This window comes from Strongylocentrotus purpuratus, unplaced genomic scaffold, assembly GCF_000002235.5.
Source record: "Strongylocentrotus purpuratus isolate Spur 01 unplaced genomic scaffold, Spur_5.0 spur5_scaffold_1, whole genome shotgun sequence".
Lineage (NCBI taxonomy): Eukaryota > Metazoa > Echinodermata > Echinoidea > Camarodonta > Strongylocentrotidae > Strongylocentrotus > Strongylocentrotus purpuratus.
In genome coordinates, this window is record NW_022145594.1 from 5659449 (window position 1) to 5796501 (window position 137053).

Here is a 137053-nt window from a genome sequence, read left to right on the forward strand (position 1 = left end):
TTGTGATGAGGCTCAATGAGTTAATAGTTGCACAGCCTCTGTCCACACCCATGGTGCACTCCCTGGTTGCCTAGCAACAACTCCATCAAACAACTGTGGAGCTGCCGTCTCCAGTCTCATCCAAGTCTCCACAGTTAGTGATAAAGTTGACCCAGTTTGTCACAGCGCCCTTATCCAGCATCATGAGGCGCTCTCTACCGCCGGGCTGCCTGGTGACAAGCCTCCTCTCCCTGTAGGTCCAGTTGTGTGTGATGAGGTGGAACTGCTGGAGGAGGAGCGCTAGGACGGCAGGACACACCAGCAGGGCATACAGGATGGATACAAAGATGATGGAAAGCCTGGTGCATCATGAAAAAAGAGGAAAATAAAGGATATTCAAGGAAAATATGCAAACATTTTCAATGGTAGATCAGATTAAACTTAGCAAATTTTGTGAACTTTTGGGGAATATAAGTTTCAGCCAAAATGCTCAATGGTTTGTATAAGAGAGTGAACTGTAACAACACACCCCTTCTAAAACAATCAACGTTAGCATTTTCTTAACAATTACAAAAATTATTATCATCCTATATTTTTATACTGTTTTTACCTAGATAAGAAACGTGAATTATCTTGATCAATAAGTACCAAAGTGGAGCATTTTTGCATCATAAACATATCAAAGAACAAGACAAAATTATTCAGATTTTATACATACTCATTAGAGATAATTTAGTCTTATGAACCTAAAATCTTGCTGAAGACAAACATATGGTCACAGTCTATTGATGCTGTTTCAGATTCAGCCTCACCCTTTTGCAAGAAAGACATACTCTAGCGCTGTCCAGAAACTCTCTTCATACTGTGTGGCTACAAGGAGAGTGTATGTTCCTCTACCTGCACCCCAGCAACCCCAACAAAGAAAAGGAGAAGGGCAACGATGAAGGACCGGTGGTTGTCTCTACCAATGCAGCAGTCGAGCCTGAGATAAGTATAAAGGAGATCATGGTACAGATCAACATATTACCGGTACAACAAAAAAACAAAAATTGACAGAGATATTTCACAAACACATGAGCAATATATTGCTGACTCAAATAAATAACACATAATTGACTCTTTATTTAGCTTCTTTTTTGGGGGGGGGGGGGGAGGGAGGTTATTTTTCCCTATCTTTCTTACCTTCCATTTACAACACATCCATCATCTAGTTTTTCCTTCTTAATTTACATAGCTGATTTTAAAGTTCTATTATGTCACAAATAATTAGAAGCCAAATTCAACTTGGAGGAAAAAAAAACTCTCCCCACCCTCCTTGTTCCACCCCCCCCCCAAATGCTTCTGTTATAGGCCTCACTATTCTATGTTTAAGCTGAGTTCATGATTGGTGTGATTGATCATAATATCTGATAGAAAAGGGTGTTGAACAATCAGAGAAACTCCTTCTTACCAAACACAGTGATGGTCCAACCGATGCACACAGCGATCACAAATCCTACAATGCCCCGCCCTAGCTGGCTTTACCATCTGACAAGCATTACACCAATCAGTGGGTATAGATCCCTCCGTTTCATTGGTCCTTTGCTGCTCATTCTCCTGACTCTGTCCAATCAAAGGGCCTCTTTCAAGACTTGAATCAGACTCCTCTGATTCATAAAGTGAATTGGAGGAACCATTGTTCCTCTTGTGAAGATGTGTGATGTCAGCAAATCTTTGACCTCCACTCTCAGACCCGTCTCTTGGTCTTGTTGATGATTCTGATGAAGTCGGATTGCAATCTACAAACCCTGCTGCACGTTTTGTCATCGCGAACGCTCCGAAAAAAAGCAGCAAGTTGATGGAAATAGCGGCATGCTCCACAGCCGAGACATCACCAATGGGGACAGCATACAGGGAGAAGACGTAGTACATGGAGAATATGGAAACTAACGTTACACTCATGAAGAACTGTGTCCTCCGTTTATGCTTGAGAACACGGAGGTAGTAGACTACTGCACCCAGTGGGATGATGAACGAGAAGGCGGTGAGGAGGACATGAAAAGAGGCTATGTAGAGCCAGAAGGGTATCACGAAGAGAGGTGGGAGTGCCGTTGTGTCGACAAGTTCATCAATACGTCTTGCGCCCTGGCCAAGGAATGTTGGGATCCGTACACGGTCAAGGATGGTTTCTTTGACGGCTGCTACCCTGTCTCTGCCAACATCCCTTCCTGTGAAAAACCTGTCAATTAAAGTGGGCAGAAAACCAGAAACAAAACATAAATGCAGATAATTTAAATAAATTCACTCTATACACATGTCCTCATTAAAAAAAATTCAAATAAAAAAAAGTTAAGACTACCCCGGTATTAACAACATTTTCATGGAAATGTCTCAGCCTCAGACTCACTCCTTTCTATCAATTTATGAATCAATCACTGTGAAAAAAAGGACCAAAAAAGTACATTTTCTTCGATCAAACCAAAGAATTCTTAATATCACACCATTTTCTTTCTAAAATATTCTAGATCTAGACTAATTTCTAGATATATTAGTAGGGGTCTACTACTAGTCTAGTCATGTCTCATGACGGACCATCGACCTCACAATGTCAATGATTCAACTTTAATCTAGAGTCTACATGGTTTTGTTCCTTTAATATCCTCTCATTCGGGTAGGGTTGGATCCTCTCTCTCTTTAGTAATTTAGAGACAAAACAAAAGTAACTAACAAGTACGAAAATACACCAACAACATGGTGGCCTGTACTTCAACAGAAGAAGAAGAAGAAGTAACAAACCATTTGCAAACGTCACTGAATTGCATTTTTTCTGAATTGTTAAAATGAAATAATTAACTAACTCTCAAGTAATGTTATATGTAAATAGATAAAAACAACAGCATATATTTATTTTTAAGTGTTCGAAAGAAAATATCTGCTGGAAACTTGTACTTTTTCTTCAACTTTGATCTTTCGGTCTTCAAAAATGATACAACGCAATATCCTACGAATGGGACTGAAATGAAAAATAGTTGGACCCGTACCTGTCGCAAGACTCGTCCAAATCCTCGCAATCACAACACACAGCCAGTAAATGGCTTCTTTCTCCGTTTCCGTTGATAAATTCACAACAGCAGAGAGGGTCTCCTGTTTCATCTTTCATCTTGGAAATTTGTTATTTTTAGTTTGACAAGACAAATGTAAATTTGATAAATTAGTGTTCCAAGTTACTATGTCTAAGGTCTCTCAGAAATAGCAAATAAAAATTGAGAACATAACATATGATTGCATGGCCTTCAGTGTTTATTCTAAAAACAAACACATTGAAAAAAACCCTATGAATATACTAATTAATATCCCTTTTCTTCTTCTATGTAACTGTTCTGCGTTTGTTGTATATATATATATATATATATATATATGCCATTTTTTTTTGGGGGGGGGGGGGGGAGGGGGTGTGTGTGTATGATTTTTATTGTCTAATCATCGCTTGCTGATTAATTTCATTCATATTTCATTTATTTCTTTATGTTTGTACAGGGCCCCTCCTAATATAATAAGCTTTGCTTTCTTAAGCGTCCTTCCCAAAAAATGTATCTGTTATATATGTATTCATTATGTAATTAAATTGTTATTTAATTGAATTACTCGAAGAATGACAGAGTAAATTCCATTTTAAAAAAAACTTGTTTGGAAATACTTTCACTTGCCTTTAGTGGCGAATCCCTGAAACTCTAAAGTGCCCCACTATTGTCTTACAAAATAAAAAGAAATAGCTTTTTTATTTTTAGGGGGGGGGGGGGGGGGTGGGGTGGTACACACTGTGTCTGGCCATGCTGTTTATTCTTTTTAAACATGTAATATTTTTGTCTAATTAGGTCATGATGTGAAAGTTGCATCAATAACCGACTTTTTATTTTATTTTTAAAGTACATGTAATTTGAATTCAATCTAGCAGCTATTCTCTCCCCCCCCCCCCCTTCTCTCTCTTTCTTTCTCAGTCTGTTCATGCAGATCTGTAGAAATGACTACGGTACTCAATTTTTGTTTTGATCGTTTGACAAATCTTCAAATGAACAGAATACAATATTGCACAAGTAAACAGTTTATTGTTCAAAAACACTATCAACCTTTTAATTTTCCTCAGAATATGAATAAATATGATCATAACTTGTTTGAATATATATTCCTATTTGAAGAAGTACACACAAAATTACAAATTCAAACAAACAAAAAGTAAAAAGAAAAAAAACATTTACACCAGGGATCTGTTAAAAAACAAAACAAAAAAAACAACAAGAAAAAGTGGAGAGATTCTGAACATACACAGTAAATCCAAATAAATTGAAATAGACGGTATTTACAGGACTGCGGTTTTACCACCCACTAACATATCAAATTTGAGTTATTTTCTCATCTTGGCAATGCAGATAAGTAATATGAAAATTAGTATCTACTAAACTTAAAAAGTACTTTTATTTGCATTGACAACTGATATAAAAATTTGTAACAAACAAGGAAACAAACAATGGGAATAACTCCTTGTTTCCTGATATATCATGATATCAACAGATACAAAAATGCACTTCAAAAAAATAAATAATAAATCACAAATGAACACTTATGATATCATTATTTTATCAGGTTTTGAGGAAGCGCTAAATAGAAAAACTAGGAATACAAAAATAAAGCTGAAATTCACTTCAACTTTCAAAATTCATCAAAGATACTTACAAGACATGAATTTTTTTTAAATAGTCTGTCGAAAAACAAACAACTAGATTTGGCAATTTTTTAGAATGACTACGATTGAATACAAGCTAAAGTAAAGAATCAATTTCAAGGATGTTGGATTCTAAGGGTTTTCAAATATCAGATTGACTGAGCTATATGTGTACAAGTTACAGCATTTAAATATTTGTGCATGCCTTCTCCCTGCCACTTTGTGCCCCAAATTCTGAAATGATCCGTGATTTTTGGTTTTCAACATTAGAGAAAAGTAAGGTATCATCTTATGCCCAATACATAGAAAACATCATTGGTAATGCTGCAACATAAATAATTTGGGAATTGCACGATTTCCCAAAGGGCAATAATAATAATAGCAGTAGAAATAACAACTATAATAATGATAAGATAATAATCTCTCTAGTAAACCAGAAACTAAGTGACAGCGATGCTAAATTTATTTGTGAGTGATTTGTCAGAGTTTGTGTGGTGTTAGCGGTGATTCAATTTATTTCAGGGCATGAAACTTTTGCGAAATCATTTAAACACACAAAAAAAACGTTAAGGCGATGTAAAATGGTAGTGATCGCCTTAATACACGTATCAGGTGGGCCCAAATTCAGATAATGATTTAAATAAGGAAACAATTACGCAGACAAAAAAAATGCCTCTACTGCAGCAACAGACTGATACTGAATCCTAGTCTGGTAGGAATGTTTTGAAAATGAAACATTTTCAAATATAAGCAAAGACACCAAGGAATATGTACAGGTACTATTATAACAATTTAAAAAAAAATCAAATTCATGAGTTACCTTTACCTTTTCACTCTGAGTTTCCCTTAGCCAAAAATAAATATACAGGGAGTTGAAATATATTTCTTTTAACACAATCAATCTAAATTTTATTTCTTATCTAACTACAGCAATCAAATAACTATTCAGAAAGGTAATTGACCTTATCACTATGCTTCAGAATGACCAAACAAACACAAATCACTTCAACCAAGTTCTCTAAACAATATTCGTTCAGTGTGAGAACAATTTTTTTGTTAAAGAATGACCAAAAAAAAATATGACAATAGTAAGGCGGAGTGCTAAAAAATACCATCAGAATTAATGTGAAATAAATTGCTTCAATTGGAACATTATAACACCTCGTTTTTTTTCAGCAAAAATGACTTTCAAAAATTAATCTTGCCTCATGCAAAAGATGACGCATGTACTGTAAGAAGTGTACAAGTGATATCACAAGTAAGAACGCAGGTAGGTGACTATTCCTTTGCTAAAGATATAATTTATCGGTCCATTGTGTACGATAAAATCTCCCATTCTGATCTAACCAAATCTAATAGGGAACATAAAGATGTGTGGAGCATAAAATCATGTCTAGTAAAACTGTATGTAATGTCTTGTAACGTAAAACCTGTTTTGTAACCTGTAAAGTAACGTGTAATGTAACATGAAACCTGTGCTGCTTTAATTACCGGTATGCTTCTAAGAGTTTTCTGTTTGAGGGTTACAATTGCAAACAACTTAACAGCAAATAAATAATCATGTTTTCAATTTCAAACATCTACACATAAACTATACAAACACTGCACTAAATGATTAACAAGCTGCATAGACAACAACAACAACACAAGCACTGAGGTATAAACATCTAGCACATAGTACTTCCATAAACTCTTGTAGAACTCTGCTAGAAATGCTTTTCAAAAACATCACATCTTTATTGCTAAAAAAAAATCAATAAGTGAACAATAATATCTATGAGCACTGTACATTTCATTTTTAACGTCGTCCTGAGAGTTTGTGTCTTCTGAGTGACCTTCAGGTCAAAGGTCGCAAGATATACAAGTCTGCCGAGGGGAGGTGGTGACCTGATACATCATGGGTTCCTAATGCATTCATCTTCAAAACAAAATAGATGTAAGCCGTCTGGTGTAATATTTAATGAAAGTAGACTAAGTTTGGCATGTATGATGTTCTCCTTGGAAACGTGACTTAACTCAAGCCAAAGCTTTGGAGAGCAATTCATAGTATGAGTTCGGGTGTCAATTCCAGGAGAATTAGTACACTCAAGTTGCGATCTTGTCAATATCAGGTACAATTATCAGAATCAGGCAAGATTGTCAATCAGATATGCAGTATGTAGGGCTTGGCTCCAACACTTTGGACTTCAAAGGAGCTTTCTTTCTCCTTGACTACCGAGTTGCAAGAACTGTTGCAACGTGATGAAGCTCATATGAATCTAGTCAAAACCTTCTTTCTTCTTTCGTCTCCATCAAAACAATTTCAAGTTGGTCCATGTCGGAAGTTACGTCCAATATAGGTCAAAATTAGTTATTCACTGCAGTAAAATTACGTAACTTCCTCATCAAGTTCATCGCCATCTCTGTTGATGTAGGAATGGCTGAACGTAGCCTAAAGGAGAAATCTGTGGCAGTTTCTGTAGCCACAGCTGCAGGGGACCTGGACCACTCCAAGGCTTCCCACAGTTGAAGTCGGCCTACTTCAGGAACTTCCTGGAGCCATTGGTGCAGGGGACCTGGACCACTCTGAGGCTTCCCACAGTTGAAGGCGGCCTACTTCAGGAACTTGGGAACTTCCTGGAGCCAAAGTTGCAGGGGATCTCTCTGAAGGACTTGTTCTGCCCAATTGAAAGTCCTGCTAGTTGAGGTCCTTGGCGGTATTGTCCATAGCCACAGCTGTAGCGGAAAGAGACAACTCGGCTTCAAGTGGCTTCTCCAACAGGGTTGGTTCCTCTAGTAGAGGTACTTGCAGCATTTCCTGGACCCACAGTTGCAAGGGATCTTGACATCCTCGACAGGGAATTCGTTGTCATAAGTGAGCTCCTCTCCCTTCGCTGTAGCAGAGCTCGATTTCTGAAAGAGACAACTCTGCTTCACTTGGCTTTTCAAACAGGGTTGGTTCCCCTAGTTGAGGTACTTGCGGCACTTCCTGGACCCACAGTTGCAAGGGATCTTAACATCCTCAATGGGGAATTTGTAGTCGTATGTGAGCTCCTCTCCCTTCGCGATGCGTCGGCTGGCAAAGATGATGATGTGTTTCTGGCCTCCGACCTCAATCACACGGGAGAAGCAGTTAGACTGGAAGAAAAGAGAGCAGAAAACAATTATTTTTCTAAATTTTGACACAAGAATGATTATCTGGTAACAGGAATCTTTGTTCTGGCATCAAGATATTGTTCTTCTTACATGTAACTGTCCAATTACTGTCTTTATCCTTTTAGAATCTTAGGCAAGTTTGTTCTACTTTTGAATGAGCATCTAATACAGTCAAACCTGCTTTAGTGACCACCTGTCAACAAAAAGCACATTTGTTTGTTTCCATTGAAAATGGTATCTCATTGAAACATGTATTAAAAGACCACTTTTTGTGTTTCCCTTGGGCGGTCGCTGTAGACAAGTTTGAATGTAGTTTAATTAGATACTTGGGATATTATAGTTTAGAATATCCTGTAATATAGTTTTTTGCGGCTTTAAACTCTTTAATTCTACATCTTTCCATAAAAATAGAAGTAAGTATTCAAACATGGTGACATTGAACACGAGAATGAAGAGAAACTCAATAGGGATGAACGTTTTGTCATAAATGTTTTATTTCAAGGAATGACGCAGAACCTTGTATTTCCTTTATTCACGATAAAATGAATTTATGATCTGGTTGTAAGCTTTCAGATTAATTGCATTAGAATCTTTTTCCTTTATAACTTAAGAGAGCCTTAAAGACATACATTTTCTTACAGTAGTCTAACAATTCTTGTTTTGATGTGTCAGTGTGCATGCAGGGATGTTATTTGTCCTCTTAGATATATGTTGATGTGGATTGTAAAGCGTACTCTTTTAATGTAAACTGCATAGAGAATTAAGTGTTTATTATTCAAACCGGGCATGGTGGCTCAGTGGTTCGAGCGCCCGCCTCATGAACGGGAGGTCGTGGGTTCGAACCCTGGCCGAGTCATACCAAAGACTTATAACAAAGGGACCTTCTGCCTTCTAGCTCGGTGCTCAGCATATTAGATTGGAGAAGGGTAGTAATAACATATTATGTTATGCAAGGCCCGCTGGAAGAGCAGTTTCATAACTGAACTGGCTACCCTGGGTAAATAAAACGTTATTATTGTTATTATTATGAGGTAAATAAATTAAAAGTTATTATTATTTCCGCTGCTATAAGTTTGAATAAAGTGTGTAATACTTACATCACATGAATGGTTGATGAAGCGAGCAGCGTTGCCGCTGGTGGTGGCATCAACAACATCAAAATCATCAATACGGAACATGTAGCATCCAATACCCTAGGACACAGAGAGAATCATTTCGTTAATGACACAAGTAAAAATGCCAACATGACACACTAAAAAATGAGAAAAATCAAACTTAAAGATTTATAAGTATGAGACAGTTTGAATGGAATCTGAGGACACGATTATATATTGTAGTCAAGTAATGAAACTTTCCCAGATGATGTTCCTAGTGATATAGACAGAGAACACCGGAGAGCTAATGAATTCAATGTATGCGAACAGGTAGATTTATTTGTATTTAGTACTTGAAGAGTATTGTTATGCCATTTGATCGTATATAAATTATTGTAAGAAAAGACTGTTATTGTAAAGGATTAAGAATAAATGACTTTGTTTTGCCACGCATCCCAGTCACCATCTATCTTTATTTTGTCTTCCTTTAAATGGTATGCCCCCCAAGAGGGACGGGCACTATAATATTAACACACACAAAAAAGAAACACAATTTGATTAGAGATGATCAACCACAAATGCACTAGATTATCATCTCTGGATTTTTTTGGGTCAAACTCGATGATAAAATGCCCATGGTCACTCTTATAAACAATGCCATTTCAAACTAAGTTATTACAAATCAATAGAAGTTGTTCAACCAAATTGAATTTAATCAATTTGGCAAATATCAAAGTTGTTCTGACGATGACAACCTAATTTTAATTAGAGGAACAGGTCAATTCAGTCAAACACTGTGGTCAGCAACGTACCAATTTAATGTAAAATGTAATTGCATTGTTCTTATAAACTTCTCATTTTAAGCAGTTTCACTCACTGACACAGTGACCCAACTGGTGTAAAAATGGTATAGCCCAATCCCTTCACAAACCCCTCAACCATGGAAGATACCACTGTGATAAGAGGGGTGCTTAACTTGCTCTCATAATATTTCTCCCTCTCTCTTACAGGTATAAGAATGGTATAGCCCAATCCCTTCACAAACCCCTCAACCATGGAAGATACCACTGTGATAAGAGGGGTGCCTACCATGCTCTCATGAAATTTCTCTCTCCCCCTCCTGGTGTAAGAATGGTATAACCCGATCCCTTCACAAACCCCTCAATCATGGAAGATACCACTGTGATGAGAGGGGTGCCTACCTTGCTCTCATAATATTTCTCCCTCTTGTCCGTGAGAATAGATCTGATGACGATCCCGCTGTACTCAATCACCATCTCCCCGGCCTCGATGAGGCGGCGGCAAAACAGACCACGCCCATGGATACCAGATCTGTAGTGGGTCAAAAAGAAGTCATTTTATTTCAATATTTCAACGTTATCTACATTTGCCACTCTCCATTCAGGTGAAAATGGGTACCTGATATGCTTGAGCGCTAGTTACTTTGGCAGCTCGGCTATAACCAGGGTAATATGTGTAAAGCGCCATGAGCGTAAGAGCCTAGCGGATACCGGCGCTATATATTATTATTATTATTAATAAAACCTCTACTGATTGGAGGACAGTTTGATAAAACCGATACAATTATTTGCAGCCTTGTAATGAAATCTTACACAGGGATTCTGTCATAATGAACACTGTTATAACACACACAAGGTAATGATAATAAAGTTATTTTGCCATTTCCAATTCTTTTTAACTAAACCAAATATGTGAGCGGCTAACTCAAAATCACTACAAAATAGCAAATCTGACAATGGGTAATTTGGGTAAAATATACTTTTATGAATAAATTAACTGCTCTTAAATTAAAAAATAATTCAGTAGATGCCATGCAGTAACCCAGAAGCGGTAAGTGTGATCAGCAAGCTTGCGATCTCTAGTTTTAGACAAGTACAAATATACTCTAAAATTATTTCTTGTAACCTATTGGTTTTGAGTCCACTGCTAACACATTTATACTTCGCGAATTTCCACCTTATACATCTTTCTTGGACAGAATCTGGAACTAAGGCTGTGCACAACAGTGTAATGAGGTACCCGAGTACACTCCCAGGCTCACAAGCGAATACTCGAATATTCGGACGCCATGTTTTTTATAATTTTTTTGATTTTTTTTTTTTTAATTTTTTTGATTTTTTTATTTTTTTTTATTTTTTTTATTTTTTTGCCACTACCATACCACTCGGCAGTTTCCCAGGTCCCTCGCCGAAAACGCATGCAATTTTACTTTGAGTTGCAGTTGAAGGCGCCGATTTAATAAGACTAATAACAGTAAACAATGCTGTTTTAAAAACCAAAGATGGCAGAATAATCCATTTTCCTCCAAGTCCAAACAGAAAACTGGACATTTGGTCCCAGTTTCTGAAAGATGAGTTTGACAGTGCTTGAGTTGGGAAACATTTTTACCAACAGTACCATGCCAGCGGCAGACGCTCTCCCTGGCACGGGTAAACGTGGGCCTGGACATTTTTTTTTTTTCGCGGCCGAATATTCGGGTACGAGAAATCGTACCCGAGTAGTTGTCAACCGTGCGGGTACTCGAACATTCGACTACCCGTCGCAGCCTTATCTGGAACACATTTGTTTTTGACAGAAGTTTTCAGAGAAAGATAGGAATCATAACAATAGTTTGGAGGCCAAAGAATCATTCCTCCAAAATAAGGAAGGTTGGCAAACTATGGAAATTTCCGATTTCAGTATCAAAATAAAATATCTAGAAGGTACAGGAGACATCAAAAATTCTGGCTACTTGGTACATTTGTTTTGATGGCTTACATATTGCCCTATACTTAACATTACAAAACAGATTACTCCTGGGGTGTTTTACAAAGACTAAGATTGACTTTAAGTTAGACTTAACTATGGCCGGCCGTTCATGCCACTAGTTGCTCTCACCATTGGTCTCTCAATTATGATCTGTAGATAATATTCTTTCCTACAATAATGAACTATCAAAAAATGTAAATTCTGTAGATTTGTGACCACGATTGGTACGTAACGTCCCTTGAGAAATCAATGCCATTAAATGATGAGAGAAAGTAGTGGCATGAATGGCTTGCCATATTTAAGTCCAACTTAAAGTGGATCTTAGTCTTTGTGAAACACTCCCATTCACTCTTATATTAGGGAATGATTGTTTACCTGTATACACCGACAGCCTCCTTAGCTGTTTGTTTGAGATGTCTGAACCTCATAGCCATGGGCAGATCTTGAAGACTGGTCGCTCTCCTGATTAAAACAAAATACAATCAAATTAACAAATAGTATTGATGGTCATACATCAAGGTAAGCTTTATGCATCATACCAAATGTCTCAAAATCATCTTCGCATCAATATTAATCTTTGTGCACTTAAAAATGGTCAAGCTTTGCACAACATGAACTACTTGTACCAAAATTATAAAGCGATTAAAATTTTTTTTTTAAATTGTTTTTACAAAATACATTGCTGATGTTGGTGGATTCTGGTTCTAGACTGTTCCGTTCCTGATGTTGAAGTTTTACTGATAATGTTAAGCTACATCTAGAAAAACTGATAATAATTTGTAGGTGACTCAATAATACTTTCCCTTTAAGAGGATCATATTTGAGACTTTGGCATGCACAGGATTATTCTATGTCAAGCAAGAGGAACCCACGTGAGTGTTCCTATTTTACATACAAACAATTTGTTTGGATGACCTTTGCTGTATATGAGAGGACTCACAGGTTTTTTTTTTCATCAATTAAATAATCAATTAAATAAATAAACTATTTTTCTATTTCTATGAAAAATTGCCAACAGCCAACATGGAAATTTGGTATTTACCTGGATGATTTATGTTGTATATCAGACGTCTCATCTTGCTGTTCAAACTCATTGAAGATTGGTCGGTTACGATGATGGGAAGCCAGGAAGTTGAAGATGTCAAAGGTCGAAGTTCGCTTGGAGACCTCTGCCCTGGCGCATCCATGTGGGTTAACCGGAGGTTCCTGATTGAAGAAAAAAAAAATGTAAGCTACTTTTCTACAGAATATGAAAAAGATCAGATAATAAATAGTAGTTTTCAAAAGGAAATTTAGAGCAAATTTCCCTATAACACTCTTCCAATTTTTAAAGATTTTCTGCCCCATCTATGTCTCTTTGGATATAATAATAATAAATAATAAAAACGTTACTTATAAAGCGCTTACCACCGAAGTCTCTAAGCGCTAAAATATATATGTTGCTAGGAACTAGAATCTTTGGCGATCCTGTATCTAATATCATCCTATAATCTCCCCCTTTCTGTATCTCTCTCTCACTCTTACCATCATGGTGAAGAAAAAAATGTTTCAGTTGCTAATTGTAATCATAGATAACAACTCCATGTGACAGAAGTTTTTTTGTTTTTAATGAATCTTAACTCTGCTACGATACTCACATCATCTTCAGCCGTCTCCTCGTGCTTGTGGAACTTGAACTTGTATTTTTGGCAGTTGCCTGCTCCGTAGAGCTGCTCCATGAGGAAGATGATGGCCTCATGATTGATACCAAGCATCTTCAGCCCCTTCACACCTGTATAGATAAGATCATAGATAGCGGGAGGGGTTGACATGTTGCAGTCATCAGTTTCAGATTAATTGCTTATGTGACTTTACTATAGCCTGGGAAGATTGCATTGATTGTGAAGCTGGTTCACATTTTACAGAATCATTAGAAAAACAAATAATAAACTGTTCTATAGGTAAGTTGCATAGAGAGAGAGAGAGAGACATGCAATAATTGAGAATATTGAATCAATTAGTTTACATGCAGTGGGAATAAAGATTGAGCTTAAATAAGGAAATAACATGGAGACCAATGTGAAAGCTAAGCTTACATATCACAGCCTTTTGAATATAATTGACTGTATCGTCTCATCATATTCTGTTTCACAAAACTTATTTTTAATTTTTTTTCTTTCACTCGTTAAGTGTCCTATATATCTTTTAATCTATAATCTTATAATCTTGCAATAATCAAGTGTAAATGTGTATAACTAAGAAATATACAACTTTCCATGGATTTATTTTCATGACTATAAAATAAACCTGTTCATGTATGAGTTACCTACATAATATTTTGCACAATAACTTTGATAGTAACTTAGTAAGATTTGCCAAACAGGTATAATTTCATTGGTTAACCAAAAACGCACAAATAAGTGACCCATGCTTTAAGGTATGGGTATGTACAGGGATGAGTTCACAAAGCGTTTTTCTCAATCAAAAATGACAAAAATCAGTGACAAATCTGCTGGTAACCAATCAGAATCAAGGACTTCAGTAGCAATATAACAAAGACTGTCATTTGTCACTGATGTCAAGTTTTGTGAAATGGGGCCCGTAGGTGTATCATTGATATGCCCAAATGAGGATATTACAGCTTTCATTGATGTTTTATAGTTTACTTACCATCGAAAGACAAATGCTTTCTCCTGGTGTTGGTGCGGAGCTCACCAGCCCTCTCTACGACCCGCCCCCACGCCTCCTCCACCGTCTCCGCCCTCGTCTCAAACCCATCATCACTCCTGATCTCAAACATGAGATGGGGTCGGTTGGACGGCCTACGGGGTGTGGTGCTTGGGCCACGCTTCTTCTCCTGCTCCATCAGGGTGAGCAGCAGGGAGGGACTGTCGTCATGGTGATCAGACTGGCCCAGGTTTGGCATGGCAGCAAAGAATGCATCGTCTGTTGACAGGCCTAGAGAGATATTTAATGAAAACATAAATTTTGCTAATGAAAAAAAATTACCAACAGATAAACTTAGTAAATAGGATAAATTTTGAGAGCTATCTAAAATTGACATATAATTTTGAATAAAATGAAGGGAGTGAATTTTTTCTCTCCAAATAACCAGATATTATTTGATTTATTGAACATTTCAGGTTCAATTTTTTCATCCCATATTACATTACATACAACAACATAAACATTGAAACTATACCACACATTTTCAGATATGGAGCAAAAATTTCTGATCTTGGTACAACTGCTTATCCTTTTCAAATTATCTTTATACTCATATATCTTTTTTAATTATATTCTAAGTGAAGTAAGAAAAATCATTTTAGACCTTGTAAATTACTTAGTATTCAACCATGTTCTCTACAATGAGAGTTGATTGTACAAATACTTGTTATAGCCAGGTGTAATGAAAAGTGAAATTAGCAGTTACTCACCAGCGAATGGATCGTAACTGGTATTGGGATTCCAACTAGATGAACCATCAGAACCTTTGGATTTCTTCTTGCTCACTTTGATCAAAGACTTGTTGCTTCGGGTCTCCTCCATGCCAAAGGTAGGGTTCTTGACACGAGCTCTCGGCACGTTGGATGGATTCTTCATTCTGACTACCGGTGTCTTGACGGGAGAAGGACTAGGGACCTTGTTGGAAGTCTCCTCCTGGTTCTCATCATCTTCGTTCTTCAAACTGCCGTAGGAGTCAAACCAGACCTTGACTTGGTGAGGGGACTTGCGCCTCTTGTTAGATCCACCAGACTTCTGCCTTGCGTACATGTGTTCTCTGTGGAACGGAGACATTGCATCGGTGTAACTAGTGAGTGGAACAATGCCAGGCTGTTGCTGAAAAGGTGGGGAAAGTGAGGATATAAAGCCAGAGAGGGAGGTGTCCATTGGGGTGGTTGGTAAGAGGGGGTTTACTGGAATTACAGGTGTAGGGCTTGGTGTGAGTGGCTGTACACCTGGTGTCACCTGCCCCATGGATGATTGGACTCCAGCCTGCTGGATGAGGGTCTGCAGGGTTTGGAGGGTTGACGATGCCATGAGGGTAGGATACGTCTGATTGATGAACGGTGCGACCTCTGGACTGGCAACACCTATCTGCGGAACGCCAAAGTTTTGGAGAAGACCGGGCTGCGGGTAAGTCTGCGGCATGATTCCTGCTAAAGCGTTGACCTGCTGGATTTGAGACACCTGGTATGACCTCTGAAGGATAGATAGATACTGTTCTTGAGCGGAGCTCGTCAAAGTATTGGTATTGGCCGTGGTGGTGACGACGGACAGAACATCAGGAGAACCGACAGTAGTGACAATGGAAGTAGCTACTAGAGCAGCCTGGGGCAAGGATTGGAAACCCTGTGGAAGGTTCATGGCGGAAGACATTCCCTGAGATGAAAGTATGCCAGGAACGGTGTTTGGGAGTAGGTTGGATATTGGTTGTCCTGTCAGAGCAATAGACTGTGCAGCTACACTTGATACACCAACTTGCATCTTCTGAGGGATTGTGCCTTGTATACTAGTAATAGCTTGTTGTGTAGCAACTGGAGTTTTAAGAATCTTGGCATTGACACCAGGTTTCAAGGCGGCGGTATTTCCCTGCCATACAACTGAACTATTTCTGGAGAAAGGTCCTCTGGTCCTTGCTTGCCTGGTATTATTAGGGAGCAATCCTGGATACCGGATCATACTAGGCCCCCGAATCCTTGGTCCCCCAGTAGGATTCCTAACACTTGTCGGCCCGTTGGAATAAATGACTTGATTTGTAGTGACATCTTTGCCAATGATCACCTTCTTGCTTCCAATGTTGGACTGCACGTGGTAGATGTTACGACCCTTTAGCTGGTTACTGCTATTCAGGTCAGATACCCCTTGTGTGGATTTGCCCAAAATATTCCATGGCGTCTGGGAAGGCAATGCAGGCTGTGTTGGGTTAGCTTCAACAGAAAGAGCCTGTGGTGGTGGTGGATCATCATTCAATCCCATGTCAACTTCCATTGACTCATCATCTGTGTAGGTAAAGGCTTCAGAAATGGCACCAGTCACTGGATCTATCTTCACAGTGACTCTCACCTGTTTCTCCGAAGAGGATGACTCTGCCATTGGGGTCTCACTGGAGGTGTCTGGCGTTTCCTGTACTTGCTTCATCTGATTCAGCTTTGGAGTTATTGCAGCCTCACCATGCATTACTACCTCATTGTTTGGCAACATATTGGTTTGCTTGGATGAGTCTCTGCTGTCTGCCAACAGTCCCTTCTTAGAAGGACTCTGTGTTCCTGACTGAGCATCTTCTCCTGGGAAACTACGTGCAACGACAGACTGTTTCCGTGGATGGACTTGTCTCTCTTCACTTCGGGAGCTAACACTTGGTTTACTGTCCAACGTTTCCTCTCCATCCTCTACTGGCTCCTCTCCAGGTTTTAATCTTTTTGCTGAGCTTCTTGTCCGCAGTCTTGGTTGATCCTGCTCAGGGCCATGATGCTCCTCATCAGAAGTGCTCGTTAATTCACCTCTCATTCTCTTCTTGCTATCATCACCAGCATTTTCATTCTCACTGTCAACAAATTGATCCTTTTCTGGTTGCTTATCCGAGAGCCTTGGTCGACCTCGTTTCCTTTTAGGCATGCCCTCTTCTTCCTGTTGTCCCTTTTCAAGGACTTCAAAATCAGCACAAGCGCCATCTCTACCCCGTTTCCTGGCTTCAATTTGGTCCCTAGAAACTTCATTGACAGATGGATACTTCCTTGGTCTCCCTCTACCCCTTGGCTTTTCACCTTCCCTTGCACTGATATGACCAACCTGGATTTGGTCTGCTACAGGATACTTTCTGGGCCTTCCTCTTCCTCTTCCTCTTCCCTTCTTTTGTACAATTTCCTCTGTATCTCCATCGTCCTCATCCTCAAGCTCTGCCGCTATGATTTCCTTCATTCTTGAACTTGACTTCCTGGACAGGCCTCTGGTTCTCATTGGTCTCCCTTCAAGCTCTTCAGCCTCAATATGATTCAGTGTTCCACATTCCTTTTCTGGACTCCATATGATATCTAAGGATTTTCTTGGTCGACCTCTTCTCCCTTTGACAGCCTCATTTTCCTTCTCCTCCTGGTCACCGTCAAACTCATCTTGCTGACTGGCATGATGGGACTTTTTTCGTGAGAATGATCTTGGACTTTTGAGACTGTCATCAGAGGAAAGTCTTCTTCTACCATCATGGGAAGTATCACTAGACTTCCTTGTCAATGAAGTTATATCATCTTCTTGTCCCTCCGGTGTTTGTTGATCATGGCAAGCATCACTTCTCTCCACATCCTCTTCTCCTGAAAACACCTGGTTGTCCGGATCCCCACTGTCAGCAATCCTCAGCAATCTAGATGAAGTAGTTCGCATGGGGTACTTCTTCCTTCCTCTGTGACCAACATCCAAGACATCTAGTTTTGAAGATGAATCATCACTCTCCAGGACATCTGATGAACTGTGACGTGTTTTCCGTTTGGTCTGGTCAGAGTTCGTGAAGGAACTTGCTATATGCGAGTCATCTCCATTCTGTAACACACTGTGAAATTTGTCTGCAGAAGTCGAATCAGCACTTGAAAGCCTGCTGCTTTTCCTCCTCTTTATGTCTCCAGCGTTCTTCTCTTCCCTCACTAAGTCTCCATCTATCAATTCATCCACTACATTTCTGGCGGAGTCCTGTTTTGTTTCCATGAATGCCTTGAAAGCATTGGCAAATTTTGGGTTGTCAAGTTTCTTAAATATGTTTCTAGATGTGGTTGGAGACCCAATCTTTTCAACTTTCTCTGGCTCTTCTTCATCTTCTAGTGTATGCTTGTGATGTCTTGAATTAAGATCAGAAGCAAATGCAGACAAAATGGGTTCTCTTTCCTGTCTTCGAAGACTCTCCCGATTATTGTTGTTTTTCCTTGTCACTGAACTTGATAGTGATGTAGCAAGTGCCTTGAAGATTGACTCGTGCTCTGGGTCTGAGCTGAGGCGTCTTGGAGGGGCGTCCTTGGCAAATATCACTGGATTGGCATTTTCTGAAACTTCCTGAGGAGATTGATGTTTCTGGGACACAACGATGCTCAGGATATCTTCCTCCCCAACTCCTTGCACTCTTAGTTCTTCTGTTAATCTCTCAAATTCTGGACTGACTTCTTTGGCTTCAACTTCGTCTTCAACATCATAGTTCCTTTTTTGCTCTTGCTTTTCAAGTACGCTTCGCTCTTCATTCACAATGTTGATTTCTTTGATTTCAGGAAATGGCGCAGATGATTCTAATTGAGCATCAACTGGAGTTACTGACCAATCACCTGCATCGTGTGGTCCTCCTGTCTTGTCTGGAGTACTGTCTTCTAAGTATCTTGCACCATGCTCAACATGATCAGGAGCCGCTGTGCTAATGTCACCATCAAATGAACGTTCTGCTGCACAACCAGTAGCGATAGGCTCATTAGTGCTTTCTTTGTTGATAGATGGCCTTTTCCCCGGAACTTCATTATTCTGTTCTGCAGGTGCCTCAGGCAAATGATTTTCTTCACTTACAGTTGATGTAAGACAACTTTTAAGACTGCCAACTGAAGCTGTCTCACTACATGGCTCACTGATTTCTATTATATTTGAGTCGTTTTCAACTGTTGATAGGATGGTAACATCAGTAGCACTCTTGTCTATCTGGGGCTCTTTTTCCATGTCTTCTGGAGAGTCTTGGGGAGTATCAGCTGGTACGTCTAGTGGTAAAGCAGATTTATCATCCTTGGTGTCTAGAATTGCAACGACATCTGGGTCACGTTTTCCTAATAATTGTACAGTTTCTACCTCATCATCACTGCTCACATCTTGTATTTCATGACAGATATCATCAGGATTTGACAAACTTTCATCATCGAGAACTGTCACAACATTGCTAGTACTGTCTGTTAAAGATTCTTTGGTTGTATTTTCTTCTTGGTCTGAGCCAGGAATATCTGGTGAACTTGGCTGAGATGCATCTTGTGACCCGAGACTCTTGAACTGCTTGGGAACATCCGTGCTGCTCAAAGAGTCAGTAGACACTGCCATCACATCAATATCAAGATCTACAGGAGATTGAGTTGGTAAATCTTGTACAGCAGTACTTTCATTTGGACTATGAGTAAGGTTTTCTGCCCGATTACTGAGGGTGCCGCTTAATGAATCAGAAGTGCCAAGTTCTCCTGGAGAAGAGGTTGGTGAATCATCTACACTGTGTATTACTATGCATCGCTGCTGTTCTTCCTCTGACACTTTTCCCACGTTTGCTTCCTCATTGCTGTTATCGTCATCTTCTCCTCTGATAGGACTCTGAACCTGATGCTGTTCATCTATAGGTGGGCATTGGCTTTCATGAAGTGGAAACTGTGGCTTGAACTGTTGCACATTTGGTTCTTCAAATGACTCTGCTGTCTTTGTATTTTGGTAGGAAGCCATCGATACTGATTGTGCAGCATCTCCTGTACATGTAGGTATTTTCATCATACTTGTCTCTTCAGTCCCGACTATAGCATCATGAGATTCAGAAGGAAAATCAACCTGTAACCCATGTCCATCTGCTTGGTCTTCAGCTCCATCTAGGCAACCTGTGCCACCATCCCTTGGTTCTTCAGGTTCTGCTAGAGTAGTTGCTGCTGAGCAGTCAGAAATTACAAGAGTGTCATCTTCTCTTGTTTTACCTTCTGGAGGTGCGACTATGTCCACCTCAAAACTGGTTACAACATTACCCACTTCCTCATCTGATTTAATTTGCCCTTGAGGTGCAATTTCCATTCCCAAATGCTCTTGTTCCTCAGGATATCCTGGGGCTGCAGTATCACTAGATTTTCCTTCTATGAGCTCTGCAGCCTCATTATTTAGACAAAGGTCATTCTGAATCTCAGGTTCTAATGTAATTTGTTCATTTGAAGGGGTGACTTCTCTTGTTTCTGCATTGGCACCAACAGACATTTTCGAGGGTGTCACTTCGCAAGGTTTTTCATTTGGTGACTCGGGTACAATGATTGGAGTGGAATCAGTTTCCATCCTAAGTCGTTCAGTGCTGGAATTCTGCTCTATTTGTTCTATAGGTCCATCAGCTCCCACAGTTTCAGCTTCTTTGATTTCAGCTGTAAGACCCTTGGTGACTTCAAAATCACGGCTGGCAAGATCAGTACCCTTTTCTTCTCTGGATCTGGCGGAAAGCTCTGAATCCGTGACCTCAGAACTTTTATCCTTCGATGGCAACCTTGGAGAAGACTCTTTCTCACTTGGACTGATAGAGACTGAGGGGAGTGATAAAGGCTGGCTCATTGCAGACTCAATATCTGGCTGATTGGGCAAAGGAGATACATTTGTTGAAAGCATACAAGAAGTCTGAGGATTGTCCAAAAACTCTCTACAGCCAGAATGTGGTGTTGTGTTCCTATGTGTGTCTGAGGCTGCCTCAGAGGAGTCATCCTCAGACTCTGGATAAGACTTTTCATGTTGGTCCAAGGCCAGCTTCACCAATTTCAACATGGGCACCTTCTTTGGGCTAATCAAGGGAGAATCTGGTTGTGTTACTTCAGGGTCATCATGAAGAGGCATGGAGGTGTCGGATGCATCTGCCACGTCAGAAGCTTCTGCTGAATCTGATGTCACTACAGAGGCCAACTGCTTGTCTTTGATGTCCACCAACTTCACATATGGCCCCTTTTTAGGGCTTGTCAAGGGGGAATCTGGTCTGATGTTGGATGAACATTCAGCAATGTCTGTTTCAATTTCTGCTTCATCATTGACTGCAACTTTTGCATGTTTTTCCTCTGTTTCCATCATACCAGCAGGACTATTTGGTTTTTCTTCCATTTCCTTGACACTATCATCCATAAACAAAGTTACTGCAGAATCTGTCTGAGGAGTACTGGTTTCTTCCTGCACTTCTTTTGACACAGCTGAAACAATATCATCCGTGTCCAAATTTGTAGGATTGGCTGAAGGCAGAGAGACAGGTTTATCAGATTGTAAGAACTTCTCGCCACTCTCAGAGAAATCGCCAAGAGCAGCATCAGAGTTCAGGCCATCAAGGTTGTCCAGATCAGCCATCATGTCCATGATGCCGTCACCATCCAGACAAGGATTCAGATTAGCATCAAGGTTCAAGGAGTCCAGGACACCATCATCCATCTCAAACAGTGATGACGTCGCAGCCAGGATATCCGCAGCATTCTGGATCTCGCTGACTGTCTGCGACCCTGCCAGAAGAGCCGCCACCTGATCAAGAGCCATCGCAGCCTCATTACTCTCCTTGGTAGCCTCCATGAGAGCATCTGCGAGGATATCGGTATCGTCATCATCCTGGACAGTCGGTTTCCTGCTGAAAGGATAGCTGCCTGGGCTGTGCTCGGTGGTGTGGTTGATTTCCTGAGGGAGCGTAGGTGAGGTCAAAGGATTGACCTCTATGATGCGCATGGTGTAGATGCAACGCCTGCAAGGATCCACGGTACTCCAGTACACCCGTGAACATCTGTTAAGATAAAATAAATGAACACTTAACATAATTGAATAGCGCATTTTCCTTTTTTAAGGGAAACAACGTGACGTAAAGTCTACAATTTGTACACAAGAGATGTTCTTAATAAATGGGAAATGAACAAATTCAGACTAGATGATATCTTTCCTTTCTCATAAATGACAAAGCAATCGCTTCTTTTACATCAATGGATCATTCATCTCTGAACTGGTCAGTATTTCCATTAGCCAACACTGTGCCGTTACATGACAATGAAATGAACTAAAATTATTGACAGCTTTATGTCATCAAATATTTTCCATGTAGTACCATCCTCAGATCATACATATGAAAACAATTGTTATATCATTGATAGTTTGACTATAAAATGTAGAGGGGTTACCCAGCAAGAAAAAATATCAATATTTAGTCAAGATCCAAGGGAATCAGGCCTTTCTCAGTGCCAGAGAGGACCCCTATGTGGCCTAGACCCTCTAAAGACCAAGAACCAAATCTTCTGCTGAGAACCAGAAGGCTAATGTTAATCTACTGATCTACATTTGCCACTCAGGTGACGTAAATGGGTACCTGGCAGAAATTAATTCCTTGAAATGCTAGAGCGCCGTAATGACAGCCGTGCTAAAGCCAGGGTAATAATCTCCCTCTGCGCCTCAGAATAGTTTACTAGATCAATGGCGCATCATAAATGCTGTAGTATTACTCAGGTGATTCTTTCTCTCGATAGAATTTGGAAAATGTCTCCATCACCCAAAAGTGATCGACTGTCAAATCTAGACAAAGATGGTCACCAAGCAAGGTCGAGGAGAACTATCAATACTTACGCAAAATCCAAAGGGAAGATTCCATTCTCAGTGTCCGAGAGGAATCCTAAGTGGCCTAGAGACTCTAGAGACCAGGAACCAATCATCACGTTGATGTTCTTAGCTTCCAGGCCCTGGGAGAATGTCCTGTTTGGTTTCATGTTGTCCAGACTGACACACACACGCCGAAGGACACCAAACAGGTCAGAACCCATGATCTAGTGAGAAATAAAATAACAGATAATAATAATAATAATAATAATAATCTGTTAAAGTCCACTCCAAATTGTAGTTAAACCGAAAATGGAAATTCTTTTTGCCCAATTGATTGTGAGCCCGGCAGCCACTGAGCCAGATCGACGTTGCTCTATCTCTTATTGTTGAACGCCAAACAAGGTAGCAGCAACTTCCGTCTTTTAACGTCTTTTGGTATGACGCGGCCGGGGTTCGAACCCACGACCTCCTGGTTGTGAGGCGTACACTCTACTGACTGAGCCAACACACCGGTCAACACCTTTAAACATATTTTTATTCATCCTTCTACAGTGTATATCAATCTTTATCTTTTACATTATACCAAGTCTTGTCAATATAAAGGCTACTACACAGTGAGACTGAAAGTTTGAATTGTAAATAACCATTCACAGGGTTGCCAGTTGGGATTTGAAAGTGGGCCTGAATATCACTAATACCGTTAACTATCTACTTTGTACACAAACAAGCCTGAAATCTGGCTTGAAATAAATTTGTTAGGACCTGAATTCAGGTTTTTGGCTTAAAACTGGCATCCCTGCACTCACTTTTACATCTCTTGGGAAATTCTGCATATGTGGGTTCATACACCATGTAATACAGAACTGCAGAGCATGCAATATTATATTACTGGGTATCATACCCGTATGTGAGCCATGCTACAGCGCATAATGTTCACAGTGGATGCGATTCCTGTCACTTCTTATAAGGTTCTTGAATGAAGAAGAAACATGGTTTCCTTGGGATCATCAACATTTCATAAGAGAATATAAATACAGTGTAGGTATAACATTTTAAATACCACACAGATAATCTCCCTGTGCCACATTGTAATTATCATGGGATAAATCAAAGGATTCAAGTTATTCAACCATTACCAGTGCAATATTAATCTATACCAGAGCTGCCAACCTTGTGCAACCAAAAAAAGAAATCATGATGGCAAAAAAAAAGGAATTTCAAGCCAAAAAAAGGAATTCATAAAAACGAAACTTACAACCACGCGCGACACACTTCCAATGCAGAAATGTTCATTCATCATGCTGTTTTTTCCATACAAGCAGGTAATTTTTTTGGTGGTTATTTTGGTATTATCGGCATTTCATTTTTTTGAGAATATTTTTCTCTTCAAGTATGTTTTAACATTAGTTTTCTATTGAATTTGTGATCAAATCACCATTTTAGGGCATTTATTTGACGGGCAGTATGTAAAAAAAAGAAAAAAAAAAAGAATTTTTTTTTTTAATTATTAAAAAAACGTATTTTATGAAGCAAAATACGGTAATTTGGAGGAAAAAACGGAGTAATTCCGGCAAAAACGGAATGGTTGGCAGCTCTGCTATACCCATGTTGAAAGGGTTGTTGGAGCTAATGAAGACTGGAAATGGGTCATTTTGCACAGCCCTTGTGTTGCACAAAGCAATCCTGTAGTAAATTGGTGCCTCTTGTTTGGTGCAAAATTGCATGTGGGTCATACGAGCGCCCGACTGTGCAGAGAGGGGGTGTTTCACAAAGATCATAAGTTGAACTTATCTCTAAGTTGGACTTAACAATTATGGAAAGCCGTTAGCATCATTTAAAATATTTTGTAAAAGTTATTTTAAAAGGCATAAAATGTTTATTCAAATCACTCATATTTTCTATTATCAAGGAGATTTCATGCTCTTGATGTGGAATTCATGAAAAGTCTAAAATACTTACTAATTTTTGCTTTTGAATATATTTTATTTTAAGGCTAGAAATGGCTCTCCATAATTTTTGAGTCCAACTTAGAATTAATATTGACTTAGGATCTTTGTGAAACACCCCTAGAAGTGAAGATCCTTCCCCACATTGATGGATACTTACAGCTTTGTCGACCTTGTCTGTATGCTGGAAGCAGTAGACCTTCTTGTCTTCTTGGAACATGGCGTTCCTGGAGCGGGCGCACATGAAGTGGAAGTTAGCTGGACAGCCCCTGCTGCAGCAACCAACGGTCGCACCCAAGTTATTACACACTTCACATCTCTGTAGGAAACACAAGGCAAAATACAAGGCAATGAGTTATAACAGTAATTATCCTTTGGCAAGATATTAACCTACACTTGCTACTCTCCCAGACCTGCCAACCTCCGGAGTTCAAAAACTGTATTCTTTAATCCCAAAAGTTGTATTTTACTGATGTAGCGAAGTAGAGATATCTCCCTTTAAACCAGGTAACCCCTTGCCCCCCCCCCCTCTCTCTCTCTCTCTTGTATAGCATTTCTCTCTCTTTTATTGCATCTCTCTCTCTTTTATTGCATCATCCTCTCTACTGGAGGTCAGCAAACTACAGTGAGACGATACTCTCTCTCTCTCTCTCTTTCTCTTTCCCCCTCCTATTTCATCATCTTTCTTCCTACTTGAGGTCAGCGAACTACAGTGAGATGATACCTGGTCATTTTCCACTGGTCCAAAGATTCCAAGAATAGGATGTTTGTAGACAAAGCCCATATTCAACCAGTGTTTGTGTTGACTGATTATAAACAGGCAAATAGTGGGAAAACAGACAAATAAATTATCCCCCTGAATACCAGTTTGGGTTGGAAGACAAAACATTTGTTTTCTTGGTATAAGGAGCTGAGTCATCAAAGAAAGTAGTAGCAGGAATATCCCCAACTGACCAATGAGCATTTGTATTTTCTACTCCTTCCCCTTATTTTTACTTTTGCCCAATCAGAATGTTAGGATTAATGGTTCAGGAACACTGTTTGAGTGTCCATCAAGTATTATGCCCGCCCAGTCACCTACAGTAATAATAATGAAATAGTTAAGTTTAGGGTAAGAATATTTTGTAGGAGGAGATCTCAGAATCGAGATTGTGAATATGTAATTAGGTATAAAACCCCCATCCCCTGCATGAAATCCTCACTTGGAACCCCATCACTTGGAAGCCCCCACCTGGAACCTCTTCACCCGAAACCCTTCTTCTCCTAATACATCTTTAACATTCATCAGTGCTTCAAATATCCAGTATACAATCTATTTCAAGATTCGGACTTTAGAGAAGTCGAACAACAACTTAGACACTTCGAGAGGTTGAGCAAGTTCTAAAATACACCTTCCGTATTTTAAAGTCAACTCAATGTCTACTCCAACTCCAGTCATTTGGGAAAGTGTCTGTTCAACATTATAAAGAACTGTATCCAGTTTAGTCCAAAGTCACGTCCAGCTTCGTTCCCGTACCCGTCAAGTTCCAGTCCCGCCAAGTCACGTCCAGCTTCGTTCCTACCATTTCCGTCCAGCTTCGTTCCCGCCAAGTCAAGTTCCTCCAAGTCAAGTTCCTCCAAGTCGCGTCCAAGTTCGTCCCAGTCGCATCCCGTTCCAAGTCAAGTCCTCGATCGAAATATCAGCGAGCTAAGTGGCCATAATTACTAACTTCATTTCCATTAACCTATCCCTTCCCTTTCCCTGTAGTTAATTAAGTACGAAATAAGTTGCCCTTTAACTTTTAGGAATACTTTGCAACTATATTTATTGCAACATTTATATATAAGTTGTATTATTTCTATTATTCTGATTTGATGGATGAGATTTGTCATTCATATTAATTAAATAATTACCAAGTGACATCGTAATTCAAATCGTGTCCAAGCACTTTATTTCTGGATTTGTTTCTTTGTATTTTATATTTTAATAATATAATATCATACACTGAGACAGTGGTCTATTTGAGACTAACCCCACCCCTGAGTGAAAGTCATATAGCTAGCGGACCAATACAAAAACCTGATTTCACTCGGAGCTCGATTCTATTATTTCATCATAATAGAAGACGGCGTGGCGTGGCCGTTAGACTGACAAAAGTTGTCTTCTTGAAAATAAACACGGATTGTTACGCGTATCAATGCCTCTTACAGTTTCTACCTACAAGAAGAATTTTTGTTATTGATCATTGGTTGAATATGCATGATTTCGTCATGACTGGTGTGTTCGATGAACCAATGAACATCCCCAAATTGCCGATGTGAGATGCTTGTAGGATACTTTACAGGACAGAATGGACATTTTGCCATTGAAAATGGCGGATGCACACACAAAATATTAATTTAATTTTTTTTTTTTAATTTTTTTTTTTTTTTTTTTTTTTAAATCATATTTTATTAAGGGAAATCCTACTGTCGTATTTGCTTCTAACACCTGGGTGGAGAGTCTTCACCCAGGTGTTAAAATGGGTACCCGGTACGATGCGATCGTTGTTGTTGGTCAAACAGTTTTTGAGCATCAAGTAACGCCGGGCTGGAATGCTCCCAGGGAGTGGTAAGCACTGAATCCAATGATCGGGATAATAGTATATCTGTAAAGTGCTTAGAGACGTCCGAGATGTATTAAGCGCTATAAAAGCTGAATGTTATATTATTATTAAATATATTGAGCATTAAAACAAAATGATTGTACTGATTGTTTATTTCTTTACTTTCTAAAATGAAGCAAACTAGAATTTTCTTGAAGCCCCCGTCAAGTGTTGAGAGATCCAAAAACAATTGATGACAAAATCTAGGTTTTCTGCGTAAAACAAAACCCAAATTATGTATTCATTTATTAATATTTGTCCTCAAACACATTTTTTTTTTTTTTTTTTTTTTTGGGGGGGGGGGGATCTTTGCAGAAGTGTGTCTTAAATGACATCCTCTTTCAAATTAAGATACAAGTGAAATTTTGCCCACAAATTGTTGGCGAATTGGGGCTCTCAACACTTTAGAGGAGGGGCTTTGAGCTTTCTATATAAGTAGTAAATTGAGTGACTTTGAGCATGTATCATTTTCCCCCCTTATTATCTATCCTTTTCTTCTGCACTTTCTAATTTTCTTTCTCAGGAAACACCATATCTATATCCTGCTTTACAATTTGAGTCTACAATTTTTGCAGAAATGTTTATCCCTACAAGTGAAACAGCAATTTTTTGAATAAGAAACTTTTGTGGTTTGCAAAGATTTAGTATTGTGAATCTATTATATCATGGCATAGCTGCCAACCATTCCTAATTTAGAGGAATGATTCCTATTTTTTTGGCCTTCAATCTATTGTTTTGAATTTTGTGTAAAAATATACAAAATAGACTGTATTCCTAATTTTGCCTTGAGAGATTCCTAATTGAGGCTGTGAAAGGTTAGCAGGTATGTCATGGTATCAAAAACTTGCAAATTGAAAAGATTGAACACTGGGAATCAATTATTGTGGGATATAAAGCATTTAGCAACATTTCTTACCATCATTCTCCCTCTAGAGATGGCTGCATGGACATTGATCAGGGAACCATCGACCTCTTCAAACACCTCAGCTGACCATAAGGCACAGTTTATGTGGATCCATTCATCCTGGATGCAGAAAAGCAAACAAAAGAAATTAGAATTTTAAATGTGGGATAGATCCATCTCCTTAAAAAAGACTTTGGCAAACCGCAAGGCATGGGTACTGTGCATGGTACTGTGCCATCTTTTTATAGGTATGTCTTCAAACTTGGGGTTGTTACGACGACACTTTGATGAATCTTGAGAAACGGGTCTTCATAACTTTCAGTCTTTAGCTGTTCTACTTCGCTTCTCCAAGGACAATCCTGTCGGCCTCTTGATCTTACTATCACTTCTACTGCACATCTTTGAAGCGTCATAAATTACATTAGAAGGTAAAATGATTTTTAAAAATAAGACAGATTGTTAGTTGGTAAATATTTACCACAAAGCCATACAATTTTATCCACAACATTATGCAAACACAGCGTCAACATCAAAAATACTTCATTTGGATTGGATAGAGATAATTGGTGCAAACGACGGCACCAAGCGATGATGAAACACTTCCTTACCAGACCTTCCAACATCTGGAGTTCAAAAACTGTATTCTTTAATTTTACTGACAAAATTGTATAAAAAAATAAAACACGGATCAATACCTCTTACAGTTCCTACACACAGAAATAATTTTTTGTATGGATCATTGGTTGAATATGCATGATTTTGTCATGACTGGTATGTTAAAATGAACTAATCAACATCCCCAAATTGCTGATGTGAGATGCTTGTAGGAAAGTCGTATTTTATTGACAAAAAAAATTGTACTGTCGTATTTACTTCTAAAAATCGTACGAAATACGATTAAATCGTACTGGTTGGCAGCTCTCTACACTTGCCACTCTCCACCCAGGTGTTAAATGGGTACCCGGTAGGATGCGACAGCTAATGTGGATAGATTAGCAAGTGTGCGCTTGTAAAAATGATGCCTGGCTGGAATGCTCCCTAGGGAGTGGAGAATGTGCATACATTGTGTGCGGGTAAGCCTGAATCCGATGACCGGGGTAATAATATCATATATCTGTAAAGTCCTTTTAGAGGGCCTGCTATATAAGACAGACTAATATTATTATTCCTTACCTGTCCACAGTAGAGCAGACGTCCTGCATTGTTTGGATCATCATCCCCCATCACCCCACAGAGGCAGCATCGCCTAGGGTCAGAGACATCATCCAAGGCAGTAAGATGTGAGTCATCCTCTGAACACCGGTTACCACCTAGAACAAACAGAATGGTCAAAGAAAGGATTTGATGAGGGCAGTTCTCAATGCTTCCTTGGCCATGTTGAGGTGTTGTGGTCTAATGGATAAGACGTTGGAATGTGGATCACAGGGTTTGCGATTCAAGTCCCGTCACAGCACTAATGTCCTTTGGCAGGACATTAATCTACATTTGCCACTCTCCATCCAGGTGTTAAATGGGTACCAGTAGGAAAGAATTCCTTGAATGCTGTGAGCACCGAAATCGGCTGCCTAGCAGAGCCGGGATAATAGTTCGAGCGAAGAAAGTACAAAATATATATAGGGCATTAGTTCTTTTTTAAAAACAAATATGCAGTATTGCTTGAAATAATGTAGACACATTACCACCTTGTCACACCAAAGTCTATGGAACAATACATGCATTCAAACGTGACACAGTGTGAGAGCGTCTACTTTATTAGACGCATCTTCTCTGAGCTACTTGCACCAGCGCAGAATGCTGGATAAGGTATATATTCACCCCCTCCCCTGCCCATTAAAGTTTTGTCAGCACAGTGTTGAAATTCTAAAAACTTTTATGGACATGTTGACAAAGGAAATCAGTGCTGAAAGTGGCATTAAATTAATAAATTTCCCCTAAATAACTTACCAATTATGGAATGCCTTCTTCTAGGAGTGGGTAGTTTCTTGAAAGGTGAAGGTTGAGCAGTGATTGCAGGCATCAAGGCTCTGTATCTCCATTGAGCGTATTCGTGATCCTTGTGAGGAGGCTCAACTGCTACCTGAAGCACACCATTCCTGAAAATCAGATGAAATTGTTACAGCATCGACCTATATTTGTTCATTTTGGGTATTCACAACTAAGTTAAGAATAAAGTTAACAACTAAATTATGTATAAATTTTATGGTTTTTGTGTTTCTCGCAACTCGAGAATGAAAGGTGGACTCGTTGAATATGGACCTCCGTTGGATACTTTTAGATGATGTAAGCTTTAATATGTCACATTTATATCCTGATTACCCTTCTTTAAAGGGATCATTTAACAATGTTAAATCTGAGATGCATGGCCCTACACATGTACGTGTTATCAGTGTCTGTGATATGGTGATATATTGAAGCCCTACAAAATTGCTATCCAAAATGATCAAGAAGGGCCTCAAAAAATGAAAAACCTTTGAGTGACTGGTTTTACCATACTCCTTTTCCCCAATAGACTGTAGGGCCAACGCAAAATTTGATTTCGATTTTTAGTCATAAATATCTTGATAATCAGACATGCGATCGGCCTGTTAAAGTCATAGGGTTCCTGACTGACCTAAAGGTTTAAAATTATCATGGCAGCATGAGTTAAATCAAGGATTTTTTTAAAGAATCTAAGACAAAGTTACCGGATCCCTTTAACATATCCCTTGACATAGAAGTATCTACAAACAAACTAATCTATTTTTCTATACTAAATGTATCTTTTTCTTATCAACATATGTTTGTAATATTACTTTCATCTTGTGTGAAATGTGGACTACGAAAATAAACTGAACTGTTGCCTCTGAATAGGTGCTATGCCAAGGTCTAATGAATAAGTTGTGGGGGTGATGTAGCTTTCACTAGGTACAGAGTTTGAATCACAGTTTAATTTGAATCACACTAAACTCAAGGTAAGCAAATAGGTACAAATATAAAATTAATTCCTGAAATGCCCAGGTAGCATCTTATATGGCCAGGGTAATATAATGTATGGGATTATGTACATAATAGATATATGGTGCAATTTAGGTGCATTAGTTGTAGTGGTAGTAGTAGTAGTAGTAGTAGTAGTAGTAGTAGTAATAGAAGAAGTAGTAGTAGTAGTAGTAGTAGTAGTAGTAGTAGTAGTATTTAATTATCTAGTAGTAGGTTTATATTTACAAAAACTCACTCCTGCCATCAATTTTTAGCATAGCATCTTAATCACATTCAAAATGAACATTTATCAGTACAAGATAAAAAGCAGTAAGCCAAGCTATTTGAAGCCATTTAAAGGTATTCTACTTGCTTTTAAAGCCTATCTGCACTAGTTTGGCCAGGAGGATTAGACCTCCCTGCATGTTCACTGGCAGGTGATTATCTCATCAAATCAGCTCACAATTAACATCAGAAAAAGAGGACCATGGCGGATCAACGGGTACCACTTAGGCATTGGTGGCTATATAGAGGGCGCAATTAGCTACAAGTGTTGCAGTCCCGCTTTAAAGCAAGGCTGATAGTAATGAAATGGAAAGGATCACGGCAAACTCACTCCTCAAACCTCTCCTCGCCGTTCCAGAGCCGCGTGTCTTCAATGTTGAACCACGGGAACATTTGGATCATGATCTTGAAGAATGCACCCTTGGCTATCACGTTGGACTTGGAGAGTCCAGGAATCAGGCTCGTTTCTTGATTGAAAGAGGCTTGGAAGATGGTCACACAATCCTTAGTGAATTTCTCCTGCAAAGTTTATGGACAGAGGAAAAGGAAGAAATCATCTAGCATATAAGTATTGATGTGTAATGCAAGGTTCTGGAATCATCAAAATGATAACAAATTTGGCCCAGTCTTGCATTGTACACAGAAAGATGTATATGGGACTACCCTATATTTATCGAGTCCAGATAGATATAATAATTTACCAAATATATCAATTAGTAGGCGGTTTCCTGTCAAAATTTATATCATCACGTATAGTCAAAACATATTCTTTCACATGATTGGCATTAAGAGCTTCCATTTCTTTTCGAAAACTGGTCTTTACTTTTAATCCCTACTTTGTAATAATACGTTCACACTTCTGTAGGTGGATGGAAGGGTATATACATGGATGAAGATTACAGAGTTACTTTCAAGCCAGCATGATTCCCTTTTCTATTGTAAGATCTCCCCATGAACTGCATCTTTATTAAAGGTAAGACAAAGTTTTGGGAAATTTTGAAAAATGGGTGGATAGTGATTCTTTACAATTTTGATATATTTGGATGCCCCTGTGGATGTATTAAAAACACTAGAATCTTTAGCCCCTGAAATACTTCTGTTTTCAAGAAAAAATGAATATAAAGATTAACCAGTGCTCCGGTAAATTTTGATAAATTTCAAATAGCTCCTACAGGCATACAATGGTAGCTGCGACCATGAAAATCTCAGAATATGTAGTAGTGGTATATAATTTCCGAACGGGCATAGCCAATCGGTCGATTTTAGTCAAGAAACATTGTTTTAGACCTAAATTAATATCTCGACCTTGAGAGGGAGCTATACAACATAAAGTGTTTATTATTTACAATTTCATAACTTAAGAGTCGATTTCGACCGCGACAATGATCAGTGGAATAGGATCGCATATGCTTCCAATATGTGAATTTGAACCAAAGTCACAACCCAGACCAAAACTTTGTATTACCTTTAACCATAATGTAACCATATGTTAATGTCTTTGATGGCAAATAACAGAGTTTAATGTTCAATGCAGTTTATGGATTTAAATTTCCTCCACTATGAAGATATCTAACATGTATGGCAAAGGTCGAAGATCTGTTGGCTCTCACCTTTATCAAAACTAATATTTCATTTGATAAAATGCTATAGTTCTTTCTACAAATTAGAAAATATTAAACTGTTCATGTACATACCACTGACTTGTAGTAGCCTGCCATCATCTTGGCTTTAACAAACTGGAAACTTGTTGGCTTGATTTCCTCCTCCTTCTTCTCCTCTTCTTCCTTCTTGCCTATCTCAATGGTGACTACCTTGGCGGGTGTCTTAGAAGCATCCTGCTCAGGCTGCGTTGATGTCGTCACCTCCAAGACTGCATCTGGAATGTTAGGGTCCACGTCTGGAACAGCTTCAGGAGAAACGATGCTGACCTTGGTCTCTGACTCAGAGACAGTCTCTGCTTCTTCCTTCTCAAGCTTTGGAGACGCCGCATCATCAGGAGCAACCGTTGCAGTATCCACAAGGCTTCCAGAGGCATCCTCTGGGAGAGGTGTATTGGTATCCCTACTAGTTCTTTCCTCAACGGAGGATCTTCTACCGCTATCATCAACATCGTCCACCTCCATCCTTTTCCCTTTGACATCGGTGCTCTCAATGTCAATGTCTACTTCTTCGGCAGCTGAAGTCTCACCATCACTAGCAAGATTTGAGGTGTCCATCTTCGAGTCACCAAGAGATCCTCCTGAACCATCTTGGTGATCAACGCCTTGAGAGTCAGCCAAACTGGAGTTGTTTGTACATTTAGGTTCACTAGAAACCACTTCAGTTCTGTCTTTGCTTTCGACTACCATTTGCGATTCATGCTTCTGGTCTTCTACAACAGGCGTAGGAGATGATTCCACAACAGGAGGTTCCAAGTCATCTGCACTTGTCATAGCAATATCCTCGGAAGACATAGAAACACGATGAGAAGTCCTTTCTGCATTGTTATCATCCTTTGGCACATGACTTTCAGAGGAGATGTTCTCTTGAGATGTGTCTATTGGTATTGATTCTACGGAGGACGCAACGTCCCCTTGGGCTGTAGTACTGAAAGAAATGGGTCCATCCTCTGGTTTTTGTTCCTCTTTCTTAGTCCTCAATGCATCATCTTCCTCATCATCAACTGCAATTACTCTATCATCATCAGATACATTTAATTCAGTTTTATCAGTATCTGCAACAAATGGTTCTGTTGATGATGTCTTTTGAACATCACCATCTGTTCTCTCTGCATCTCTGTCAAAGACAGGATGAATTGATCCAGAGGATCTTGCATCATCATCTCCATCCACCATGACAACATCACTTTCAGCATTGTCACTCCTTGATCCATCTCCGTCTCTTAACGTTCTACCAACCTCCTCAACATCTACATCCTCCCTTCCGGAATCTTTGCTCCTCATGCCACCATCCTCGTCTCCTTTCCCTGCTCCATCAGCATTACCGGCGTTCCTCTGCTGCCGTCTTCTTCTCAGAACTCTCCTCACTGTCCTTCCTCTCCTGAAGGAGTACGTCTCCTCAACGTCATCCTGGCCGTCTCCGCCCGCCTCCAAGCCCCTGTCTGGTGTTGGTGTTTCTCTCTCCAGAGAGGAGGCCTCGCTTAGAGCTGGAGATGATGAACTCTCTCTAGACTCAGGACCGTTGGATGACCGGCTGGAATCGCCATTATGGACTTTCCTCATGTACTTGAACTGTAAAAGAAGATAATGTAAAAATTCACTTCAAGCAACTATTGGGAAATCTGTGTTTGGTACAATCTCTGCATAACTGCACTTTAACTTTACTAAGAAAGAATGAAAGCTCAATCATGGTCTTTTACAAAGCTACTGAATAGTGGATCTTTACAGGGCTGGTACACCCTTTTTGAAAGAATTTCTCATCCACATGACACCTGGCACTTACATTCAGAGTCGACCACACTAGGTAATTTGAATTAGTCTCACAAGAGGTACACTGTTCATTATGTATAAGGCTAATACATGCTTAAAGCAAAACCTTTTTTGCACAACATCCCCTAAGTTGGAGGCCTAATATACTGATGCTTTCCGATTAACAAACATAATTATATGGTAGGCGTCATAGAGGTGTTGTGGTCTAATGAATATGTCTTTGGACTGTGGATCACAAGGTTCTCGACTTGAGTCCCACCATGGCACTTATGTCCTTTGGCAAGACATTTATCTACATTTGCCACTCTCCACCCAGGTGTTAAATGGGTACCTATAGGAAGGAATTCCTTGATTGCTGTGAGCATCCAAATCGGTAGCCTAGCAGAGCCGGTGTAATATTGGAGCGCATTGAGCACCTTGAGCACCTTGATATGTGCGCTATAAAAATATATTTTACTAATTAGGTATGTCTTCATCAGCTCGAGATTATCAAATAGCCTGCTATTTCTGATTTGGGAAATAAGCCAGAAGTTACAAATCGCGTCTTCATCAGCTCCTGATTCGACCTCGAAACTCAAACGCATCTTCATCAGCTCAAGATATTTTGCTCAGCCTTCACGCATAGTGCAAGTCTTCAGGCTGGTGAAGACGTGCCAGACAAATAGCGGGATATTTTGCAAACTAGCCAAAGATATCTTGGGAAGATTATCTCGACCAAATATCTTGCTAATTGCAACTGCAGGCTGATGAAGATGCAAATTAGCTAAAATAGCGGGTGAGCTGATGACGACAGGTCTATAGTTTCAATGGGTGGTATTCCGGTAGCGCGTACTAAGTTAGTCTACACTTTTATGGAGTGCCAGTTGCCAACTCATTTACCATGTACAAATTATTTTAATTCTTCAATGAAAAGTGTCCAAAAAGTTAATTTTGCAATGAAATGGGAAGAAAAAGATGATATGAGTATGAACTGAATTTCAACAAAGTATTTGGTAGATTATCTTTCTCATGAATATTAAAGGAGGAAGATGAAACCTAGCATTTCATAAAAGTGTGAATTAAAATTCTTGTTTAGTCTGGACTTAGTCCCGGCTTAACTAGTGAAAATACCACCCATTATCTCTCTGCACTTACCCTCCTGTTTGGCCAGATGAGATGTCCAGCATTCTTGCAGGAGTAGAGAGCATTGAGGACATTCATGAAGCCAGCCTGGAGCTCTTCATCTACCTCTCCCTTCCATGGTGTTGGTTTGTTTTTGGCGCAGGGTGGGCACCGGTAAGGGACCGAGTCGGGCAACTCTGTCAGGATGCGGTACTGGTCATCTGTGAAAGAGGGGATAAACATGTCGAACATACAATCACAAATTCGAAGCCAATGACACGCCAGTAACCAACAGCTACATTTGGAACAGTAATCAGTAAATGGGGGCCCCATTTTTTTCTTCTCCTATATATATATATATATATATATTTTTTTTGGGGGGGGGGGGAGGGGGGACAGAGTCTGGTAACTCTGTAAGGATGCGGTACTGGTCGTCTGTGAAAGAGGGGATAACCATAAACATACAATCACAGATTCTAAGCCAATGACATGCCAGTACAGTTAACCCAACAGCTACATTTGGAACAGAAATCAGTAAATAGGGGCTCTGTCAGAATGCGGTACTGATCCTCTGTGAAAGAGGTGATAAAGATACAATTACACATTCTAAACCAGTGATATGCCATTAGACAAGAGGTTAACCCATACATTCCAACATTTGAAAATAAGAATTAGGCATTTCTAGCAGGGATCTGAGGCGTTCACACGGCCTTACCATGGCCATGTATGCAGCGGCAGTGTAACTGGCAATACGCAATAATCAGTACGAAAAAAGGGAATACAAATTCGCTGCTTGATTCTGCAGCCATTTAATGCATGCACATAACGCACGCAAACTCCAAATCGTGGCACATGATAAAACAAGCTAAATTTGGCTTCAACAAAATTTGAAATCTGAAAACTCTGAAATTTTAGGTCCTAAGAATCCAGAATATCAAAATATTATGAATAATTAGGAAGGGTTGGCAGGTATTTTTACCAACAGCTACATTTGGAACAGTAATCAATTAATGGGGGCTCGATTTTTGGGGGGTATATTTTGGGGGGCTGTAAGAAGTCATACGGTATGTGAATGGCACAGGGAGGATAGCATTACAGGATAGGGTCCAGTAGCTGTGTCAAAATGTTGTACAGATCATCTATGGGAGGGGTTAGAAACATGTTACGATTGTTTTGAAATGGATGTCTCTGAACAAAGGAATTTTATCAACAGATGTATTTAGAACACAGTGGTTCTAAACATCAAAGTTAGGAAATATTGGCTCTACAAGGCTGATCTGCTAAATTTTGAAAGACTTGAATTATTAATTATTTGAAGGATATAAGATCATTGGGTGGTATTCCGGTAGCGCGGACTAAGTTAGCACTTACTAAGTTAATCCACACTTTTATGGAGTGCCTGTCGCCAACTTATTTACCCTGTACAGATTATTTTAATCCTTCAATGAAAAGTGTCCAAAAAATTAATTTTTGCAATGAAATGTGAAGAAAAAGATAATACGAGTATGAACTGAATTTCAACAAAGTCTTTGGTAGATTATCTTTGTCATGAATATTGAAGGAGGAAGATGAAACCTAGCATTTCATAGAAGTGTGAACTAAAATTCTTGTTTAGTCTGGACTTAGTCCCGGCTTAAAGGTAAAGACCAGTATTGGAAACGCCCCAATTTCAAAAAATGAAATGGAAGCTCTTATTACCAATCATGTGAAAGAATATGTTTTGACTAAAACATGATGATAACAAATTTGCCGGGAAACCGCCTACTAATTGATATATTTGGTAAATTAGTTTATCTATTAGTGTGTGATAGGATAAGCGCACGAGTCGCGCACGTGTGCGTAGTCCCATATACATCTTTCTGTGTACAGTGCTTGTAACTTTACCAAGACTGGGCCAAATTTCTTATCATTCTGATGATTCCAGAACTTTGCAGTACACACATATGCTAGATGATCAACCTTTTCTGATCGATTCCACGTTTCTTTCACAATGCAATCGCATGACCATAACTGGTCTTTATCTTTAACTTATGAGAATACCACCCAATGAGAAGGGCCTGAGGCTTACCTGAGAGGTTCTCACACTTGGCATGGACCCATCTATTACAGTCTGCACATTGCACCATCTTAGACTCAAAGTCATCGTCTTCATAGCACTTCTTACAGACTGGGCAGTAGTTACCTGTCAAGAATATAACCACATTATAAGAATTATTAATACTGAATGTACTAAGAATCAAGGTCATCGTCTTCATAACACTTCTTACAAACTGGACAGTAGTTACCTGTCAAGAATATAACCACATTATAAGAATTATCAATACTGAATGTACTAAGAATCAAGGTCATCGTCTTCATAACACTTCTTACAGACTGGACAGTAGTTACCTGTCAAGAATATAACCACATTATAAGAATTATCAAAACCGAATGATCTAAATATCAAAGTCATCATCTTCACAGTATTTATTACACACAGGACAGAAGCTACCTGTGACTGTGAGGAACATAATACCGTAACAAATTGAAGCAAAAAAAAACCTAAATTGTAATGATGTATTGAAGTCGTACAGTATAGAGATAATCAGATGAGATCTACTGACCTTTTTTCAGGACACAATACAAACAAATCATGAATAAATTTGCAATAACCATATGAAATGGTGAAGGGTTAGTTCACATTTAACATACAAACGAATATAAAAGAACAGATTATTATCAACAGTTATGAAACTTATTATATTACTTAACAGCAAACAAGTACGATTTAGCTAATATTCATACGCAAAGTTGTAAGCAGAAATAGGGTTATAAAGATGGACAATCAGTGAGACAATAAAAAGCTTTATACAACACCTACGTGGATCCTTGTCATTTGATTGGAGGATTGTTGGTCACATGATATTCAATAGAAGTTATATTGCACGGTTGTGCATTTTTGGTTATATGCGCCATGCATTTTTGGTTATATGCAGACTGCGTACCTCTCTGCCGCGCGCGCGCGTATCCCTGCGTGTATCTGACGCGAAGGCAATCTGAATGTAATTGAGAAGGCTTGACTCCAACTTTAATTTATCTTTAATATAAGGAGTAAAGCATAATTTGTTGAATAACGTTCTACTGGATCTTCTTCGATGTTGTATAAAACAAATAATGAATGTTTTTCATTCGTTCAATGGTGCGCATATTTTCATTCGTTGAAAGATTAACGTTAATTCTATTCAACTCTGCTGACGCCTCGTTGAATAAAATGTTAATCTTTCAACTCATGAAAATATTCACACTATTGAACTCATAACCATTCATTATTTGTATATCATAATCAGCCCTCACCTGCCAGAAGCTGACTAGATTATCCACCTAGTACTGGACAAGTGAAGTATAGTGACCCAAGAAAAAATTACCAATATATTTGTTACCATCATTTACATTTCACTAATGAGTAAGATATAAAACACATAATATTATTCTGACCTTTCTCAAAGAGCTTTCCACATTCTTGACAGTGTGAGAAACCATGCATCCACTGAGCTTTAGGGTCTGAGCCTGGAGTGGTAGCACCACAACTCTTGCATCTAACACAGCGAGAACACACCTGCAATGGGGATAGCATGAAGAAAAGACTTGATCACCAGTCTTTTAACTAATCTGACAACAATAAATAATGTACACTGAGCTTTAGGGTCTGAGCCTGGAGTGGTAGCACCACAACTCTTGCATCTAACACAGCGAGAACACACCTGCAATGGGGATAGCATGAAGAAAAGACTTGATCACCAGTCTTTTAACTAATCTGACAACAATAAATAATGTACACTGAGCTTTAGGGTCTGAGCCTGGAGTGGTAGCACCACAACTCTTGCATCTAACACAGCGAGAACACACCTGTAATGGGGATAGCATGAAGAAAAGACTTGATCACCAGTCTTTTAACTAATCTGACAACAATAAATAATGTACACTGAGCTTTAGGGTCTGAGCCTGGAGTGGTAGCACCACAACTCTTGCATCTCACGCAGCGAGAACACACCTGCAATGGGGAATGCATTATTAAAAGAATTGATCACCAGTCAGTACTCATATTGCATGAGACAGATCAAAATCATGATTAATTTTTCAAAAGGGGGGACCTAATTGACTATACAAGCAATGCAAGCAAAAGAATAAAGGAACAGACACAGAAATTGAATTAATTGGATGAGGCAACAACCTAGCATGTATCTGATAGGGCTAGGGATTTTTTTTTGTTTATTAAATATTTTAAGTAATGACACATGCAATTCAAATGATCAAACATCAAATGTTTATCCTAATTTTGTTACGAATTATAAAGGATAACAATTCATGAGCCCATTTTGAATTTAAAAAGACAAAAAAAATTTTAACTTTAAAAGCATGACAAACAATTTCAAAAGTTGTGCACTTACAAACAGGGCAAAGAACGCTCTTCTTTTAAATGTATGTATTATCCTAACCTGCAAAACACCAACGATGTCAAATGCTAATAACATGGCATAACACATTTACAGAACAAATTAATCATAATAATAAAAATAATAATTACAGGTGGAAAAACACCCCAAAACTGGCTCTTTATGTTTGAAATACTAGTATAATGAAAATAAGCTCTACTCACCCATATTTTCCTCTTCTTGGATGGTTTCGTGGGGTAGTTAGGACCAAGGCACTCTGCATGATAGCTACAGTGACACTTATGACAAGTCAACAGCTGCAAAAACAAAACAAAGCAATCATTATTCTCACATCAGGGGGGTGTTTCATAAAGCTGTTCGTAATGTTACGCATGACTTTACGAACGACTTGTATATGAAAAGCCAAACGGGATGCTCAATCATTATTGATTTTTATTTATTAAGTTGTAACTGTGCAGATGTAGATTAACATTCTTATTATAACAAACATTTTTAATGCAAAGTATATTTTTTGCCATAATTTAATTGAGGTTATTAGAAATATCAGAAACAAATTAGGGCATCCTATCTGGCACTTCATATACAAGTCATTCGTAAAGTCATGCGTAACTTTACGAACAGCTTTATGAAACACCCCCCAGGGCTGATAATTTGAGCACCATGTAGATAAACTGGCTAAAAACAAAGCTTCAAGCTCTCTGAAATGGCTATCCCCACCTATAATTTCCTGTGAAGTAGGAACAAAGAATAAAACTTACATGATATTTAACTTGCATTAACGTTTAAATATCTGGGCCCCATTTCCAAATGACAGTTTTTGTTATGAGCTGGTGAAATTCTTGCTTCTGACAGGCTGACAGATGCATCAAGATTGGCTGCAGACAGAAAGACTTGGCATACCATCACCATACAGAAGCCATCATGAGGCCCCTGGCCTGCGTGGACGGCATAAGTCAAGTAAGTCAAGATGTCAACATTTATCTGATATTCATCTGTGACTAAAAAAATCAGACTCCGCACTTTTTGCATGACATCATTCTGGGATGCTCCTATAAGAAGAATGCAACAACAACAAATGTAAGAATATTTGATGACTCCATCAGAATTTCTTTTTCTTTTTAGACTTTGTTTTTACCTTATCTTGGTGATCACAGACGTGGCAGAACCGACAGTTCCTACAGCACCAGTTCTCCTTTTCGTCAGGTAGAGGGCGCTCATCCTCTTCCAGGCAGAAGTCATGGAAAGGCTCGCAGCAAACGTTGCAATACACCAGCTTCATGGGCAAAGAATAGAATGTGGTGAGGCAACATATATACTTATCTATTTATCCATGTACATACTTATATGTATATATCAATCTTTATACCTACCTACCTATCTATGTATGTATCTTTCCATCTACTGTATGCATGTATCTATCGCTTTCTCTTTCTCTCTCTCCCTAGATGATACCCTTCAAACTGTTGGGATACAACATCTATCAACTAATTTCCATTTCTGAAAAATCAGCTGTGCATTGGTTTGCTCGGTTTACTTCAAAGTCTTAAACAACTGATTATTTTTTCCCCATTTCCCCCATTTTTTCTGTGACATTCTGCTAAAGGATTCATTTAGTCCAAGATACAGGGTTAAGGCTTGTGTTGAAATTGGTTTTAGGTTGGATCTAGGATTAGGTGAACTGTCAGTTCCAGCATTGAAGTTCAAATTCAGTAACAATCTAAAACAAGTTATAGTGCAGCAGTTGTCCCCTGTGCATGTGTCGTAAAACTGATTTCCAACACAGCAGCACCCCTTCCTCCCCCTCTTGTTACAAATAATGCCTACTCTGTCTTTTTCATGAAGCAAAACATATCATGAGAGTGGTGCATTACCTCATGTTTGCCATTGCTGCCACATAGATAGCATATAGTCCTGGGTATCATAGGGTCTGAAGAAATGATCACCATTCCACGCTTCCATGCAACAGACATATCATAGTCATCCTGTAAAATGAAAGAAGAAAGAAGAATGGCTACTTTGGTAATCCAAATTTCTTTTAAAGAGTTAATATATCACAACTTATTTTGTAAGAGATAGATTGCGAACTTGCGATTGATTGGAGGACTTGCGATTGATCACAACTCTTTGTAATACAGGGCCCAAGGGGGTGTTTCAGAAAGACTAAGATCGACTTTAAGTTGGACTTAACTATGATCTCTCAATTATGATATTAAGATAATGTTTTTCCTTCAATAATGAACTATCAAAAAACATAAATTCTGTAGATTTGTGACCACGCTTTGTACATCCCTTGAGAGACACATGCCAGCAAACGGTGAGAGCAAACAGTGGCATGAACGGCCTGCCATAGTTAAGTCCAACTTAAAGTCGATCTTAGTCTTTGTGAAACACTCCCCTGATCTATTATATAATCTCATTGAAAGAGAAGGTACAAGGAAGGAAAAGAATCTCATGAGAAGCATTCAGAAGAAGAAAAATATATATTGGAAGAACTTCCCATCTAGAACATCACATTGTGCTTGGTTGGCTTTAAAGGCAATCTGGCTATCATAAATGAGTAAATGTAACCGGTAATTTGAGGACAAATTTGTGAAATTTTAAAAAATAACCTCCACTTAAATTCATATAGTTGAAACGATTTCAGAAACTTGGTGTATGGTGAACTCGCTTCCATAAAGTGTCAAAGAAGACAAAATCAAACAGTTCATTTCAGAAAATCTGGTCAAACCTCCACCTACATCATAAATATTCATTCAAGTTCAGGTGGGTGTTTCACAAAATTTGTCATCAGTGACAAATGACAGTTTTTGTAATAAGCTAGTGAAATCCTTGCTTCTGATTGGTTATCAGCAGATTTGTCACTGAATTTTGTCACTTGTCATTGAAAAAAGGCTTTGTGAAACACCCTCCAGGTGTGATATGACAGTAAATAGATCCAGACTAAGAGATTAAAGAAATTTGGTCCCAAGGTTCTTGCATCTGTTCAAATTCAGATAGCTGCAGCCTGAAATGATAGTCTCAACTTCAACTGCATGAGGTGCACAACTTTTTTGAATTACTTTATACAGCTTTACAAAACAAATTTACAGTGTATGCACCTATTTATTTATTTTATTTCCAGGCAAGATGATAACATACAAAACATCACAAGGTTAACAAATGTTAGAACATACTGTAAACATAATGATATTTAGCACCAGCCAATGCCTGAGGATCACCTAAAAGAATTTAAAAATTCTGTCTAGAGGCTCTCCACACTTGGAGAGCAATGTAAAGCGCTTTGAGCATGTTTATATAAAGGCGTTATATAAATATCAATATGTATGTATTTTGTGCTCACCTTAAAGTCAGTCTTGATGAAATGTTTACCACGGATCTTCTTAGAAAACTTGACAGTCCTCAGCGACTTGGAGTTCGCATCAGTCTTCTCACCCTTATCATGCAAGCAAAAGGCATTTTCAATTCTTAATTTATTTGTTATTTCAAATTTTAACCGTATTTGAACACTTCATACATTTTTCATGTGAAATAATAACGATGTGTACTGTTTCCAAACCATTTTTAATGACTGTATTTAATGAATACAATGACGAATATGAATAAATTGACATTTTCAGGAGTTTAGTTGCATCTCTATATAAATTTGTGTGCAAATTTATGGCAGTAAAAAAATTGATTTCTAAATGCAAAATAAATACTTAGTTTCAATTTCAATTCCAATTTTTTTGCCCAAAAGTACTACTGAAAAATACACAAACAAATATGCAAAATTAGTGTTTTGTGCATCTGGGACGCTTATACAAATTTTGTGACAACTTTTTTGCAAGAGACAGAGAAAGAGAGACAGAGAGAGGGAGAGAGGCAGAGAGAGAGAGACAGAGACAGACAGAGACAGAGAGAGAGAGACAGAGAGACATACAGAGACACAGAGAAAGAGAGAGACAGACAGACAGAGAGCGTAGTAAGGTCTAGCTTACCCCCGCTTGGCCCTTCTTATTGCTCGGGACCAGGGCTAGTTCATCCAGCACGTCCCCTCCAGCTCTCTTTATCCTGGCCCCAGCAGGTCTAGGAACAGATGGAGCTATAAAGCAACAAGAACAATATCACAGTTGAATGTGATGCAGGCCATCTCTAGATGGAATACACTCTTTTAATTAATTTCAAGATATTTCAAAATAGACTAGTTTGATCAGTGAATTTAATGTGGACTTTCATATACATAAGTTCTGTTAAAAATCATTAAATCAATTTTTTACATGAAACATTTTTTCCCCTTTAATTTTTGAAAATAAAATGACCAGTCCCCTTCAAAGATCATATAACTGAAACAATGTTGAATTTACAACTGATCCAATAATTTGTTATTTCTCCTCATGAACTCAACTAATAAATAGCATTTTTCAAAACTGAAGTGAAAAAGAACAAAATTCACCTATCACTATACCCCCACTACCGGTTTCAATGATCAGACCAGACGCTTGCAGCGGAATACTGCCGATCTCCAAAGCCAACGGAGTAAGGACAAGAAGAAGAAGAAGATAGGCATAATAATAATAATAATAGCCTAATAGTCCACTCCAAATTTTATTAAACCGAAACAGAAATTCTTTTTGCCCAATTGATCGTGAGCCCGGCAGCCACTGAGCAGCGCCAGATCGACGTTGCTCTATCCCTTATTGTTGAACGCCAAACAAGGTAGCAACAACTCCATCTTTTAACGTCTTTTGGTATGACGTGGCCGGGGTTCGAACCCACGACCTCCCGGTATAGTTGAAACAACTCTCTAATGTTTGAAACTTACCCTTTTGTGCTTGCTCTGGGACAGCCATGAGTTTCTTGGCTTTCATCTGCTTCAACCTCCACATCTTCATCTTGACCAGATTGTGACATTTACGATGTCTGAAGACAAAAAGATGAAAGGTGGGGACATGAATTTCAAAATAAATGTTAAAGGCATCGTTTAACAATGTTAAATCTGAGATGCATGGCCCTACTTGTCATCAGTGTCTGTGATATGGTGTAATAATGAAGCCCTAAAAAATTGCGCTTCAAAATGATTATGAAGTGCCTCAAAAAAGTAAAAATCTTTAGTGACCAGTTTTACCATACTCATTGTTCCCAATAGACTGTAGTATTATAAAAACCGTTTGGAAAACAAATTTTTGAATTTTGATTTCCAATCATAAATATCTTGATAATCAGACAGGCGATCGGCTTGTAAAAGTCATGGGTTCCTGACTGACCTAAACGTTTATAATTACGATTGCAGCATGAACTAAATCCAGGATTTTGTTTCAGAATTTGAGACAAAGTTACCCAATCCCTTTAAAGCATGATTGCCAACCTTTCTTCATCTTGACCAGGGCCCCATTTCACAAAACTTGTCATCAGTGAAAAATGACAGTTTTTGTTATAAGCTAGCGAAATGCTTGCTTCTGATTGGTTATCAGCAGATTTGTCACTGATTTTGTCACTTGTCATTGAAAAAAGGCATTGTGAAACGGGTCGCAGGTTGTGAAATTTAGGGTGTCTTGACGACAAAAGACGAAGTGTGAAGACATCAACTTCAAAAAATGAATTTAAAATCATGACTGCCAACCTTTCACAGCAAAATCAGGAATTTCTCATGGTAAAATTAGGAATAAAGTTTATTTGTATGATTGTCACAAAGAAGTTTTCAAAAAAAGAGAGGAATCTAGGGTAAAAAAAACAATAGCTTGAAGGCAAAAAATTCCAAGGGATAAACTTACATGCACGCTTGCTTCTTGGTACCGCGACCACCATACTTGGGCTTGTCCCTGAAAAAAAACCACATACACAGATGAAATGGTTATTCTTAGCTGAATGAGCACTGCATGCCTGACATGACTTGAAGTTAAAGGCCCACTGCACTACTTGTAGCTACTTGCGCCCTCTATATAACAAACCATGCCTAATCGGTGACCATTGGTCCCCCATGATTCTCTATTTCTTTTGTTAACTGAGAGCCGAGTTGATGAGATAACCACCTGTCCAGTGACCTTGCAGGGCAGTCTAATCCCTCCTGTGAACTATGGCAGATACGCTTTAAGGTAATGGTCAATCAGAGTAAATCAATTTGTTTAATACCCAAGTGATCTATTCCCATATGGTCTACTATCCATATGGTCTAATAATCATTTGATCATGAATCATAATAATAATAATCATCAAGGTGAACAAAACGGGCTTTAATTAGACAAACTGGAAATTAGCCTAAATGGTCATTAGATGAAATAATAATAAATTAGAAGACAAAGTGATTATTAGAACATGTGCATAGTAGACAAACTGGTTGTGGACCAAACAGCAATTCACCGAAACAGGTATGATGGAATAAAAAGGAAAATTACTTTCCATGATCATTAAATATTATCTTAATTTTCGTGACTAAGAAAGACAATTACAGAAAGAATCATCAAGCCCTACTACATATGACAGATTGATACAGTAGGGGTGTTTACATAAGGTGATGCTGGTGGTGGTGCAGATATAATAGAGGTGGTAATGATTATGATGGTGATCATTTTTTTGGTGATAGTGGTGGTAGAGATTTGATGGTAATCTTGGTGAAAGGTGCTGTTGATGGTGGTGATGATGATGATAATGATGATGATGGTGATAAAGAAAATAATGCTGAAAGATGATAATGACGATGATCATGATGACTTTAAAGATGATGACGGTGATAACAAAAGTGATGATAGTGTTGGTGATGATGGTGAGGATGGTAATAATAGTTGTCAGAATGGCTGCTGTATTTGTCAGTAATGACACGGGGGCAGAGGTGGAAATATAGTGATGGTTAAGAATAAAGATGATGGTTAAGGAAATACTACAGAGATAATGTCTAATTGCTTCACACCATATCCCACTGAGTAAAACATAACATACTCACAGGCAGTTTGCACATTTCTTGCAATCATATTTGCGCAAGCAGGCTGAGCACTGTCCGCACCTCGACCTCCTCTTCACATTAAGCTCCTCATCTCCTTCAGGCATCGACGACCAGGGCGTCGACATCGAAGCCATCTCAGACTTCTGCTGCAAGGCTTTCTTGAGCTTCAAGACTTTTTTTGCCTCTTTCTTGGTAGCAAAGTCTGAATAATTCTTCTCCAGATAATTGGCCTCCTCGTCCATGGTGAGGAACCCCTCCATGGCACGCTTCTTGGCCGTCGGCTTCCGCTTTCGGGTGGAGAGTCGGGGCGACGTTTCGTTGCCATAGAGATCACCCTCTGACCCAGTTTCAGTGTCACTGTTGTCATCTACAGATAACATTTTATGTAGCAAGTATTCAGTCATAGTGCATAAATTCATGATTCATTAGGTAACTTTGTATACAAACAGGGGTGATAGTGAGCACTAAACCACCCCCCCCCCTTTTGACTAAAAAAAAAGGAAAAAGAAACATATTTTGGGGAGAAAAAAATGGCATCTAACAACATTCCCCCTTATGAGTAAGAAAATTGGAAAAAAATAGGGGGTAAAATCAGGAAAACCAGGAAGAAAACAAATCGGGGAAAAAAAATCATTCAGGAAACTGATTTAAATCAGGTAATTATCAGGCCTGATACAAGGAAGTGAGATAAGTTGTGGCTATTTTATAGAACATTTACACCGCTTGAATGGTCAGTATTGACCTTTGACCTAAGGACAGACTCACCATCACTCGTGAAGAGCTTCTTCCTCTCCTTGAACGGCAGAGCACTCAGTTTGAGGCTATCATGGCTAGTGGGCCCCTGCCCTTCGTAGCGGGCTGGTGAGTAGCCCAGGGCCACGGATTGTCTCCTGCAGACATGCTTGATGCGAGGTCCACCCGACACAGCAACACTCCCCACGGTGACTTCATTGGCAACCTGATATAGAGAGGAGGCAAAAGGGACTAAATGAAAGCCAAGATAATTCTTTACATTACTCAATAACAACCTACTGTACCTTTCAAATGGATGTGTCAATTATTAATGATGACATTATCTCCCCCCCCCCCCCCTTCCCCTTCCCCCTTAAAAAAAAGTCTTCACTTATGTTCTATGAACTGATGCCAAAGTTAACAGGTATAAATTACAAATACCCGGGGTTGATTTTTGTTTAATTTCAATTTATGTAGACTAAATGATTGCCAAGCCAGTATACCATAAACAATTACTTTTTTTTGGAAAAATATGAACCTTTGCACCCAAATCTATATAAAAAAATATATCCGACCAACAGAATCAAAAGCTATTCAGCGGTTTCACAACAGAAAGCATGCAATCCTATGAATAAATTTTCTTCTGTGAGCCTAGAGTGCATTAACTCTTATCCCAAAACACAGATTAAACACCCGTTTATTATTCTCAAGGCTCGTTCAGATAAAACGTGGGAAAACCGCTGCACTTTTTTTTAAATGGTGATGTTATGTATTAGGTAACACAGAGCTGAGTGAATACATGCAAGTCCTTTGCAGTTGCGATTCATTTCTACCTCAACGCATTTTGAACAAGCCTCAAAGGGATGACATCATCAAGGAATATAATAATTTGGATGGATATCTTTAGTCCCACCTGGTGTACATTGGCGTTGGATGCTTCCGTCTGATCAGGAGACATATCCGCTTCCAAAGCATCAGCCATCTGACGAGACACTACAAAACAGAAACACACAAAAACCATTGTTAAGGGTTTTATCATTTTTATGGAAGAGGGGGGGGGGGAGCAAAAGTGAAAACATTCACCACTCTATGGAGAGAAAAAATTTGCCTGGGTTAGTAACTTACAAATACTGCATATGACAGGGCTAAAACAAAATATCCTGATAGGAATGGTTAAAGAAAGAAAGGCAAAATACTTAGCCACATTAAAAGACTTCAGATCCTCTTGAAAGATTTATTGGAAGAAAAGGAGAAGGTTCCAGATCTAGATGGAAACCCCCAAGAGCTAACTGGGGGGGGGGGGGGGGAACATTTAGACATGGAGTAGAATGACACTGAAGAGTGTACCAAAATGGCAGAGAACATGTTGATGTGTGGGAACGTTGCAATCGGCCTCCAAGCTGACAGAACATACCTTGATATGTACTGTATGTCGATAGATATGAACTTCGGGGGAATTCTGGTTTGCTCTAGCAGAAAATATGTTTTGCAGAACCTGTCACGAAAGGTGACCACTTCATTTTTCTGTTTCCATTCCATAAACAGATTTGACTTTACTTGCCTAATATCAGTATGTATTCCTCAAAACCAGCAGCACTTACTGAAGCTGACCTATATATTTTGTTATAGAACATGGACAATCGTGCCTTTTGGCTCAACAGGGCATCGTTTCACGAAACTGTACAAGTCCAAGTTCACCAACATCCCATTGAAACATGTATTACATTTAATAAACTTGATGTAATGTGTTACCAGCGAAATTGTACTTATGATTGTTTTGTGAAACGCTGTCCTAATCTTTTGAAAGTGGTAAATTATTGACTAAGTGATCCTTGTACTTATTACATTCAAAGCGCTTTACAACTACAAAGAAATCAGGGATGCCAGTTCGAATTGATCAGAGGGCCTGAAAATTACCTAGAATGAAAATATGAAAATAACTTGCCAGGGGCTTAATTCAGGCTGTTGCCTCAAAACTGGCAATCCTGAGAAATGCATTGTACCAAAAACTTGTGGGTTGGACTAACTGAAGTGATAGAGCTGTGACTCACCTGTGTCTTGTAAAGTCTTGTCTGCAGGACTGAGAAGTTTATCATGTAGAAGGCTCTTCATCCTGGACAGGCTGTCCATCTCGTCTTCCAAGACAGCTCCAAGTTTCAGCTTCCTTGCCGCAGATTTTTTCAATTTCATCCCCTTCCCTTTCTGCTTGCGTTGCTTCGCCTTCAAAAGCAGCTTGGATGAGGCATTCTTCTTCCGCAATTTGATTTCTTCCTTGGTCATGCCTCCCTTAGCTTTCTTCTTTTTCTTTTTCTTTTTCCACTTCATACGTTCAACTTTTGACATTGGCATGATGCTACCTAATCCTACAGATAATGTGTTGTCCAGAATGTTCTTCTTTTTCTTTTTTTCTTCTTAATTTTACTGTTCCTTTCATACAGCTCTGATCCTAAGGCAAGTAATTGGCGGGAGTTGGGAGAGAGTCCAAGACTGTCTCCTGACAGGGCTAGGCCTTCGGGTTCCTGGTCATCGGGTTCCTGGCCATCGGGTTCCTGACCATCGGGTTCCTGATCGTCAAGCATTGCAACTTCGTTCTCTTTCCCGGAACCCTTGTAAACCTTTTGGAGCATTTTCTTCAAGTTACGGAGTCTGCATCTCCTGTTAGTGATAATTTTTCCCTTCTTCATCCTTTCTATCTCATCAGGAGTGAGCTCTAATCCCTCCTTCGCCTTTCTATACAGCGCCCTCATTGATGGTAGTCCGTCAGCTGGAGCTGCCTCTCTATGCTCTGTGACTGTCTTGACGTAATTCTCCTTCTCCTCCAAGAACTTCTTCATCAGCCGCTCACGTTCCTGTTCCAACAGTTTGGCTTTCTCTTCTTCAGTCAGCTCTGGCTTCTTCTTTGCCCGAGGACTTGAGCTGGTTGCATTCACCTTTGGACTTCCATCCGCCCTAGGGCTCATGCTATTTGGATTAACAGGGGCACCATCGCCAGCTTCACCTTCCTTCAGCAACCTCTCAGCTCTTTGCTTTGACCGAAGTATTGCCTGCCTCTCCGAAGTGATTCTCCGGTAACGATCCATCTTTTCCTTCTCCCCCGGAGTAAGATCCATTCCAGTCTTGGTCTTCTCCAATATTTCACCAACAGTGGCACATCCGTCGATTCTGCCTCGGATGTGCATGAGCTCCTCCCCATTCCTCAAGGTCTGGAACAATACCAGAGGAGATGTCCTCAAAGCTGCAGATTCTTCTTCATTTAATGTGTCCTTCTTTACAACCTTCTTGTAAACGGCTCTCAAGGGTTGCCACTTGGCTTCAGTTGTGCCTAATAATGTTTCCTCCTGAGATTCAGTAAGGGCTGTCCCATTCTTGATCTTTGCGTTGATCATTGCCAACAACCGTTTGTCCTCCCTACATTTCTTTTCTTCTGACTGTGGGCTGTATTCTTTATCAGTTTCATTTTCAGACTTCACCTTAGTTTTTCTTTTCCGAGAGGATTTCTTTTTCTTAATTGATTTCGAAAATTCATCTTGAAAAGCAGTGTGTTTCTTTTCTTTCTTATCCTTGTGTTTGGCTTTCTTCTTCTTAGTGCCTTTCATTGACAGTTCAGTTTGATCTGATTGGGGTGGCTTTGAGGGTTTCTTGATATCGTCGTTCTCCGTTGCCTGTAGGCTTCCGGTGGTTAAGAAGGAACCATCTAAATCTGAAGGAATATCAGACCAGTCACCGGAGTCCTGGCCCGACGGTGATGTTAACAGACTGGAACCAAACTCTTCTTGCTCAATAAACCTTTTTGTTGGCTTGATTACCCGCAACGAACGGGAGCTCACAACAGGCATGATGAAGCCAAAGCTGGGCTTCAAAGGTTTAGGCGTCTTTGGCTCAAGTTTGCCATCTAACTTCAGTTTTTTCTTAGATTTCAAACCAGCTTGTTTAGAGAGAGTCCCTTTTTTGGCTGGAGGAGTGACCTTCCGATGCAGGAACTGAAGGTCGACCCCTTTCATGTCCATATCAGCCAGCTTGCTAGAACACTTGACTGATCTCTTACCAGGCGTATCTGAGCCAAAGACCTCTTGATCCTTCCTCTGAGCACCTTTTGCCTTTTTCACCAGCTCCATGGCTTTTGACACATTGACTTGTTTGGATTTTGGCACACAGATCACTTTCCCTCCCTTGTCCAATGTTCCATTTTGAGCTTCAGCCATCAACAGTTTCTTTCTTCCCCATGGCTTAAATTTCATGGGTGACGATTCGGATTTCTTGCCTCTTGCTTTCTTGAGTAACAGCTGTGCCTTTTCTAGCTTTGCCTTACCCCACGGCACCCCTGTGTCCTTCCTTGGGCTTCCGCGTCCTTTGACAATCTGAGCTTGCTTTCCATCACCAAGAAGTTTTATCTTGAATTTTGTAGGATTTGTCGTCTTTGCCGCTCCCGCTTTCTGCTTTGGCATCATGAACGGCAAACGGATCTTTCCTGTGGTCTTTCCTCCCACCTTTGTAAAAGCGGCTGTCGGTTCCTTGATCTTCGGTGGCTTTGGAGGAATAAGCTTCGGTCGGACGATATCCAAACCTTTGACCATGTCCCTGTATGACAGCCGACCGACTGACCGCTTTTCGCGATTGCCGACACCCAAGCTGCCATTCTTTCCCTGCTTGAGCTTCTGTATTCTTCCTTCGGTGACCCTCGACTGCTTTGTCCTGTACGGTTTGGATGTGTTCCATTCTCCTCTCTTCATCTCTGCGCAGGAATCGCCTCTGGTGTAGTGAATCTCTCTTCCCGCTCTCCTTCCCATGATGGGCCAGGCGGCTTTGACATTCTTGATCTTGGGCGAAAGCGACGGGTCCTCCTTCTTCGTCCATTTCTTGCGCCTAAGGGGTGACGGCAATTCACCGATCTCCGAGGTTGAGAAGCCTTGGAAATCATCTTCCTGTACATGGGAAATAATTTTAGAAAAGTAAAATTAGTGAACTTTATTTTTCGCATACATTATGTAAATATGTAAGTCTTGGTAATTGTCAAAGGTGGAAAGCTGGTAGTACAGTACATCCAAGACCAACCCTCACTTTTTGATGATTTTGCCTGGTATTATAAAATAGTGCTAGAACATACTATTCTCGTTTACATCTTGTGGGGCTCTTGAGCAAACTAAACCACAAAAGAGAAGGAGCGTCTACAAAACCACAACACATACATGTACCAACAAAAACACTGAGCGACCATTTTCCTTTAAGACAGACTTCATGACATCAGGGAATAATTTTCCTCAAATTTTTTGATTAGCAATTTCAGCCGATGGATGAATATTTAAAATGAAATTCTGTACATTTCTATGGAAGAAAACTGCTACACGAAAGATATTTTGTATAGCAGTCATGCAAAAATGCATAGCAAATTGCGATGCGATACCAGGAAAATTATTCCCTGTGACATCAGGCATTACTTTTTTGTTAACTAATCTTACAGCATAGAGTTGTTTCAGCATTTCGAGACACAATGTATAATCTCAAAAATCATGAAAAGTTTGTTCATGTACTGTACCTCAGATAAATCTCTAACATCTTGTTAACAAAGAACTTTCTACATCATAACCTGCATGTACAATACAAACTTTAAGATTTATAATTTTTTTCCTGAGTCATCAGCATCAACACCCTTTTTGATGCAAAAGAAAAGAAATACACAAAGGTAAAAAGAAAAAGGTTTTTTGAAGAAGAAATGCTGATCAAATTAGACCTTTAAATACTCCTATCCTGAATGGGTCTTTAATCAGGAAATGAAGAGGCTCCCTAACAGCATGCAATAAAATGTTGTACTGAGCATATGCCAAGTATTAAAATCAAGTAGCATATTAGTACAGTGTGTGTCAGAAAAAACAACACATTTATCAAATTGTACATGTTTAGAAATAGGAGTTGCAATATTTGATATTTCTGAAATAACCCTGAAAGGCATTCTTTTAAAAGTAGCTTTCCCTGGTTGGTTGACACTTGACAGTAGCAGTCAATCTATATAATTGGTCTGTACTTTATATTAAACAATGTACATGCAGGACTTCTCAAGTTTTCACAAAGCACTGATAACGTCATATCCTCATTCATCCGATTCAAATTAAAAATAACACAATATTCATGTTGATGGCTCTTTATCTGGATAGGGAAGTCTGAAATATTTTAACTCTCTATCTCTCTTCTATTTCATTTCTTTGTAGTTACTTCTCTCACCAACCCTACATGTACATGTAGGCCAATGTTTTTTTATTCTTCTTCTGCAATTCAGTGAAAAAACTGAAAACGATTCGTAAAGTAGATATATGATTACTCCTTTTGCTGATTTTTTACAGCTCCCTTTTAAAACATTTTTTTCTGACTCGCCCTGTAGCGGTTGCAACATTTGTATCCTGGGTCTATATATCAAAAAGCTAAGAATTATATTACATTAATGGCGCAATAATATCCTGCGTTTATTTTTTTCTGACACACCCTGTAGCTCTATGCAACTCTGGTCACCCCTATTCTTATATAGCACCTAGAGAGTACACTAGTGGATTGCATCCTGTTTTGTATCCTGATACAATCCTGTTCCTTCTTACATCATTCTTGACCCTTTGTTCTAGAAGTGAAACAGCCTTTAATTCAGCTACAGTCATGCAGGAAGGTCTATTTGTTGATAGGGGAGGAGGGTGAGGAGAAGGGGGAGAAGGAGGAGAAGGGGGAGGAAGGTGAGGAGAAGGGGAGAAGGGGGAGAAGGGGGAGAAGGGTGAGGAGAAGGGGGAGAAGGGGGGAGAAGGGGGGAGAAAGGGGGAGGAGAGGGGAGGAGAGGGGAGGAGAGGGGAGGAGAGTAGGAGGGGGAGGAGGGGAGGAGGGGAGGAGGGGAAGAGGTGGAGTAGGGGAGGAGGAGAGGAGGAGGGGGGTGGAGAGGAGGAGGAGAGGAGGAGAGGAGGAGAGGAGGAGAGGAGGAGAGGAGGAGAGGAGGAGAGGAGGAGAGGAGGAGAGGAGGAGGGGAGGGGGGAGGAGGAGGAGGGGAGGAGGGGAGGAGGGGAGGAGGGGAGGAGGGGTGGAGAGGAGGAGGGAGGAGGAGAGGAGGAGAGGAGGAGAGGAGGAGAGGAGGAGAGGAGGGGAGGAGGGGAGGAGGGGAGGAGGGGAGGAGGGGGAGAGGGGGAGAGGGGGAGGAGGAGAGGAGGAGAGGAGAGGAGGAGAGGAGGAGAGGAGGAGAGGAGGAGGGGAGGGGGGAGGAGGAGGGGAGGAGGGGAGGAGGGGAGGAGGGGAGGAGGGGGAGGAGGGGAGGAGGGGAGGAGGGGAGGGGGGAGGGGAGGGGAGGAGGGGAGGAGGGGAGGAGGGGGAGGAGGGGGAGGAGGGGAGGAGGGGGAGAGGGGGAGGAGGAGAGGAGGAGAGGAGAGAGGAGAGAGGAGGAGGAGGGGGGGGGGGGGGGGGAGGAGGAGGAGGGGAGGAGGGGAGGAGGTGATCATGGCCGGATAAGCAAATAAGGATCCAATGTACAAAATATAATTACCGATTAGCATAAAATGGCGTTTGCTTGAACTTTAAGTGTCTCTTAATTGAAAAACACTACAAATGACTATTGTCGGAAAGTCAGCATGATTAAAATCATGAGCCCTCGGCACGGGTGAACATTTTTTGTCATGTACATGTAATTGTAAATCATATGTCTGGGGGTCGTTTCTTGAAACTGTCATAACTACAAGAGCTGTCGCTCAACTTGTACGCTAAGTATTTCATAAACTGTCCTTGCCGAGGGACAACTGTAGCTATAACTCCTAGTAGCGACTCCAAACCTGTCATATCCCTTTAGAACGCCATCTCAAGGCAACTTTAACTTTAAATTTATTTTAAACTTATTTCTTGATCTTCAAGCTCTAATTTCACAGATCAGTTCTTATTGGTGTGAAAATAAACACATTACGCAAGCATAAAAACTTTTGTTGTAAGTTTTTAATGCCTAAAAAAGTGAATAACATACTGTACATGTCAATACTATTTGTACATACCTGTACATCAATCTACCATAGAAAAGTCCCTGAAGATCTGCAATTACAGACCCATGAGAAATTGAGAATGAAGATGAATTTTGTGTAGGTATTACTCTAGACATTTCCCCTTTTCAAGCATAACACTGACACAAATCATATCTATTTGATAAATTAATTTTTTAAATGTGAGTCATAAAATATTGTGTTATTATTATTTTCCATAGTAGGAATAAAGACAGGGTCTTCTTTCAATTGGATATGAGTTAAGGTATCCTCTTACTTTCAAATTTGTATTCACTTGTCCAAATTCCAAAGCAACTTTAACCATGAGTTCCATCAACTTTTTAAAAATCTTGAGATGTCATTAGTAAGACATGTTTTTCATGCAAATTTTTGCTGTTTGTATCCTTTGTGCTACCACTCAAAGATTTTTACTTTTTCAAACAGTTTGAGTGAAATTAAGCTTCATATACATCTCCTTCAGTACTTCAGGATAAAATCTGATGGATTAATTGGGGCAAAAACTGTATCTTTTAGCTGATAGTATCAAAATCTTGAATTTGTTGCTCATCATGGTTTTGTGAAACAGGTTTTCTGCTTTTGGACATCTCTGTAGATCGCGGACAAAGATACGACTGTCATGGAGAAAGGACCCCAGTTCATCATCCATCAGGAACACAGTTCCACAATTTCAGTTTAATTCTTGACCCATTTGAAATGTACTGCACGAGTAACTAAAAAAAAAAGAAAAAAAGAAGAGTCCTTCAGCGAACTCTGACAGTAGTTTGCAATGTTTGTCGTGCGCAGGAATGTGTGATTACGTTCACATTTGTAGTATCGTTCTCACAGCTTTCCACACAGGCAAAAAGTCAGGCTTGGTGATATTATTTAATATCATATTTTAAAAATCATTAAGCCCATGCAGCACCCATATAGGACTAGCTAGGTAAACATTTTTCATTTTAAAGAGCTTTTTTGCTGTGAAAAAAAAACCTTGAACAGTTCAATCATGTCATTTTTTTAGGATTAGCGTTTTTTATCCGTTTTTACCATCGCCAACGCGCGTATTGGAAATGAGAATCAATGCTCCTTATTTTGAGTACGCGTCTATCCGCATTTGGGCAGGTCCAAGCTATTTGGATTTGACGTACGGGACATTTAGAGACTTTAAACAAGCGTCCCGTACGTCACGCAGCACATTAATTACATTTAAAATTAATTAAAAAATTGGTCAGAACTAAAACTTTCCACAAATGAACTAGCCCATAATAGCCACAGACTCCTACCAAAAGATAGCCATATAAATAATTTCATCTGTTGTTATTTCTTGTTTAAAGTCTCTAAATGTCCCGTACGTCACAACCAAATAGCTTGGACCTGCCCATTTACAAAGACGATCCTTATTCTCGGACCAGCGCCCCTCCTGCTCACAATGACAAAAATAATAACACTAACAGTAACACAGTAGGCCTAGATCTATTCAGTAACACTAACGTAGAGTCTAACACCTCATTGCATTTGTAATTTTGTGCATGTTTGATTCATGCATGGTCACTGTCACTCGAGTCTCAACACTTCATCATCAAAGTTAGATAGCTGACGATATCCTGAATCTGAGGATTTGCATGCAGCATGAAACTGCAACTTTGCAAGTCAAGATTGAAGACAATGTGAAACTGAAATGAATTGAATGTAGACCTAATTCATTTGAGTTGACACTTGTCTTGACATGTTCCCATGTTCTTAATTCTAATCTTAGTTCACTCATGACAGGTTTTGTAGAAAAATATAGAATATAGCCTAGACTCTATATTATAGGCCGGACATTCATTAAAAACACAGTAAGAGGTAGATCTAGGTGCATAATCCAGTAACAGTTTAATTAGTGTAGGTCTAGGTCTACATGCATTGAATGGTATGTACATTTCTACTACACAACGCATTGCAGTGCAGAGGTTCATTCATTCATTCAACAATACACAACGACAACGACCAACCATCGATTTTCACGCGAAAAATAGACAAAAACATTACATGAATTTACCTCGTCAGAGTCACCAAAAAGATCATAAAACCACTTCAAATTTCTCTGGATGGCTGCTGTACGTGCAAAGAATGCATGCTGACGATTTCTATCTTTTTCTGGAAGATATCGCACCAGTGATCGTCCATATCTGTGGCCAGGCCTCCCTGGGAAACGAAGGCGCGCCATATTGATCTACATAGACTTGTACAGTACATTCCTTTTGCATGCAGTGCAAGTGCAATACGTATACAGTGCAGTGTACAGGAGGGTCAATTAGCGCGGGCCCCTGAACGCGGATATGATATTGATGAACAATGACGTAAAACTCGTCGACTGTCCCCTGTTCCTAAATAATAAATAATACGAGGGTGATAATAAGTAACAATACTAATGATGATGATAATGATGATGGTGAAGATGATTATGATGATGTGGATGATGATATAATAATGATGATACAATTAAAAATAATAATGGTAAATGTTCTGAAATAATGATAATATGAATAATATGAATAATAATAAATTTAATTTATCCTATGTTATGTTTCACTCAACCATAGAGTAATTAATGTGAATACATATTGAAATTATGGAAATACAAACCTCGTTTGAGGATAAAAGGGAAGGGGAAGTCCATCCAGATATTAACTTGGTTTTCATAGAAGCAGGAAAATAAGAGGAACAGGTATATGTGAAAGTTTGAGAAACTATTCCAACGATTAAAAACAAGTTGTATAATATGAATATTCGAAGGGGTAGGCTATACTCAATCAAACACAAATGGGCAATTATACCTTACTGGACATAGGCCTATCTTGCGAGGTCCTCCCCATTTTGATGTACCGTTGTGTAGTTGATGACGGAATAAACTTGATTCATACAGCAATATTTTGACATTTGTTAGAATGGGAGGGGCCGGCTCCCAAGATACGTCGTGCAGAACAAAAATTCTAAATTTTCTTCTTTTTGATCGGAATTTGCTCAACTTTCACAGACCTTTTCCTTTCATTTTCAGTTCTGCTTTGACGCAAAGAGAATAAATTGTTGTATTTGGAACTGTACTGGGCTATTTTGAGCACCTCACTGACTGGGGGAGGCCTGGGTGGCATGGGCACACAGAAGCTTTTACCGGGGGGGGGGGGGGAATTCAATGAATTATTGAAAAATTATTGCATTTTAATTTTGTGGGAACTGCCCCCTACCCTAGCCCCGGCTGCGTACAGTCATGGTTCAGTGGCCAAGCAATGGCCTCGAAACTGTGAGGCCCCGGGATCAAAACCGTGTCGATGTGATATAAGTGCCCTTTTGTGGGGCATTAATCCTCATTACTGTCATTTATGACTTAATTGGATTTTGATTTTATTTTATTTCTGCCATTTTTCCAATTATAATATAACTGAATAACAAAGAACATATACATGTAAGGTATACCTTATTGCATATATACTATATATAGTACAACATATACAAACAATTAAAGTTTCTTCATGTCAAAATGTTTTTTTACATATACATATAATAACGAAAATTAATATTTCCATAACTTATTATCATAAATTTATAGTATTATCCGAACTATTATGTTGGAAAAGTGCAGGAGATCGCAATCATAAGCAAAGTTTGACAAGGATGGCGGCCTCAGGGCGTAGGTCCCCTAGTTAATAAGCATAGTAGCATATGGTTTAGCAGTTTAGCAAAACAAACACTGGCAAATTATTATTCAATAAAATCTAAGAATGTATACTATTATCTAGATCTATTAGGAATAAATCATTATCAAAGTAATTCCATAAATTGGGGTAAAAAAAAATATTCCAACTATATGAGCGACAGTGTAGCTACAGTTGCGCCCGTTATTATAGCAATGCCTAATCGGTGGCATGATCCTCTTTATAACTGAGAGCTGATTTGATGAGACAACAACCTGTCCAGTGACCTTGCAGGGTGGTCACGTGAATTTTACCTCAGTTTTTTGGAGATGCCCCCCCCCCCCTGGCACTCAAGGGGGGGGGGTGCGATTTTTCTGATTTTCGAGGGCCCCCAACAAAAAAACTAACAGAGAGAGAGAGAGAAATAAAGAGAGAGCCTCTAGCTCTAGCCCTGCTGTTGCTCGCCCCTTTCGACGCTACACCACTATATAGAAAGAAAAAGCCGATGTCCTTCCTGAGTATTAATTGTGTGCATTAAATTTGATTGTATTACGAAACTCTTAATCATTGTAGCATATTAGTCTAAGGAGCATTGTAGGCCACGCTACACCCCAGTCTGGAGAAGAGTATATATAGTAACATTATAATTTTTACTTTGTAATTCAACTATTATGACTATATGTTTATAGAATAATGTATTTTGTATTAGCCTGATTCTTTCTTATATATAGTAGGCCTATAATTTGTTTAATATATAGCAATATCATTTCTTATAGTAAAATGCCGTTTGCTAAATACGAACCTGACTACATTATGCTAGATTTATCTTTACATCTTTTAAAGTGTCATTTTCTTTGGTTGTATACTTTATTGTGTTTTATACAGCTCTTCTATTTTGCTCATATGATGTTTAGGAAACTATAGTGCATGGCTAATTCCGATTCATCATACGGCTATATTTCGACGCACAACGCGGCAAGCTCCGATCGATGTCTGTGAATGATAATTTATTGCCATTTTGGCAAGCATGTTCCTAAATTGGTTTCGGAGAAAACTTATGGCTTTCTTTCCCGACTTTCCACAAAGCTGAAAATGCGAACACCGAAGTTAATCGACAGGCCGATCATTCACATGAATGGGTGGATACCGTGATCGAGATTTATTTTTTCGTCCGGCCACCCGTACCGCGGGCCGCGATCGAGGTTTGCACTGAGTTAATTTTTAGTTCGGCATGCAATCGCGCCTACTCAACCACTGTAACGGCACGACTTGTCCGGTGGAAAGGTCGTAGAGTGGTGACGTTTTACGCGTTGAAAATGGATGGTCATTACCCTAGGGTCATTATCATACAGCCCGGATTTTCCCTTCATAAACTTGAATTTACAATTTTCTATTTACAATTTTCTATTCACAATTTTCTATTTCTTATCAAACTAGGCACCGTGTATACTTCGCGCGCCGAGTATGACTACGACCAAGCCCTGAAAAAGCCCCTCAGCAGTACGTGCATGGCAGGTGCATGCAACATACGACGTCTATACAATGATAGTGACCCCGTCACCGCGATGCGAATTAATTGGGCCTTGTTGGTATTTTAAAAACAATTGCTGTACTGGTGAAATAAAAGATCAATACAAAGAATGGATTAACCTAACTACATTTGCTGTAATCCCCTTCACTCCAAACGTACGTGTGCATGCAGGAGAAAAAATATTATCGTGGACCGCGTCTCCGATCGAAGCTGAGAAAAGCTTACACGCAGTACGTATTAGCAATTACTAAAAATGCGCCCACAAAATGTTATTTTTTCGGTTTAAGCTGAATTTCGAAATGTAAATCGCATTGATCAAAAATTCAAATATTCCTGTAATTTTTCTATTACTAATGGTAGTAATGGGGAACTTAGTGTTGAAAAGAAAATTCATATTTTGAAGAAAAAAAGTTTGCGCCGTGCCAAAATCTACGATGAAATTATGAGTTGCGTAATCATAAACAAATCACACGTGCTCTTTGTATACAGCCGAGCGATGGCGAATTAATTCTCAAGCCTTTCAACTCAATTAAGCTCATGATCAAACGTCATTTATTAGATGAGCTAAAGAAACAATCTAACATTCAACGAGCGTGAGATTGGAGGAAATTAGCACCAAATACATACTTCGTCTAACATTATGAGGAAGCGAAAGCTCATAAGCATGTTGAAATTTCTGTGCGCCAGTGCTCATTCCAGGGCCCCCGATACCAGCAACTCAAAGCACGGTGTATTTCAGCGCGAAATGAATCGGGTTTTTTTTAAACGCCCTCTATCTGCCGTTTTTAGCAATACTAGCAGCGGTAAATTGGTTCGGTTCTATAGAATTACGATGGGTTTCGATCCGAATTGAATTGAAATTAATTAAAGCCCGTCTGCAGGGGCGGATCTAGCTTTTTGCTAAGGGGGGTTTGACCCAATGACGATGCAAAGCATCGTCCACGAGCCGCGATTCCTCTCCAGTGTGCGTTTTTTTTTTTTTTTGGCGGCCCAGGGGGGGGGGGGGGGGGGTTTAGACCCCTAACCCCCCGTAGATCCGCGCCTGGTCTGCACTATAGTTTGGTCAGGAGGGATTATACCACCATGATGGTCACTGATAGGTAGTTAGGCCTATCTCATCAACTCAGCTCTCAATTAACATAAGATATAATAGGAGCAAGTAGTGCAGTGGGGCTTTAAATTGCATCATAATGAAAAATGTATAAGATCTTCTACAAAGTTCTCGGGCTCAGATTATGACGGAGGAATCTTTTGTTTCAATCACAGTTTGGGAGTTTCATTGATTTAGGGATCTTATTTTTTTTCTAATCAGTCCTAATATGCCATATTTCTTGTTTCATTTTGCTATTGAAGCCATATTGTCATTAATTAGTAGGCCGCGGTATTTTTTCCTATCCTGTTTTAATACTATTCGAGTATTCCTAATGCAAATGCCTCAGTAAGTTAATCGTGTGATCTAATCCCATCCCCCCCCCCCCAAAAAAAATATATATATATATTTTTTTTTAAATCAATAAAACAAATATATAAACTATGAAATAGGAATGAAGCGATTCTCTCATCTTATATTGCCCTCGGCTTACTAAAAAAATACAATGTTTCAGTTGTAGAGGTTCCGGATGCTATGATAAATAGAACGTTTGAAATTAAAATAGTAAAAATGATAATAAGATAATAAAGTTCATCATCATCATTATTATAACAGCAACAATGATAATAATAGTAATAACAATAATGATAACAATGATATTAATGATAATGATTAATAGTGATAATGAGAACCATAATATTGATACTAATAATAACAATAATGCAAAGAATAATGATGATATCATCATCATCATCATAGGCTAATAAATATTTTTTCAAACCAAGGAAAGCCTCATCAGCTTAAAATTTACTATTCTTCTGAGGAACCTGCAAACATTGTTTATGACCCCCCCCCCCTCCCTCACCTGCAATTTATTGAGAGAAGTGGCAAATGTGGGTCATATATTGTCTTGTCAAATGACTCAATTACTTGCTTGCAAATTATAAAGAAATTTAACTTGAGTCCGATATCCTTAATATTGGTAGGCTCAAATTAATAACCTCCATTATACAACTCTGGTATTATTATTAATCCATGAAACTGGGAGCGAGGGGCGGGCTGCACCCCGCCTTTCTCTCGAAATAACTTCAACATTCCAAATTCATGATCTTTTGAAATGGGGAACCCCCAAAACCCGGCCGCAGAAACACATGTATTTGGTGTTGTATATAATTATATGCGATTTTCTATAAAATTAACCCCGATTATAACAATTATGTAGAAAAAATCTCTCTTACAAAGAAACCAATATTATGCCCTAAGAAACATTGACAACTTAGCATTGTCCAAACCCGACATTTAGTTAAACGGATCGACTTTCTTTTATCTAATCTAAAATGTATAATGACTTAACAATCTATTATTTACGTAGACTCAACATAATGCATACTTGCTGATTTATTGGCAAAACAAGCTTCGAACAAACAACACACAGATATCTAGGGGTGCGTTTTAGCTCAATTTTTGAAGGCAGAATGAGCGATTTGTAACGCTCATCGTAATCGCAGTTCCACGGTGCACTGTATAATCAGGGAGGTGTTTTATACCCTGGTATAATTATGCTCACTTCTCTGGCTCCTCTCCTTGGGTGGCCTTCAGCTGGATTCGCAAACCTGTGTGCGCATGCTATACGTAGGCCCACAAGAGGTCAGTGCGTTGACCCTATTTAAACGCGTTTACAAAATCGTAAACGCACCTTTTTGTGAGTTTACGATCGGCGATCGTGATCGCCGTTTTTTCGGTGATTCTACAAAAGTGAGAATTAAAGGACGCAACCGTGTTTTGAACTAAACACGTATACGATGCCTGATTTTGGCCAGAAAAAGTTGAGCATAAACATACCCATAGTAAACCAAAGCAAAAGTGAGTTCATTGGAGAATCAGACATTTTACTACAAATCCATGTGGCAAAATCTCTGATGGGATAAAGCAGAGGAAGGAATACACTTGTAGGCCTATATAGCATCAATAAAAATGTAAATAATGTTTTTAAATCAAAGGTTTGAACCGAAAGGCATGAGAGATTAATTCACCAATTCAGACTTGGTAAATGTAACCTGAATTAAATATCTAAATAGAAAACACAACACCGGACTCTGTGAAGAATGACAGACGATAGAAACAATAATTTATTGATCACTTTTAATTATCATGCCCAAATACGCAAGACAAAGAAGGAGAATGTACAGAGCACTCAAGACCCAAAATCTAAATCTATGTCATTTACTAGGAAACGAGGAATGTATAGGAAAGGTAAAGTAGTTTTTGTTTAAAGCCCAAGTCCACTCCAAAAATAAATTACTTTCAATAAAACCAGAAAAATCAGACAAACCAATCAAAAAAAGTTTGAGCAAAATCGGATAACTAATATTATTAGTAATAAGAAAGAAGGATGTAAAACTATGGAACAATGAGAATCACAACACAAATTGCAAAGATGGTTATCAGTTTGTGACGTCATGTCCTCACAATTTTTGGAGTGGACTTGCCCTTTAAAGGCAGTGGAAGGTACAACGAACTGTGATCCTCAGCTATGAAATAAACTCTTAATTACGGTTAGCTGTATTATTTAGTAGTATCATAGTTATCAGGGTCGGCGATCGGGGGGGGGGGGGGGAGGCGGGGGGACAGTTCCCTCAATTTTTTTTAGGGGGGGGGGGGTCGTCCCCCTCTCCTGAAAATTTGAAAAAGTGCACCCCAACAAATGTATAGCCTTACTGACTTAAGACTGCAACACACTTTTAGGCTCTGGAGGGCCCAAGAGTGCAGCGTTTAGACTAATAAAAATGCAAAAATCTTCTCACTCGGGAGCTACGCTCCCTCGCATCATATCCTTCGAAAATTTAATGTACTAGTAAATACCGAGAAAAGTGAAGTGTGAAAAAAAGTATATTGCTTGTTTTTATACTATAGTTTTGCTATTATAAGGAATGTAATTTTTTTAATACAACAAAACTTCAAAAACCTGTGAGGGGGTAGTCACTTCCATCACCTTCACCTCTCCTGTTCACTATGCGCCCTCGCACTTGCGTACTGATGGGGGGGGGGGGGGGGGGGGGCTCTGTAAGCTCTGGGATTTTAGGCATTCAATTACGGTCAGATGAGCATATTTTGATACCTCATTTGTGACATTGGCAGGTCACGTATTTTTTCTCTCTCTCTTTCTTTCTTTTTCTCTGTAACATACTTTTTTTCAAAAAATGACAGGGCTCGAGCCCCCGAGCCCAGCCGTTTTGCAGACCAGGGGCTCATGTCTTCTCACCCCTTTTAACGTTTGCGTTTTGCCCCCCCCCCCACACTTTTTTGGCTGGGGGTTGACTGCCCCCCCCCCCCCCCCCACACTTCCGGCGCCTATGGTACATCTTGAGATTGAACGTAGTGTAAAGGGTAGGGGATGATATCCAGTTTACGATTAAGATTCATGAGAAAATTCAAAGACGGGAGAAAAGGATTAACATTTTCAAGACAAGTATGGCATTTCAAACATATTTCTCAATTCACAACATTTGTATATGTACCGTTACTGCGTGCGGAAACTACAAACTTAAAGTAACTCGGCGAGAGATACTAATGTTGTTAATGTAATATAATGAGAGGGAATTTAAGGAGTTTTGTATCAACCAAGTAACGAGTCAATATGTTGTGAATGCTGAAAACAAATTATGGAAATAGAGATAGCTGTGTGTAAATGTTTTACCCTATTTCATCGCTGCTATGCGGGCCGCATTTCATTTATGAGAGAATTAAACAACGATAAAAGAGAGGTGCGAGAGCTGAGGAATTGCATTTCTTTTAAAAGAATAATGGGATAACAACACAGTTTATACACTCGAGATAATTTTTGCAAGTACTACTGGTGAAGTACTAGACCACCGTCTTTATGCATTGTGCAGCAACGAAGCATAATCACGTTTCGCGACGTGACAGATAACTTTTCTTTAGCTTCTAACCAATCAGAAGGCCTCGTTTTTTTCTCTCCAGGAAGTGCCGGTGGCCATTAATGCGCCAAAATAATGTGGTTCTCGAATTGTAAAAGATCACTACTCTTGGAGGGGATAGGAGAAGGGTTCCATGACACATGCTCCGCCGACGATTGATCCGCCACTTTGATCCGACGACAATAATTCTTTCATGGGTTATTTTTGTTTTTATTTTGTTGTTGTTATTCAGGGCCGTAGCCAACATTTTTAGAAGGGGGGGGGGGTGCATTTTAATTCCGCCGACAATAATTGCTCCGCCGACATTTGCTCCGCCGACAATTGCTCATCCTACAGCTCCGCCCAAAAAGTGCCCTGAAAAATTAAAATGCTCCAACATCGCTCTTTCCCCAAAGTACCCCGTTGAAGACAAAATGCTCCGCCTACATAGCAGGAATGCCCCGTAAAAGAAATGCTCCCTTTGCAGCGCGAAAAAAACATAGAAAGAAAGAAAAAGAAAAAAAAAGGACAAGAAAACATGGAAAAGAAAAGGCTAAAGACAAGGAAAAGGGGACACAAAATAGAATATAGGAAGATTTAATTTCCATATTTTTTGCATTGGCCTATAACTTTGTGTCGGAACGGTGTCGGCATATAAATTAATAACGGTAAATCCCAGTGACGGATCCAGCCGGCGGGAAGAGGGGGGGGGGGGGGGGGGGCCAATCCGTGAGAAAATATTAGTTGCGATTCAGCCAGCCAGCGAATAAGCGGGGGAAGGGGGAGAAGAGCACTTTTTTTTTTTTGGTTGATCGAGTTATGAACGAAAAATTTAGCGCCGACTCAGCCGGTCGTTGAATATTTTTTTTTTTTTTTTTTTTTTTTTTTTTTGGGGGGGGGGGGGTGCTTTTGTTTTTTGTTTAAAAAAAAAGGTTAATTTTACGTTACTATCCTATTTTTTTTTATCGTTTTGGGGGCTAGGGGGGGGGGGCGGGCCGGAAAAATCGCTATGTGGATCCGCCCCTGGTAAATCCTGCGCGGCGCGACGTCGCGACACGTCGGGGAAAATGAGAAATAAAATGGAGTATGAAATATAGGCCTACATGCTCGTGAAATAATCATTGATTAAGAAAGGGGTGGTAGGCAGGCAGATGGTTTTAAGCTATTTTATGAAAAGGATGAAAATTCGCTTGCTCGCTACGCTAGCTTATGTTCGTAATACATTTTGTACATCAGTGATTAAAAAGCGATGCTATAGGCACGCAGATACTTTTCAATATAAAATGGCAAGCCAAAGAATTTCGACAATTCGCTAAGCTCGCTCGCCAACAAGGAATAATTATCCTGAAATAATACTTGCCAATTTGATTCAAAAGGGGCGTAATGTAGGTTCTATTCAAGATTATAACCTATGATTTTTACCTTCCTTGTTCGCCAAATAAAAAATAAATAAAAAAAAAAAAAAAACGTCCCCTTAAATGTGTTTGTGCCCTCCCTTTCACGGGGCAAGAAGACACAGTTAATATGGAAAAAAAATATGCCTATAATTATTATCAAAAGAGAAGTGTTTAAAAAAAATCGCTCACTTGCTACGCTAACTCGCGATTATAATTTTAAACATATTCATTTGACGAAGAAGGGCGGAAGGCAAGTAGATGCTATTCAATATAAAATAAGCTTAAAACCACCCGCTCGCTAAAAAGGAATTTTACATTGCCTTAATATGAATGTGCCCGACCCGTCCCGCAGCAAGAAAGCTTTGTTTGATACTCATTATTGTTGAAAATAATTCTTTGGTTTAAAATGCTTGCTCGCCAGTTTATGGTATAAACATGCTCATTTAATTAAGGAGGGAAATTAAGCTGGAAGATGCTATTCAATATTAATGATAAGTCTACATTTTGCTCTCTCTCTCTCTCTCTCTCCTCTCTCTCTCGCTACCATCTGTGGCTGCCTCCGTTTACAACTAGCAAACCGAGGAGTTTCGACAATTACACAAACACCCTAAAGTTGTTATTCACAAGATTGAAATGACGAGGTACGAAGATTCAGTTAAAGTTCACGAACTGTCGTTTATTCACTGGTCGTATGGTCACCAAATCTTCAGATAACAATCTGTAACACAACAGAAAGAGAAAAAAAACTACATAATGTTCATACTTACGAGACACTACAACAATACATGTGCATCAAAATAGCTTAACAAAGTGATTGAACCTACATATAACTTAAACTGACTACATGTACTCCAAAACTGTCTTTTTGTTTTATAAGCAACAAGTACATTATAAACCTTTGCTAGACAATGAAAATATATTAGTCAACTTGCATGTATGTAATTAACTAATTACGCAGTCTATTTACATATATATGCTGCAACAAAACAACTACAAGTATAAAGAATAATATCCTACTAGACAAGAAAGTAAGTACCCGTCTTAAAATACATTATAATGCAGTCATCACCATCACAGTGACACTGTAACAAACATGCATGGAGAGTTGAAGAAAAGAGAGAGAGAGAGAGAAAGGGTGAGAGCAGAGAGGGGTGGATAGCGATACAGAGAAGGGAGAGAGAGAGAGAGAGAGAATAATCTAGTACAATGCACGCATCTCCTAAGTACACTGGATGAGCACACACATAACTTTCCTTGCCTTTCAAGTTCCAAACTATATAAATTATAACAAACACGAAAGATAAACTAAGGGGGCGGTAGTGAGCACGCGAAGCGTGCGAATCACTTTAAGGGCGCGCGAAGCGCGCTCACTAGGGGGGTGGGTGCAGGGAGGGGGGAGTTTCCCCAAAGACGTTTAAATATAATTACTAGACGGAAAGCAGCACGCGCGGAAACCATGCAGACGAATGGGATTAGGCTCCGCCTCTTTTGGATCATTTGAAGACAAAATAAGCACCCGAGGCGGCTTTTTGATTGGATATGAGCCTCATGAATATGTATTTTATCGATAGTATCGTTTAAGAAACCGGATGATATATTTGACCTCATGCGCGTCACTTTAATTATGCAGATTTATGCACGACGCAGGCTACTCGCACAAACTGAGAAGATTTTAGTTCATTGAGAATGGGTGAGTAATTGATTGAAATATGAGTAGATTAAGTGAATTTAGTCATCAATTTTGAAAAAGCTGCAATAGTCTTCGTGATGTACGGTAATTTCGTTACATTGTGAGACCGTTCTCAACAGATTTTTTGGGAAAAGACTAGGAAATTATTGCTCTTGAAATTGAACTTTGATTTTCATCGTCATGAAGTAGTTTGACTGCGGTTTGCCATCATTTCACCCTAGTACTCCAGTTAGGGGCCCGGCCGTTCCGGCAGGCCCACCCCGGGGAATTTCGGTGCTCATCTGCATCAAGATCAAACTTTCTAATCAAGTTTTATTTCAGATTTGATCGTCATCATGAATCTAATTCACCAATCATCGATTTAATTTAAATCTAGATTTAACGTTACACCTTACAATAATCTCTGAAGCATGATTTTTTTGATAATCCAAGTGGATTAATTCTTGTTAAAATCTTAAGTAGACCTAACGTTAGATCATAGATGTTGACTCTGATGGCTTTACTTATCAGTGTCATCCGTTCGCTCAGTTGCATCCGTGTCAACTTTATTTAGACCAAAATTATCTGTGACCATTGATAATCAAACAACTCCAAATCCTATTTCATTTAGATGTAAACCTGGAACTTATTAATAAAAAGTATTCAAAAAACATCAACACTAGGATCTGTTTATTAGATTTTGTGTGGGTCCAGCATGCTTGTCAAGTTATCATTATGGGTGGTATTCTCGAAAGCGGCCTAAGTTAAACCTGGCCTAAGTTAAACCGTGGTTTAGTTAGGCCAGGCTTAACTTAGGCCGCTGACCTAAGTCATTTTCGTTTCTCGAAAGGTGGCCTAACTGATCCATGGTTTAAACCTGGCCTAACTTAGTCCATGGATTATTCACCATGGTTACAGTTTCTGCACATGCTCAGTATAAGCTGCGACGTCACAATGCACTAAGACAATGGGCTAAGACAATGGATGCGCGCAGTGTGGAGAGGATGCATCACCTCGACAACTTGAGCAATATGACGTCCAGGGGCGGCGGAGCGACTTCAAAAGCAGGGGGCAGCATCAACAAAAAGGGCACTTGCTGGAATTGTATCATTGTTAAAAGGGAAATTATCAGAGGTTAAAAGGGTCACATATCGCACCTGAAAGGGGCATTGAACATATTTTAAAAGGGGCACTTATGAGAATGAAAAAGAGGCACTTAAAAAAAGGAAATGTGCATTTGTTGAAAGAAAAGGGGCACCGATAATTTTGTTAATAGGGGCACCTCTCAAATTTAAATAGGGCAATTATCAGAGGTGAAGGGGCACTTCTCGTACCTGAAAAGGAGCACTTACTAGAGATTTAAAAGGGCACTGAAAACAATGGAAAATTGACACTTATTGCCAAGGAAAATGGAAACTTGTCAAAGGAAAAGGGGCGCATTTCAAAATTAAAGGGGCACTTATCAGAGGTGAAAAGGGGGAGGGGCACTTCTTACAAAGTTAAAAGGGCACTTACCTATATAAAAAGGGGCATTTGAAAAAGGGGGCACTGTACCCCCCCCCCAACTCTCTTTCTCCCTATCTCCATCTCTCTCTCTCTCTCTCTCTCTCACACACACACTATCAGAGGTTAAAAGGGTCACATATCGCACCTGAAAAGGGGCATTGAACATATTTTAAAGGGGCACTTATGAGAATGAAAAAGAGGCACTTAAAAAAAAGGAAATGTGCATTTGTTGAAAGAAAAGGGGCACCGATAATTTTGTTAATAGGGGCACCTCTCAAATTTAAATAGGGCAATTATCAGAGGTGAAGGGGCACTTCTCGTACCTGAAAAGGAGCACTTACTAGAGATTTAAAAGGGCACTGAAAACAATGGAAAATTGACACTTATTGCCAAGGAAAATGGAAACTTGTCAAAGGAAAAGGGGCGCATTTCAAAATTAAAGGGGCACTTATCAGAGGTGAAAAGGGGGAGGGGCACTTCTTACAAAGTTAAAAGGGCACTTACCTATATATAAATAAATTTATGCTGGAATATTAATAAGTAGAGGTGTAATGATGTTTTCAAAGGCTACTTAGTTGGCGTAAATATTCATAAATGAATGATACATGCCATGAAAACTCAAACAACACAACAATGAGTGGAACTTTAGGGTCCACTTCCCGATGCATCCTGGGTACACCAGCTGTTTTACTGGTGATCGATAATACAAGTTCGAGCGCGTATTTCACCTAACGGTGATCGCATCAGAATAATCCACGCTGATTCGCTGAATCACTTGCGTTGCTAGCGCGCAGCGTGATGAATAAATTACCCATAATTCCGTATAGTAGATTATTTGACCTCTCTGATTATGCTGATATGCGTATTGTCTTTTACCATGTAGTGAACATCATTACAGTACACTTTTCGCGGGGAGCATCCTACAGAATGCATAATTCATAAGGCTCATGAATTATGCAAGGGGGCTTATTTTGGCTTCTAATGGATCCGGACAAAATGGCGGAGCTTGGGGGGCCTGGTTTCCCCCCTCCCGCGCGAAGCGCGGAAGCTTTGAAAGAAGACGATTCGTTGTACCTTTTTCAACTCGTAATCCTTGTCTGAATTCAGTCCCTCCCCCCTCTTGCGCGAAGCTTTGACGTTTCATTATATTACTAGAGAAAGGAGACGATTCGTTGTAACTTTCCCGACTCTTAATCCTTATTTTTATCTGTATTCAGTCTCCCTCCCGCGCGAAGCGCGGAAGCTTTGAAAGAAGACGATTCGTTTCTACCTTTTCTCGACTCATAATCCTCGTCTGAATTCAGTCCCTCCCCCCTCTCACGCGAAGCTTTGACGTTTCATTAAATAATTAGAGAAAGAAGACGATTCGTTGTACCTTACCCGACTCTTAATCCCTATCCTATCTGGATTCTACCCCCCCCCCCTCTCGCGCGAAGCTTTGACGTTTCATTAAATTATTAGAGAAAGAAAGCGATTCGTTGTACCTTTCCGACACTTAATCCTTAATTTGATCTCAGTCTCCCGCTTCCGCGCGAAGCGCGGAAGCTTTGACGATTCGTTGTACCGTTCTCGACTCTTTTTCCCTCTTTCTTCTTCTACGTCCTCTCCTCTTTTTTTTTTTTTCTTCTCTTTCTCTCTCTTTTTTTTTTGGGGGGGGGGGGGGGCGACCGTCCCCACCGCCCCCCCCCCCTGGCTACGCGCCTGAACTAATATTCTCTCCTAAGCTTACATTACTTCATAAAACAATTCAACATTAACTACCACTATCATATTAAGTGAGTTCTTACCAATTCGGGTCTGTAAAATGCTCCACAATCACTGGAAATCAAACTTTTGAAGACGGTTGCAACTTGCAACTTCACTGTTGAAACATTCACTTGAACAATGATGATATACTGCCTCTACACATAATATGCGATACATCTATAACACAAGTGCCTACACACAGAATGCATACCCATACATTGTATGCAAAGTACTTTCATTTAGCACTGTAAAACAAGGGGGCTTAGTGGGGGGGGGGGGGGGGGGGGGGGGGTGTAGAGGCCAACGATTACCGACAAAACTAGCCACCAATTACCGACAAAATTAAATGTCCAATATCTACAAATTCAACCCTACGAACCTGGCGCCGAAGGCTAAATTGTTTTTCCTATGGACTATCTATAGTACTCGCATATGCGCAAAATGGTCATTTTCCTCGACGACATGAATATACGAATTATTTCTTCAATTTAGTCAGCACCATAGCTATCAATCTTAATGCAGGCGCGGAGCTAGGATCTTATTTTAGGGTGGGGCGGTAGTGAGCAAGAGAATCACTTAAAAGCGCGCTCCTTAATTAGGGGGGTGTGGGTGATAGGTCTCCCGCGCAAAGCGCGGAAGCTTAGACGTTTCCTTAAATTATTAGGAAAGAAGACGATTAACTGTACCGTTTTCGACTGTTAATCCTTGGCTGAATAAATTTCCCCCCCCCCTCCCGCGCGAAGCGCGAAAGCTTTGACCTTTCATTAATTATTATAAAAAAGAAGACGATTTGCTCTAACGTTCTCGACTGTTTATCCTTGTCTGAATTGAGTTCCCCCCCCCTCTCCCGCGCAAAGCGCGGAAGTTTTGACGTTTCATTAAATTATGAGAAAAAGCACACGATTCGGTGTACTGTTCTCGACTCTTAATCCTTGTCTGAATTAAGTTCCCCCCCCCCACCCCTCCCGCGCAAAGCGCGGAAGCTTTGGCGTTTTGTAAAATTATGAGAAAAAACGGACGATTCGGTATACTGTTCTCGACTCTTAATCCTTGTCTGAATTCAGTTTCTCCCCCTCCCGCGCGAAGCGCGGAAGCTTTGACGTTTCACTCAATTAAGAGAAAAAGCAGACGATTCGAGCTGTTCTCGACTCTTAATACTTATCTGAATGAAGCTTCCCCCTCCCGCGCGAAGCGCAGAAGTTTTGACGTTTCATTAAATTATTAGAGAAAGAAGACGATTCGTCGTACCGTTTTCGACTCTTAATAAGCCCTATTCATCTGAATTCAGTTTCTCCCTCTCGCTCAAAGCGCGAAAGCTTTGACGTTTCCTCATATTATTAGAGAAAGATCACGATTCGTCGTACCGTTTTCGACTCTTAATAAGCCCTATTTATCTGAATTCAGTTTCCCCCTCTCGCGCAAAGCACGAAAGCTTTGACGTTTCCTCATATTATTAGAGAAAATCACGATTCGTTGTACCGTTTTCGACTCTAAATAAGCCCAATCATCTGAATTCAGTTTCCCCCTCTCGCGCGAAGCGCGAAAGCTTTGACGTTTCCTCATATTATTAGAGAAAGATCACGATTCGTCGTACCGTTTTCGATTCTTAATAAGCCCTATTCATCTGAATTCAGTTTCCCCCTCTCGCGCAAAGCGCGAAAGCTTTGACGTTTCCTCATATTATTAGAGAAAGATCACGATTCGTTGTACCGTTTTCGACTCTTATAAGCCCTATTCATCAGTCTGAATTGAGTTTCCCCCTCTCGCGCAAAGCGCGAAAGCTTTGACGTTTCCTCATATTATTAGAGAAAGATCACGATTCGTCGTACCGTTTTCGACTCTTAATAAGCCCTATTCATCTGAATTCAGTTTCCCCCTCTCGCGCGAAGCGCGAAAGCTTTGACGTTTCCTCATATTATTAGAGAAAGATCACGATTCGTTGTACCGTTTTCGACTCTAAATAAGCCCTATTAATTTTGTCTGAATTCAGTTTTCCCCCTCTCGCGCGAAGCGCGGAAGCTTTGACGTTTCCTTAAATTATTAGAGAAAGAAGACGATTCGTTGTACCGTTTTCGAATCTTATTAAGCCCTATTCATCTGCATTCAGTTTTCCTCTCTCGCGCGAAGCGCGAAAGCTTTGACGTTTCCTCAAATTATTAGAGAAAGAACACGATTCGTTGTACCGTTTTCGACTTTTAATAAGCCCTATTTGTCTGAATTCAGTTTCCCATTCTCGCGCGAAACGCGGAAGCTTTGACGTTTCATTAAATTATGAGAAAAAACAGACGTTTAGGTGTACTGTTCTCGACTCTTAATCCTTATCTGAATGAAGCTTCCCCCTCCCGCGCAAAGCGAGGAAGTTTTGACGTGTCATTCCATTATTAGAGAAAGAAGACGATTCGTTGTACCGTTTTCGACTCTTAATAAGCCCTATTCATCTGAATTCAGTTCCCCCCCCCCCCTCTCGCGCGAAGCGCGAAAGCTTTGACGTTTCCTCATATTTTTAGAGATAGAACACGATTCGTTGTACCGTTTTCGACTCTAAATATGCCCTATTTTGTTGTTGTCTGAATTCAGTTTATCCCTCTCGCGCGAAGCGCGGAAGCTCTGACGTTCCTTAAATTATTAGAGAAAGAAGACGATTCGTTGTACCGTTTTCGACTCGTCTAAATGAAGTTTTTGGTGTTTCATCACAATATAGAGAAAGGAAGACGATTCCTCGTACCGTTTTCGAATCTTATTAAGCCCTATTCATCTGAATTCAGTTTCCCCCTCTCGCGCGAAGCGCCAAAGCTTTGACGTTTCCTCAAATTATTAGAGAAAGAACACGATTCGTTGTACCGTTTTCAACTTTTAATAAGCCCTATTTGTCTGAATTCAGTTTCCCATTCTCGCGCGAAACGCGGAAGCTTTGACGTTTCATTAAATTATGAGAAAAAGCAGACGTTAAGGTGTACTGTTTTCGACTCTTAATCCTTATCTGAATGAAGCTTCCCCCTCCCGCGCGAAACGCGGAAGCTTTGACGTTTCCTTTAATTTTAAGAGAAAGAAGACGATTCGTTGTACCTTTCTCGACTCGTCTAAATGAAGTTTTTGGCGTTTCATCACAATATAGAGAAAGAACACAATTCGTTGTACCTTTTTCGACTTTTAATAAGCCCTATATGTCTGAATTCAGATTCCCATTCTCGCGCGAAGCGTGGAAGCTTTGACGTTTCCTTAAATTATTAGAGAAGGAAGACGATTCGTTGTACCGTTCTCGACTCGTCTTAATGAAGTTTTCCCCTTTCGCGCGAAGCGCTGAATTTTTGGCGTTTCATCACAATATAAAGAAAGGATGACGATTCGTCGTACCGTTGTTGACTCTTAAACCTTGTTTGAATTTAGTTTCCCCCAAAATTTTAAACCTCTGATTTCTTTAGCTGATGTTATAGGAAAGTGAAACTTCGAGAAAATACAAGTATTGTAGTTGTAGTCACTCTCGAAGTCGTCACAGCGGATAAGAAGTCAGAGTTCGTAGGGAAAAAAACTTGTCGGCCGACCGACAATATACATCTCACCGACTTCAAACTTCTGCATTGATATAGTACACGAGGATCGAGCAAGAATACCGACACAGCTGACCCGACACAGCAACATATTTACCCGTGTCTTTCTTGCTCCCTCGAAGAGACGACTCCACCCAACAACCCCCTTCTCTCTTTTACTCCCACTCCTCCTCTCTCAGACTTTTACCTCCCCTCTCTCTCCTCTCTTTCATCCCCCGTTTCTTTTGTTTCCCTTTCACTCTTTTTTATTCTTTTTTTTTCTTTTCTTTCTTTTCTTTCTTTTCCTTTCTTTCCTCTCGTCCCTCTTTTTCTTTTTTTCTCTTTCTTCTCTTCTTCTTTTCTTTCCTTTCTTTCCTTTCTTTCCTTTCTTTTCCTTTCTTTCTTTTCTTTTCCTTTTTTTCTTTTCTTTCCCTTTCCCTTTCTTTTTTCCCTCTCTTTTTTTCCCTCTCTTTTTTCCCCTCTTTTTTCCCCTCTCTTTTTTCCCCTCCCCCTTTTCTCTTTTTCCCGACGGCAGCGCAAGTTTACCGACAATATCCTGACAGGTGGTAGTGGTGGTAGTGAGCACTATTTTTTTTTTTGGTCCTCTTTTTTTTTCTTTTCATTTGCACCCCCCCCCCCCTTGAGCGCCAGGGGGGGGGGGGGTCCAAGCCCCCCAAAAGGGAAAAATCACGTGATTTTACATGATTTTTTTTTCTCAAGGGGGGGTGGGGGGCCGGGCCCCCCGGCCTCCCGCCCCCCGCCCCCCCCCTGGATCCGCCACTGGGGTTCGATCTGCATGACCCTCTAGCTATACCCGGAAGCTTTGGCGTTACATTAAATTATTAGTGAATGAAGACGATTCGTTGTACCGTTCCCGACTCCTAATCCTTATCTGAATTCAGTTCCCCCTCCTGCGCGAAGCGCGGAAGCTTTGACGTTTCATGAATTATGAAAGAATACGATTCGTTGTACCGTTCTCGACTCTTATATCCTTATCTGCATGAATTCAGTTCCCCTCCCCCTCCCTTCCTACGTCCTCTTACTTTTTTCTCTTCTCTCTCTCTCTCTCTTTTTTTCTTTCTTAATTTGGCCGGCGGTCGCGGGCGTACGTCGACCGCCCCCAGCACCGCCACCCCTTGCTACGCGCATGAGGCCCATCCCCCGCTCCCTTGCCGCTGACGCCTCGCTCCATCGTTTTTCATATATTTCACCCCATGCGTTTTTTGTGCCCCCCCCCCCCCCCTCCCGGTAAGAAATTCCTGGATCCGCCACTGCGTGCCACAGGCTATATCCACCTTGGTCCATCCAACCATGGACTTATTAGTAAGTCCATGATCCAACCATAGACCTACCACCAGACTGGTAGGTAGGTCTATGATCCAACAGAGCAAAAATACGAAGAGAGGACTGAGGAGCAGGAAGCAAGGGGTGCAGGTGAAAGCTCAAGCATCTGAGATCGAGCAGCTTAAGAAGGCTAAGGAAAGCACCAATGATGCTGCTGGAATACTCGATTCCAGCTTGACGCTTTGGATCAGTACTCGCGGCGAAATAATGTAAGGATCCACGGCATGGAGGAGACGTTTGGGGAGTCGACGGAGGAGGTGGTCTGCAAGGTCGCTCAACGAATGGGTCTTAAACTGACCCAATCCGACATCGACCTCACTCATCGCCTAGGACCGGGTACCAAGCCAGCTGGTGGTGACAAGCCAGATCGATCTATCATTGTAAAGTTTTCATCGTATCGTACCAGAGCCCTTTTCATTGGAGCGAGGATGAAGCTCAAGGGCTCTGGTATATATGTCAACGAGGACTTGACAGCTAGGAAGCAGAAGCTCTTCCATGCCGTCAGGCACTGCAAGAAAGCTGTCAAGGCCTGGAGTATTGACGGCAGAATATACGCCGGTCTCGCCAATACCAGTGACAATGGTCGCCTAATAACCAAAAAGCTGATTACGTGCGAGGAAGATCTTGCGAACTTCATGACTGAACTTCGCAGATTATATAGTAACTCCTTACTTGCAACTAAGCCTATTCATGGCAAATATGTTTTATATACAGACTGTTTTTTTCTTGCCTTTGTTCATTATATATCTCCCCCACTTTTCTACTTTATTTCTCCTTCATTCTCTGCTATTTAATTTCAACATGAATTTTATTTCTCAAGCTGTCTCCTTTCCCTTGGAATCTAAGCACATTGGTGCTTTATATATAATGTGTATTTCCTATCCTCTCTATCTCATGTCAGTTTGCTACCCGAATTACGAACCGCAGTTACACAGTACACTATCTATTTTCTTACTCTCTCAATATGATCCAAACTGATGACGATATTACATGTACATGCAGTTTTATTTAATCCAATGCAAGTACCTTGCAACAATATGATGAAAATGATGATCAAATTACAATAAATTGTAATTATTGTACCGAAAAGCATTTCTTTGATATGGTCTGTGGTTCAGAGAGTAATGAACTTGCTTTAATTCACTTGAATATACGTAGTAACTATGTGTAAGAATTTTGAAAATTTCAGTGTTTTCACCAAGCGTATATCATGCAGGATTCACAGCAATAGGTGTTTCTGAGACCTGGTTTCCTTCTGAATTCGATACTAGCTTATATTTAATTCCTGGTTATAATTTGGTTTCTAATAATAGACGAGATAAAAGAGGTGGAGGGGTGGCTTTATACATTCCATCTGTGATGGATTACCAAATATGTCATGAGCTTACCATTATGAATGATGTGTTAGAAACTATATTATGTTTGATGTTTTCATACCAGGAAAACGTAATGTTGATTTTGGTGTCGTTTATAGGCCGCCACAAAGTAATCTAAATCTCTTTATAGATGAGGTACACAATATTCTGTCAAATCGATTACTTAATAACAAGACAATTTTTCTTATGGGTGATTATAATCTGAACCTGCTCACTTGCGATGGAAATAGCTGTATTGATGACTTTTTGAACCTGTTGGTGTCCTTTTCCTTGATGCCTTTGATCACTAAACCTACAAGAGTGTCTGAAAATTCCTCTACTCTCATTGACAATTTCTTCACTAATTTGCAACCCTTTCCAGATGCTGGCATCATAATTTCTGACCTATCGGACCATTTTCCTATTTATGCCAAGATGCCATTGAGCAAACCCTCTTTCATTACTAGGCAAAATAAACATGCCCGTAGGAGCAATCCCGAAAATATTGCAAAGCTTAAGGAAGCCCTAACTGCAACCGACTGGAGTGATGTTTTACTTGTTCAAAATGTTGATAGCTCTTTTGAAAACTTCTTTCGAAAATTTATATTGCTGTATGATGAGAATATACCTATATGTAAAAGAGATAGTAGAAATCACAGGAAGATCCCCCGAATGCCATGGATTACAAGATCGCTATTGAAATCGATCAATAAGAAAAATAAGCTATATTATAAATACAAGACAACTAAATCAGAACAGTCACGCTTGAATTACACTAGATATCGGAACACCTTAACTACAACATTACGTGTTTCAAAGAAAAATTACTATTCCACTCAGTTTCAGGCAACCTTGATTGATATAAAAGGAACATGGAAGGTAATCAAAAATATTTGTAAAAGCAACAGTAAAACATCCAGCATAAGATCTCTGCAAATTGATGGAGAATTAGTAGATGATACAAAATCTATTGTTGAAAAGTTCAATAATTATTTTTGTAGTATCGGTCCGAATTTGTCGGAGGGTATTCCAAATTGTGATAAATCATTCCATGACTTCTTGAAAGAACCTAACCAGCAAAGTTTGTTTTTAATGCCAACAAAAAATGAAGTAGAAGTACTCAGTATAATACATTTTTTGAAGATTGGAAAAAGCCCAGGCTGTGATACTATCTCCAACAGTCTAGTTAAAAACTTAGCAGTAGAAATCGTACATCCATTAGTGCATATATTTAATCTGTCACTGACAAATGGCATTGTACCCAGGGAGATGAAAGTGGCAAAGGTTGTCCCAATTTTTAAGAAGGGTGACCCAAAACTATTGACGAACTACCGACCCATTTCCCTATTAACATCTTTCTCTAAAATTCTTGAAAAACTTATCTATGTGAGAACTGTAAAGTTTCTCAATTCAAGTAAAATATTTTCCAACTTTCAATTTGGCTTCCGTGAGAAACATACTACCACCCATGCTATACTGCACTTTATCAATAAAGTTTCTTATGCTATGGACAACCACATGCACACACTTGGAATATTCTTGGATTACTCTAAGGCATTTGATACAGTAGATCACAAAATATTGTTATGTAAATTATCCCATTACGGGGTCAGGGGTGCTGCCCTGGATTGGTTCAGGAGCTATTTAGCTGACAGACAGCAATTCGTATCCATAAATGGTTTTGATTCAGAGTTACAAAATGTCAGCTGTGGAGTCCCACAGGGATCACTTCTTGGTCCTCTTTTATTTATTCTTTATATAAATGATTTTCAATATTCTTCTGATGTATTATCCTTTATTTTGTTTGCAGATGATTCAAGCATATTTTTTCACACAAAGATGCACAAGTTCTTGTGCAAACAGTTAACTCAGAGTTGCGCAATATTACCTCATGGATTCATGCTAATAAACTGTCTCTTAATCTTACAAAAACCAATTATATGATATATAGCAATTCGCTCAAGATGTTGCCCGGTGACATTATGTTCAACGGTGTTCTGATAGACAGGGTAACATCAACTAAATTTGTAGGTCTTTATATCGACGAACAATTGAAGTGGAAAACTCATGTAAATAATCTATGCAAAATATTATCAAGGAATACTGGTGTAATTCGTAGGTTGAAGTCTACTCTTCCTAAAAGCATATTACTTATCTTGTATTCAACTTTAATTCTACCTTATATTAATTATGGTGTGCTTGCTTGGGGCAAATCTCTAATAACACAATTAGATAAAATATTCTTGGCTCAAAAGAGGGTAATAAGAACAATCTGTAATGCTGACTTTCGTGCTCATACAAATCCTCTTTTTTATCATCATAGGATTTTAAAGGTAGAAGATATTTATTATATGCAATTGGGTTCCTTAATGTATGATCTCAACTCAGGTGTACTGCCACTGGCATAGGCCAAGATTTTCAAGAGAAACAATCAAATTCAATTATTATGCCACAAGATGTGCTTCTGCATTCCACTTACCCCATGCAAGGACAAAGTTTACTCTCAACACTTTAGTTTGCACTGGACCAAGGTTTTGGAACACTCTTGACTCAAGCATTAGCCATTCTGTCAGTATATCTGTCTTCAAACGTAAACTGAAATTGTACTTATTGAATAATTCGTCGCTGTTTTCACGAAGTGACGGTAGTGAAAAAAATGGCATTCACTTTGCGTTACGATTTTCCTCACTACCGTCACTTCGTGAAAACAAGGACGAATTACTTAGTTGTTTCTTAATCTGTAGTGTCGTGATTCCCAAGACGAAAATCCAATTGAATCCCCATTGAATGTCCCCATTGAATCCAATTTGGAGTAAATGGAAAGTGAAACAATGGGTACCCATTGAAACCAATGGGGACCAATTGCCAATTGGTTCCAATGGGGACCAATTGCCAATTGGTTTCAATGGGTACCCATTGTTTCACTTTCCATTTACTCCAAATTGGGGACCAATTGCCAATTGGTTCCAATGGGGACCAATCGCCAATTGGTTTCAATGGGTACCCATTGTTTCACTTTCCATTTACTCCAAATTGCCAATTGGTCAATTGGTAAATCGATCCAGTTAGAAGAACCAGTGATAAATTTTGATACTTCATAATCGATATTGGCAACTGTCCACCAATTAGGTATATTCCAATCTCATTTGCATTAACTTCATCACAAAGATCATTTGAAGTGAATTCAAGAGTTTCATTTACAGTGACATTGGCTCGTACAAATATATATACTAAATATGTATATTGTTTTTTGGTTAGTAATCATATAATCAATATATAAATCATTATTACCCGTATCAGACATCTGAGCTGGTCATTTACAAAACCGTATTGCCCTAGTTTTCACTAGCAGAGGGAACGGAGGGGTATATTCTTTGTATTTTCCTTGGTCTCCCTGCGCGTATTGACTTTGCGTGTAGAGACGAGTGAAAATATACCTTGGTATTTTCCACGGTCTCGCATTTTCATTGCGCATCTATTATGCGTACGAGAACCTGCGCACTTTGCGCGCACTCTATTGTGACGTAATAATCACAACAAATACACACTTTTTGTAGTGTATCGAAAATTTTGTCAAGCACTGGATGCACAGTGTTGGTTTGACAAAGTTTGTTCAGTTCTTGAGATTGTCATGGTGTATGTCTGTATTTGCTCTAGATGTCTGATTTGGATAACAATAAAAATATTGACTGGCTTTACTTTCGGGGGATATCAGAAATATTGACCGCGCTAAGACCATATTGCCCTCGTCTTTCGACTCGGGGCAATATGATCTGAGCTTGGTCAATATTTCTGATATACCCCTCAAGGCCAGTCAATATTATATAATTATTACCCGTATCAGACATCTGAGCTGGTCATTTACAAAACCGTATTGCCCTAGTTTTCACTAGCAGTGGGAACGGAGGGGTATATTCTTTGTATTTTCCTTGGTCTCCCTGCGCGTATTGACTTTGCGTGTAGAGACGAGTGAAAATATACCTTGGTATTTTCCACGGTCTCGCATTTTCATTGCGCATCTATTAATATTATGCGTACGAGAACCTGCGCACTTTGCGCGCACTCTATTGTGACGTAATAATCACACCAAATACACACTGTTTGTAGTGTATCGAAAATTTTGTCAAGCACTGGATGCACAGTGTTGGTTTGACAAAGTTTGTTCAGTTCTTGAGATTGTCATGGTGGATGTCTCTATTTGCTCTAGATGTCTGATTTGGATAACAATAAAAATATTGACTGGCTTTACTTTCGGGGGATATCAGAAATATTGACCGCGCTAAGACCATATTGCCCTCGTCTTTCGACTCGGGGCAATATGATCTGAGCTTGGTCAATATTTCTGATATACCCCTCAAGGCCAGTCAATATTATATAAATATATCTATTGCTAAAACGTGAATGTAATTGTAACATGATCAGACAAAATAATCTATTGGTTAATAATTGCTGAAGGAATAAAGAAATCACAAAATTGATGTGCATTGTCATAATTTGCTTAACAAATCATGATAAATTTATTTTTCTGTGACACGTGTAAAGTAATAATGAATATTCATGAGATGCCTAGATTTGTTGGTTTCAATTGGCCAATTGGTTTCAATGGGACCAATTGAAGTCCAAATTAAGGCCAATTGGTCCAATTGAAACCAATTGGGGACCCATTAAAGTCTAATGGGGCCTAGGCCAATGGGTCCAATTTGTCCAATGGGGCCAATCCGGACCAATTGAAACCAATTGGGGACCCATTAAAGTCTAATGGGGCCTAGGCCAATGGGGCCAATGGGGCCAATTTGTCCAATGGGGCCAATCTGGACCAATTGAAAACATCTGAGGACCCATTGAAACCTGTTAAAACCTATTGAGACCTATTGAGACCAATTGAAACCAATTGAAACCAATTGAAACCAATTGAAATTTCAATTGGTGTTCAATTGGTTTCAATTGGATTTTCGTCTTGGGAATTTATATTTGAACTTAATCCATTGCCCAATTTATATAGCAACTGCTGACTTACCTTTTCCTTTTTCTTTCCTTTCTCGCCTGTAGCTAGCTTTCAGTTTACAGTGAAAGTATTTTTTTTCTTTCTCCCCCCACTCGAGCTCTCCCTCTCTTTCCCACTCCCGCCCCTCTCTTCATTTCTATATCCCACATCATTATCACTCTTATCTCCCCCTTTTGTACATAGTCTCTTCTCCCCACCCTTTTTTTATTACTCAGTTAAACCATGTGTATAATCATATGGTTATTGTTTATAGTTATTTGTTTTAGTACTTTAGCGCCTTTGACGAACATTTCTTGTATTAATCTATTATATAACCAGGCTGTTCTTGTTGTTTATATTATTGTTTTGGGGGACCTGACCTCTACAAGCTAAGCTTTAATTAGGTCTCCTCGTCTTTTCTTCTTTTGTTTTCTCATGTAAATGCATTGTGTGAACTTGATTCTTATAAGTGTTCCTCTTATATACTTTGCATGTTATATATTTGTTAAATTGTATTACATTTATGTTCGAAGAAAGACAAATATGAACTTGAACTTGAACTAGGACCAGAAACTACGCCCTCTCACAACGCCAAAAAATACAACAACAATGAACTATAGCAGCTACAAATCACGTGATGTAAAGGCCCGCGAATAATTAAGCGAACGAAAAGCTTTCCGCTGTCTAGATCATTTGTTTGGGTTAAACGGTTAAGCCGGTACCGGTATAGAATAGGCGGCTACTATACAGTCTACTGTATTACTGGCCGGCGCTATGCTTACACACGACAATGAATGGGGAATCATTTTTGTTACGTTCTAGATACGAGATTTTGACATCACCTCTTTTCCACAAATCATCTAGAGCAGGTAGGCCTAACTCATTAACTCGTTAGATCTAGATCTAGACCGTAATTTCTTTTCCTTTTGTTTTGTACGTGATTAGCAAATCATTAAGTTAGTTTTTCTTTCGCCATCACAAGCGCACAGTCGCACTTAGACCGAATTTTCCGTCTCTTTCGTTCGTTAGCCTCTTATAGGGGTAGGGTCGGCTCTCTCTTTAGAGACGGAAGCCGTTTATACACATGTCCTTGCTAACGCCACGGCCAGTTCTGGTCGTAGCGTTTTGCCCCCAAAATCCCCCAAAATGTCATTTTACCTCGAGCATGTTATATTGTAAATTAGGCCTAGGCTATAATAAATCAGTTCCACTTACCAACTTGACTGAAATAATCAGTTTAATAGTCCCTTTTTAGGAAATTATGGGTCAAAATCGAAATCCATTTTGAAAATCTTTTTCAACATGGATTTCGATTTTGACCCATAATTTCCTAAAAAGGGACTATTAAACTGATTATTTCAGTCAAGTTGGTAAGTGGAACTGATTTATTATAGCCTAGGCCTAATTTACAATATAACATGCTCGAGGTAAAATGACATTTTGGGGGATTTTGGGGGCAAAACGCTACGACCAGAACTGGCCGTGGCGTTAGCAAGGACATGTGTATAAACGGCTTCCGTCTCTAAAGAGAGAGCCGACCCTACCCCAATAAGAGGCTAACGAACGAAAGAGACGGAAAATTCGGTCTAAGTCGCACTCAGTCACAGACTGACACTGACAATTGATTGACAGTGCAGAGAGGCGAAAATCTGCCGTATGGCAAGCCGTTTTATCATTTAAACATATTTCTTGATATTAAGAAATCATTTCTTGATATCACGAAATCGAATTCTTGATATCACGAATTCAATTCTTGATATCAAGAATTACCATTGCTTTACAACGTAAAATCATTTCTTGATATCAAGAATTCAATTCTTGATAGAGCTAACTTGTTAGGCGGCCTATTCTTGCATTAGTTGAATTCTCGCGACACATTGACTTTCGACAACCCACACTGCACCGGCTTGCACAGACTGGCAGCATGTATTCTTGCATTAGTTGAATTCTCGCGACACATTGACTTTCGACAACCCACACTGCACCGGCTTGCACAGACTGGCAGCATGTATTCTTGCATTAGTTGAATTCTCGCGACACATTGACTTTCGCCAACCCACACAGGACCGGTCAGGCAGGATATAGGAATAAATGTTAAAACGGCGCGCTCAGTATGAATTCGTGCAATACCTTTGCGTTCGTAATCATTCACTAGACTATAACAATTCGTGATATCAAGAATTTAATTCTTCATATCACGAATTCGATTTCTTGATAGACTCTAGGCCTAGATCTATCACGAATTCGATTTCTTGATATCAAGAAATGAATTCTTGATAGGGGGCCTATCAAGAATTGAGTTCTTGATATCAAGAAATGAATTCTTGATATCAAGAAATTGAATTCTTGATAGACAAGAATTGAATTCTTGATATCAAGAAATGATTTTACGTTGTAAAGGCAAAGCAATGGTAATTCTTGATATCAAGAATTGAATTCTTGATATCAAGAATTCGATTTCTTGATATCAAGAATTCATTTCTTGATTATCAAGAAATATGTTTAAATGATAAAACGGCTTGCCATACTGCCGTGTCCTGACTGCGACTAGCGACTGGCGCCGTTGCCCCGTAGATCTTAGACCGAATTTTCCGTCTCTTCCGTTCGTTAGCCTCTTATTGGGGTAGGGTCGGCTCTCTCTTGAGAGACGGAAACCGTTTACCTATACACATTTCCTTGATAACGCCACGGCCATTTCAGGCCATATTGTTATGCCCCGAAAATCCCCCCAAATGTCATTTTACCTCGTGCATATCCAATTGTAAATTAGGCCTAGATTAATGTAGATATCTAGATCTAGAGTCTAGGCTATAATACATCGGTTCCATGCATGGAATTCCACTTACTAACTTGACTGAAATAATCCGTTTAATGGTCCCTTTTAAAGGTACTAGGGTCTAACTGTTAGACATAGATCTAGATCTAGATCTAGACTATGTCTCTTTTGCAGCCAACCCCAAATTCTGTAGAACTTTGCAGGAATTATGAATAGTCTATGTCATGTAGAAAGACTAGATATGTCCTATCTGTGAAATTTAAACGTTAGCAGTGTCCTCATATTCAAATTATGCAAGGAAACCCGTTTACTTGCTAGACTTCACTGTCAGACACTATTGAGTGACTGACTGGCTTTTTTTCTTCTTTGGTAATAACATAGGCTAGCCTACATGAAAAGAGTTGTAAAGGGTACATGAGCATTTGTCTACATCAATAACCCACTTCTTGTGATGGCCAAGATTAAACTGATTGAATCTTTGCGCAGCATAAAACGTATGACCATTCGGTACAATTGTCTGAAAATCAAGACTATTAGTTTTGGGCTCTATAGCCCTAAAGTCGATTTGACAACTACATGTAATAGTCATTATTTTCCCACTTGAAGACATTTTCAAGCCCCACCTTTTTTAGGGAAGTTCTAAATAAGTATTATCTTTCAAATGCAGTTGGAATTTAACTTTTTCATTTTTTGGGCCTGCAAATGGGACATAGACCTAGTGTCTTTAAGGAAATTATGGGTCAAAATCAACATCCATGTTGAAAATCTTGCAAGCCGTGTTAAACTCTCGCTGCGCATGGAGTCATCTAGATCTAATTCAATCTCATCCCTTCTAACTTAGTTCTAACAGTTAGTCTAGATCTAATGTTAGTCTACGCCGAAGGCAAAATGATTATGAAGGAAAAACTGTGATAACGCCATTACGAACGTGTAGATGGCGCACAGTTTTTCTAACTTTTTAATTACAAATTTGTTTATAATAAAACAATCATTAAAAGAAAGGATTTTCTTTCACTAAGTCAAGACAACTCGCCCATCTGCCGACTCCAGAATTTCCATAAAATAGGAGATATCCAGCTCTTTTCTATGCATTTCCTTCTACACCTGGCCGTATGTAAGAGCCTTGAAACAATCAATTTCATATTCATGGTCCCAAAAGTTACGTTGAGAATTAGACAGGCCCGAGGGAATAGGCGTGTCATTGACCAAACAACAAGTTCAAAACTTCGCGCGAAAGTACATTCATCTTTCGGCTAGCCTTGAATCGGTCGCACACACCGAACCTCTTCAACCACGTCCACGATAAACTCTACACGTTATTCGCTATTAACGAAAATCAAACCATCAATGTACGTACGACTACTACATCTACGAGTAAAAAAAGAAGGAAAGAACTAGATCTAGATCTAATTCATTAATATTTACCTTAGATTGGTATTCCATTAACTTAATTTCCTCATGAGTAGTCATTATGATTTCAGTCGGAGATCTACTGTACAATCAACAAGAAGGACCTCCATAATTATCCATGCAACTCACACTCACAGCGCTACACATGATACTACTACATATAGACTAGACCTACAGTACATGCATATCGCACGATCACAAGTACATGTACCTGGATTTTTCTTTCTCTCTCTCTCTCTCTAAGCTGTACGCGACAACTAGTAACCATGTATGACTCACAATCACATCATCCAATCATATCTTTCCGTCCTAACTTCTCAATTGGAGTATAAACTGCTCACGTAGACATTTTTTTACTGAAATATCTTTTTTAAACATTTTTTATATATGACTTACTGTACGAGCTAGAAACTCGAGTCTCGTGCTGTGAGAATAAGGTACTGTGTGTGAGACTAGCCAAATTTGTTCGGTGGGCGTTCTGACCGGAGCTCATACATTATTCATAGACTAATATAATGATGTCGCAATACCTCTATTTGGGGCTGGAACAATGAAATATCTGTTCACAGTTTTCCTTCTCAATTTGAGATGGCTTTAGCTATGGGGCTCAAACCAACGCAAGATTGACAAAAACATCGTACTCTATCTAGATCTACCTTTGAATGTGCAGTTTGTAAAAATCTGCAATTAAAAAGATATGATCTTTTTTCTTTATACTTTCTAGTTGTTAAAAGTGACATTCGTGCACTATCAAAGGTTCTTTGATATTAAATTAATTCCACATTTTTAGGCTCTACCTTCAGTCATTGAGAAGGATTTTAGTGAGCTAACCTCTGCGCCCTCTAGGACCCATCTAGTTTCTCTTGTGCGTCCGTTATTTTCGTCTGCTAGCCCAATTATTGGATTAAAATACGTCAAAATATGCAAGATCGTCAACAAATGGTGAAAGACCGTTACAGATCTGTGTTTATAGGTATGTTGTGGAGTGTACAATTGTATTTTTGTTATATATTTTATTCCATAGAGGGGTCTAGATATTTTTTTTCTTTATTTTTTGTTCTGACTTGGACGACGAGCGCACAAATCGTAGGCGTAGAAGCCTTACGCCAGGGCATTTGCCTCCCTACTACAAGATCAACGACATCTCGCCACTGTCACGCAACTTGTCAGCTAAGCAGTTAGTGTTTCACGAAGCCGTCTTTGCCAAGATGAGCGACAACTTCCGCGACAAGCGAGTTGTCACTGCTCCGAACATGTCATATCTTTTTAATTGCTGTAAAGCGCCATCACAAGTCAGTTTGTTGCTATTCCATGGGCCGCGAAATGTACGATTAGTTTCACTATCATTTTGAGAAAAATATAGACGAGTTCGGTACGTAATTCTCTGGGATGCGAAATGCAAATGTAAAGAAGTGATAGGCCTAATACAAATTAGAATCTATACAGAAATTTAAAAAAGCTGAATATAAAAATTAAATCACAAATCATTAAACTATAACATATAAATAAAAGAGATAGATCTAAGAATGTTACACATCGTGGTCCATAGTCGATCCATAGTCTTTTCTTAGGATACCACATACCTTTGGGGGCCTAGACTATGTGCATTATTATTCCCTCTCTAATTACTTCTTCCAAATTATATTTTTGATATAAAATCAATTATATAACGAGTATTTATGAGACTCTAGAATAAAACTGGCTGAGAAAAGGTATTTTGCCTAAAATTCGTCGTCACATAAAACAAAAAAAGTATGTATTGATAAACTATCAAATTACGGTATCGTTCAACTACCTTTTGATTGGACCGTCAAAAAAAAAACACTCACCGGTTTTTCTTCAATTTAAAGGTATTACAAAGTTTTGGTAAATTTTGAAAAATGGGTGGATAATGATTCTTTACAATTTTGATATATTTGGATGCCCCTGTGGATGTATTAAATGCACTAGAAATTTTAGCCCCTAAAACACTTCTGCTTTCAAGAAACATTGAATATAAACATTTACCGGTGCTCCCGGTAAATTTTGATAAATTTCAAATGGCTCCTACGGCCATACAATGGTAGGTGCGACCATGAAAATCTCAGAATATGTTGTTGGGTTATAAAATTTTCAAACCGGAATAGCTAATCGGTTGATTTTAGTCAAGATGATTTGTTTTATAGCTTAATGAATATCTTGACCTTGAGAGGGAGCTATATAACATAAAGTGTTTATTATTTACAATTTCATAAATTTAGAGTCGATTTCGACCTCGACAACGATCACTGAATATTGTAGGATCGCATATGCTTCTATATGTTCATTTGAACCAAATTCATGACCCCATACCAAAACTTTGTATTACCTTTAAGAATCTTTACAGAAATATGCAAATCGTTTGATGATCTACATTTGATAATGACACTATTTATTATTTATTTTAGGAGAATTTATATGTAGTCCCTATATATTTCTTTTTGAACAATTTTAGCCCCAAAACTTGTTTTGGGTTATTCGTGATAAATCAAATGGATCGTGACGAAGACTTATGTTCTTGAGCTGCTAGTATCACGATATATCGATATCATGTCTGTCATGGCTTTGTGAAACGGTTTATCCACTTTATGACATCTCCGTAGGTCGCCGACAAAGATATGACTGTCATGGAGTTGGTTTCGAGAAACGGCCCCTAGAACTAGATTCTAGATCTAATAATAATATTAGGCTAGACAGAATCACGGAAATAACCGTCTGGTATGGGTCATTCTTTAATAAAACTGACATTTGTTGACATTATCCCAGATAGCAAAATGTTGTGGGGCCCATCTGGGTTTTAATTTTTATCTGGTTACAACTGGGCTGGCCCACTTGGCCCAGATGGGCCAGCCCATCTATGGCCCACATGGCCCAGATAGGCCCCTTGTGGGGCCCAGCAATCTGCACAAGGGTTACCTATTGGGCACCAGATGGGCCATGCAGGTTTTATGTGGGACCTACCACATTCTATATAGATCTATGGGTCAAGTGGGTTTGATCTGGGCCCATATGGGCCAATGTGGTTCTAAATGGGCTTCATATTGTTTAAATGGGTTCTATTTTTACCCAGTTGAATTTATTTATCCCATTTCAATTTCCAGGGTTACCAGTTGGGTTTAACTGGACCAGTCGTACCATTTGGCACAACTTTCAACCAGTTGAAAGCTCCAATTAGCAGTCTTAATTAGTGGGTTATGTAGCACGTGTACTAATTAATTTTGGTGAATGGTGGTTCAATGGTAGAGTCTGTATGGTGAATGGTGTTTCAATGGTGGAATCGTATGGTCAATGGTGTTTCAATGGTGGCATCTGTATGGTGAAAGGTGTTTCAATGATAGAGTCTGTATGGTCAATGGTGTTTCAATGGTGGAATTGTATGGTGAATGGTGTTTCAATGGTAGAGTCTGTATGGTGAATGGTGTTTCAATGGTGAAATTGTATGGTCAATGGTGTTTCAATGGTGGCGTCTGTATGGTGAATGGTGTTTCAATGGTGGAATTGTATGGTCAATGGTGTGCCAATGGTGGATTCTGTATTTGTGAATGGTGTTTCAATGGTAGAGTCTGTATGGTGAATGGTGTTTCAATGGTTGTATTGTATGGTCAATGGTGTTTCAATGGTGGCGTCTGTATCGTAAAAGGTGTTTCAATGGTAGAGTCTGCATGGTGAATGGTGTTTCAATGGTCGAGTCTTTATGGTGAATGGTATTTCAATGGTGGAATTGTATGGTCAATGGTGTGCCAATGGTGGAATTGTATGGTCAATGGTGTTTCAATGGTGGAATTGTATGGTCAATGGTGTTTCAATGGTAGAGTCTGTATGGTGAATGGTGTTTCAATGGTGGAATTGTATGGTCAATGGTGTTTCAATGGTGGAATTGTATGGTCAATGGTATTTCACTGGTAGTGACTTTGAGAAAATTAGGTGTCCCTTATACTTTGAACTACAATTTGCTCTGTGAATAATACCCTAGTCCTCAGGAACAATAATGGATCTTTAGTTTTTTCTACAATTTGGAGTAATTTTGGATCTGATATGTGTCTCTTTACCGTGAGTAACTGTGCCTGTGGTCCCACTCATATGACTCTATGATGTACATTATTATACATTTGCTTACATGAACATCTGTTCAGTTCAGTTCAGTTTATTAATATCATCATTTCGCAGCCTGGGCTGAATTGCATGACAATTTACAATTAAAAACATATCATATTTCTTTCACAATTGTTTCAAATATACTACTAGTTAAAATACCATATAATTAACAAAGACAATGAATTGTCATCAATAGTTAGATCACTTTCTAGTGACAATTCACAATATTAGCATTAAGAATAATTCAATGTATATATATATATATATATATATACAACAACAATATTTGCATTAATAATATTATCTAATTTGGTTTTGCATCATTCAGTAGAGATTGGGTAAATAAGTCATTGATAAGGTATTTGAGTGCTTAATTGAACAAAAAATAACCTTGTTGATACCTGTAATGCTATGCGTAATACCCATGTTCATGCTTCGGTAATCAATTATGCCCCTGGAAATATAATTATATGAGAAATATGTTCTGATTTCAAAATATATATCGATAATAATAATTAAATAAATAAATAGTGACACCGGTTTCGTCAAAAAGAGTTAGGCGTACATTGTTTTCTATTCACCCCTTTTATACAACCTTGGCATTATTCATTTAGGCAAGTTGTCAGAAATGGAATGGAGCTATTCTGATATCTTTTTGTCCTGGCATTGATAGATTTGTACGTTCGGCTGGTCCTGAGCTGCATGGAATGAGTTATGTCGTTGAGAGGGAACACATTCGAGTATATATGGGAACGTACACATGCTTCGGCAAACTTTGTACATAGGTCATGCCTTCTTTCTTCTAATGTTTCCATTGAAGCTTCTTTGAGAGCAGTTGTGTAAGTGAGTTCAGCTCCAAGTACAATCCTCATCGCCCTCTTTTGGATTTTTTCCAGTGCACTAGTCTGCAGCTTTGTGAGTCCAGGGTGCCACACCGGTGCTGCGTATTCCAGAGCTGGCCGGACGTAGGACTTGTATACGGCAACTAGATCTTCTCGTGGGATTCGAAATCTCTTCAGTCTGCTCAGTATATGTACCCGTTTCTTGCTCTTCGACATCATTTCTTTGACTTGTTTGTCCCATTTTAGGTCACCTTGAACCCAGACACCGAGGATTTTCGTTTCATTGACCACCTCCAAAACATTCGGGTCTAGAGATATGTCTGGGGGTGCTGGTTTGGTTCTCTTGAAGCAAAACTGCAGTTGTTTACATTTAGCTGCATTTAGTTTCAAGTAGTTTTGGTCAGCCCATTGCACCAGGTCGTTGACAGCTTCCTGCAGGTGAGAAGGCTCATTGACGGTCTTGGTCTCGCCGATACTAAGATCGTCTACATACTTCCATGTATGCAACTCTGTCGACTCCAGTGCGTCATTGATGACTGCTAGAAAGGCTAGGGGGCCGATCTTTGTTCCTTGGGGAACGCCACAGGTTAGTTTCTTCCAGGAGGAGATAGCGCTTTGGTATTTTACTCTCTGGTGCCTATTCGTTAAAAAGTCGGCGATCCACGGGATGATTTCCGGACGGACTCCCATATTTAAGAGCTTAGTTACAACCACGGTGTGGTCTACCGTGTCGAACGCCTTCGAGAAATCTGTGACCACAAGATTTCCTACAAAATCCTGTTTGTCTGATTCCTTGTAGAATTGATTCATCATTTCAATCAAACAGTGTGTGGTTGATGAGCCTTTGAGGCTTCCATACTGATGTCGTTCAATATTTGGCCCCATGTCATGTTGGATCCATTTAGCCACGAATCCCTCACAAACTTTCGCACATTGGGATGTTAGTGACACAGGCCTGAGTTTTGTGATGACAGGAGGTTTCTCTTTTGGCACGGGAACAACATCTGCGTCTTTCCAGATCTGAGGGACCTTGCCTTCCCTGAGAGAGGAGTAGAAAATGTCTGTCATGGGTATGCTGATCTCGCAAGCAAATTCCTTGAGAACTCTGTTTGGCAAGTCATCAGGGCCGATGGCTTTCTTAATGTTGATCCTGTTCAGCTCCCAATACATCTCCCACACTTTGACCTGTGGAGGCTCTAGAGAAGGAAGATATGTCGGAAGGTCGGAAGTACTTAGAGGCAGTCGACCCTGTGATGTAGATGAAAATTCCTGGTTAATGGCATTAGCTATTTCCTCATCACTGGCTTCAGGGAGCGTTGGCACAGATATAGGAGAGCGTTCTTTGATCTTATTGGCGAGGAGCTGAATGCCACTATGCCACTTCGAGGGGTCTGAAGATCTTAGCCCTGCTAAGGAGTTGTCATAGAAGTTCTCCTGAGCCTGTTTGATTTGGTTGCTGGCCAATTTCTTGTAGCGCTTCCATTCGGTTAAGGAACCTTGGGCAAACGCTTCCTGACGCATCTTGATGGTTTCTTTCACTCGTGCGGTCATCCAAGGCTTGTCAGCACTGTGCAGTTTGACTGATCTACGAGGAAAGTATTTATTTACTGCTCCTTGGATCAATGTATAAAAAGCGTTTGCTTTTGATTCCGTTTCTGGTACGGAAAGGACTTCCTGCCAAGATTGGGATGTAACCCACCTTCCAAACTCGTGGATCCCTTGATATGTCATTGGACGTGATGTTTTCTTGAGTACCTTGTTGGGAGCCTTTGTTCTATTCTTTGCAGTCCATATCACCGTGTTATGGTCACTCATTCCCAGAGGAGACTCAATGGCGGCTGACATGTAGTGTTTTTTCATATTGGTCAATATCAAATCAAGAATCGCCTCACCTCTAGTTGGCTTATTTACCATTTGTTTGAGTCCATGTACTCTCAACAAAGGGTCTACATCTACCCGGTTAAAATCTCCCAAAATAACAAATCCACAGTCTACATACATAGTGCCTAAAACATCAATTGAATTGGTTATGTGATCAATCAGGGCTGTGTGATGAGGGGATCCTGGTGGGATATACACTACACATACAATGATACTTGATATACATCTAGGTAATCTATGCGGTCGTATCCTCAACCAGACACATTCAAATTCATATTCAGAAGGAACATATATCATGGTAAGGGGAAATATCGGTATATCTTTCTGAACATACAATGCTACTCCCCCACCACGCCGTGTATGGCGATAATCCGTGAATGTCAAGTAATTATTTATCGACAACTGTTCATCTGATATATCAGGCGTTTGCCATGTCTCAGTTATAGCTGCTATGTCAATGTGTCTATTGTTCAGTATAACACCAAGCTCATCCGTTTTGTACACAATCGATCTAGCGTTCGTCATGAGAAAACTTGGCAGAGCGTGATGGGCTGCTTTCTTCGCTGGTTCTACATCGATGGAGACCAGTGTCCTCGGCCGACATTCATGCTGCTTGTCATCATTGTCCGTCCGATTCCCAGTCACAATGCTAATACTCCGTCGAAGATTTCGCCCTCCTCGTTTTCCCCGCCTCGTTTTTGTTCGTGCTAATCCAAGCTGTTTGATCAATTGTTGTGTGTCTCGATTGAGAGTAAACGTTCTGTTATTCAAAGCTCGGAGTTGATCTCTAGTATACACCACAGAGCTTGAAAGTGAACACGCCCCTGTGCATTCACGTAGTTTTCCATCCATGTTGGGCACAAATGACAATTCTCCAACACAAATTTTCACCAAACAGTAAGCAATGTAAATTGCCAACAATGTGTTTGCCACTATTGTTACTCTGATGAAGATCATTTTCACGTCCAATATCACACTCCTTGCTTTGAAAAACTATATTCTCAGTTGGTCATTCATTCATATACTATATCACAAGCATGAATCTTCAGTTACTATCATCTCAAATGTCCGGATTAGGGTGAGATTATCCACTAAATCCTATAGTCAAATAATCATATATGTCTGAGCTGTATCCATTCACTTCAAAACTCGTTTTTGATCACAGTTTGTTGACATTTACTCACCAAGCAATGTTTGGGGCCACAATAGCTAAACAATTCAAGTTCTATCCGTGAGACCATATGTCGTTCACAATCACTCCACTAGCGGGAACTGCTGGCTTGGGTCAGCGGCAAAAGACCGTTCCGAAGAGTAACGCTGGAATTTGTAATCAGAGTGCTCAAAGCCGGGGCTCGAAGTTCAAACAAAATGCAGCATTCAGCAGTCTCCTTTCAAAATCACATCATCTAACCTTAGTTCTCAGGTATGGAATAAAACATAAACAGGTATACATGTATATGTTTCCAAAAGTGGAAAGAACTTGCGAAAAACGTGAAAATGTTAGAGAGATTTTGACCCTTGCTGCTGTCATGAAGCGCATCGAGCAGACAGTTATTGTTAATTAAAGCAGCTTATAAATCATTCTATTTTATTACAACAAAATAATATTACAGTATTAGGGGCACACCTTTAGAACTTTTATCAAGTTATTTATCTGATCGTAAACAATTAACAATTATTAATGAAGCTGGTATACCAATTGATGGTATACCATTCGGAAGTACCACTGAAAATACCATACGGATACCATTCACAAACACCATTTAAATACCATTCGGATACCATCGAGATTACGCTCGCAACGTACCTGGCATTGGGCACCATATTCATCTACCAGTAAAATACCATTCAACCTAATAATAACTTTTTGGACGCTCATTTGCATAATCACCAATGGTAGATGAATGGTACTATTTACACCATTGAAATTTGAATATGAAATATGCAAATTTTGTAACATTAATCTACCATTCACCAATGGCATGGTAGGCCAATGGTGGATGGTAGGCCAATGGTGGGTGTTGAATGGTAGGCCAATGGTGGATGGTGAATGGTAGGTGAATGGTAGGTGAATGGTAGATTGGCCTACCATTCACCATCCACCATTGGCCTACCATTCAACATCCACCATTGGCCTACCATGCCAATGGTGAATGGTAGATTAATGTAACAAAATTTGCATATTTCATATTCAAATTTCAGTAGTGTAAATAGTACCATTCATCTACCATTGGTGATTATGCAAATGAGCGTCCAAAAAATTATTATTAGGTTGAATGGTATTTCACTGGTAGATGAATGGTGCCCATTCAAGCGTAGCGAGCGTAATCTCAATGGTATCCGAATGGTATTTAAATGGTGTTTGTGAATGGTATACCATTGGTATACCATTGAACATTTTTTTGTAAGGGAAGGCCCATCTGGTATACACCTGGTTTTTATATGGGCCACGTGGGCTCCGTTATACCTGTGGGTTCTTGGTGGGAAGGCCCATCTGGTATACATCTGGTTTTCAGCTGGGTGAAGACAATGTTCAACGTGCGATTTTCACCACCAAAAACCCACATGGGGCCCATATGGGGCCCATATGAATTCTGTATTTGTGAATGGTGTTTCAATGGTAGAGTCTGTATGGTGAATGGTGTTTCAATGGTTGAATTGTATGGTCAATGGTGTTTCAATGGTGGCGTCTGTATCGTAAATGGTGTTTCAATGGTAGAGTCTGTATGGTGAATGGTGTTTCAATGGTCGAGTCTTTATGGTGAATGGTGTTTCAATGGTGGAATTGTATGGTCAATGGTGTGCCAATAGTGGAATTGTATGGTCAATGGTGTTTCAATGGTGGAATTGTATGGTCAATGGTGTTTCAATGGTGGAATTGTATGGTCAATGGTGTTTCAATGGTAGAGTCTGTATGGTGAATGGTGTTTCAATGGTGGAATTGTATGGTCAATGGTGTTTCAATGGTGGAATTGTATGGTCAATGGTATTTCACTGGTAGTGACTTTGAGAAAATTAGGTGTCCCTTATACTTTGAACTACAATTTGCTCTGTGAATAATACCCTAGTCCTCAGGAACAATAATGGATCTTTAGTTTTTTCTACAATTTGGAGTAATTTTGGATCTGATATGTGTCTCTTTACCGTGAGTAACTGTGCCTGTGGTCCCACTCATATGACAGTTGGTACTTGTGGGTTCTTGGTGGGAAGGCCCATTTGGTATACACCAGGGCAGCGTTTCATGAAACCGGCATAACTACAAGTTCACCGACATCCCATTGAAACACGTGTTAAACTTAATACACACGTTTCAATGGGATGTCGGTGAACTTGTAGTTATGACGGTTTCGAGAAACGCTGCCCTGGTTTTTAGCTGGGCCCAGCCGATGTTCGACGTGCGTTTTTCACCACCAAAAACCCACATGGGGCCCACTTGGGGCCCATATGCGTGGGTTCTGGGTGGGAAGACCCATCTGGTATACATGTACATCTGGTTTTTGTATGGGCCACGTGGGCTTTGGTCCGCCCATACAAAACCCAGATGGGCCCCAGATATTTTGCTATCTGGGAGGTCTAGAGTCAGGCGGTCAAACTCAGACTAGGGTGTCTGATCGCGCACCCTATGTTGTGTGCTAAAATGCTCCCCATAGAGATTGCACGCATCCCTATGTGGTCTACGTGCATTGCGTGACCATGCAAAATCGGTCAATGATTTTATGAAGAAATTGAAATTCAAACCTTAATTACTCATGATCCTGAAGATGAAACTCAATAAATGTGGTGTCATATGAAAGAGCAGGTTTTTCTCCATATTCCCCATAGGGGGCCACCCCCGGAATTCTAAAAATATCTTGGTCAAAACAGCGATTGAAATGTTGTTTGCATCCTACACTGTAGCTCCAAATTTAGCCACTTTCCTGAGCCGCGCCCCCGCGGTTTAAGTGGGGCTAGACGTAAGGATAATATCCAGGTGCTTTTTTTTTCGCAAGCCCCAAGGGATCATTCGCCGCAACAGTTTGAAAATACCCTTCCCACATTTTTTAAATCAGCTAATTAGGGAGGCGTGAGCTCCGCTCAGTCCAAACCATGGTTACATCGCGTAACATCTGCGCGTATAGTGAATGAAAGTATGGATATCTTGGTAGTCAATGGCAAATATCGCGGAGACAACGTGGCTCAAGCTGCAAGATGCGCATAACATGCGTACGCTATGCATACGCTTTAATCGCGCGATACAGCTGTTTGGCTAAATTTAGCAAAACAACATAACTTTGCGTGTACGTCTTTTTCGTTGATTCTGATCAAAATGCTATGAATATTGCAGCATTTCGAAGAGGCTGTATCTTTTGATGGAAATATCGGTTAGACTTGAAATTTGAAATGTATTATTCTGATTACATTTTTAATTCAAAATAAATATCAAACAAAAGTGGTGAAAAACGATCCCAAATTGAAAATTGAAAAATTGTTCAGACACCCTACTCAGACTCAGGAGCCAGATGGAATCTCAACGGAACAACCGTTGATTATTAGTCTAGGCCTAGATCTAGATCTACTTATTTTCGGTTATTCTAGGCCTACCGCCTAGACCTACATGTAGATTTAATAATAGGGTCTACTAGATCTAGTTAAAAACTATTCATTCATATAGATCTAGGCCTAGGTTCTACTTTAGATCTAGGCGACTCTAGCTAGGCCTATGGGGTATGGTGGTGTGACCAAACTTTCGCGCGTGACCAAAGTTCGCATACTAGTACTAGTACTAACACTAAAAGCGCTTACCGGTAAACAAGAGAATGATACGCCATGCCTGTGCTGTGTGGGACTGAGACAACAAAATCTTTGAGCACCGTCGACAACTCCGTGCGACATAAAAATGTGATTAAGCTACCGTAAATCTCCCGTTTATAAGGCGCACCCCTATTTTGAAGACAAAAAATAAAAAATAAATAAAAAATCTGGGAAAAAATTCTGGAAAAAAAAATTCCTCAAAATGCTACTTTTTAGTGGTTTTCGAAAATCTCTGTGTATCAACATGAATTACATAATGCAAATAAAGAATAGGATCTACTATTTGAAGTTAAACTATGTTCCTAATTTGAAGGGAAGAGAGTTTTTTTCTTTCTTTTTTCTTCAAAGTCCCGATAAATTATGCCCCTTCACAAAGCACTTTGCCGGCCGTAGCTCTGCTGTGTCTTCAGCTCACTCACCTGTATTGTGCAGCTCACTTACACGGTGGATAACGAATCACCACTCGAAAACTAGCCTGTCCAAATTTCTGTTTGGACTCGTAGGAAAAGTTTTCTGTCATCTTTAGTTTTAAAAACAACATTGTTACTAGGTCTAACTTAGTTCACAAGCACTTCAACTGTGCCTCGTAATAAAATGAAAGTATTTTCGAACACTGAAATGAGAGCCGATCTGATCTGGTTAACAAAAAGCCACAAAAAAAGCCAATTCTTTGTTGGCTTTTGTGTTTGGCTTTTTTGGCTTCCCTTCAAATTAGGAACGTAGTTTAACTTCAAATAGTAGATCCTATTCTTTATTTGCATTATGTAATTCGTGTTGAGACTCAGAGATTTTCGAAAACCACTAAAAAGTAGCATTTTGAGGACTCAAAATATCCTTTACCTGTGTATAAGGCGCACCCCCGACTTTTGATTTTTGCCGACGGAAAAAAGTGCACCTTATACACAGAGATTTACGGTAGTCTTTCCACGCTTTTTATCATATTAAACAAATTGTGTTTTTGTTTAAATATGAAAATCAGTTTATTAGAGGGATTGACTCCGAAAAATAGTGATAAAATTCCAATTTCTTACGCAAAAAAACAGGACCCTGCGCGCCTGCTTCCACCGTATCTGTGTTTGTGAATTTCAATGAATCTATGGGTTTTGTAAGAATACAAATTTAAATAAATAAAAGGGGGAAAGTGGAGAGACAGAGAGAAAAGAGCGAGAACTCATGTACATGTATGGCTGACATAAAAAGGAGACACATGATAAACTGTTTAAACAAACAAATGACATGCAGATAGGGACTAACACATTGTCATTAATACATGTACGTGAACAATCAAAAATATTGTCTTTTATTTGCAAAATTTAACAAGGTTATTTTTGGGGGGCAAAATTTCAATGATAGAGCAAAATTATTATCTTTTTCAAAGTTTGGAATGTTTACATACATGTACATGTAAATAAAGACCATCACAAGAGGGCAGTAAATATCATGCACGAACTTAGGTCACACTTTTTGACAGACTTCGGTAGTGGTAAGCCTTTCGATATTCTCGTCTTATCATTGGTTTGAAGTATACAGCCTCGGAATGTTATATAATCTGATTATATGATAAATTACAATTCTTATGACGTATGGAACATGATATACATGTATGTTGATCTGGATGTTTTGTAATGTGCAAGAAAAGAAAAATCTCCACAAACTTTGGTCACCCCTTCATATATGAACATGGATTGTAAGTATCCAGTCAGCTATTGGGTTGGTTTGTTGTTTGTTTTTACCTGACTTATAAATTGTACACTGTACATGCTTGTAAGTATTAGCAACCAGGAGATCAGTGCCTTTAAGTCCTCTCCAAAGGGACTTGGTATTGAGGTTTAATGCCTAATACCAAAGGTTGCTAGTGCATCAACTTGGATTCAAACCCACGACCACTGCTCTACATGTACCACTGAGCTATTGCGCCTCCTTGAACAGGGGAAAGTATGCCAGAAATAAGGAAATGTACATAAACAAGTCGTATTTTAAACAATTTTGTTGCTGGCAAACTGCATTCAATTTTTATTCTCCTGATGCACTCCCTTTCTCTTAATTTCTAGGGAGCCCACAATCTGCAGGATGTCTGCTAAAGCATTGTCCAAAGTCCTGCAAGATGATGGGCTCATATGCCAACTCACAGAGAGCATCGATCCTGTTGACTACTACTTACCCTTATTTCGCGACCTCGGTTTCCAGGCCGCTGTCTCAAATATCATTGGATGGACCGAGCAGGATTATCAGGATATTGTTTTGCAGTGTTTGTCTATGTGGATAAACGCGAACGGAAAAAGAGCAGGCACAAAGCTTGTGGAGATACTCAAAGGGGTGGAGATGCCTGTAGTAGCGACTTATTTAGAGCAAGGTGAGAAACAATTATTAGTTGGAAGAAAGAAAGAAAGAAAAAAAATGATTACATTGTGAAAGAAATTGGAGCAATAGGTCATTTCTGGAATGTAATGGAAAGCTCAAATGATAACTTACTATTTGTTTGAGCCTACAATGTAATTTTATGAGGGAGTAGAGGAAAGAGATTAATTGAGAGCCCTCTTCGCACATGTGCACTCATTCTTTGAAACAAAATGTGTTCGCTGACCCTGAACTTGCCTTAATTTGACATTTATAATAACGGTGAACTAGAGTTAAATTCTATCTATGGAAAGGAAGGAGGGAAAATAATCTCTACTCCCTCATGAAATTCCACTCCCTCGTAAAATTCCACTCAGACTTCAAACAGGTACATGTAAGTTTATCGTTTGAGCTTTCAATTTAATTTTGTGAGTCTCATGAAGAGACTAATTGAGATTTTGTAGCTCAGCCAAACACATTTTGAATTTCAATTTGTATACAGCAGTCAGATGAAATGTCAGGTAATTTGAACGTGGAACTGTAGTTTAATAAACACGTACAACAAATTACATCAATTTATAAACGTGAAACAACCCCAACCCCCTTTTTTGCCTAAAAGTTGGATATGTCGGGCCTTAGATTGAACTTCCTAACTTGAAGGAAACAATATTCAATAACTTGTGTTTTTCCTTAGGCAGGGCTTAAATTAATCCAAGGCCACCAAGGCCATGGCCGTGGATGCCCCTTTGAGTGGCCTCAATGCCCCTCTCATTGGCCTTGGAGATTTTTTGTGCCCTTTCCAATTCTTCCTATTTGTGCTGTAATATAGGAATGTGCCCTACAGAATACCTCAAAATTCTGAGGTATAGGAATTAGGAACATCATTTATCATTTATCATTTACATAGTATATCTTTATTTACGGGTTTTTTATAACAAAATTCAATTTCTGTCTAAGAAACTAGCTTTTTAAGGGAAAAAGTCCGGCATTGATTTTGCATGTTTCGTTATATCAAATATATCGGTATGTGGGACAACAGTGAAATATTCACTCACATTTACCGGTAATAGTTTTAAGTTATAAATAACACAATTTTAAACGGAATTACATTTTTTTAAATGGGATTGCATTGTCCATGATAAAAATTTGGGACAGAAAAAAGACTACAGTTGTATATACATATTACGTTCCAATTTCGGAGCTAACGTGCAAAAATGGCTACCCGACGTCACATGGACATAGTCATGTTTGTGGTTGCAGTGTAGGGGTAGGTCGTTGCACTCCGGCGAAAAACATGTCCGCGCGTTCGTGAATAACTAGCAGGTCATTTGAACACTGAAAACTGAAGCTAGAGGGCTGGTTTGGATCTCAAACACTGTAATTTCATACCGACATACACTGTATGTCACATTACTAAATTACGAAGGAAATCGCACCCGATTCTCGTGGTAATTTAAGTATTGTCTTGTACATGTATTTAAAGACCGACTTAAGCGTCATTCTTTCTACATTTGTTTATGAGGGTTTTTTAAAACCTTTCTAATACAGAGATGCCAACCCTCCCGATTTCATCGGGAGGCTCCCGATAATTCACCCCAACTCCCGACCTTACGATCACCATCCTTATCCTCCCGATTTATTATAAAAAATTAAAAAATGATTTTTTTTTTTTTTTTTTTTTTTTTTTTTTTTTTTTTTTTTTTTTTGGCGCTTATCAGTATATATATCTGTGAATTGAATGAGAAATATCGTCTGTTAACTTTAGCATGTAGTAAATCCACTATATTAAAAGACAAATTAAGAGTAGCGAAAGATTGTTTCAGCATATGGATCGCCGTAACCAATGCGTGGATATTGACACAGAATCCAAATGGCGGAAAATCAGCTAAAGAAGACCAAGAAATGGTATCAGAAGTATAAGACCGAACACTGTATCATATATATGAAAGGAATTCATCATGCATTTTGTACAATTTGTATGTTATTTTAAAAAAAAGTGGGAATTATTGAACTAAATACACATGTAAAATGCTGCAAAATAAGGCTCAGATTGCACCAGAGAGCATCTAGAACCCCAGAGCTTCCAGGGCCCTAAGGCGGGCCCTGGACCCGGCCGCATGGGTCGGGCGCTACGCGCTCGAGATGTGCGCTACGCGCACATTATTTGGTGTCCGTTACAAATCCTCCCTATTTATGTTTTCCAAAAGTTGGCATCTCTGCTAATATCATGAAAATTTCTGAGAAAATATGTTGATAAATTTGTGTAAAATGTAAGAATTACTGCTGTTACCAAAAATGTGCAGAGGACGTACATAACGTCAGTATTGTGTTTTTATGCCTCCAAAACAAAGTAGCGGGAGGCATTATGTTTGCTGGTTGTCTGTCCGTACGTCCCGTTCTCGTGATCGCATTATCTCAAGAACCAATTGATGGATTACCGCCAAACTTGGGTCATGTATGTATCTTGCAGAGCTAATGAAGTGATTACCGTATTTGCTGGCGATAAGGCCGCAGCGCCGTAAAGGCCGCACCCCCGATTTTGACATTTTGTTGTTTGTTGCCGAAAACCCACGCGGGGAAGGACCTTCATTTAACATCGAGGTGCAGTTAAGGGCGCTGATTTGTGCTTGTAAACTTGTCACAAATAATAGTAACAATGTTTTTAGAAGAATGTGTAAGATCATTAATGTGAATTAAAAACAATAGAGTACCAGGTCCTCGGATAGAACCTTGTGGTACACCATTTGTTATATAAAAAAAATTGAGGAATTATTATTATAAACTACATATTGAGATCTATTAGAAAGATTACTTTCAAACCAAGATGACAGACAAATGTTAGTGTTGTTGTAGTTTCCGAGTGGTGAGTCAACACACTGATTACTGAGCTGGGAGACATTGCCAGGCATAGCGCCATATAGGGCGCACCCCGACTTTTTGATATTTTTTCTTCCAAAAATACTGCGGCCTATACGCCGGCAAATACGGTAGATTTTGGGGTCACGAGGTCAAAGGTCACAGGGCTCATTATGTACATGCAAAAATAGCTCATGATCGCGTTATCACAAGAACCGATTGATGGATTTTATACTGCCAAAATATGGTCATGTATGTATCTTGCAGAGCCAACGAACTGATTAGATTTTGGGGTCACGAGGTCAAAGGTCACAGGGCTTATTATGTATGCAAAAATAGCTCGTGAACGCGTTATCTCAAGAACCGATAGATGGATTAGCGCCAAACTTGGGTCATGTACAATGTACATGTATGTATTTTGCAGAGCCAATGAACTGATTAGATTTTGGGGTCATGAGGTAAAAGGTCATGGGGCTCATTATCTATGCAAAAATAGCCTGTGAACGCATTTATTATTATTCCAATTTATTAAACCTAACTAACTTCTTCTCTTTATTTCAAACATTCTCTTCAGAACTCAAAAGGAGACCAAACTTCCTGATTGAGGATACCTCCCTTGGTACTCTTGCATCAAAGCTAGACTGTACATTGGTCTATAGGAAGCTTGGACTACTTCTCCTGGAGAACAACTGTATGAAGTTTGACAAACTGATTAGTTTTTTCAACGTCCTAGTTGCACAGCGCGAAAAGGCTCTCTTCCATGTAAGACAACAATGGATTTCTTTTGACTTTTGTTCTCTTTTGTCTTAGTTGCAAAACATGAAGAATAGTATCACCAAACATCTTTTAAAATGTGCTGAAACAGCAGACTCTCACTGTGTGCTCTGGTGTGCCAATCAAGTGGTTCACTGCATCTCAGAATGACTGAATGATTATGAAAAAAACAATATAAAGGAACAAACTAATACCAACACAAAATACAAGCAAAAACAAAATTCTGACACTTCAAGGAGGTATCCATATATTCTACATTTAAAAGCTTGAAGCCCCTTATCTGAAATGTTCCGTACAACATACATGTAGGCAGGGAGCAATTTCCACAGCCGGACAGCAGTTGGAATGAAACCTGTCTACAGTACATGTTTTAATGACTGGCAAGGAGAGGGCATGGGAAGGCATAGAGAGACTCAAGCGGATGACTCTTGAAATTGATTTATATTCTGAATTTAACATCAAGAGATTAAAGGTACTACAGTATGTCTCATTTGCAGGTCAAAAAAAGGAAAAGGTTAAATTCCAAAGGCATTTGGAAGACAATACTTAGGCATGAGATATTTATTATTGCTGTCGTTCCGATGCAGGATCCTGCATGGAACGATCGGCGCCGATTTGGTACGCGCACTTTGCCTGACTGCAGTCTCCAAATTTAATTATCAAATTGAAATCGTCGCGACGCAAGAGGACGAATTTGGTACGCGCACTTTGCCTGACTGCAGTCTCCAAATTTAATTATTAGTTTGAAATCATCGCGACGCAGGAGGACGAATTTCAGTGCGCACATGCACAGCAATCATAAAAGGATGCGCTAGCTGAATACAGCGCGGCCGCTACGTACTCGCAGCCTAGCTAGCCACGCATGGTATAGGCGCAAGCCAACTGGAGTGAGCGAGCTAGCTAGCGTTGGAATTGCAGAGCAATGTGATTGAGATTATTCCTGATTAGTTTTAATTACAAGCTATAGATCGATGGGTTTTACAATAGTGAAGTTTATTTGCTCACAATTTCATTTCAAGCTATAGATCTAAGTATGGAAAATATAGATTGCTTGGGTTTTATCAACACATTCCATGATAAATCTAACCTCAATTCTGTCCACGACCTCGTGTAAAAAAGACGTATCGGCAAGTAAAACTTGACCCATTAAAATCTAAACCTTTTTTTTATGTTTGGCTGAGAGGTATATTGCGCAATTCTGAACTGGAGTTCTATTTTGAGATTTGAATGCGAGGAGACAAAATGCCGCCCATTTGAACCCTTGAACTTTGTTTGAACAAAGGCCCTGCGCGCAATTCCTTGGGTGTTGATAAACAAACATGAGGAAAGATGGAGACAAGAGAGAGGGAGAGGAAGGGGTACACTTGGAAGATGGAGGGAGGGAGAGAGCGAGAGAATAGATTGATGGGGAAATTAAGTCTACGAGAGTCAAAATTGGGATAGATGTGAAAATCAATTGTTAATAAAGACGATAAAGTATCAAGATATTTATTCAATACCCATGATTCTTTTTATAAAATTCTAATCGTAATAATGCGAAACTAATCTTGTCTAGTGTTACTACATGTATTATATAGACAGTCATTTCGAGCTCCTCGATCTATTCGCGGTGTGTAGGCCTATTTTGTTGCTTGTTTGTGTGGTTGTGATGTGCCTGTTTGAATTAGGCCCTACTTGTCATGTCATGTCGGTTATTTTTTTTCGAAAATTGAAGCAATGATACAAAATTTTGATTATAAAATTCAGCAATTTTATTAAAAATTGTTATGATCGATATGATTGAGGAGTCTTAAGTTCGCAATGCTAAGATCAAGATACCAGTAAATGACTCATGATAGCGAATAATATCTCAGTGGTGATTTTAGAATTAAATCCCTTTTCTGCAGTATTTTAATGAATAGTCAAATAATTTAGTGACAATAAATATTCATTAAATTATTAGACAAAGAAAACGATTCGTTGTACAGTTCTCGACTATTAATGCTTATCTGAATTCAGTCCCCCCCCCCCTCCCCTCCAGCCGCAGCGTGGAAGCTTTGACATTTCATTAAATTACTAGAGAAAGACGACGATTCGTTGTAACATTTTAGCCCATTTTAGACTCTTAATCCTTGTCTGAATTCAGTACCCCCCCCCCCTCCCGCACGGAAGCTTTGACATTTCAATAAATTATAAAAGACGATTCGTTGTACCGTTCTCGATTATTAATCCTTGTCTGATTTCAGTTCCCCCCCCCCTCCAGTGCGAAGCGTGGAAGCTTTGACATGTCATTAAATTATTAGAGAAAGAACTCGATTCGTTGTACCGTTCTTGACTCTAATCCTTGTCTGAATTTCAGCTCCCCCCCCCCCTGTTCCGTGCGGAAGCTTTGACGTTTCATTAAATTACAAGAGAAAGAAGACGATTCGTTGTACCGTTCTCGACTATTAATCCTTGTCTGATTTAAGTTCCCCCCCCCCTCCAGTTTGAAGCGTGGAAGCTTTGACATGTCATTAAATTATTAGAGAAAGAACTCGATTCGTTGTACCGTTCTCGATTATTAATCCTTGTCTGAATTCAGCCCCCCCCCCCCGTCCCGTGCGGAAGCTTTGACATTTCATGAAATTATTAGAGAAAGAAGACGATCTTGACTCTTAATCCTTGTCTGAATTCAGTCCCCCCCCCCCCCCCCGTCCCGCGCGGAAGATATGACATTTCCTTAAATTATTAGAGAAAAAAGACGATTTCTCGACTATTAATGCTTATCTAAATTCAGTCCCCCCCCCCCTCCCCTCCAGCGCGAAGCGTGGAAGCTTTGACATTTCATTAAATTACTAGAGAAAGAAGACGATTCGTTGTACCGTTCTCGATTATTAATTCTTGTCTGAATTCAGCCCCCCGTTCCCCCCCCCCCCCCCCGTCCCGCGCAGAAGCTATGACATTTTCTTAAATTATTAGAGAAAGACGATTTCTCGACTATTAATGCTTATCTAAATTTAGCCCCCCACCCCCCCCCCCCCTCCAAGGCGGAAATATGGCATTTCATGAAATTATTAGATAAAGAAGACGATTCTTTGTACCGTTCTCGACTATTAATGCTTATCTAAATTCAGTCCCCCCCCCCCTCCCCTCCAGCGCGCGAAGCGTGGAAGCTTTGACATTTCATTAAATTACTAGAGAAAGACGACGATTCGTTGTACCGTTCTCGATTATTAATCCTTGTCTGAATTCAGTTCCCCCCCCCTCCAGGGCGAAGCGTGGAAGCTACGACATTTCATTAAATTATTAGAGAAAGAAGTCTATTCGTTGTACCGTTCTTGACTCTTAATCCTTGTCTGAATTTAATCCCCCCCCCCCGTCCCATGCGGAAGCTTTGACATTTCATTAAATTATTAGAGAAAGAAGACTATTCGTAGTACCGTTCTTGACTCTTAATCCTTGTCTGAATTCAGCCCAAACCCCCCCCCCCTCCCCCGTCCCGTGCGGAAGCTTTGACATTTCATTAAATTATTAGAGAAAGAAGACGATTCGTTGTACCGTTCTTGACTCTTAATCCTTGTCTGAACTTAATAGTCCCCCCAACCCCCCCCCCTAGTCCCGTGCGGAAGCTTAGACATTTCATTAAATTATTAGAGAAAGAAGACGATTTCTCGACTATTTATGCTTATCTAAATTCAGCCCCCCCCCCCTCCAGTGCAAAGCGTGGATGCTTTGACATTTCATTAAATTACTAGAGAAAGAAGACGATTCGTTGTACCGTTCTTGACTCTTAATCCTTGTCTGAATTTAACCCCCCCCCCGTCCCGTGCGGAAGCTTTGACGTTTCATTAAATTACTAGAGAAAGAAGACAATTAGTTGTACAGTTCTCGACTATTGATGCTTATCTAAATTCAGTCCCCCCCCCCCTCCGCTCCAGCGCGAAGCGTGGAAGCTTTGACATTTCATTAAATTACTAGAGAAAGAAGACGATTCGTTGTATACCGTTCTCGATTATTAATCCTTGTCTGAATTCAGTTCCCCACCCCTCCAGCTCGGAAGCGTTAACATTAAATTATTAGAGAAAGAAGACGATTCGTAATCCTTGTCTGAATTCAGTACCCCCCCCCCCCCCTCCCGCGCGGAAGCTTTGACATTTCATTAAATTATTAGAGAAAGACGACGATTCGTTGTAACATTTTAGACTCTTAATCCTTGTCTGAATTCAGTACCCCCCCCCCCTCCCGCACGGAAGCTTTGACATTTCAATAAATTATAAAAGAAGACGATTCGTTGTACCGTTCTCGACTATTAATCCTTGTCTGAATTCAGTTCCCCTCCTCTCCCCCCCCCCCCAACCCCCACCCCCACGCCCGATCGCAAAAAAGTCTCTATATTCGACAAGAAATCATGGCCTATCGGAATGGCCAACAGACTCTTGGGGGTGTAATTCCTTGTTTATTAGATGAACTAGTTGTAGACGAAATGATAGTAATTATGAATTTCAATTTGCCAAATTGTAATCATAGCTGTGTGCTTTTAACTCGCACTTTGAGGTTACGTCAAAAATATAAAATTCGCATACCTATATAAAAAGGTCATGACTTAAAATATATATTCATATGAAAGGATTCCAAAAATTGCGAAAGAAAAAGAAAATGAGGTAGAACGTGGTGGCGACTTTTGATTGAAAATATTTCACATCAAAATACCCCCCCCCCCCTTCCCCGGATGGCTCTTTGCTGGAAGAAATTTGTCGCATACCACTCCACGCACAGAGCAAGCATAGCCTAATACTTGTAGGCAATCTCATTGTCATAAAAGTAAGAGGGGTTACGTTACAGTTTTTTTTACATTTCCAAGACATGTTTTGACAGTTCTTATCTAAGATAAATGACACGCCCCAGCCAGCTGAAACTGAAAGGGCTTGTATAGTCTGCCAATTCAGACTTCATACTACTTGGAATACCTCAGGAGAATAAATGACAACTGAAAACAAATATTTGCTTTCAAAAAATAAACTTGCAAATTATTATTTAGCCAATGAGAAGACCCTTTTCGAGTCGAAGACAGTTTCATTATGATTTGGATATACAGTAGCACTCCTTTAACATTCTGAATGGATACACTTTTAAAGAAATTAGTCTCAAAGCTGATTATCGATTGGCACAGGCTTGCAATTAACACCGCCCACCAACGTAAGCCCAGGGATCCCTGGTACGCCCAACCAGTGTGTTGGACATGAGCTGAACACGTGGTTGTTTTTGTGTGTGTGGATATAGCGTTGGGTTCAGTTGTGATGACCTAGAAATTCTATCATAACTCCGTCATGACTGTGTTCGGATGTAGATTTAGTAGAAATTATTTTGTCGCGTTTATAACCAACGCACAGTTGTAGTGGAAATTATTTTAACTCTGTCATTTACAAAAGCGCGGTGGTAGTACAATTTATTTTAATCTGTCATTTTTATAAACAAACACACGGTCCTAGAAGAAATAATTATAAACTCCGTCATGTTTAACGACCAAATACCGGTAGTTGTAGTAGAAATTATTTTAACTCCGTCATGTTTATAAACAAACGCATGATTGTAGTAGAAATTATGATTAAATGTCATGTTTATAAACAAATTACTCACATGCAATTGTGGTAGAAATTATATTAACTCCGTGATGCTCATAAACAAACGTACATAATTTGTAGTAGAAGTTATTTAAACTCCGCCATGTAATATAAACAAACACGGTCTTAGAAGAAAATATTTTAACTGACTCCGTCATGTTTAAAAACAACCAAACAGTTCTAGTAGAAATTATTTTAACTCCGTCATGTTTATAAACAAACGCACGATTGTACGTAGAAATTATTTGTAAAGTCATGTTTATAAACACACGCACAGCTGTGGTAGAAGTTATTTTAACTCCGACTTGTTTATAATATAGAAATGTCAATGTTGGGACACTCGATATATAATTTTGTGTCGTGCGCATGTACAGTGTACCGGCTTAAACGCTTGCCAGCGCTGCGCGTATATAATATTAAATCAATTCATCCTACTGCAGTCGGAAGATTATCACGCCGACGCGTTCTGGCGCAGTGTTGTATAATATTTGTACTCCTGTCACTAGTCGTTGCGCCGATCGTTCTGGAGCGCGTATTGCAGGATCCTGCATCGGAACGACAGCAATAATAAATATCTCATGCCTTATTTAGAACTTCCCTCAAAACGAAAGGGTTTGAAAATGGCTTTTTGTGGGAAAATAACGACCATTAGTTGTCGAATCGACATAAGTGTTTGCAATCACCTACATGTAAGTAATAGTCTGATTTTCAGACCCTTGTACCGAATGGATGTACGGTTTGTGCTGCACAAAGATTCAATCAGTTTAATTTTGGCCATTACAAGTAGTGGGTTATTGATGTCGACAAATGCTCATGTGCCTGTTCCAGCTCATGTTATGTATGTTATTAACAAAATAAAAAAGTTGTCAGTCATTCACTCAATAGTGTCTGACAGGAAAGTCTAGAGAGTAAACTGGTTTCCTTGCATAATTTTAATACTAGGACACTGCTAACGTTTAAATTTCACAGATAGGACATACGTGACATATATAATTCCTGCAAAGTTCTACAGAATTTGATGTTGGCCTGCAAAAGGGACATAGTATCTTTAAAGGGGATGTCAGGGGAGGGCAATGAAAATTTGAGCAAAAAATGCCCGAAACCGATTAAGAATAATAAAGTTATGAATTTTTGAAGGTGCGATCAATCAAACACATTGGCAATTCTGTGGCACATCTTGCCACTTTAGGTATGAACAAATAAATTGTTGGCAGTCCTTGTTAGGAGATTGAGACGAATAGGCCAGATTATTTTGCTGCAGCTCAGATGATGAATATCTGTAGAGACAATATTTTCTTTTTCTTTCTTGTCTAGGTATTAATCAAATGGAGAAATCAAGTGGGGTCAAGCATAACATTCCTTGAAGAACTCAAGAAAATCCTCCTCAAACATGGCCTGGAAGATGCTGCCCGACAACTTCATCTTATGGAATATGGCCCAAATGCTGGTATGTGATATGAAAATGCAATGTGCAAATCTGGGGAAGGGGTGTCAGGGGGTGTGGTCCCCCCTCCTTTTTCCCCTCTGTATTGCTTCTCATAGATTTTTGTGACTTTGTCAGTCTCTACCCCCCCCCTTTTGCTTTTGCCCCACAACCCATATACATGTGTACATGTAATTATCATTATTTATTATCTCCTCGACAGAGAAGTCAGAGGGGATAAAGTAACGCTGCCGTCCGTAATAAATCTGGTTTCTGTTCGATAACTTAGTAATTTTTATAAATGTAATGCTTCCTGGGAGAAATTTCAATTACTTAAACATATTTGTTTTTCAATTACAGATCGATCAGTCAATCTTATTTACGGGGTGTAAGCCACAAATATGTTTAAATAACTTTAGTAATGTTTGACGGATTTTAATGAAATTCGATAAGAAGGTACATGGTATCAAAACACAGCCTAAGTTCGATTTCGGGGTATTTAGGTCATAAGTCAAAGGTAATAGCTCATTAAATATGTGTAAAAAGCTAATTATTCGAAAAAATGTGGTTTCCATTCGATAACTTTTAATAGTAATGTATGATGGATTTTAATGAAATTTGAAATGAAGGTACATGGTATCAAAATACAGCCCCAGTTCAATTTCTAAATATGTAGGTCAAAGGTCAAAAGTCATAGCTCATTAAATATGCAAAAATACATAAAAATGTTGTGGAAGGATATGGTAAAGACAAAAGAAAGAATATAATAAGGTTGCTCTGAATGATGAGGAGGAATGTGCAGAACAGGAAGGCTCTGAATGATGAGGAGGAATGTGCAGAACAGGAAGAAATGAAGAGAATATCATCACGGGATGAACCCCTATGTAACTTGTGAAGTTGTAAGAGCTAGGAAAATGCAGACTTAAATAAATGATAATGATGAAATAGCAAAGAATTTAGGAGTATCATGGGTACCAATTCAATGGAAATTTGTATTAAAAAAAAGAGCCCCCGTCAGTACTAAAAGAGCCGTGAGAGAAGGCTTACAGGGGCTGTTTTTTGGAAGAGCCCCCGTGGACAAAAATTAATTTGAGCCGTGAATGAGTGTAATTTCAGATGGTTTTTGCACAAGCCTTGGCTTGCTGAAGATGTTTACTGTGAATCTTATAGTTCTAATGTGATTTGGCAAATAATTAATAGTTCTGTTGTTTTTGTAAGTTCTGTCTTAATACTACTGTTCCTTTGTTTATAGTGCAGATGCTTTTATGTGATCTCTTTTTTTGTTTGTTTGTGTTTCACAAGTGCGTCTTCAGTATTTGATTTCAAGTGAATTGAGCACCTTACAAATCACATATGGGAGGAAACTATTAAACGTCCATGAAATGGCCATTCAATCAGTCATAACTTCTACTGACATAACTATCTTTCTCAAGTATAAAAGAACTGTGTAGTGGAGAAAGTCCTGCTTTGTTATGCCACCGCAACGAAGTACAATGTAGCAGAAGGCATTATGTTTTTTGGGTTGTCCGTCCGTACGTCCTCGTTCTTGTGAATCGCGTTATCTCAAGAAGCGATTGATGGATTCCTGCCAGACTTGGGTCATGTACACTTTATGTATCTTGCAGAGCCAATGAACTGAATAGATTTTGGGTCATGAGGTCAAAGGTCGAAGGTCATAGGGCTCATTATGTATGCAAAAATAGCTTGTGATCGCATTATCATTAGAACCAATTGACGGATGGATTACTAACAAACTCAGGACATGTATGTACATGTATCTTGCAGAGCGAATGAACTGATTAGATTTTAGGGTCATGAGGTCAAAGGGTCATACATTTATATAAAATAGCTTGTAATCACGATATTCTGAGATCCTGCTAATGGATTACAATCAAACTTGAATTGTAAAAATTGCTTCTGTTTTGGTTTGTAAAATCGCTCTATGGCGGAGGCATCATTTTCTTTATAAAATTAAATGAAGAAATTTCTCTGAAGATTTGAGCAAAGAGTCTTCTGTATGACCCAGTATTTCCAGTGTAATAATATTAAGATCAGGATGCAATTATAGAAAACAAATCTTTTTAGATATCTCCACGATTTGCTTGTATGTCTTAAACAAACAAAATCCCATCTCTCTCTTGAGATTTTGTGTTGCTTTTAGTATTCTAACTTTCAATATTCAACTTTCGATGTCTGACAATCAGAAATTTTCTGTGTTTGTATAAGATAAGTAATAAGTTTGTACTTGACTCTACTCTATTTTCTGTCTTACAGCCTCATCCAGTGCCGGATCTAACCCTCCAGAGGAGCATAAGAGAAAGCTCTCAAGTTCCTCACCTACCCCCTCTACCAGTTTTGCAAAGGTCAACAGTTCTAGGTCAAGCACAGATCAGGTTCAAGGGCCAAGTGAAGAGGTCACAAGGTCAAGGAATCTGGGCGAAGAAGGTCGGAGGTCGATAAATCTGAGCAAAGAAGGCAGGAGATCTAGAAGGAGTACAGACGAGGTCAAATCGGCAAAGGCTACAGATGTCGATCCGAAAAGGTCAAAGTTAGCAAAGAAGTCACCGGATGTGCCTGCACTGGTGCCAGCCAGGAACGGAGGGCACGTTTTGATGGGAGCTGGGAGTGTTAAGAAGGAAGTAGAAGAGAGAGAGAGGACTGGTGTCAAGGTAAGTAAATCTGTTATCATTCCATTTCAAAGTTGTAGTGTTACATTTAAGTAGTCTCTCTATCAGGAATAAGCATGAGCTTGTTTGGATGCTGTCAAATCCACATTTTACCAAAGGAGGGATGGGAAGGAATGGATTAACAAGACATAATTGATGCAGTGCTTGAGAAATAAGTCTGACTTTACACTACATATTCTTTATTTTTTCTTCTTCCAATGTTTTGTTGTGGAAGCCCCCAGTTATGGAAGATGAAATAATAAACATGACAAATTTATGAAGATGCTTTAGTGGTGACAGATGCCCTGTATACATACAGAAGAGTACCATTTTGCAAAGCTTGGAATGTGAGGCATATTTTTTTTTGCATACTAGTTACATTCATTGAAAAAGTTGAATGTCAGGTAAGGACATCATGAGTGAGTTTTTATTTAATTCATAATATCTAGAAAAATGTTTAAGTCTTCCTTGTGTTTGCCAATAAGGATAATTTATTTCACACTGTCAGAATGATTTTTTGTTTTGTTGTTACCATGACAGCTTTCTTCAACCAAGCCTACCACCATCCCGAGGCCTAGGCCCCTAGGTATCCATCAGGGAAAAAAACTCCAATCAGCTAGCAATTCTGCTAATCGAGGTAAAAGTAATTTCTTAATGGCTCCTTTTCTGACCTACCCCAAACATCATTCATTGTGTGTTTGGAGATCTGATAGTGATGAAATTTCCATTACAAGTCCCAAGAAGTTTCTCACTAGATTTATAGATAAATTATTGAAAACTTGCCGGATAATAAAAATAATAGTAACAAAAATAATGATAATGATGAAACTAATTAGAATGATAATAACAATAATAATCATAATTAATGTTAATAATATTTTTTTACCAAAAAGAGCATCATCAGCTTCAATGCTGTTATTCCTTAGAGCCCTGTAATTATTATCACCCCAGCAATTTACACCTGGGTAGATTGTGGATTAATGTCTTGCCTAAGGACCGTAATGCTGGAATGGGATCCGAACACTCAATCCTTGGAATGAGTGTAAAGTGAATGACCTACTGTACCACAAGGATAGTTGAGTGACATATATGGGGCAATGGGTCTATTTGGAAACTGAAAAATGTATTGCCCCAGCATATATCCTTACCTGTGTTTGTGAATTCAGTGTGTCTAATGATCAGCAAGCATTTGTCAATTTTTACCCGTTGGTGGTTGCACCATTTACAGTCTATCCCATTCAACTTACTTTGTTATGCCTCCGTTACGAAGTAGCCGGAGGCATTATGTTTTCGGGTTGTCCGTACGTCCCGTTCTCGTGATCGCGTTATCTCAAGAACCGACTGATGGATTCCTGCCAAACTTAAGTCATGTATGTATCTTGCAGAGCCAATGAACTGATTAGATTTTGGGGTAACAAGGTCGAAGGTCAAAGGTCACAGGGCTCATTATGTATACAAAAATGGCTCGTGATCGCGTTATCTCAAGAACCGATTGATGGATTCCTGCCAAACTTAAGTCATGTATGTATCTTGCAGAGCCAATGAACTGGTTAGATTTTGGGGTCACAAGGTCGAAGGTCAAAGGTCACAGGGCTCATTATGTATGCAAAAATGGCTCGTGATCGCATTATCTCAAGAACCGATTGATGGATTCCTGCCAAACTCAGGTCATGTATGTATCTTGCAGAACCAATGAAATGATTCGATTTGGGGTCACCAGGTCGAAGGTCAAAGGTCACATAGCTCATTATGTATGCCTATAAATAGCTTGTGCATGCATTATCATTGAAACCGACAGATGGATTACAATTAAACTTGAATTTAAAAATTGTTTCTGTTTTTGTTTGTAAAATTGCTCTATGACGGAGGCATCATTTTTGACTGCGCGCAGTCAAAGTTCCATCTAGTTCTTTTTATTTTTTTCTTGATTATATTTAAAAATAAAGCTAACTAATCATCAGAAATTGTCTTATTTTGTCTATAATTAGTGACACCAAATTTGATATTTATTTAATGATTCAATTGCTCATTGCTTATTTATCAAGTTATCACTGGCAAAAAATACTTGAAACAGCATGAAAAGAATGAATGATAAGTCCCAATTACCTAGAAAACAAGCATATTCATATCTCATATGTATAAGTAAATAGCCGAACGAGCACTTGCTAATCCAACCACTATGAAGTTTGCATCCTACACATTTAACACACCTGGATGGAGAGGAGCAATGTAGATAATATGCCTTGCTCAGGGACATATTAAGTGTCTTGCCGGGGCTCGAACCTGTGACCCACTTACCAGTGATACTTATATGTATCTTTCTTTCTATTCTACTCTCATTTGAGGTCCTATGGATATACTACATGTAGCAAAACTGAGGAAATGGAGACCGTCAATCCTTCAAGAAGTACTCCCCTACACGTCACACAAAAAGAGTTCTATGACATTTATCTACTTTCATCCTCAAAAAAAACAACATATTTTCGGAAGATGGAGAAGCTCATTCAAAGGAATGGGTGGAAAATGACATCTCCTTTTGATGGTAAACTTGGCGTGCCGATATTAAAAAGTATTGAGAAGGACGTCTCAAACTGTTCACATGTGGTTTATCTTATCACGAAAGAGGATCGTGAGAATGAAAATGTGGATATCACCATGACGATTGAGATGGCGCTCAAGTCTGTCACAGGCAAGGACTTAGGAGGCAGAGTTATTCCTGTGTTCTGTTGTGATATGTCTTTCGTCCCGCTGAAACTGAGGACCTTGACAGGAGTAAACATTCGCGATAAAGCACTCGAAGAAAGATTGAGGAAAAGTATTGATTTGAACATCAGGAAGGAAAGAGAAGAGGAGTATAGCTCAGTTTCAGGTGAGTTTTAATGACTTCACACTCTTGTTTGTGGAGGTGTTGGTGTTTCAAGTTTCAAGTTTATTTGTTCCACATTTTTACAGAAAATATAGACATACATATAAAATAAAAATGATACAATACATGTAGGATATATGAGCACGTCTCAATGATTCTTAATTTATAAAATAGATTGAGTAAGAATGTGAGGAACCTATTAAAAAGCAGTGCTTGTATATTATAGGTCCCTGGTAAAGTAAGTATTGTAGATGAAAAAGCAGTAGCAGTAGAGAAAGACTTGATTAAGACGGAAGAATTCAAAACACAATGGAATAAGGAAATTTGTCCACAAAATAATGCATTAGCACCAATACCCAGAGTTGCAGTGGCGGATCCAGGGGGGGGGGGGGGGGGGGGGGGGAGTGCACTGCCAACCATTACGTTTTTCCTGGAATTATTCAGTTTTTTCTCAAAATTACAGTAGTACGTTGATTCTTCATGAATACTTTTTTTCGGGGCACATACTGCATGTCAACCAAATGCCCTAAAATGTTTATCACTACTTCAATAGAAAACACAGGTTAAAACATACTTAAAAAGAAAAATATTCTCAAAAAGACTGAAACGCTGTGTGAAGTGTGTCGCACATGGTTGTAAGTTTCGTTTTAATGAAATACTTTTTTTTTTGCTTGAAATTTTGTGTTTGTTGCCATCATGGTTCCTTCCCTCCAAGCAAGTTAGCGTCTGTGGAAAGATTTGTATGCCTCCGCTACAAAGTAGCCGGAGGCATTATGTTTTCTGGTTGTCCGTCCGTCCGTCCCGTTCTCGTGATCGCGTTATCTCAAGAACCAATTGATGGATTACCGCCGAACTTAGGTCATGTATGTATCTTGCAAAGCCAATGAACTGATTCGATTTGGGGTCACGAGGTCAAAGGTCACAGGGCTTATTATGTGTGCAAAAGTAGCTCATGATCGCCTTATCTCAAGAACCGATTGATGGATTCCCCCAAACTGGCGGCATGTACCGTATGTATCTTGCAGAGCCAATGAACTGATTAGATTTTAAGGTCACAAGGTTTAAGGTCAAGGTCACAGGGCTCAGGGCTCAATATGTTTGCATATAAATAGCTTGTGAACACATTATAATTAGAACTGACAGATGGATTACTATCAAACTCAGGACAGGAATTTATCTTACGGAGCCATGTATATGAAAAATAGCTTGTAATCACGATATTCTGAGAACCCGTTAATGGATTACTATCAAAGTTGAATATTAAAATTTACTTCCGTTTTGGTTTGTAAAATCGCTCTATGGCGAGGGCATCATTTTGACTGTGCGCAGTCGAAGTTCCATCTAGTTTGCTTAAATACACGTGTAGCCATTGGCTACAATTTTTTTCCCAAAGATCCCCCCCCCCCCCCTAGCTCCTGTTGCTAGTACATGTACATGCACCATAATTAGAAACACACTATAAAAAAAAAAATAATATGATTTTTTTTAAAGGAGGTCTCAGATAGACAGGAAGACTGACGAAAGGTTGAAAGCTGTTGCTGGAACAGTTGTCAAGCATGGAGATATAGATCATCTTGGGAAGGCTCTCAGCTTTGGACGAGTAGATGCTGTATCCACCGTTACATGTACTGTATTGTATGTAAACACAAACCTGAACAATCCACATGTATACAGTATATTTGCCTTGCCTTGCCTTAGGGCATTATTGTACATACTGCATGTACTAATATTTCTAAGATAGCACATCAAACTGTAAATATCTGCCCTTTACATTCGGTTCAGTATATTTTTTCAAATGTATGCAGTAACCTGTTGACTCTGATTTTCACTGAAATTCACTCATTCCCATACACATAACGTAGGTACCAATTGGTTCCAGTAGAAAATGATTTAAATGTTGTTCATGAATTAAAATGTTTATTTCTATTGCTATTCTAATGATATTTAGTTTTGGATAAATTATTATATAATATGTTTGTAGGATTAATTTTCAACTTGACCGAAGTTCACATTCCTGGTAATGTTTATAAAAGGAAATTCATGTTGAAATCGCAATGTAATGGTATCTACACAGGTACATGTACATGTACTGTATATATAGGCCTACATGTATTTGCAGTGCAAATCCAGTTGTGAGTGCTACTTTTTATATTAGGGATCCTGTATTTGCTGCAACTTGTTTAAACTTTGAAGATCATAGCTACCCAATTTTTTCCACTAAAGAACAGCCTCCAGGCTTTTTTAGGTGTGGCTTGAAACTGTTTTTATTGTACAACACAATATTATTAACCCCTCAATATTTCTTTTATCGAAATTTCAATGTATTATTTTATTGCATTTATGCAATTTTGTACTTTTTATACCATCAGATCGATATACAGGTAGGTTATTTTCATACAATCATTTTATCATGGTTTGTAAAATGAAGACAAAATGAAATGAATTGAAATGAAAACAAATGTACATGCTCTGTATTGTCTAATACATTTATACTCTTCGCCATAATCCAATCTCATAGATTCGAAAGAAATACAAAGTTTACATTACAGTGTATAAACCATATATGAAATGTTATGAAAGTAGGCAGTGTAAATTATATTTGAAACTTTAGAAAAATATAGAAATGCAAATTAAAGATGTGAAATTCAAGGAGGTATCAAGAGGAATACGGTACCCGGTATTACTAAATACTAAATGTCTGTTATATATATATATATATATATATATGGTTGTGGTGGTTATTTACCTGACTGCTAAGGAAGCATTAATGCTTGTTAGTATTAGCAACCAGAGGACCCACGGCTTAGTTGAGGTCCTCTCCGAGGTATATACATGTGCATGTATATACTGCTTCCTAGTCTGTTTTGTGGATTTATATTGATAAGAAGTATTATGGATTTGATTTTATGTTAGGTGCTGTTTACCTGCCATATGAAGGTTCTATTCATCACACTTATGAGGTTTTAGATCTCTTGACTCGGGCCTGGTAAATTAAAAGGCAAATATGATGTCCCTTTTTGTTTAACTGGGGACTTTAATACAAGAACAGGTCTACTTGATTTTATGGTGATTGAGGATGTTATTTATTTATTTATTATTTCTGATATTTATACACGGTGGCACATATCACCAATTTGCTGGTCTTCCATGAGGCCCTGTTTGGTAAGAATGAAACAAATAACAGCAGCAAAAACAAAATAGATAAATACACAAGCATATAAACTGGTATAATACCAATTAATTGGTATTCTCATGAAATAACTGACCATTCAAGAATTATCCTTGATCATTTAAAAGAAATATGTAAATGGAATTTCCAATTTAAAATTGAAAATACATTAAAAAACTGAAAATAAAATAAAGAATACATGTACCTGTACAGATGATAACCACGTTCATACTTGAAAGAAAGGAAAAAAATGATTGAAAATGTATATTTTTTATAATCTGATATAGCTTAACACACAGGATACCAAAATTGTTATATATTTACATTCGATTGCTCTTTAATTAATACACTAACACTGTAGGTTGTTTACAAGATAGCTGAAAAATTGATACATTACATACATGATATAAAGTTAACCATGTCAACCAAATTTAATGATTTTGCCAATAGGAAGTTAGGAACAATTGGTTAGCTTCGCACGATAACCCCCCAAAAGTTCACTTACCCGTCATCGGCAGATAACAGGGCTTTTAGAGTGTGTTTAAAACTGTTCAAAGTAGATGACGTCTTGATAGAACTTCCAAGTTTGTTCCATACTGTAATTCCAGAAATTAGAGGACTATTTTTTATATGTGTCCGTCCTAAATTTAGGTACACGCAATGCATCCCTTACGGCATGTCTGGTGTTGTGATCATGTAGTGAACTGACTTATTTTTTCAAAATGTATGTTGGTGCCATGTCATGCATTGATTTAATACATCATCACTGCACGTCCAAACTGGAAACGTGTCTGAATAGGCATCCATCCATCCTAAGCGACTTAACATATCATTTGAAGATACTTCAAATCCTTCTCCCAGCACTACACGTGCAGCTCGTTATTGAACCTTTTGTAATTTAATCGCTTGTCTTTGGAATCGCTCAGACCAAACCGAGGAACAATAATCAAAATGAGGAAGAACGATGGCATTTAATATAGAAGTTTCAGAGATCTTGTTGGAACATAACTTTTGGCTTGCTTAATTACACTTATAGCAGTTTTAATAACTTTTTCCACATGTTCCGTCCAACGTCAATCGTGCCACCCAGGCATTTTGCCACTTTTACTCTTTTCAAACAGCTGCCGTTTAGTGTGACAGAAAAATCATTTACTCTGTTAAGAACTGATCGTGGTCCAATAAGCATCACATTAAGAACTAGACGGTTTTTTGTTACACACTTCCAAATTTTATTTGAAGGGAGAGCGGGAGGAAGGGCGTGGTGGTGGGAGGGTTGATTTTAGGCTTTTAAGTTATAACTATAAATTGTATAGTGTATACTAGTCTTTAGCTCATGTTTATTGTTTTTTAGAAATGTAAAAATGTATATATCATATCTAGGTATTTTATTATAATTATATCTTATTTTGTTTGATATATCTTTCTGTATTGTAAATATTTTGTGCTCTCCCCTGAAGGGGGTTGATAGAGTCAAATAAAATCTAAATCTATAGAAATTATCTTCATTGAAAAAAGAAGACCTTTATTTCCATTTAAAAAAAAAGATTCATGCGCATAGATGGCTATATTGCCAGTCTACTATTTCTTGATTGTCTTATATTTTCTCTCAGTTGACATTAATAAATTGATTGTAAACTTACAGTATGTAAAATCTACATACATCATGTATCGGTATAATTACCACATCTTATAATGGCAATACCAAGAAGCTTGTATAAAGCATAATTATTTTTATGATATGTAAATTGTGTGAGAAAAAAACAAATAAAAGGAAATAAAAAAATATACAATCGTTAATAGTTTCCCTTGTATATATTTATTTATGTTGTCTAGGACATTTTTGTGAATTGTGAAACAGTGAAAGAGAAACAGGAGGAAGAGATAAAAAGGAGAGGAAATGTATCAATTACTCGTTAGCAGTTCCAAGATAAGATGAAGCTATAGAAATGAATGATGTTGTGGAGAGAAAATTTGAATCAATTCAGAATTGTGACTTGACTAGAAGAGAGGGGGAAGAGATGTACATATTGAGCAATGTAGAGAAAAGGGAAGAGATATACTTGTTGAGCAGAGTAAAGAAGAAGGATGAGTTCCTGTTGAGCTAATATATATAGAAAAGAGGAGGAAGAGATGTGTGTCAAGAAAACAGATTCTTAAATGTTCAGGATGTTTGACACGAGTGATATTTACTCATCGTCCTTTCGGGCCCAGCCCTCCCCCCTGGAAAAAAAAGAAAAAAAGATGGTAACCACAAATGTACTTTTTTTTAAATATTTGTTTTAAAACTTAGTGCTCACAACTTTTCCGGGGGCAAAAAAGAAAGAAAAAATTTAGTGTTCACACAAACTCTCCTTATTAATGACCCTGGTTGAGATATTTAAATTGCCGCAACAATGTCATATTCTGAGAGCCTGCATGCCCTAATATGCTCATTCCATCTTGTCCATATAAGTTACTGAAACCATCAAAGTCAAGGGGGGGGGGGGGAGGTAACCCCCCCCCCTTGCGTTTTTTTTATATGTATATTTTGTGTATGTTTTTGGGGATACCCCCCCCCCCTTTTGAGTTTTTTTTTTTTTTCTATAATAAAAAAAAAAAATAATACAAAAAATCCTTATAGATGACCTAAAAAAGATGACCTTACACCCCCCGTTGCATTTTTTTGGGACCCGCCCTCCCCCCCCCCCCCTTATTCAGCGGCTGGCTGAGTCGATGCAAATTTTTGGGGACCCAATTTTTTTTTTTCATTCAGCGGCTGGCTGAGTTATTGCGAAATTTTTGGACCAATTTTAACCCCCCCCCCTTGACAAAATCCTGCGTACGTCACTGATTAGGGCCGAATGTTGTATAATTAATCCACTTCAAAGTGAAATATCCTGTTGCTATATTTTCTTCTAGAACGATTTGCATGACCAGTAGTCAATAGTCAATTCTATTTTCAATAACTTATAAATGAAATTCCAGAGACCCGTTAGGCAATAAAATACTACACACATAGGCTAAACTTTAAGCAATAGGTCCACGCGTTTACTTATTAATATAATAATCGAAATAAGAATGAGAGCGAGAGAGAGATAGAGAGAGAGAGAGAGAGGGGAGAGAGAGAGAAAAAAAATGGTTGCACCCTTATTATTTTGGCCGTCTTCTCTTTTATTCCCAACATTTGGAGTTTGCTGGAGCCCCGGGTTTAGACCTTGCCGATCCTCATGCCCATTTTGACACTACACCATTCCAAAAAGAAAATAAAGATGAAAATGCGAATTTTTAAGGCTACTGATTAGGCGGTATTATGCCAAATGTTATTTAATGTCAGCCGTAAAAAATGCCAGAGGTAAAAATGACAGCGGCAATTTTGTTAAAATGTATTGAGATAATCATAGGCAATTTAAACATTAATGTCAGAGATAAATTAAGTGTCAGAGATAAACATGTCAGAGCTAAAATATGGTTCAAGCAAAAATTTCAACGACAAAGATTAAAACAAAATTAATGCATAATTGTGTGGTTGAAATCAAACAAGTAATTTAAAATAACGCTGAGAATAAGGCTGCGCGCCGGGGGTTTCCCCCTTTGTCATTATTATGAAGTGCGCATGCTCAAATCAATGCACATGCACACAAAAAAGTACACATTTCTTCATTAGCAGGATCAGGAGCTATCACTTTTTATTTATCTTTACTACTGCGTGTGTCAGACTAGCTGCTCGTATATTAGAAGGAGCCACGATATTATTGGTGAGTGTAAAATTCTTCTTCTTCTTGTTCTACCTTCGCTTTTGCCGAAGATCAGCAATTAATGAAATGTTGACGAAATTGTTCAGAATGCTGCGTGTACGGTGTAGCTAGATTAAAGAGAAGGTTGAGTTCTGGGAAGAGGTGAAAAATAATTTGTGAGCGTTATCATTCTTATTATGCAAGTGTGGAAGAACATCAGATAAGACATGTTCCCTGAAAAGCATGGCTCTATAAATGCCTTCATATTCTAAATATGTCATGTACATCGTAAAACTCGGGGGGGGGGGGGGGGGGGGGGGGGTAGGTTTTTTACGCCACGTGTTCGTGTAGTCCCATATACATCTTTCTGTGTACAGTGTTTGTAACTTTACCAAGACTGGACAAATTGCAAGGGGGGAGCCTTGCATTCGGAGTCGCCGAAATGGCAAGGGGGGAGCCTTGCATTCGGAGTCGCCCAAATGGCAAGGGGGCGGGAGCCTTGCATTCGGAGTCGCCCAAATGGCAAGGGGGGAGCCTTGCATTCTGTGTCGCCCTTAACATGTCATGAAATGATCTCTTTTCATCTTTATATAGGAGTGTAGCCCAGGTCGAAAAAACAGTTAGATACCAGTTGAACCAACTGGTACTGGTACCAGTTGATTCCAGTTAAGTTAGCTGGATTCAATATGGATATTGGAATACTGGAATCAACTGGTAACCAATTGATTCCAGTTGGACCAGTTGTCAACTGGGGGTCAATGTCGCTATTCATAAGAACGCTATTCATAAGGTCCGCTATTCATAAGGTCCACTATATTCATAAGGACCGCTATTCATAAGGTCCGCTTTTCATAATTGGAGAAAAGGGTCATTATTCATAAGGGTCATTATTCATAAGGACCGCTATTCATAATCAAAGAAGAGGGTCGGTATTCATAATATTAGAAGAGGGTCGCTATTCATAATACGAAATCGGGGTCGTTATTCATAAGGGTCCCTATTCATAATATTACAAAAGGGTCGGTATTCATAAAACAGAAAGAGGGTTGCTATTCATAATACGAAATGAGGGTCACTATTAATAATACGAAATGAGGGTCGCTATTCATAATGCAAAATGAGGGTCGCTTCTCATAAGGGTCATTAATTTCATAAGGGTCATTATTCATAATCGATGAAAAGGGTCGCTATTCATAATAGCAGAAGAGGGTCGCTATTCATAATAGGAGTAGAGGGTCGCTATTCATAATACAAAATGAGGTTCGCTATTCATAATAGGAGTAGGGGGTCGCTATTCATAAAAGGAGAAGAGGGTCGCTATTCATAATACGAAATGAGGGTCGCTATTCATAATAGGAGTAGGGGGTCGCTATTCATAAAAGGAAAAGAGGGTCGCTATTCATAATAGGAGAAAAGGGTCGCTATTCATAATACGACATGAGGGTCGCTATTCATAATAGGAGAAGAGGTTTGCTATTCATAACAGGAGTAGGGGGTCGCTATTCATAATAGGAGAAGAGGGTCGCTATTCATAATACGAAATGAGGGTCGCTATTCATAATAGGAGAAGAGGGTCGCTATTCATAATGGGAGAAGAGGGTCGCTATTCATAATAGGAGAAGAGGGTCGCTATTCATAATACGACATGAGGGTCGCTATTCATAATAGGAGAAGAGGGTCGCTATTCATAATAGGAGTAGAGGGTCGCTATTCATAATACGAAATGAGGTTCGCTATTCATAATAGGAGTAGGGGGTCGCTATTCATAATACGAAATGAGGGTCGATATTCATAATAATAGGAGAAGAGGGTCGATCGCTATTCATAATGCGACAAGAAGGTCGCTATTCATAATACCGAAAAAGTCAAAATGACATAAGCAATAAACTAAATGTTAATAAGAAAGCGACATACTGGATAGAGGACACCCCATGGCTACAGCGTAGGCCGGGGGGGGGGGGGGGGGGGTGGTTTAGGCCACATGGTCCCAAACATTTGAAGAAAATATTTATTGAAAACTCACATTTCTGAAGAAAGAAAGGCATGCCTAAATAATGAACGTGTCCCATAATTCCGGTCACTAGCCCCCCCCCCCCCCCTCCAATTCAGACCGACCACGCTGCGCCATTCGGCCCACCCTCCCGGCAGTATTCCCTTGGTACATGTAGCGACAATTCTCGTCCAAGTAGTTCATAGATGGCGTAGCCTGTGTGTGTTTAAGGGTGGGGGGCGGTGGGGTGGTATCAGTGTTGCCTTCAAGGGGTTGATCTATCATGTATCTTATCCTCAGCAAAGAAAGAAAGCGACAGAGAGGGGGTTGTAGGGACTAAAGTTATATACCATATTCAAGCTTTTCATAAATATACAATGTCGCAAGACATATTTTCCATATAAGTAAGGAAGTTGGATATTCAGAACCAGATACGATTTTTTTTTTTACCGTAAGACATTATGCGAACGGTTGCATCCCCTGTATTTTGTATTTTTAAAAATATTTTACTTTTTAGCTTTGATAATTATAGACATCCCCATAATCTAACTAATATATCTCCCCCGCTACAGCGGTGAAAACAAGAAGGAAAACACACATAATCCTATCGTCATTTGTCCCCCTCGTGGGAAATCTTGCCCCACCACCCTGCCCCCCCCCCCCCCGACTGAGCTTATCGTGGCTACGCCACTGACACATTAAGTAGAACAAGCATGGTCATTATCATAGCCATTTAAGGACTTAGTTTGCTATTTTAAGAAACTAGTAATTGTTTATACGAAAATAATATTTTGTAGAAAGTAACTTTTAGTAGGACTTATGGAACTACAAATTATATAGCCTTAGACCCCGTTCTCACTCTCTTCGTTGGAGCGCTCTGGAGCGCTCTAACTAAGACCCGCTCCTCAGGAGCGGTTCTTAGGTGAGTGAGAACGCTCAAAGTGGTCCAGGAAGCGGACTTCTGGACCGCTCCAGAAGTCCACCTTCCGAGGTGGTCTTGAGGAGCGGGTCTTATTAAGAGCGCTCCAGAGCGCTCTAACGTGCAATGTGAACGGAAAGCGTACTTTGAGCGGAAGTGAGCTAGTGACGTTGCGTGCGAAACATGTAGTACAGTTTGGATTCCGAGCGCGAAAAAATTGACCCGCCTACCTGAGCTGCCATAGCAACAAGACCACTTTGACTCGTGGAGCGGTTTGAGCCATAAAAACTGCTCGGTGTGTGAACGCTCGCAAACCGTTCCTCAAGACCCGTTCCTCTGGAGCGGTCTGGAGCGGTCTAACTTGGAGCGCTCTCAAAGTGAGTGAGAACGGGGTCTTAGTCAGATCCAAGCACACAGAAGCTCTTTAATTTCAGCCAGTGAAGAGTTTCAAGATTTCAGTTTTCCTTGAATTATCATGCCTCAGGATACTAATAATCATATTAATTAACCTAACTTGATTTATCCAAAAACTTGATCTCCTGAAATGTTCCTAATATCGAAAACAAACGGAGTTTGACCGGACCATTAGCCTATACACTGTGAAAAAGTTGGGCAATATTGTTTAAATTGGCGTGGGGTCCAGGGGCAAAGCCCCGGTAAGGGTCAAGGAAGCTCTCGTGTTTTAAACATTAAAATAAGGTCAGATGAGCTTCCAGGGGCCTGCCTACGGGCCTTTGGTGGGTTTGCATGCCCCCGGAAGCTCAGGGGTTTTAGGCATTTAATTACGGTCAGATGAGCATATTTTGATACCTCATTTGTGAAACCGGCAGGTCACCTTTCTTTCTTTCTTTATATTTCCCCATTAACATACTTTTTCAAAAAGGTGTGTGTGTGTGGGGGGGGGGGGGGTTCAAACCCTGACACTTTGGATGGTTGGTTGGATGGTTGTTATTTTTTTACCTGACTGCTAAGAAAGCATAAATGCTTGTAAGTAAGCAACCAGACGGCCGACGGCTTTGGGTCCTCTCGGAGTGACCTGGTAATGAGGATTAATGCCTTACCAAAGGGCACTAGCGCATCAACTTAATTTCGAAACCGGGTCACCGTATTACGAGAGTACGAGACCACTGCTCTACCGACTGAGCTACTAAATTAGCATATTTTTTGCCTGAGTATACATTTTGGAATTAGTCACTTTTCAACAAACGCATACAAAAGTATGATTTACAAAAAAGTAAAAAAAACCCCGGAAACTTGGAAAACCGTTTTATTTCAGCAACATTTGTAAATCACTGGTATCGAATTATCGAACTATCTATAGATCTGTCATTCGGAAATCAAGCTAATCAACAGTCTTTTTTAACCAAACAACAACTAATTCGTCTTGGGTTTGGGCAGGCAGAGACCCAGAGTGTGTTTCATTATCTACTGAATTTAAAGGCAAATTAACGAAACCAGTGAATTGTTTTCATATTGCTACTCGTTACTATTGGTTCTTATCAATTTGATTTTTTTTAATACCACTACTGTACAAAAATCACCACCTAATTAGCCTAATTAAGTACCTGCTGAACTTAAAGAATATAGTGCATGTTTGTATGAAATATATAACTTTTAAATCATCTTAAAACTGTCATATTCAAAACATGCTTATTGAAACCTTTGAATTCAAAGCAGAAAGTATGTGAAATGGAAAACTGCACATTACAACGAAACAATACATTCATCAGTTTTTAGTCAGTGTCCCCCAAACAATTTGGGACGGAATGTACATACGTATTTTACCACACCCTGTTTGCTGTTATGTGAGATTCTTGTCTGTTTTATATTCACCTGAAAATCACAAAATTCTGACACAGCATCATATCTATAATTGCGTCCAGAAGGACCAGAACTAGAAATGTCCAGAAAGATTCAAGAGAGACTAAACCCTAGGAAAAGGCTTTGATAACAAGAGATGACTCAAATGGGACATAAAATGGGTAATCTCATCTGTCAGTGAAATTTCTCTATAGAATGTTATTATGGATGTGTAGGGTATAATCACGTTGCCCTGGATTCAGTTAGTGCCTTGGCTTGTGAAGAGACCAATCCACAAGAACATCTCTCAGATTTAAGTCATCAGTAAGCTCGGACCGACATTATACATCTCACAGAGTTCAAACTTCTGCATTGATATAGTACACACTCTAAAAAATATTGGGCAAAAAATTTCCCAATGTTTACCCAACATGAGCGCGATTATTTGTCCAACCAACTGTTGGGTAAATTAAAGATTTTGCATGATTTACCCAGTGTTGGATAAAAAGAAAATACCCAACTTTTAGCCAACAAAAATGTACCCAATCAGAAATTCGCCTCATTCTCACCATAATATGTAGCATATTAGACATTAGTTGGGCAAATGAAAAATAACATTTTATATAAAAGGACATATTAGCGCCGCGGGGGAAGTCGAACAGCAGACCTTGTGATCCATAGTCGTGTGACATAATACACTCGACTACAACACATCTAATATGTGAACAAGACCCCATTATGTTCTATAATTCGTCCTTGTTTTCACGAAGTGACGGTAGTGAAGTAAATCGTAATGCAAAGTGAATGCAATTTTTGTTCACTACCGTCACTTCGTGAAAACAGCGACGAATTATTGCCCGACTTGCGTTTGCCCAGTAACATCTGCCCAACTAATTTTGAACATTTAATTGGGTAACTATAATATATGTAGTAAAAGGTAATTAGGAGAAAATATCCCAAATGTTGGACAAAAATGGCCCAACTTTGATTTGCCCAATAACATTGCCCAATTTTTTCATCGGTAACTACATGGTTGGTAGAAAATAACCAATTATTGGACATAATTTGCCCAACATCGATTTGCCAAGTAACATCTACCCAACCTATTTTTTTACCTTTCATTATAGGTAACTTCATAGAGTAAATGGTTGGGAGAAAATAACCCAATTATCGGACAAAATTTGCCCAAAATTCCCTTTACCCAGTAACATCTGGCCAACTTTTTTTTACAGTGCATGAGGATCGAGCGAGAATACTGACAAAGCCGACCCGACACAGCAACATATACGGGTATCTTAATGTTTTTTGGTCTTTTCTTTCTTTCCTTTTCTTTTGATTCTTTTCTTTCCCTCCACCTTTTCTCATTTTTTCCCGATGGCAGCGCAATTTTACCGACAATAATATAGGTGGGGGGAGGGTGGTGTCGCACCCTACACACCCCTTGTTAGCGACGCCCCTGGGTACAACACTAAATTAAGTCTATTCCACAAAAGTTCCTTTTCAACTCTTATGTGGTTTTTCATCCTCTTTCCACTTCTCATCCACCTTTTTCTTTTTGCTTAATCTCTCTCTCTCTCTCTCTTTAAATCTATTTCCTTTCCTTTCATTACCCTTTTACTCTTTACTTTTAAATTTATAATTCAAATCCTTTGTTCGATCTAATACACTTGATAAACATTCTGTTTGAATATCAGCATTCGGTTTATAATTCACCCCCCCCCCCTGTTCTCTCTCTTACTCTCTCAGACTATCTTTGACTCTTCTCCTTTCTCCTCTATTTCTATCTTTGTCTCTATCTTTGTCTCTCTTCCATTTCCCTCTTCTCACATTTTCTCTCTCTTCCCTCGGAATCAAAGTTAAACGTTAAAACAGCCCCTGCGATGCAAGTCAATTTTGTAATTAACGGTAGGGGGGCCGCTTCTCAACTCTTATTTTGCCCTTCATTTGGATTCAGCTCATATAAACTCGCTTGAGCTTGTATTTGAACTCATGTTGGTAGTAATCATGGACAGGGGCGGCAATCCTGGGCCCGATAGGAGGACACGTCCCCCAGGAAATTTAGAAATATAGCTAGAAAGATATATAGCGGAAAGAACGTACATATTGGGCTTAGGGATTCCTAGAGTGCATAATGTCAGCATTCAACATTACAAAGTCTCGCTTGGTCGCTACGCCCCCTCGCCCAATAACACAAAACTATGTATGATATGACACTCGGCCCACGCTCCCGGCCTTGATTTATCCATGGTTGTTGCAATAATTTTTGTTATTTACTATTTCTACTAACATTATTGTGTGCTATCACAATCATGATTGTTTCATTTTCACTTTAAAGCAGGCGCGTAGCCAGAGTCGAGAATGGAACAACGAATCGTCTTCTTTCTCTAATAATTTCATTAAACTATGAAAGGTCAAAGCTTCCGCGCTTTGCGCGGGAGTGGGTGGGGGAACTCAAATCAGACAAAGAAAAAGGGTCGAGAATGGTACAACGAATCGTCTTCTTTCTCTAATAATTTCATTAAACTATGAAAGGTCAAAGCTTACCCGCTTTGCGCAAGAGGGGATGGGGGGTGGGAACTGAATTCAGACAAGGATTAATAATCAAGAATGGTACAACGAATCATCTTCTTTCTCTAATAATTAATGAAAGGTCAAAGCGAGGGGGAAAACTGAATTCAGACAAGCTAGGATTAAGAGTCGAGAATGGTACAATAAATCGTCTTCTTTTTCTAATAATTAATGAAAGTTCAAAGCTTTCGCGCGTAATGGGTGGGGGGGGGGGGGGAACAGCGAGCTGCCCGAATATGAATTGTTGATATCTTTTCTTGTTTATCTTGGTGATAAATAACACTTTCACAAAAATACACATTATGCTCAAATTTTTGCTCGCTCGTTTCGCTCACTAGCCGAATTGTGAACTAGAAAATTACCTTTTCAGGCAAGAGGCTTTAGCCCCCCCCCCCGATGAAAATGTCAAAAAAATGTATATCTTAAAAACGGGGAATGTTGATATCGGACAAGAGACATTAAGTGAGCTTTCCCCCCTTTCCAAAATTGTGCCTGCTTGTTGGTACCGGTACCGTGCTTCTAATCTTTTTTCATTTTTCAAATTTCCGTCCCCTAATAGCGACCCTACACTTCTATTATGAATAGCGAACCTTATCTTTTTTTTATGAATATCGACCTTCATTTCTTTTTATGAATAGTGACCCTCTTCTCCTATTATGAATAGCGAACCTCATTTCGTATTATGAATAGCGACCCTCATTTCGTATTATGAATAGCAACCCTCTACTCCTATTATGAATAGCGACCCTCATTTCTTTTCATGAATATTGACCTTCACTTCGTATTATGAATAGCAACCCTCTACTCCTATTATGAAAAGCCACCCTCATTTCATATTATGAATAGCGACCCTCATTTCTTATTATGAATAGCGACCCTCATTTCGTATTATGGATAGCAACCCTCTACTCCTATTATGAATAGCGAACCTCATTTCGTATTATGAATAGCGACCCTCTTCTCCTATTATGAATAGCGACCCTCTTCTCCTATTATGAATAGCGAACCTCATAGCGACCCTAGCGACTCCTATTATGAAAAGCGACCCTCATTTCATATTATGAATAGCGACCCTCATTTCTTATTATGAATAGCGACCCTCATTTCGTATTATGGATAGCAACCCTCTACTCCTATTATGAATAGCGAACCTCATTTCGTATTATGAATAGCGACCCTCTTCTCCTATTATGAATAGCGACCCTCTTCTCCTATTATGAATAGCGAACCTCATTTCGTATTATGAATAGCGACCCCTTACTCCTATTAAGAATAGCGACCCTCATTTCTTTTTATTAATATCGACCTTCATTTCGTATTATGAATAGCGACCCTCGTTTCTTATTATGAATGGCGACCCTCATTTTGTATCATGAATAGCGACCATCTACTCCTATTATGAAAAGCGACCCTCTTCTCCTATTATGAATAGCGAACCTCATTTCGTATTATGAATGGCAACCCTCTTCTCCTATTATGAATAGCGACCCTCTTCTCCTATTATGAATAGCAAACCTCATTTCGTATTATGAATAGCGACCCTCTTCTCCTATTATGAATTTAGCGACCCTCTTCTCCTATTATGAATGGCGACCCTTATTTCTTAATATGAATAGCGACCCTCATTTCGTATTATGAATAGCAACCCTCTACTCCTATTATGAATAGCGACCCTCTTCTCCTATTATGAATAGCGACCCTCTTCTATTATGAATAGCGTCCCTCATTTCGTATTATGAATAGCAACCCTCTACTCCTATTATGAATAGCGACCCTCTTCTCCTATTAGGAATAGCGACCCTCTTCTCCTATTATGAATAGCGAACCTCATTTCGTATTATGAATAGCGACCCTCTTCTCCTATTATGAATAGCGAACCTCATTTCGTATTATGAATAGCGACCCTCTTCTCATATTATGAATAGCGACCCTCTTCTCCTATTAATTAGCGACCCTCATTTCGTATTATGAATAGCGACCCTCTTCCCGTGTTATGAATAGCGACCCTTATAAGTAATGAACCTTATATCGTATTATGAATAGCGACCCTCTCGTCGTATTATGAATAGCGACCCTGATTTCATATTATGAATAGCGGTCCTTATGATTAATGACCCTTAATATGAATTATGAATAGCGACCCTCATCTCACGTTATGAATAGCGGTCCTTATGATTAACAAACCTTATTTCTTTATGAATAGTGACCCTCTATTACCATTATGAATAGCGGACCAGGAAGTACGGGAATTTACACGTTATGAATAGCGGTCCTTATGAATAGCGGACCTTATGAATAGCGGTCCTTATGAATAGCGAATAGACCCGTCAACTGGTACCAGTTGATTCCAGTTAAGTGAACTGGTTTCAATATGGAAATTGGTTTAGTGGAATCAACTGGTAGCTGGTACCAGTTGATTCCAGTTAAGTTAACTGGATTCAATATGGATATTGGAATACTGGAATCAACTGGTAACCAATTGATTCCAGTTGGAATACCAGTTGTCAACTGGTACGTCAACTGGTACCATTGGATCCAGTTTACCAATTTCCATTTTGGAAACAAACAGTTGATCAATAACCAGTTGATTACCAGTAGCGACCAGCAATCAGCTGATTATCAATAATCAATATTGCTTAGCAACCAACTAGACCACATTTAATTAGACTCTTGCTAGACCCATTCACATAATCATTTGAGGCGCATTACATTTGATTTTAAGTTTAATTTAGTACTTGCGAGCTTAAACATACATGTTTTTACTGGTTATCAATTACATAAATCAATATGTATCTATGTTTACGTCTTAAATTGGATGTAAAACATGATCAGACATAATATAATATATTTGTCAATGATTGACTAATAAAATATAAATCACAAACTTAATGTGCATTAATTAATTGTCACATTTGCTTGACAGATCATGATAATAACGTTTTCTGTGAAAACATGCAAATTAATCATGAATATGCATTAGATACATTGAACTGGTTTTTCAACTGGTATTCTACTGGTTTCAACTGGTAAATTAACTGGCAATCATGCATCTACTGGTTTTCAACTGGTAAATCATCTGGTAATCATCTACGGGTTTCAACTGGTAATTCAAGTGGTACTCATGTATTGGTTTTCAAATGGTAAAGCAACTGGTAATCATGCATCTACTGGTTTCCAACTGGAATCAGCTGGTATCAAATGGTCCAGTTTGGTCACTGTGCTGAAATGAAGTTATGAATTACCAGTTAAAGGAATAGTTGAGTGTTGGTCAATACTCACATTAGCGAACGAAACTATGATCTAAACATAAAAAACATACAATAAATGTCTAAGAATGCATCATTGAAGATATAAATCCGAAATATTACATTAGAGTGAATTTATATGCAAAAAACCTGTTCGACTGCAAATGATTTTATTTATCAAAAATTTTACTTTCGAGGCGTGTTCAGTGTAATTGTATAGCGCCACCTCTCGGTCAAGCGGCAGCACACCGTGAATTTTCGCTAAGACGACGATCGGATATGGGCGTGCAAGTAATATCCGAACCATGTCTATAGCGCGCTGACTGATTTATATTGTACACATTATGGTATGCGAGGCCTGCACATAATTGCATGGTCTGTGGTACTGGTAGCGCTATTGTTTTTGAGCGCGATATGCGAATACTGTATGTGTATGTAGTGCGAGTACGCTCGACCTAGTAGTAGTGTATGTGTATGTATTGTACGTCGTATGACCCAGTTGATTACTTCTACAGTGTAAAGAAAGTGGCTTACTCTATCCATATACGTCTATGCTCTATCTATCAACCAATATGTGAGACAACGCAAGGGCAATTTTGTATTTCGTTTGTAGGAACAAAGCTGTGGAATGATCTCCCAGATGAAATTAGATTAAAAACATCGAGGTTATCTGTCCACCTACCTTCTATGTAAATGACGTGGGCCTTCGTTTTTCCTTTTATATTACTTGTCTTCCTTTTATAATATGTGAAGAGTTTCATTCCAAAAGGAGCCAAATCCACTTTGGGTACTTCTGAGTAAATTGCCTTTTTTATTTCTCCACTTTCCCTTTAGCCATGTATACCTTCATGTTGTTATATATGTTAAAGGTGTCACCCTGCATGGACCTGATTATCTGCCAATAATGATAAGAAAAAATCTTCCCTTCGGCTTTTCTGATGTTTACTAAATTTTTAGATTTTTTATTTTCGTGGATTTAGCTCCTTTTGGAATGAAACATGTTATTGTACCTAAAAAAATAAAAAATAAATCATATTTTCTCAATAAAGTCACTGAAATTTTATTCAAATTTAGCAGCAAACCTTTCCTTTTAAATAGTAATAGTGAAATCACACATAAATATAACCTTTCGAAAAGAAAGTAAACAACATTATTACAGTTTCATTCCAAAAGGAGCTAAATCCATTCAATTCCAAAAGAAGCTAAATCCATGTTTCATTCAAAAAGGAATTACTAAATCCACATTTTTTTTTTGGCACATATCGCACGACAACCAAATGCCCTAAGATGTTGATACCCACTTTGATAGAAAAATAAGGTTTTACAAAATGGAAAAATACTAGAAGAG

At 39.1% G+C, this 137053-nt stretch overlaps 5 protein-coding genes and 1 long non-coding RNA gene across 6 annotated transcripts in view; 1 reads left to right on the plus strand and 5 right to left on the minus strand.

The window, feature by feature from the left end:
• Positions 1-3215, minus strand: part of LOC579909 (palmitoyltransferase ZDHHC23) — a 3488-nt gene extending 273 nt beyond the window's left edge. The window contains exons 1-4 of the mRNA XM_011681582.2: positions 3000-3215; positions 1430-2197; positions 792-961; positions 1-338 (exon numbers count right to left, since the gene is read on the minus strand). The exon at positions 1-338 is cut by the window's left edge and continues 273 nt beyond it. Coding sequence (XP_011679884.2) covers positions 850-961; positions 1430-2197; positions 3000-3118 — 999 coding nt within the window. The 5' untranslated portion in view covers positions 3119-3215 and the 3' untranslated portion in view covers positions 1-338; positions 792-849. The remainder of the gene's footprint in view (positions 339-791; positions 962-1429; positions 2198-2999) is intronic.
• Positions 3216-4044: 829 nt separating this feature from the next.
• On the minus strand, positions 4045-39809 carry LOC579728. Its single transcript, XM_030978427.1, has 18 exons — positions 39656-39809; positions 38250-38363; positions 36215-36402; positions 33347-34882; positions 31984-32171; positions 30357-30505; positions 29586-29722; positions 28425-28532; positions 25045-25203; positions 22966-23162; positions 15093-22138; positions 14326-14613; positions 13314-13447; positions 12719-12882; positions 12052-12138; positions 10110-10239; positions 8911-9006; positions 4045-7795 (listed from the first exon to the last, which is right to left on the minus strand). Exons 1-18 carry the CDS (start codon positions 39792-39794, stop codon positions 7622-7624), a joined length of 11034 nt encoding a protein of 3677 aa, XP_030834287.1. The 5' UTR covers positions 39795-39809; the 3' UTR covers positions 4045-7621.
• A 237-nt stretch (positions 39810-40046) lies between these two features.
• LOC105445719 (histone-lysine N-methyltransferase 2A) lies at positions 40047-50636 on the minus strand. The gene is made up of 12 exons (XM_030978429.1): positions 50314-50636; positions 49176-49255; positions 48296-48488; positions 47531-47897; positions 46365-46412; positions 45416-45513; positions 44592-44695; positions 43955-44047; positions 42486-42596; positions 41750-41887; positions 40818-40910; positions 40047-40211 (listed from the first exon to the last, which is right to left on the minus strand). The coding sequence occupies exons 1-12, from the start codon at positions 50609-50611 to the stop codon at positions 40047-40049; spliced, it is 1788 nt and encodes a 595-aa protein (XP_030834289.1). The 5' UTR covers positions 50612-50636.
• Positions 50587-58493, minus strand: LOC115920866. The gene is made up of 2 exons (XM_030977566.1): positions 58289-58493; positions 50587-53184 (listed from the first exon to the last, which is right to left on the minus strand). Exons 1-2 carry the CDS (start codon positions 58454-58456, stop codon positions 50626-50628), a joined length of 2727 nt encoding a protein of 908 aa, XP_030833426.1. The 5' UTR covers positions 58457-58493; the 3' UTR covers positions 50587-50625.
• A 10018-nt stretch (positions 58494-68511) lies between these two features.
• On the minus strand, positions 68512-73035 carry LOC115920867. Its single transcript, XR_004062582.1, has 2 exons — positions 72819-73035; positions 68512-68574 (listed from the first exon to the last, which is right to left on the minus strand). It is a non-coding gene; the product is annotated as an uncharacterized LOC115920867 (long non-coding RNA).
• Positions 73036-84733: 11698 nt separating this feature from the next.
• Positions 84734-121288, plus strand: LOC115918414. The gene is made up of 8 exons (XM_030977568.1): positions 84734-84856; positions 101852-102153; positions 105568-105755; positions 112661-112793; positions 115044-115438; positions 115976-116072; positions 117781-118304; positions 119793-121288. The coding sequence occupies exons 2-7, from the start codon at positions 101871-101873 to the stop codon at positions 117960-117962; spliced, it is 1278 nt and encodes a 425-aa protein (XP_030833428.1). The 5' UTR covers positions 84734-84856; positions 101852-101870; the 3' UTR covers positions 117963-118304; positions 119793-121288.
• Positions 121289-137053: the final 15765 nt, after the last annotated feature.

What these genes read in the sequence shown, in the direction of transcription:
- LOC115920866 (XM_030977566.1), bottom strand. Translation starts at nt 58,456, where the DNA reads ATGGCGCGCCTTCGTTTCCCAGGGAGGCCTGGCCACAGATATGGACGA. An exon ending in TTTTTGGTGACTCTGACGAG is followed by an intron (nt 53,185 to 58,288) that starts GTAAATTCATGT and finishes TCCCATGTACAG; the next exon opens with GAAGATGATTTCCAAGGCTT.
- LOC115918414 (XM_030977568.1), top strand. Translation starts at nt 101,871, where the DNA reads ATGTCTGCTAAAGCATTGTCCAAAGTCCTGCAAGATGATGGGCTCATA. An exon ending in GGAATATGGCCCAAATGCTG is followed by an intron (nt 112,794 to 115,043) that starts GTATGTGATATG and finishes TCTGTCTTACAG; the next exon opens with CCTCATCCAGTGCCGGATCT. An exon ending in TAGCAATTCTGCTAATCGAG is followed by an intron (nt 116,073 to 117,780) that starts GTAAAAGTAATT and finishes CTCTCATTTGAG; the next exon opens with GTCCTATGGATATACTACAT.
- LOC579728 (XM_030978427.1), bottom strand. Translation starts at nt 39,794, where the DNA reads ATGCTATCCCCATTGCAGGTGTGTTCTCGCTGTGTTAGATGCAAGAGT. An exon ending in CAGTTACGATCCATTCGCTG is followed by an intron (nt 14,614 to 15,092) that starts GTGAGTAACTGC and finishes ATATCTCTCTAG; the next exon opens with GCCTGTCAACAGACGATGCA. An exon ending in ATACAACATAAATCATCCAG is followed by an intron (nt 12,139 to 12,718) that starts GTAAATACCAAA and finishes TGTTTTAATCAG; the next exon opens with GAGAGCGACCAGTCTTCAAG.
- LOC105445719 (XM_030978429.1), bottom strand. Translation starts at nt 50,611, where the DNA reads ATGCCAATGTCAAAAGTTGAACGTATGAAGTGGAAAAAGAAAAAGAAA. An exon ending in GAAGCTCTTCACGAGTGATG is followed by an intron (nt 47,898 to 48,295) that starts GTGAGTCTGTCC and finishes TGTTATCTGTAG; the next exon opens with ATGACAACAGTGACACTGAA. An exon ending in ACCAAGAAGCAAGCGTGCAT is followed by an intron (nt 45,514 to 46,364) that starts GTAAGTTTATCC and finishes TTTTGTCTTCAG; the next exon opens with ACATCGTAAATGTCACAATC.